Source organism: Pinus tabuliformis, chromosome 4_2 (genome assembly GCF_031772625.1).
Source record: "Pinus tabuliformis cultivar Carrire ecotype Pingquan chromosome 4_2, CPIR1, whole genome shotgun sequence".
NCBI classification, from domain to species: Eukaryota; Viridiplantae; Streptophyta; class Pinopsida; order Pinales; family Pinaceae; genus Pinus; species Pinus tabuliformis.
Window position 1 is genome coordinate 444,410,434 of NC_142304.1, and position 144,179 is coordinate 444,554,612.

Sequence of the window (144,179 nt, forward strand, 5' to 3'; positions counted from 1 at the left end):
CACTCCATTCATATGTTTGATGGCAAGGTTGAGGTCAAAAAAGCATCATATCACTCACTTGTCATGATGGGGATAGAAGAAGAAAGACTTCTGAATCTGCAAGGTACCTCTACTCATGCACAAAATTTCTCATACGGTTCTCATTATGATGAAGGTACATTTCCATCAAGTCTTTTATGGCATGCTATATTTGGACACTTGAACTATGATAGCCTTCGCTTGTTGAAGAAAAATGGTGTTATTGGTTTGCCTATAATTCCTAGGAAACTTAAGAAATGTGATGCTTGTATTCTAGGAAAGCATAGCAAACAGTCTTTTTATGATTCACATTCTAGAGCACATAGAAAAATTGAACTCATTCATTCAAATTTACGTGGTCCAATGCCTATTCCTTCTGCAAATGGAAATAAATGTATGATGACATTTATTGATGACTACACCAACATGTGTTGGGTTTATTTATTGAAGAACAAATATGATGATTTTCAAACATTCATTAACTTTAATACATGGATTGAAAATGATGCACAATCTCATATTGGCTCTATTCGCATTGATAATGGAAAAGAATACACTTCAAATTAATTTGAAAACTATCTTCGCCAACATGGGATCAAACATCAAACAACTGTGCCTTATAATCCCCAACAGAATGGAGTAACTAAAAGAATGAATGGGACAATCTTAAATATGGTATGTTCCATGATGTTTTTCAAGAATGTAAAATTGATCTTTTGGGCTAGTGTAGTTATATGTGCTATGTATGTAAAGCATAGATGTCCATCTAATGCTATTAGAAACAAGACTCCTTATGAAATGTGGTATGGCCACATTCCTTCAGTAAAGCATCTTAGGGTCTTTGGTTCCACCTATTATGCCTTGATATCAAAGGAACAAAGAAACAAACTTGGTGTAAGGAGTCATAATTGTATCTTCTTGGGTATTCAAATACCTCCAAATCATACCGTCTATATGATGAAGTTAATAAGAATTTTTTGTAACTATAGATGTAATCTTTCTTGAATCTTCCAAAGCTGACATTGTTGTTGAGAGGCAGCTTGATCACTTGGATAGATTCATACATGCAAAATCAATTCAAGAATTTGATAATCAAATTCCACATCTTGAAGGGGAGATTCCTATACTAGATCAATTTGTGGAATCTTCTTATGAAGCACACTCTCCCCCTCGCGAAGCTCAAGCCACTAATGATACTTCGAGTGATTTGATTGACAGAATTAGGAGACTCAATCTTGATTCAATCCCAACTTAGTCAACTAAGTATCCTGGGCCATCTTAGAAAGGTCCTCCAAAATGGTTGATAAAGAAACTTGAAAGTGTTCATCCTGATGAGGTTGAAAAGACAGGAACAAGAAATTCAACCAGACAAAATGGAGGTGATGTAGACGATTATGATTCACCTATTGATATGGATGTTTCTTATGATTTTGAACTGAATTTGTCAACAGATTTTGAATCAACTTCCTTCAAAGAAGTTGCTTCTCATGATGAATGGAAAGAAGCGATGCAAAAGGAGTATGATGCCTTCATAAAGAATGGCACTTGGAAGCTGGTTGATCCTCCATTGGGAACCAAACTAATTGGCTGCAAGTGGGTCTACAAGAACATGTATAAAGATGATGGCTCACTTGACAAGCATAAAGCCAACCTTGTGGAAAATGTTTTTGCAAAGAAGGAAGGGGTTGATTATGAGGAGAATTTTTTCCCCATAGCAAAATGGGCTACCATCTGACACTCTTTTCCTTGGTAGCTCAGAACAATTGGAAAACCCATAAAATGGATGTAAAAATTGCTTTCTCGAATGGAGATCTGAAAGAGAATGTTTTTATGTCCCACCCAAAAGCATTTGTTCTGAAGGGTCATCAACATAAAGTATGTAAACTTGTGAAATCCTTGTATGGCCTCAAGCAAGCACCACAAGCCTGGTATGAAAAGTTAACTGAGAATCTTCTGAAACTCAACTTCAACCATTATAATCTTGATGATGCAACTTTGTTTGTTAATAAAGTTGGAATAATAGTTGTATATATTGTGGTATATTTATATGATATTTTGATGGCAGAGAGCAACGAGAGCTATATTGCATCCATAAAGAAGGAATTGAGGAAAGGTTTTGAAATTAATGACTTGGGCTATGTTCACTATTATCTTGGTATTGAAGTAACTCAACATCTGAAGTCTATATTCCTCTCTCAAAAGAAGTACATTGGAGATCTATTAAACAGGTTTGGCATGGTTGAGTGCAAGCCTTTAACTACTCCAATGGAACAAAACTTGAAGCTCACATCCATTGAAGGAAAATAATTTGAGGATGCAACAAAGTATAGACAACTTGTAAGAAGTCTCAAATACCTGACTACTACCAGACCAAACATTTCATGTGTTGTTGGAATACTCTCCAGGTTTATGCAAAAGCCTTGTGAGGGACATTGGTCTGTTACAAAAAGAGTTCTAAAGTACTTAAGGGGAGCTCAAGACTTTGGACTCAAGTATACACAAGCGGGCGACTTCAGCTTGATCGGATACTCTGATGGAGACAAAGAAACTGGGGTATCCACTTCAAGTTATGCTATGAGTCTTAGATCGGGAGTTGTCTCATGGAGGTCAAACAAACAATCAGTTCCAACAGATTCCACAACAAAGGAATAATATGTGACAACAGTTGAAGAAAAAAAGGAAATTATGTGGCTCGGAAAAATTATTGAAGATTTGCAGGTGAAACAAGTGCATTCAACTCCACTCATGATTGACAACACCTTTGTAATAGGGTGGCCAAGAACCCAAATTTCCATGATCGAACGAAGCACATCAATACAAAATACCATTTGATTCGACATTGTGTTGAGGCCAAGACAATCCATCTGTGCCATTGTTCCACTAATGAGCAGAATGCAGACATCTTCACCAAAGCGCTTGGAAGAGAAAATTTTGAAAGGTTCAGAATGATGCTTGGACTCACCAATTTCCCTTCAAATTAGGGGGGGGAATGTTGACACCTAATCATTGGGATTGGGTGAATATTTTAAATAAAATAAATAGTAAATAATGGAGAATAGGAGTATGAAGAGACAATGGGAGGTGAAACCCAAGAATATATCCCTCCTTGTATATATCCATGAGAAATATTAATGAAGAATCACCATTCATTTGAGGAGTTACCTCTTGGCCTGACAGGTCAGCTATTGAGTATGCATTACAATTAAAATATGTCTTCACACTTCCCTCATTCTGCACAAATTTTGCACATCCCTCATTTTGCATATGCATTTGTTCTCTGCATAACCTCCACACACGCACAACAAAGTGCACTATTAGTGTTAATCTTCCTTTTATTTTTTTTTGGCATATACTATTATCATGTTTCATTTACAAATGCTTCTGACATTGTGCGGAATGAAGACTAACATAAAATATTGCTAATATTTTTGCAAGAGGTGGATGTATATGATATTATTCGTAAAATTTTAATTGCTTATCTACCATCACCTCCTTCCCTCCTAGACTTACCCCCACCCCAATCTCCTTCGCAAAGATTCATAGCTCTATAAATTAAGAGCTCTATGCAATTGTTCTCCCGCACATACTCTGTCATCCGCACAAGGAAATATTTTAACAATAATTCCATTCCTCCTATATAAAGTTGTCTATGCACCCCCATTCTCCCATACATACCTCATCCTACACACAGTAAAAGCTCCGCACAATCAAACATAATAATATTAATTTAAATTTGTTCATAGTTAAACTAATTAAAGTTCCCTCTGCATCTCTGTAAAAAGTTTTTTTTGTGCGGATTTCCGAACTTCGCACTAAAGTATTTTATTGCTAATATTATTGGCAATATTTTAGTTGTAAATAATGTGTATATTTGTATTCCTTTTTGCTCGAAGATCTCGCTCTTTTACAGATATAAATAGTCAATTGAATAAAGATTATGCAGAGCTGAGAAATTTTTTTGTACAAAACCACATTTCATTGAGCAGAAGCTTTGTTTATGGTTATGTTCTTGGAATTAGGAAAATGTGTGGAAGTGAAGAGAGATTTCATTGTGCGCATATTTACTAAATTTTAATATTAGAAAACAATCAATATTTTTTATTCACAATAAGATTGTTTATGCTTATATTATGGATAATACTTTAATTGTAAAAAATGCAAATCTTCATATTTTCGAATATGTTTCAAATTAAGCACATGCACAGAAGTGTAGAGGAACTCCATTGTGTGGAGGGAGTTTTCGTTGTGCGAATCTCTGCACTTCACACTAAAGGATTTTTATGCTAATATTTTAGTATTAAATAATGCATATTTTTGTATTTCTAAATATGTTTGAAATCAGGCACATCTGTGAAAGTGTGGGTGAATTCCATTATGGGGAGGAATATTTCATTATATAAACCATTGCACTTCACACTAGAGGCTTTTATTGCTAATATTTTAATATTAAATAATGCATACTTGTTGTCCACAATAGCACCGAAGAAAGTGTTGGACTTATGCGATATTATTGTTAATATTTTAGTCATGAATAATGCATATCTCCATATTCGCTTTCACTATAAGAGCACTCTAGATTATTTTTCATAATATTGAGATATCACTTGCTTATCAAGTACATCAATTTTCGCATATTTGACCATAAGCTTTGTTTATGACAAAATTAGGCATATGTGTGAAAGTGCGGAGGAAGCTTTCAAGTTTTCATAGTGCAAATGTACACATTTCGTACTAAACGCTTAGTTTCAGTTTCAAAGCACCTCGATTATGCAAAGGATCCTCATTTCGCAATAAGACCGAGATGAGCAGTGCACCCATATGATATTATTGGTAATGTTTTAACTATAAATAATGATTTTATCGGTAATATTTTAGTATTGAATAATCCATATTTGTTGTTCACAAAATTTTTGTTATAAATAATGTAACTTTTTGTATTCCCGAATATCACTGGTCAATCGAGTAAAGGTTGAATTGTTCTGGAATGCAAAGAACCAGTAACCGCATCAATGTTCATATCATTAAACACAAGCTTTGTTTATAGTTATCTTGTTGAAATTAGGCACATGTGTGTAAGAGTGAATGAAGTCCATTGTGTCGAGCAAGATTTCAAGCTTCCATTGTGTGGATTTGTGCACTTTGCACTAAAAAACTTTGTATATTTTCCCTTGAAACATGTTCATGAGTGTGGAGAATAAGTGCAGAGCAATTCAAAGCTAATATACAATGTCGCACAATCACTTCATAGCCAATATACAATATCAATTTTCATTTATCAAATTTATTATTGCATATTGTACTTATTATTTGTGCTTTATAACAATATTGTTTATAACATATTTTATTACATAATTATTGCAATGATAATAGTTAACATAAAATTTCAGAAGCATTTATTTTTGCTTCACAATCAAGTTGCATTAACTGTGCATTATTTCATTGTGTTTTTTACAATTTTAGCCAAAGTTTCAAGGAAAATTCTCAATATTTATATTTTTGCATATATTAAAAAACAATTCTCGAATTTTCAGTAAATTTTATTTCTACTTTCTGATTGGATGAGAATTCTTTTTTTATGGTTATCTTTATGAAATTATGCACATGTGCGGAAGTGAAAACAAAGTTCATTGTGTGGAAGAAGCTTGGAAGCTTTTATTGTGTGGATCTCTAGACTTTGCATTAAAGACTTTTATTGCTAATATTTTAGTATTAAATAATCCATATTTGTTATTTGCAATAACACCGAGGCAAGTGGAGGACCCATATGATATTATTGCTAATAATTTAATTGTAAATAATGCTTTTACTGCTAATATTTTAGTATTAAATAATCCATATTTTCTCTTCGTAATATTTGAATTATAATTAATGTGTATCTCTGTATTCTTGAATATCAGTAGTCAATTGAGTAAAGGTTTTGCGGAGAGAAGAGAAAATTGGATCATTGAGCACAAGCTTTGTTTATGGCTATTTTGCTAAAATTGGGCAAATGTGCAAAAGTATGGAGGAGGTCCATTGCACGGAGGAAACTTTCAAGATTTGATGTTGCAGACCCATACATTATGCACTAAAGGATTTTGTATATTTTTTCTTGAAACACATGCGTGAGTGTAGAATCTAACTGCATAAAAGTTCAAATATAATGTACAATCCCATAAATCAATTTGTTTCCAATATACAGTATCAATTTTCATTTATCGAATTTAATATCACATATTATAATCATTATTTGAGTAGTATAACGTTGGTCTTTATAACATATTTTATTACGTAATTATTGCATATTTTGCATGGGTAGTTACAAGGGGTAGTGCAAGATCAATGAGACACAATGGTTGAAATCCTAGGCCCACCTGAAAGGTGTTGTGTCCAATTGAGCTATGGAGAGATCTGTTGTCATCAATGAGTAGTGTTAGTTGTAAACCTTCAATTCCACACCTATTAAAAATGCACCAGCACATAGCCCATACATTAGGTTGCAAGTGAAGTGATAGTTATGTGAATGCCAGTGATTATATTTCTTTGATGCCAGATTCAATCTATTTCAAATGCTATTTCTTGACTAAATGGTTTAATACTTATTTCTATTATTTTGTGACTATATGAAAATGCAACATGGAAATGGGTAATTCTATTCAGTCATATTTTTCTGGTGATGTTCATAACACAAAGGTTTTTGGCAATGCAATAATCATGCAAGTTTTCTAGATCCTAAAAGTTGTGTCATATTGTTGCAAAGTTTATAATCGAAGCTTTTGTTGTGCAAGAAAGCTTATAATAGTTTCGATATGCTAGTTTTAGGTTAACAGAAAATGACATAAACAATACGAAGTTATAAACCATTACCTGATTTACTTATTTTGGTGAACAAATTTCATTTAATATTTAAACAATGCGATAAGGAAACAAGGCATCCAAGTCACGAATTGACATTGATCCAGATCTTGGGGGGAGGCCCCCAAGATCTAAAAGATTGAAATGGATCTTGGGGGAGAAGCTCCCAAGATCTGAAAAATTGAATTTCCAAAAGAAAAAGAGGAGAACGCCCAATAAACAAAACCACAAAGAAACTTTTTATTAAAACAGAGAATAACTGTAAAGGCTACATTGTGGCGGACAATCTGTCCTTTTACAAAATGTAACTTGTTACTTATAGCCTTTTTCGGTTACAATACCACGAGTAAATTACGTGGGTGAATGAATACCATGGGTGGATGTCACAATACCATGGGTGAATGAATACCATTGGTGGATGCCACTTACAATACTATGGGTGGGTAAATTCCATGGGTGGATGAATACCATGGGTTGATGCCATTTTCTATTCAGATCATTCCTCCCTCCTTAAGAAGAAATGGTCCCCATTGCGTGAAGTTCCCTCTTGCAAAGCCTTTATTGAGTATGAAGAGCCACTGAACAGAAGGGTTTTATGTGGTTAACCCATAACCATGATGAACAAAGATCTGAGGTTAGATATACCTTGTAATGATTTTGTGACCAACTGTGATACTGATAGCGTGTGGCGTAGCAAATGGACTTCAATGAAGTGTGGGTTTGTGGATGACCCATAACCATGACACACAAAGTTCTGAGGATAGAGATACCCTGTAATGCTTGTGACCAACTGTGATACTAACAGTGTGCGGCCTAGCAAATGGACTTTGAAGACAAGGATTTTGCGCAGTTGACCCATAATCGTGATGTTGATTGTTGATGAAGTAGCAAGTGCCTACATAGCCTAGGGTGGGAGGGTACATCTCCAAAGAACCCAAACTGGATGTTGTTATGCTAAAACTGATGAATGTGAAGCAGGTGCCTACTAAAGCGGGGTGGGAGGGCACGTCTCCGAAGGGAACCCGCTATGAATTCTGCTCCAGATTTAAAATGGACATAACTTGGTCAATATAGCTCAGAATATTTATTATAACCTATTTTTGAAACAAAACGACCATTCTGCATCTTCCCAAGTGTTAGAAATCCTTATCTGGACACTCTATAATCTCGGATTTGTGCTGCAATTATTCTGTCGTAACAAAAGTTATCAAAAAATAACTATTTTTAAATCAATGATTTCTCCCACATCCGAACTCTGATTCGACCCATTTTTTTTCTTTTGAAATTGGGTGACTTTTCAAGAGGAACTCAAATTTGTAATCATTATTTTGAAATTCTACACAAAAACAACAAAAAATTATGGGAGATTTGTCATCCACGAGTTGTAGTAAAAAAATAAAAAATCTACAATATAGCTTATATTAAATCAACGATATCTCTCTCATCCAGAATCCGATTCGGGCAATTTTTTTTTTTGAATTTTGGTAATTTTTCGCAAGGAATCAAGATCTGTTATTTTTTTTGTATTTTTTTCACCAAATGTTTCAGATCTGATCTACAAACTCGTTGCCCAAAAAAATTCCTGCAAAAAAATGAAAAAAGAAAAAGTCTTCTTGCTTAGCCCAAGAAAGTGCTATGTGGAAGTCGTAGCACGTGCCTGAAGTTTGTTGAATATTGTTGCAAACATTTGAAACTCAAATATGCATTAAACCCTCATTCCCATGGAATTGTAACCTGCTATGATACCACTGATCTGGATCTTGGGGGCTAAAACATTGAAATGGATCTTGGGGAGAGAGGCTCCCAAGATCTGAAATTTTGAATTTCTAAAAGAAAAAGAGAAGAACACCCAATAAAAAAAACCGCAAATAAAATTTTTATTAAAATAAAGAATAATTATGAAGGCTACATTGTGGCGGACAATCTTCCCTTTTACAAAATGCGACTTGTTACTTATAGCCTTTTTCGATTATAATACCACGAGTAAATTCAGTGGGTGAATGAACACGATGGGTGGATGTCACAATACCATGGGTGGATGCCACTTATAATACCATGGGTGGGTAAATACCATGGGTGGATGCCACTTACAATACCATGGGTAAATTCCATTGGTGGATGAATACCATGGGTTGATGCCATTTTCTATTCGGATCATACATCTAGGATCTGAAATTACTTTTGCAAAGTAAGAGTTGGTCGATAGCAAGGCAAGTCTACACAGTAAATGTAATGAATACATGTTGGTTCAGTGATATAGCTAAATAAAATAGAATGTGATTCGCAATAATAATAAAACAGTATCTCGATATTGATTTCTAAAGCATGTAAGATGGATTAATCATGAAATGTAATTGTATCAATTGGATTATATCAAGTTGGAATTTAAGTAAAACGTATATGACTTAAAGTAAAATATTTCACAATAGTCCTTTTTGATTAAATATCAAGAAAATCAGTACTAGCCAAGTTGATGATGATCATTGGTTAATGGATACCATTAAAACTGACAGTAGTTAAATTTTGTTTCAGAACTAAGATGTCAATTTGTGATTTAGATGACTTATCACCTCTAACACAATATATGTACGCTTGTTTCCCGTCAAAGAAAATTTGTCAATGTTCATTTTGTTCTAGACTCGTTATTAAGTTATAGGCAACCAACCTACTTTGTTGTTCTGAAAATGTTAAGTGTTTTAAGGTTTTTCTTTATAATGTTTCTATTGTTTTTTGGATTTGTAACTAACAATGAAGAAATGAACCAAAAGAAAATGGTAGGAGCACAGAGGAAGAAGTACATGCAGAGCGCCAAGATATCTCAATGCTTAGAAAATATATTTTAATGCTAATGGATAAAATACTAGAACTTCAACAAATTCTTATGTGATGGCACAGGGCATAATGAAAGGTGAAACTGATTTAACCACATCCAAAAGAAAACTAGTTGTAGCCACTGCGAAATATTTTCTTAGCACCCTTTTCAAAAACCTATAGGCGCTACGAAATATTTTCATGGCATTTCCATAAACTCTATTTTCATCTTTGTGGAAGGTGAAGCGAGTCAGTTCTCTGCTAAAACAATCTCTCATTGTCTTAACACATCTCCCACACTCAAAGAACGATCTCCCTCATCTCCCTTACCAAGTATTATGCTCACGCTCCCAACAAAAAGGTGTCACAATGTTCAGACTAGAGGCTCTATTTCAACACTCAAACTTACTCAGATTCCCACGCATTTCTACTCCTGAATGTTGTGGCACATTCATCTATAAGATGGGTTACTATTTCGACAAGAATACACAAAATATGATCAAGCAAAAAGATTTAAAGCTTCACGCACAATTCATTAACTAAGTAGATGGAATAAGTACCAATTTCCAAAGGTAAATAACGCACAAGAATGAAGTTACTATTAATCAAAGTTCATAACATACAATCATTTGATTCAACCTATGGATTTCGATTCAAATCGAATTGTATCACTTACAATCCCATTGCTATACAACTACGTCATTCGCACAGGAACGAAGATATCTTTGTTTTCACAAAAAGGAAAATATATCAAAATGCAACAACAAGACTGCAATTGCACAGAGAATCATGAGCCCTTTCTTCTCCTTCCCCTCTCCCTTTTCTCCAAGCATTCATTCTCTTTTAAAAAGAAACCCACATGGGACAACCAAGAGTCACCAATGATGAATCGTTTCATATTTTCTACAAGCTAGGAAACTAAAATCATATTTACAAAAAATAAAAAAATAAAAAATAAAAAAAAAATTAAAAAAAAAAAAAAAAAAAAATTAAAAATAAATAAAAATAAAAAAAATAAAAAAATTCACTTATTAAAAAAAATTGAAACTCCCCTAAATTAAATATTTACAAATCTAACAAAACAACCAAATCATTTTCCATCATTAACATGTGTCCATTCCACCACATTGTTAAGCTCGCTCCATTTCTTCACCTCTCAAGCTCGGTCTAAATCTCCTGCATCATTTTGCAATTGAAGATGGACTAGATGCCATAAGAACGTTGTCAGAAGAGCTCTTGCAAAATAGGAACAAAGGAATCGGTTCCCAATTTTGGCAGCACAATTAGCAGAAGTGTTAATGTCTAGAAATAATGATTAACTAAGAAAGAAGTTGCTACCAATTTTTTTGATTTGTTGAACCAATTTTGAAATTCAATATATGCTAAAGGCTATGTATTGTAATATTCTCAACAAAGTTAAAGAAAAAACATATCAAACTATTATGGATTACATATATATGTATAAATGCAATATGTTTTATAATTTATATCGTAATATTGCTTATTCAGTTTAGAAATTCATTTAAGATTTGTTTGAAAATGACTTATTTAGATATTTGTTTAAATATTGTATGGAAAAACTTTTTAAATAGAAAAAATTACCGGATCGATCGACACTATAAACAAAGAAAGTCATGATTGTAAAGTAACGTCACCAGAAATTGCAACATAACCAACTTGTAATATTTCTTGAGTAGTTCCCCGGATGCGGGTGGCAGTTTGATATTCAACGGGGAGCCACATGACAGCCATGGGCTGCCACGTGATGGAGCTCCTCCCTTAAATGTTACCCGCCGCTAGTACCTTTCGTCTTACGCGGCCTCTGAGCTATCTTAATGGCGATGGGGGAGAGTATGGTTAGCCTGCGGGAGGCATTAACTGCTGGTCTTTTCATTGGCAATGAAGGGCGGTTTAAGAATATGGAATGCCTGGAGACGGGAGCTCATAATGGGAAAAGGAATTTGCAGAGTGATAAGAGTCTATGCGGAGAGCAGGAGGTGGAGTGTTGGGCCGCTAACCAGAATTCGCCTGCGCTCCTCGGACTGGTCTATAGCCTATTTAAGCATTGCCCCTTCCCAAATTGGGGCGTGTCTGTGGTGGGGAAGGAGCAGCTCCATTGCTGGACCTCGTCTGTTGGGGAAAAGCACAAAAGCTTGGGGGTTGCCATGGTGCGAGAGAGATTGCCTTGTCGCAGAGGAACCTGGCGTGGAGAATCCTCTCGCCCTCCAGCTGCTGATATACATCATCACTGTTGTTGTTGTTACTGCCATCGGAGGATGGGAGCCAACCCTATCCAGCCCTGTCAAGTCATGGAAGTGGGCAGCTCAAGCGGTGGGAAGAACAAGTTACCTGCTTTTGGTTCGGTTATATTTACTCTGGGTAGTTCTGAGGAAAATCCTGGCATTAACGCCCATATTTCTGTGCTGTTCACCCAAATTGAGGAGGAGAACGCAGAAGACTCCTCTCTGGTTCTGGCGGAGGACAATGTCATGCATGGCAAAGGCAAACTCCCAATGGGGGCGCCGTCAACTGATGAGGAAGGGTCAGCAATTGGTCGAGGTAAGCGCCCAGTGGGGGAGTCGGCGAGTGAGGAGGGTAATTCAACGTCGGACCGCTCTCAAACCCCATCCCAGCCTCGAGCTTCTGAGCAGTCGGAACCTGTGCACAATCCGTCAGCAATGGAAGAGGAGCCAGAGGATTAGTTCTGGCGGGTGGTTCTGGGTTTTTGCCTTTTGCACTCATGTCGGGCTTCGGGGTAAGAATACTCGCAATTTCCTGTGTCACACGGTCGTCTGTGTTTTTGTTCTGTCTGGTAACGCTTGCGGTTTCCACCATGGCAGTGGGGACTTAATCTCTGGTTGGGCGCAAATCTTTGGTGATTGCCTGGTTTTTTTGTATGTTCAAGTTTATGTCTTTAAGTTCCATAGTTAGTCTGAATGGTAAGTCAGTTGGGAATCGCCCCTGCGTGGGTCTTTTTGATAACTCTCAGTATTTTGATGTTGGATCTTAAGGCCCAGCGTGGCTTTTGTACTCGTTTGAATTTGCATCCCATGAGCCGCAGCAGGCCTTGGGTAGCCAGACTCTCTGTTTGTAACGCTATCTGTAAATCAACAAAAAAATGTAAGAAATAGGATTGCAAGAAAGGAAAAATGACATAGCATAGTACACAAAACATAGAGTTGGAACAAAAATAGTTCATGTTGGATTACATTTTTGTATAATGTCATACTAGCATTTGCATTAGTAGAATAAATCATCTTCTTTGCTATGATGACTGCATTTTTAGTCATGTTCCCATGGGTATAATATATTGATTTATATTTTGAAATCAAATCCCGAATATCGAGTAAAATGATAGAGTTGTTTGACAAAAAATGCATTTCCTAAACCAGAAATTTTGAGGCAATGTTAGGATGCTTGACAATGCAAGGAAAGTGAATTGTGTCATTACTGAATTGCTTAACAACATAAACAAAGAAACCTGTCATTGTATACATACAACTACGTTTTGATGGTCTATTGTAAATGTGTCATGCATCTCGAAGTTGGTCAAGATTTCAATAACATCTATTTTGTTTGCAGAGTATTGCTCGTAGGAAATTTTTTGTAGTGTAGGTAATAGTCTTTCTAGTTTGGTGCCCCTTAGAATACACTCTATTTCAGTCCTGTCACTTGCATGTATGATACAATTTAACTGATGAAAATAAAGGAAGCGAGAGTCCTTGCAAGTGTTGACATAAAGCATTGTTTTATTCATAGTTATAGTACTTGTAATTGGAGTACTGCATCTCGCATATACAGTCTCAAATGGATTCATATACGTACTAATCTCTCTCAGGTATCCTTGGAAATATTGTAAAATTGATATAGAAAACATAGGATTAGTAACATGAAACCAAATGCCCTTTTTATTTCTTGTTCTTTATCTATGTCTTTTTAAACAATACGATATATTTTATTGTGCATATTCCACTTGGCGAGGAATGTAGGTTTCTCAGATTGCCAAATTTCTTTCTTGTTTTCAACAGACATATGAACGTCGATTGTGAAGTTCGAAAAAATCTTCCTTGTTATTTAACTATACTTTTTTACCAAGATCAAGGGAAAGTCCTTTTGTTTCAAATCTCTTTGAATTGAAATACATGTTGAAACAAGTTTATCATGTACTTGAACCTGTTACATATGTAGCATTTGTAAAACAATACATGAAAATTGTATACCATATGAAGAAAGAGACACAACCATGATATTTTCTTCGTCCACTAGTGGCCATAATCGTCTTCATGGATAAGATCAATCAGATAGGTAAGGAAGTAGCCATGATGGAAAACCCTCCATAAATGGAATTGAATCAAGAAAAAGCAGCCATTGTCTCCATGCATATTCTCCTGACAACGTTTCGGGATGGTTTCATGTTCATAAGAAGAAAGGAAGAAAAGACCTTTGGAAAACCCCATGATAATTCCTAGCCTCAAAGACCATAATCTAATTATATGTATTTGTATTTCAATCTCATGTTAGGTTGTATTTTTATTTTGGATTTGGTTTGGTTTCCCTAGTGACCGACCATTCCAAATTTCCTAAAGTTTTCATTTAATATCATATTCATAAGCTAATACAATTTTTAATTCGCAAAAAATAAGAAGAGAAGAAGACTACCTAGAAATGTTTGTTGGGATGAGATCTTGTATTCTATCCACCTATTATCCCTATTATTTTGTTTTACTATGTATTGGTTTGGATTGGATTTGTGGGCTTTCATTCTTATGAAGTGCATATCATTGTCTTCAATGTCCAAATCATGTTTTTCTTTGTCACCCTACTTGGATTGCCACTCTTCTTAGTCTATAAAGTTGGTTATATGTTGCATTCCTTTTACCCTCTTCAATATGAGGTATTTATTTCCATAGCTCACAATTAATTTTGTTCTTCAATGTGATTAAAACTCCCTTCCCCCTATAGTTAGACAATAAGGCTCATCCCTTCAGTTTCTCATCATTCCTAATTATCATTGCACTCAGGAAACTTGCTTATCCTTTGATTACTATTACTTTTATGTCTCTCTGTTTTATGTTTCCTATAGTTAAGCTCCTAACAATTGCTACTCTTCCCATTTCATTATTTTGTCTAGTTAGGGAACTGGGTGATCTATTTTTCTCATTTATTTCCTAAGAAAGAAGTGGTCAGTTGGTATTATGATTTTGGTATATCATCGTAACACACTAGGTCAAAAACATTCCATGTCTAAAGGCATAGGAGTCCATAACAAAAGGGTTCATCACTCCAATGCAATAACTACCACCTCTAGAGCTTAATCAATAGCATAGAATTTAGCTAGATCCTACTATAGTAGCACCACCCTCAATTCAATAAGAAATTTATCATATAGAATGAGAAGTTAGGATAGAGAGAAGATTTATAACAAATGAAGACGTACTGGAGTAAGTAGGTCATTATATCCCATATGCAGGAACTAAAAGAACTCATGACACCAAATATATGTAGATAGCTTACATATATTGGCAATTAAATAAAATCATGGGAAAGGTACTTTTAGAAAGGCTTGAAGAACGACATGAAATCCTTCTCTGTCTGGATGAAACTCATAAGTAGATCAAAAAGCTAGACAAAAAATTGACAATGCTATCCAATAAGCTTGTAGATATGGAGTTCATAGATTCAAAAGAGTATACATGTCCACTTGTAACAATTCAGGTGGATGCTCCTACTAAATAATCCTCTTATGAATTTCTTAGTCATAACACTTTGTCATATTTTGAAATCATGGGTCAATAGGATAAATACCTCTTATGCTATCTCCAATATAGTAGGCTAGAAAGACAATATTGATTTTGGTTTTACATTAGTTTCAAACTCTTTTAGTTGTCTAAAGAAGTAATGTTATGTTATTGGTCTAGTTTCCTTGTGGAAAACTAGTAAACAAAGATACATATCTCATGTTCAAGTGATTTTTTGATATGATTTCATTCAAAATGACTTCCTAGATTACACAAAAATAACCAATCATGTTGTCTCACCATAATTACGACATATTGCATTCAAGCGAAACAAATTGGTGTATGGTACCTCGTTGTTTGTGGGCCAAAAGACCCACCTCTACACAATAATTTGTCTACTAAAGTCTACAAAGGCGTACACACCCTACACCCCTATGGGTGTGAACATGTGCCCTCTTAGGAGGAAACATATGCTCTTAACCATTAGGCCCACTCATGTTGTACAATGAAATATGGATTTTGAATGTCAAAAAAGGTCCTCAAAATCTATCTTGTGGTTAATATATCTATACAAATTCTATCTAATGTGTCATCCTAATATGCAATAGGACTTTGTTATGCTAGTTTGTCAATGCAAGCAATTTAATGATTGTATAACAATATCAATTATATATTTCTTTAGGTTTTTTGTTAAATATGTCTCTATAGTATAGTTTTAACCATCACATGTGGTTCCCACCCTCAATCCCTCACCATAATATTTAAAATAAAGAAAGATCCTATCATTTGCATACATAGCATTATATAAAAACTATTAAAAGGGGGGAATCACAAGACAAAGTTTTTATTGAAAAATTTAATTTGTAAACAAAATGAAAAATTTAATGTAGTTTATATTTCTTAGATTAAAATATTTATTATATTTTTTAAAAGTTTTTCGAGTATTTGATTAAAATAAAATTTGAGTGAGCTTCATCATTAAAAACATGTGCTTCCTCCTAAAAGGTCATAGGTTCAATTATAGAGGGAGGTAGAGTAAGTGCACCTCCATACGCTTTAGTACTTAAATAGATGGAGGTAGATCCTTTATTCCACTAACAAGAGGGTCTCATACACCAATTTCGTTTGGTATATAATTTAATGAATATTTAATTTAATTATATAATAAATTTAGGTTCATTTCAATTTCAATTTTTTTTTTTTTGTAAATTGTTGTATTTTGTATTCATTTCCAAAAGAAAGATTACATCGATGACATTTCTATATCCTGCAGGAAATAAAATAACCAACAGATCAATATCACCCATACTCAACAAAGCAGTATCACCCAAATCCATAGTAATTAGAGCCAAAATATGATCATCTAATCAAGAAAGATCAAAATTGTAGGGAAATTACATTCCATCTAAAATCATCAAACCATCAAACTAGACTATCCAGAAGCTGCACAAAACCATCCATAAGTATTCTTAAGTCACATAGAACCATAAGGTGCACAGTACCATGAGAAAATACAATCGTTGTTGAAAAACCCGGGAAATTGCAACAGTTTCAATGCCAAGAGGAGACGTTAAATGACAACCACCTCTAAGAAAAAAACATTGTATATGAACCAATGTCCCACGCTATGCAACTGCTCAAGGCTTTGGTAAGCCATAATTCACCCAAGAAAGTCCATCATAACTCAGGAACAAGGATGTAAAGGAAAGGCCCGATCACATCAAATAACACTAAAACCATTTCTCCATGAAGAGCCATAAACAACATTTTGCCACAATATGCAAAAATAGTTTCATCATCATACTAGTGACACCCATGACCACATATCTCTAAACCTAAGTGGCTATCAAGAAACCAAAGATAAAGGCTCAAGGCCCTCTAGAAAAACCCCAGAGCAATATTCAGAACCACTTCGTCCCTACAATATCCAAAAGTAGTGGAGCATGAGAGTGAACAAAAATTACAACCCTATATACTCTAGAATGAACATATGATGCAGACCACCTCGAAGAATCCAAACGTGAAGGACACATACAAAAATTTATGAAAAAATACCTGAAACTGCCATTTCTAGTCATGATCAAAGGAAATTATAATAGGTGTCTCAGCACTATCACCCAGAGGATCTATGAGGTCACGAAAGGTGGAGTCAATCACAAGGAAGCTTTATACACGAGCCAAACAAGATTCACATTGTCCAAGCATAATATTTGGTTACAAAGCATATATTTGATGTCCTCCAATGAGGAGAAAACATTATAATTCTCCACTTGTTTTTACTTAAAAATAAGGTGAAACGGAGTCACCATTTGTTGATGAAGAGCTAGAGAATTCATAAAATGGAGCCACCTTTTCCTGAACCTACCAAGATAAGGAACCCATTTCATATCCTCCCCCATAACTTAGAATCTGAGTGATACAACCATTCCCCTATCTCTTTCAGCTCCAATAACAAGATTTCTTTTCTCACCTCCATAGGTACAACATAAAAAAAAAGAGATAAATATAGTCACAGGTAAAAGGGTGAACCCTTTTATACCCAATGTTACTTCCACTACCCCTTCTACAAATCATTATCTTCCTAGGAGGCATGAGCAAAGCTGCAAATGCACACTGAGGATAAATACAAGAATAAATTCTACCAATAAAAATAGAAAGGTGACAAGACATAGAGCCTTGAACCCCATATCTAAAGACAACTAGATCATCACCTACATGCCACACTATAAGAACAAATTCCAACAAATTTTGAAGCTCACCACATCACAACAACATGACAAAACCTAGAGACAACAAGTGGGAATTTCTTAAAATTAAAATTGACAAAAGATGATATGACAAAGCCCTGAACTCCTAATTCGAGCATCCAACATAGGAGATAGAACACTATGATAAAAATTGAATGAAAGCAATATTTTAAGGACCAAAGCTTCAAACACATAATTCTTTTGAGACAGAGAAACCCCAATATCAATAATTACCCAGCAAGGTTGAGAAAAATTCCTCAAGGACTCAGGAAAACCAATGAAATAAGAAATTTCCCTCTAAGACCCAAACGAGAAAAATAAATAAGTATTCATACCAAATTCATGACCCAGAAACAACAAATAAAACTGTAAGCCTGAGACAGACAAAATTAAACTCATCAAAGTACTGAGGAATAACTAGGTGCATTCCAAACGAGATAAGATCTAGAAAAATTTCCATTGAAAGTTAACAATGAAATGGCACACAACCAGGAAGAGACAGGTAATGGACGACAAGGAGATATGCTTTCCTCCTTTCACACAAAACTTGTACCTCAACCAGCCCCTCTCCATAACTGAACATTTAAAACACCATTCCCATCACATATCTAGCACTCCCATATTAACTACTTGCTACCACACCGCGACGAGGAGGAGACAGGTGTGTGGAAGGCACACAGTTCTAAGCAACCCTAGAATTATGGAAAACACCCCCATTGGGAACCGATCTGTTTGCCTCCAACAAACACTAGAGCGCTCGAAATCCTCCTCCAACCTAATAAGAGGCCAAACTACATCCAATTCAAGATCTCTAAAATGATAACCCAATTCTGCCAAAAATTATGCAACCTTGTTACCTGATCTCTTGGAATGTTGAACAATAACATATTCCAATTTGCAGAGCAATGGATTTAAGCTTCCAAATATACCTTCCAACCGCCATCTCTTCTCTATCTTACTTGGTGGTTTTCCATTTTAAAAGTTTGTGTACACACTAAATAGAAATCTTTGAATCACCATTAATCTGCAACAACTGGAAACCTTCACAAATATCAATCCAAATACCTTTCTCCAACGCCAAAAACTCTACCAGATTGTTAGTAGTTGACCCACAACTCTGAGCGAAAACTCTCAATTTCGAAGAGTTGCATTCTGAGAATATACCTCCAAAACCAACAATACTAGGACCACCCTTAGACGCCCTATCAAAATTCAATTTAATAAAACCTCTTGGCGGAGGAGAGAAAGACATATTCAAGGAGATATTTATATCCATAGATGATTTTTCTTTAAGAGTACACATTTGCAGATCCAACTTTAATTTTTTCATGATCTCTTCTTTAACACAGTCTACCTTCCAATCATCACTCGACCAAGAGATAACAAGGAGAGTTTCTCTTAGATTTTGCATAACCACCTCTTTAATCATTGTTGTCATTCTCCACTTATCTCTAAAATTCTTGCATTTCTTTCCTTTCACAAATTCTAGAGAATAAAGCCCTTCCCCAGGATCCAAGCCCTCTTTGACTGTAGGATTCTTGAATAAAGAATAATTCCATTGAGCTACTAGTGCCACTAAGTTCTCTTAACTACAAGTTGTGTTTCCAAAGATGAAATTAAGAATGGACCATATCTCCTCTACAAAACCATAAGCAACAAAGAGGTGATCAATAGTCTCCTTGGCCCTATAACACAGAAAACAGAGAGAGGGGCCTTCAAAACCTTTTTTTCTTATGTGATCCCAAGTGAGTAACCTGTGGCTACATAATAGCCAAAGGAAAAGCGAAAATTTTGGCCAATCACATCTAACCATAGTTTACTCCAAATAATGTCTTTCTTTAGACAACAATGGCCCGCAAGAATAGAGTAAGCTTCATTTACAGTAAACATCTTGATTGATCACCTACCCCCATCATAATATATCTTTGTCTTGTGAGAATCAAATTTCTCTTTCTAGTAATTCTTGTTGAAAACTTTCCCAACATGTGTAAAATTTAAATAAATATTTACATCATAAACATTTATTCAAATTCTATATTTAAAAAAATAATCGCATTTCCTTTAAACATTTTATAAATGAAAAATTGAAATAAATCTAAATTAATTTTAAAAAATTAAAATTATTTATGATATTTAATTTTATTTAATTAAAAAACTTTTACATTAAAAAATAAAATAAAAATGTATGTGTAATTTTTAAAATTTAATATAAGATTTTTATTAAAATATATTTTATTAATAAACACAATAACAATAAAAGTTCTTAAAAATCCATATAGCGAAACCTTTTATATTTAAAAAAAATACTAGCAATTGCCCCAAAAGGTGCAAAGAGAGGCCGATAGAAATGTTAGATTGAAAGAATTGTATTTTGGTTTAAAATAATAAATGTTATAATAATTCAATCATTCAAACTAAACCTAATCAATAAATTGCCCAAAATAAAATAAATCCTTAATCAAAATTATACAAATTATTATTCTTAGTTTCTCTCAATTATTTATATAATAAAATCCAATCAATCATTCAAAATAAATCAAATCAATAAATTTCCCAAATTAAATCCCAACTAATCAAAATTACTTGGGAATATATATGTATAACCCAATAAAAAAATTATATTTATATGTTACAAAAAAAAATAAGTAAAAAATTCTAATTGATTTAAATAAATCCGAAACCACTGAAATTAAAAATTACTATTTATGATTAAGCGGTGGAAATTTTAACATAATAGGAACACATTTTTTTCACCCAAATTAAAATTATTTTTTAATAATAAATCAATTTATGATTAAGCGGTGGAAATTTTAACATAATAGAACACATTTTTTTCACCCAAATTAAAATTACTTTTTAATAATAAATCAAATGTTGGAAATATCAACATGACAGAATTTCAGCACAGGGAAAAGAACTTGCTAAAAAGTGGAAGATTTTATTTATAATTTATAATATTTAACTATTCAAATTGATATATCAAATTATTTTTTTTATATTAATATTTATAAATAAATAAATAAAAAAGAAAATATCAATATTAATCATTTATATATTTTTAAATTTAAATAATGTTTTTTAATAAACTATATAAAAATAAGAATTTAATTTTAGAGACATGTTAAATAAAATAAAAAAATAAGCTAAAAAGAAACGCTACTTTTCCTAAACATCTTACTTTAAAAAAAACGAGCAACACAACCAAATCAAATGAAAAGCATAGAATTAATTAGCCGGCAATGCTTTATACATAAGATGTGGCATGGGAGATGTTAGTTGACAATATTGAGAAGCTTAAAGTCTAACATCCTCATTACAGTAAGTGGCATTTGCGAGGTGTGTAATGGAAAGTTTGATGGAAAGTTTGGTTTTAGTGGATGTTAACCATCATCATCATCAATAAAACATGAACTCAAACATTTGCATTTCATTGTATGAAATTAAAATCTTTAATTTTAAATTGAAAATCATAGGTTGAACTATCCATTTAAAAATAATAATAATAATAATAATTTAAATGTTGGAATATAATAAATGTTATTATATTTTTATAATATATTTTTAGATATTATTGTTATGTTAGTATTATATATAATAATGTGTATTTCAAATTAATTTAAATATATTATATTTTTTAAGAAATTTAATTTTTTATATTGAATTATATGATATTTATTTTTTAAATTATATATTAATCTATAATTTTATTTTAAAAATGTGTTTTTTCATCGAATATAATAAATATAAAATTGTAATTTTTAATTGAAATTAATTCATTATAATTATAAGTTATAAAAATGTTTTTTTCCATCAAATAAAATAAATTAAAATTTACATATAGAATTGTAAATTTTACTTGAATTAATCCATTATAATTATAAGTTATAAAAATGTTTTTTTTTCATCAAATATAATAAATATAAAATTGTAAATTTTAATTGAAATTAATCCATTATATTATAATAATTGATTGTTTTAGGTACACGATGAACTGACAAATGTAACCAGCACAACAATGATTGAGAGATGTAACCATCACAACACAACAATGACAATGACAGACGTAACCAGCAACAAAAAGGTAACTAATTATTACTTGCAATTTCCCTTGCCCCAAAAAGTGCAAAACATATCGATAGGTTGTTTCTTAAATTGGACAAGGAATGCATTTGTACATTGGTTTTGCTTTTTAAATTGGAAAAATTGTAGAGGTTTTTTAAATTGGACAAAGAACACATTTGTACATTGGTTTTGGTTTCCAAGTGTGAGTTGGTTTTGGTTTCCAAGTGTGAGAGTTGAGAGCTTAATGGATGTTTTAAGGTTTTTTAAATTGGACAAGGAATGCATTTGTACAATGGTTTCCAAATGTGAGATCTTAATGGATATTTTGAAGCACACATCACATTGGTTTCCAAATGTGAGATCTTAATGGATATTTTGAAGCACACATTGTTCATCGTATCATTCGTTTCGTTCATTGTATCGTTCATCGTTGTTGATTGATCACCTTGAACAACATAATACCTTCCAGACAACAACATAATACCTTAGTTGTTGACTGATCACCTTGAACAACATAATACCTTCTAGCAGACAACAACATAATACCTTCCAGTAGAATAGTATTTCTGTGGGGAAAATTAGTCTTGGACTCTTGCCAAATGGTCTTAGAGACCTATAAAAGCCAAATGGTTTTAGAGACATACTACATTACTATGGTCTATTCTTTGTTAATTCCCGCAATGTACTTAGTAGATTGTCACACCCTTGCTAGAAATGACGGGCATTCAATTAAACTTGAAGGTTATAATAATTCATGGTGTTATGTTACAACAAATGTTAGTGAATTACTCAATGTTGCATACCTTTTAATCAAATTTTATAAATTAAAATTTCATTGGGTTTATTTCTCCGGTTAGAGTGCCTTCCAATTTTCAATTGGTTATTGACATAATTGCCCCATAGTAATCAATGCAGCGATCAATTATCATATCCTTCTCTTCTTTTGTGAGTTCATGTCCGCTTTATTTTCTCTCATGATTTTTTTTTTTGTGTTGTCTCAAAAATCAACATGGTTTTAATGCAATCTTTTAGAATAACCTGTGGAAGTTTACAAACATTTTAATGTTTTGAGTGGACACTCCATCCATTATCAAGCCATCCAACTAAAGATTTTTAAAAAATGGAAAAGAATGAACCGTTAAATGGAATAAATAGGAAATGAAAAAACTAGTCATTAGGAATTAGTTATAAAATATTAATACTATTAAAAAGTGGTCTTCTAATATTAATACTATTGATAATTTAAATGGAATAATAGAAACTAAATAGAAAGAGAAAGGATGAAAGAGAGGGCAAGTTAAGCACAACAATTACTGATTTGCTATTTATTTGGTTTAAGGTCTCACTCTTTTCTATCCTTCAAAACGCTTTAATTTGATCCCTGATTATGACCTTGATGTCCACTCAAAACATCGAAATGTTTCTAAACTCCAACGCATTTAATTCCAGAAAATCACATTACATTTATTACTCACTGTGAAAACCTTCATGCTCAAAATCAATGTGGTATCACAGCTACAGCAATGGTAGAGATATCATTTCCAACAAAAATCTTTTGTAGGTGATTGTCATGATGTGCAGACCTTTTGTCAGCCGATCAGTGACATTTATTTGAGCCAGCATATTGAAGATTGGCATAGCATCAGTAGTGATATGTTTGAGCTGTACATTTGAGCTAAGAAGAATTGCATGGCTTAATTTATTTCAGACACTAACATTTCTTTTCCATTAAATTATTGCAGTTGTTTGTATTTTTATTACGATTATGATGCTTGGAAATTGTATTGTCATTTTGTAAGCTGCATAGATGAATAGATTAATAGTATAATGTATGGATGATGTATGCATTTTCCACATAAACACTGCAACAGATGAAATGATGATGTAAGAATGCTGAGGTGACATTGCGTTTTTTATGTGCTGGATAAATTGTGTTTACGACAACTTTTTTGCCTCTGTTGGATGCTTGTGTGGTTTTCCAATTGGTGTGGCTACTGATTTTGTGGTTGTTCATTGCAAAATTTTGAAGAAAAAGCCTTCCAGGTGTAGAATTTGATGATGTCACACAAAGCATTTCTCCGGATTTGAGGTTTTCTTACCTCTGCTATTGAATCTGCCACTTCTGCTCGTCTATTTAATTTTTTACCTTATGTATAGTTGAAGTTACAAAAAAATACATTTACCTTATGTAGAGTCGAAGTTACAAAAAAAAATACATTCATGTGGATAACTGTAATGTGGATGTGATGCATACACATGGGAAATTGAATATTAAATCACTTGAAAATTTTATTATTTTATTATTATTAAGTACTAAGATATTATGTCCTTTCAATTTTATTATTATTAAGTAATGAGCTATTATGTCCTTTCAGCAAATACATCCCACTGCAACCAATGGTCTTTTTATGAAAATTTAGTATAATTGGCCTTTTCAAATACTTTGAAATATGATTTGATTGAATATTGATTTGTACACCTATCTATAATATGGTTATTGAAAAGAAAATAATGTGAAAAGATTTTCGAAAATCTTGGTACCACCTTCTTTTGTAAGCCTTGTGCCTTGTTGACTTACAATTATTATTGTTGCAACTCTGGTAGTTAAATTACACATGCCTTTCAAATTGAATGAGCTTTCCAAAAACTTATATAATATTCCAACCGCATCATCATTATGTGCAGGACCCTGAGTCTGTCTTCATATGATGTGCATTAAAGAAGAAGATCGTAGCTGGTATGAAACTGATGTCAAATTACTTGAGATAAATTTGGATTTCCTCTACATCATACTCGAGATAAATTTGGATTTCCTCTGCATCAACATCCACTAAAGCTATTGATGCAAACTTTGACACTGCATGTACAATTTTTGGCAGTTTCATTACAAAGCAAGATAACCTACTTAAAATAGATTCATATTTGAGCTAGATTTGTTAACAAGGCAAGCTATTTACTAATTTTGTTAAGTCAATAACTCACTCAAATGAGCTCACCAGGAATTATTAACTTGACAACTCTTTTTACAATTTTTTTGGGATTTTCATTAGTCAACAAGATAACCTACTGAAAATAGATTCATATTTGAATTCATGGCCATAATTCATTTGTTTCATATTTATGTTGACCAAGCTTTGTTAACATGGCAAGAATTTGTTTCAGATCATGAATGAGATGGAAATATTAGTACCTTACTGTAAAGTATAAATAAATGAGATAACTTAAAAACTCACATAAACCAGGCAATTGTAAGAGGTTGAGAAAATGTATATGCCAAACATGATTTTTGTTAAAAAAATACATTGATGTATGTAACGGAAATAAGTAAGTGAAAAGAAATACATTTAATGCAAGAATATCAGAGTTTGAAATAGTTCAAAATGGAATGAGTTTAGAGAACTATAGGAAAATCCAAGCACTGACATGTCACGTCGAAACACACAAACTACCCACACCAACGATGTAGATAAAACTTGCAGCCAAGAATGCTAACAAAATGGAGCTAAAGTCCCTCAAAACGAAAACAGAGCCTCACCCAAAAATATAAGAACACCCAATAGCAAAAAAATTATCAATGGTTTTTCAATAATTTACATGGCATGCAAATTAAATATGATAGCTTCCATCTGAAGAATCAATCTAATTTGTTCAATACCAAAGAAATCAACGTTTTTTAAGGCAGGACTAACTCTACGTAGATAATGAGGCACAACTTTCAAAGAGACTGTTCCACAATGTGCAAACCTGCAGAAAGGTAAGTCAATTAATATTCATGAAAGAACAAACCATATGACGGTATCCTTGATGCTCACCAGCTCGAGCTTCATCCATAGGTGTGGGCTTACGACGTCTCAATTCATTTTTCTGCCATAAGGAAGTAACCTCTCTCCTTTGCACAAAAATCTAATTAAGTAAATAAATAGCTCGAAACATATGTAGAACAAGGAAGGCTGCATCGCAGCTAGTCCCTGCCTTGATTGGAAGGGGGCTTGAGCATTGAATAAGCCATACGCATATAAGCATAGACAGTAGCATAGCCAAGGGCAGCTTCAAGACTAGGTGGTGGTGAATAACTAAAAGCATAGCTAGCTGGAGCAAAGCAAGCATCAAAGTAACGAAGTAGTGGACTCAGTGAAACCAACAGTAGCAGATCCAGATGCATAAGCAAGACCAGGAGAAGTACCAGTAGCAAAATAAGCATAGGTAGATTCGGTTGATCGAGACCCAACAGCATCAGTAGTTTAGACGGTTGATCTAGTTGTTTACCCATAAGCAAGGACAGGTGCAGATCTAGTTCCAAGGCCAATTTCAGAGAGAGCTCTATAGCTTGTTTCAGAACCTCCAGGAGCAGAGTAAGATATCTATACAAGGTAGTCAATCAATCAAAAGCATGACGCCCCTGTACACTAGGTTGAAAGGCTCGACGAGCGCCATCTATCTAATGGATTGGAGAACGCGTTGGATGGCTTTAATGGGTATTTGCGTAGAGAGAAAAACATGGGTCAGTCAATAGTTAAGGTTGTTTACATTGATCGAGTAAAAGAACCATTACCAGCATTCGTGTCAGCATCCTAGCTGGCATCCCTGAAAGTACAACTAATTTACATTAAAAAGATAAAATAGAAATCAGAATGAACCCAAAATTCAGATTAATTTGTATGACCAACTCAGTTTTGTAAGTGAATGTCGTGCATACTTATGTGCAGACTTAGGCCATGCTAGGGGACTGCTTTAGGAATCCCCCTTATATGATTGACTATCCATTTGGGAGCCTGTATTGGAATTTCAAACAATTCCTAACACAGAACTACAATGATACTTACAACCTCAAGCTTTGGGAGTTCTTTTTCGTTTGACTTTATCAACAAAACCAGGATCTACTTCGGTGGGTTGCTTGTTTGCCATTAAGCTACAATCTCGTTTTCGATCTCATAGGCTACCTTCTTCGGTACCCATATGTGTATTGCAGATTTTGAAAACAATTGATCTTTCTTCAAGTTTGAGATATTCCAGAATCTATAATCCAAAGTCGAGGACGTTTGACAATATACTTTTATCTCAATTTTATAGTTTCTTATTGACGTTGCACAATAATAGTTTTACCAGAATTTCATAGCTGCTTTATGACAGATTAATTTAATTAAATTGTAGATTGGTAGAATATTTTAAAATAAGATCTGTTAAGTGTTTCACCTCCAATTCCAAAACATTTACAGATATATACATATTGTGTCTTTTTTTATGTAAATTTCCAACATATTTACCAATTATCCATTAAATTCCACAAAATTTCCAAAATTTACCATATTATAAACAAAATTTTGAAATGTGTTAGAACCAAATGTCCTAGGTACCCATAGTTCCGGAACCATCGTTGCCATCGTAGAACATGGCATGGGCAGATTTCCAGCTACCATATCCTTAACCTTGAGCAACCATCCATAGTAATTTCTTCAATGAAGTTAGCGCAATGTTGTGTAACGAAGCCGTTAGTCTACAGCCGAACCTAAAGCAGACAGTAAAAATCCAGGTACAAGTGATCCTTGTTGCAACAGAAAAATGAAACTTAAATTAATTATTAAAATCAACTAAGAGGGTAGGCCTGTTTAAAGACAATAAACTAACACGAAAGAGGTTTTCTTAAAAACCCCAAGTTTATCGAATTATCTTCCCCGTGATTATGCACTGTGAACAAGATTAGTGGCTCTTGCATAATAGATCTGTCACGTGTGGCGTTCGTGAAAACTGAAATCAATGCCAAGATATATTAATAAAATATTATAAGAGTCTTTTAAAATTATAATTAAAAAAATACCGGTGTCCTAATGGAACAAAAGGACCGTGGCCATCATTCCGAAGACCCTCCCTGCATGTGTTACATCTGTTTTGCATAATCTTGGATAGTTCGACTGATGGAACAAAAAGACCGTGGCCACCTTTCTGAAGACCCCCCAGCCTGCATGCATTACAGCATAATCTTCGATAGTTTGAATAGCATAATAAAATAAAATAAACCGCCCCCAAAAAATTATGCCTCTTGCTCAAGAGAGAAGGATAAGCTGAGTTTCGTCCATGAAATTCTTTGTTTCACCTCCTTAGAGACACGTGCCTGAACATTGGGAAGGCTGCTGTCCATCACCTGTTACAGAGAGGTAGGCTGCCATGACTGGTAGAGAAAAATAATAACAGCATGCAGCATTCTGCTCTGACAATTAAGGAAATAGTAGAAATTGGGCAAGTTTCGCAGTCGTAGTCATCAAGGGGAACATCAATTCAATGTTGCAGTCATCCGCAGGAAGCGCAAGCCCCTTGCTTGGTGCTTTCTTGCCTACCTTACTCTATGGCTTCTTTCATCCCGGATCAGAACCACTCGTAATTTCGTGCTTGCTTTCTTGCCTACTTCACTACTCGCTATCAGTTCTTTCTTTCGGTACGGACTACTGACAACTATAAGTGCTTAGCTTTCAGTCTGATAGTAGTATGCCTTATTCCTCCTTCTGCATTTTCTCATAAGAGTCCTTGCTAGCTGCAAGAAGTTACCCTCATACGATATAAGAATAAGGTTATTAGATGAATAATGGAAGACCGACCTGGCAACTGGGATGAGACAAAGAATATGGATAAGTGACTCGCTTGAGTAAGACAAGCATACCTCGTATGGGCTCGAGTACGAGCTGACGTCTTTGGAGAGTAGGGTGCAACTACGGAATAGGAATCTCGTTTCAATAAAGAAGGAGCGGTGACTCAGACTTCTTGGTCATGAAAGAGAAGGGAAAACCCTTTCACTGACCTACTTGGCCGGAGTTCCCACAGCAGCCATTCTTTCGTCAAGCCCTTGTTAAGCTTCTTCAAGCGGAGCACGGCGCGCAAGAGAAGGGGCACTAGTTGAAGAAAACCGCCATGGAACGGATTCTTTCTAACCTGCTGAACTTTCTCAATCGACCTAGATGAAGCCTTGAATTCAGTCAGTTCAGGTGAAAAGAACTTCCCCCTTTGCCAACGATATCCCAGAAGTTCGAGCATCATCAGATTGGACAGCGCAGATTGCACACTGTAAGTTTGTGTAATTTCACCCATCCATATATATTTTTTTTGGAAATAGATTTTCCCCTTACTGCTTACCAATCTATACCTATCATCGCGGAAAATATACACGTTAAAGGGACTGAACCATGGAAGAAATAAGTTCGCTGCAAATTAAGGCTGTAGAAAAATAATGGGAAAATGTAAATATACAGGTTTAAAAAACTGAACCATGAAGACATAAATTCGCCGAATTATATTGATTGTCCACCGCTAATGTATGCCTACCTGCCGCCGCTTCTGTTTACATGTAACAGGTGCCAGTGCTATGTCATACACTTGAGCCCTCTATCGCCACCTGCAAGATTTCACCTCCTTTAGAAAACTGTCAAAGCAACACTATTATTTTTTTTCAAAGAGAAATGTTTTTCAGAATCCATTAATTCTTGATATTGATCTCTGTGACAGGGTTCTTCTTTCTACAATAGTAGAAGAATTGCAGGGCTCTTTGCACAACAGTAGAAGAATTGCGGCAACAATTTGGTTTGGTAATTTGTTCTCTGTGCTTAATAATTTCTGTTATCTAGCTCTTTTTACAGAGTATACTATTTCCTTAAAATTAAATCAAAATAGCTCAAATAGCTTGCAGGGATTTACGGTCTCACATGCAGATATACTAGTAACCATTTCAGTTTTATCTCACCTTGTTCATTGTAGGTTCATTGTATCTCACCGCAGAAACATAGCTGTTGCAGAGAGCATTAGAGGTTCTGGGAACCAGGCTGATCGCATCTGTTTGACCTTTCAAGTTAGGGTCTGCCTCGAAGCAACCCAAAACCAGTCGCGAAGAGGCTTTCCTGACCAAATCGAACAGTATGATAACATGGACTCTTAAGGAAACACCAGCAAGCAACTAAGATAGCACCAGTGGAAGCATCTGTAAGTTGCCTTAATGCAACAGCTGCAGTGCATGCAGCCTGCATGCTGAACACGTGCCGCCTGCGAATATGCCAAACTTGAACAGTTGCCTGCGAATATGCCAAACCCGAAACTGTAGTTGCAAATAATCCATCCAAACTCCATCCAAACTAATGTTAAGTAATTTTAACATTAATATATGAAATGGCTCTGCCGGTCACTAGTAATAAACCCGACAAACAAAGATAACCTATGCTCTGGCCTCTCCCGCCTCGGGAAGAGGCCAAATAAGATGGCAAAGCATGGTGCAGCAGAAGAGCTTGGTTATCCTCGCACTGGGCATTTGACGACTTTACTCTAACCACCGTAATCACTGAAATAGCAATTCAAACTAATGCTAAATCGCCCAATTTCGATTACTATAGTCCCTGGCCATTGCCAGATGGCAGGGACTAATAAGAGAAGCTACATGTCCTATATGAAATATCTACATAAACAAAAACAAAAAATAGGGGGTGAGCAGGAACAAAATTTTACCAAATATTCGATCAACAATTCCCACTCTTCATGGCCCAGGTCTGCTCGATTATTATATTCCAACAGATGTTGTAAATCAGAAAAGACAGTCTAAATGGAGAATGAGGTAACTTCATAAAAATGTTCACAAACACCACATATTTTGTAGGAAAGATTGTTTCCATTTTACAGATCATAACTATTGCAGACATCTAATTGTGGTAAGAAATGAACAACTTAGTTCAACCGCCAATTTCCCTTTGGGGCATTTCCTGCAGAAAAGATAATGAGGCATATAAAAATACCATTATTGCAGACATCTAGCTGTGGTAAAAAATGAGCAACTTAGTTCAACCACTAATTTCCCTTTGGGGCATTTCCCACAAAAAAGAGAACCAGACATATAAAAATACCAATGTAGAGGTGAATTAAAAACAATTGGATTGAGATACATATACTCTCTAGGGCATTTCCTTCAGAAAAGATGTTTCACAAAAATGAAAATACCAATGAAGAAGAGATTAAAAGCAACTGAATTGAGAAAAATAATCCATGAAAACGTGTGAAGTAAATAATAAAGAAGAATGCAGTACTCAGGAACATGAGAAAAGTACTATCCTCAGTGACAAACATTTCGAGTATGAAAATCAGAGAAGCAATTTTGATACTTATCAGTATCAAACGACATTGTACAAAAACTTTTAAAAACAGAATGCAGGAGAACATCTCTTAGTCCTCATAAATGTGCTTGTAAATATCATCATGGAAAATTTCATTGACCTCAAAATGGATTTTAAAGGAAAAGTTGGATGTTAAAATCCAAGTCACAAGAACTTACCGCATTTTGCAGGTGCTTGTATTGCAATGTCTGTCTATTTATTTGTGTTGGATGTGCAGTCAAAACAATTTCGATCTCCTGTGACATACAAGATACCAGAATTAGCAAACAATTTAGAAGGAAATGCAACAAATTTAGTTAATTTTAAGTTGATACTAAAACCTACCCACACACTACATTGTACAGGAAAAAATATTTATTAACAGTTTTTCAAAGATTCCTCTTGATTTGAACCAGTAAAATTTGCTCTGCTTTCACCTCCTAATTTCCTAATAATAGCTCACCTTTATGAAATCATTCTTCCAAACATAACACTTCATTATTACTGACTTGCATTAACAATTTATGCATCACTATTTAAAAATTTCCCTAATATATATTATTTACTTGCCTGAAATTGATCTCTGGTAAATTGGAAAATAATTTCAAGAACAAATATGCCTTTATGTTACCGTTAATAACAATTAATGCTTGTATGTGACAGAAATTGTAGAAGAAGAAAAAGCTAGAAAATAAAGCAGAAGGAGACTTGAAGATATATAGAACCAGTATTCACGAATCACAAAATTAAATGGGTAGTAAGGAAGTGAAAGCAAACCTGACAAAGACATTGTTGCCAATAAGGGTGGCCATAAAATATTGAAGAGTCATATCTCTTTATAACACCCATTAATGCCTCTACTGCACCAATGTTCTGTTTCACTCTCCACCATCCCTACCGAGTTGTTAGCAATGTTTATGTTTCCATTGTCAACTCCGATTTTACGGCAATTGTCTCCATTTCTCCTTTCTTTACATGCTCTCCTTTCTTCTGTGGATCTTATGATAAAATCACTTTTATATCTACCTTTATATGCAAGTTGCAACGTTCTTCATGATGGGATTTGGATATATTGGAACATTTGTACCAACATCCTAGGAGGCTAGGACTACATAAAACATAGGTGTCAGCCTATTCTGTTTCTCTCTATAGATTGTATAGATTGTATATTCTCATTCTTTTTAGGAGGATAAGTACATGGTATAGTCCCCAAAGGGACAGTGCTTCTCATGCATATCTGTTAGCCTATGTGAGAAGTCAATTTTAGTGCTATGTATGTTACCAATAAAATCGGATTCAGGTGGTTTCTCTGATGAGGGTGTATTGGGTGTTTCAAATGGTCATTCAAGGACAATTAATCTCAGATGCAGCTGTATTTGAGGCAAAAGTCAAAGATGGTATAGTCTTAAGTAGATATAAGTTAAGATTTGTTTAACTTTGAAGACAGGATGAGATGCATTTTATGGAACTGCATTACCAGAAAAAAGCAGAGGCATTCATATATTGAAATTAGTTTGTTGTATTCTCCACAAGAGAGCGAAGGATATCATGCAGAGGACGCAACTCAAAGGAGACACTTGTCATCAAGCTGGCCTTTACATTCTTAGTTTCAGAGGTAAAATAACAGACAGTGAAAGACTACATAGGGGAACAAAGCCAGGGGCAACAGGGCATGCAGCAGGAAACATGAAACAATGGGTGTGTAAAGTGGAACAAATTCAAATGGGCAGCAAGTAAACACAACAAAAATATTGTAATTTGTAATTTGGGGAATGTGCAAATAGAATCCACTACTGTTAGTTGCAAATGCACATAACAAGATGTATTGGTTTCAAGTGTAGCATGACAGTCTCACAATAGGTTTACACAACATGACAATCAAAGTGATAAAATACAATAACATTAACACTTGAAAATGCAAAGCTTTTGTAAAATGAGGAGCGGTTTGAATCAGACTGACCTACCTCGCAAAACTGCCAAATATGGAGGATTTCCAACTCTTCAAAGCAGGAGCATGAAGAAACAGATTCAAGCCAAGCCGACTGAAATTTTGCGCTCCGCCATATTTGCTATATTTATACTGAACACAGCTCCAGCTCCGTTCGTGAGATTGTCAAACAAGGCTCCTCTGTCAGTTTGAACACTGTTATACTTTGTGAGATTGTCAAACAGGGTTGTCTGTCAGATCGAACATTGTTATACATAATTTTTAGACAGCATATTACATAACTGTTGATGAAGTTTGAACCAAGACAACAACTAGTAAGGTCATGGAAGCATGAATTAAGCACAGATTAGTTGGTCGTGCACCGCAGAACAGGGTTTTCAAAGCACCGAATTTGTTGATCGTGCACAACATAACAGGGTTTTGGAGAGAGCTAAGGAATAATGCCACCAAACCAGATGCGGAGAAACAGGGATTAATGATGCATGTGGGAAACAGATGTCAAGCAGAGAGAGAAAAATTTGTGGCAGATGTCAAACAGCAGAAGATCCAGATGTCAATCAGAGAGAAAAAATTGTGCCAGATGTCAAACATCAGAAGATCCAGATGTCAATTCTCTATGAAAGTGTAGACTACTAAACTGATTCAAAAGAAAGCCTATCAGCCTAAAAATACAATACCGCAAACTTCATTTTAATCATTATTTTATGGGTTTTGGATGGAAAAGTGGAAAAGACTTATCAATGTCGGCTTTATAACAAAATTGTCACATATTAATCATTGTATTTAATTATTTTTTATTCGATGGGAGTTAAATGTTTTTGGAATCATTTTTAGTGTGATTTTTTAGAATTTTTTGGTGTTGGTTGAAAAATTTGAAGTGAAATTTTGATTTGTGTTATTTAAACTGGTTTTTTTTTTACTATATATGGATGCATCACTTTGAAAAACCCCGAGGATACTTCGATTCTGCATGGGTTACCCATCAAGCTTGTGATTTCAATCAATTATTGCCAAATTTTAAAAAAATTAGACCAAAAAAACCATAAAAACACTTCTAAAAAATCTTACTAAGATAATTCAAATGTGTTTAATTCAAATGTGTTTAGAGTACATAGAAGTTAAATTTTATATTATATATTTACGAGAGGAAAAATATAAATATTTAAAAAAATAGAAGGAAAAAAAATTTAATAATATAATTACAAAATTATATCATTATTAAAATTAAAAAACGCATTTGAATGGTTAAAGCAAATTATAACATGAGTGGAGAAATTATTAAATTTATGGCGTTGATACCATGCTTGGTTGAGAAGGCAGAGATATTTGTGAGATTCACGTTTGGACTAATCTTTTCTTCTTGGTGTTAAGAAAGACAAAGGTCTTTGTCACTCCTCCATTTCTTTTTTCAACCAATAACACACGTCATGAAAATGCAAGTGGAAGTTATTAGCAACTCACATGAGAGATAAGTTAAAGATATTTATAAAGGTAATAACGATTTTGTATTTATGAAAAGGATAATAGTATTTTTTTTATAAAAAATATTTAAAATAAAATTTTAAGTTATGCTTTTATATTTAATATGAGGAATATGTATATTTTCTTTTATGAAGCACTTGGTTGAATACACGACTGAATACATGCACTTGGCTGAATACAAGCACTTGGCTGAATGCAAGCACTTGGTCGAATACATGCACTTAGGCGAATGCACGCTATAAAGTGACCTAGTTTCAAAGTAACCAGTTGAGGGGAATAACAAATTGAGGGTAATAAATCTAGCTCATGATATGAGGAAAATTATAAAATCAAAAGAAAAAGGAAAATATGTTTTTTTATGAATTTTTTTATTATTATATTGGATAAGGAGAATAAATATGTTTTGTTTTTGGAAAGATGTTTAGATTAAAGTTATTATAAGAAAAATTATGACGAGTTTGTAACATGTAAAATTTGAATTTAGTTGAAGAAGATAAAAATATTTTTTTCATGAGAGATAATTTTAATTAAGAAAAAAAATTAAGAGTTATTTTACATATTTAAAAATAAAATTAAATAGATAAATAGTGAATAAGGTTAAATTTAATAGCAATTATTTTTTAAATTTATTGAGTATTATTCAAAAATTGTTATTGTGTTATAGGTGTGTTTATTTTGGAATAGATCTTCTAGAACGTTCATTTAGTTATCAATAATTATCACCTGGATGTAATATTCTAGGATATTCATAATAGTATATACAAATCAAAGGTTGAGATTATCTCCAAAATAGTTATACCTTTTTTGCTCATTTAATTAAATTGATTACTTGAAAAAAGGACATATAAACAACTATTATATAAAGTGAATTATGATTTTTTAGTATTTTGTATCGATAAGCGTGAAACTATCTCTCTATTCTAACTAGCTCAAAAAAGAAAATTAATATAGCAAAGATTAGAACGAATTCTCATGAGCTCCATAGTGAGACTGGCCGCTGGGTAGTTCCTAAAACGCCATGGATGGAAAGGATCTGCCATATTTGTGAGAATAAGAGCATCGAGGATGAAAACCACTTCCTCTTAGAGTGCCCTGCATACAACCACATTAGATCTCAATTTCACAACCTTTGTTATAATACTGACCTTTCTAGCCTTTTACAATGCCAAAATTATAGTGAACTCGGGAGGCTTCTCTCCAAGCTTTTTGAGCATCGGAATAAAATCATAAATCAAAATAAATAATTCGTCTTTCTAGGTCCGATAGATCATTATTTGGTCTCAGTGGACGTTAACAACCATCACCATCATCATCATCATCATCATGAAGTTTCACGTGTGTGTGTATATATATATATATATACTTTTATTATTTAATAATAATTTAAAATAAAGTTATAATTTACTTAGTTTTTATGATTTTTAGTAATATGAAATATATTAAATAAAAAATGTTTTGATATTTATTATAAATTAATATATATCTGCATTTACTAATTATTTAATTTATATAATTGTGTTAATTCATAATTTTATTTTTATAAATTTTAACATTTCTTAAAATGTTTAAGTTATTAAAATTTCAAAATATTAAATAAAATAAAATATAATATTATTTTATTAAAAAATCATTAAAAAATTAGATGAAATTAATCACTTATTAATTTACTCTTTTAATATAAAATTAAAAATACTTGGTTCCTTTTTTAACCACCTCCCTAAAATTACACTTCACTTATTACTTTATTATATAGATTTTTCACTTTATATCCCATTTGATAGAGTTTGCATAATAAAGATTCTACCCTTCTTTTTAACCCACCTCCCCCAAATTACCCTTCACTTATTACTTTTCAGTAATGTATTGTATAAAATTTTCACTTTATACCAGTCATGCACATATCCCCTCAATTTAATCTCATTGAATAGAGTTTGCATAATAAATATACTACCCAAATCCACTTTAAAGTGATAAGGAATTCCAGCATGTTATCATTTAAATATTCACACATTAAAGTTATCTAGGGAATATATCATTTAAATATTCATACATTAAAGTTATCTATGCAGTATTCCAACATAATCTATAGATTTTTCACTTTATACCAGCCATGCACATATCCTCTCAATTTAATCTCATTTGATGGAGTTTGTATAATAAAGTTATCTATGGAAATATATCATTTAAATATTTACACATTAAACTTATCTATGGAGTATTCCAACATAATCTATAGATTTTTCACTTTATACTAGCCATATACATATCCCCTCAATTTAATCTCATTTGTTTGTATAATAAATGTGCTAAAAAAAATTCCTACAAATTATCATTTAAATATTCACACACATTAAAGTTATCAAAGTTATCAAAATAATAAGAAATTCCTACAAGTTATCATTTCAATATTCACACACATTAAAGTTATCATTTAAATATTCACACACATTAAAGTTATCTATTGAGTGTTCCAACATAATCTAAATGTATGACTTTTACTTGCCTTTTATTTAACTTTGGTGTTCCAACATAAGCTAAACGTATGACTTTCGTTGGCATTTTATTTAACTTTGGTGTTCCAACATAATCTAATTGTATGACTTTTGCCTTTTATTTAATGTCTAGTGCATGGTATTAAGATTTCTTATCCATAATTTTGTGTTATTTAATATTTTTATTCCATACAAATTCTCTTTTCATCCGACGGTTTGAAAATCTTTCCATAAATAATATAGTGCATGGTATTAGGATTTCTTATCCATAATTTTGTGTTATTTAATATTTTTATTCCATACAAATTCTCTTTTCATCCGATGGTTTGAAAATCTTTCCATAAATAATATAGTGCTAAGTGTAAAACAAATTTTTAATAATCAGTGGAAATGTATTGGCCAAAAATTTATTTCATATGAATTTTTAGCAAAAAACTGATATTAAATCGAATTCTTTTTCTCATTTATTTATTATAGTTATGAAATAATATATAAATTATAAAATTCAAATCCTCTATAAATTTTAAAAATATTAAATTCAAATTCTCTATAAATTTTAACAATATATAAAATATTTCTAAATAATATTTTACCATAAATAAAGTAAGTATAATTTGAAAATGAATTTTTGTAAGTTTATGATTTTGTAAGGTGATTAAATAAAGTATAATTTGACAATGAATTTTCGTAAGTTTATGATTTTTTTAAGCTGATTTTGTTAAAAAATATTATAATTGGATAAATTTTATTTTAATTATTTTATTTGAAGTCATGAGGAAAAATGTAACAGTTTGCCACAAGATAAACCTTTTCCAAAAGAGTTAAACGAGCTGTTGAGTGCTGATTTCCACCGTCTCCATTTCACTTTCCTTGGGTTCTTCCTGTATACGTTTGCGCGTTGTGTTGGCAGCAATAACCGCGTTATCTATTTATTCCCACTTATTTCATTCATTCATACGAAAGGTAAAGACAGGAGAGCAGAGCGCGGATGAATTAAGAAAGAAAATGGGAATCCCAGGCAAGAAACTATGGAAGTCTCCCAGGCAATGGCGAATTGGATGGAAGAAAATGGTTACGCGTTGGGTTCGAATCCGGTTGCCTCGCATCGACGACATTATGTGGAAGCTTGTATATGTTTTCGAGTCCATACTTCTCGTCCTGTTGCTCTCCTTTTTCTTCATTTGCTGTGGGTGTAAGATGTAGCCAGCCCTGCTAATTGGCTTGGACTTTCACTGGCGTTTCTGTTTGTACTTTTGTTTATTTGTTTAGAAGATTCGAACCGTGGATCTGTGGGAATGGGGAGGACAGTTCATTGCAGGGCGTACGACGGCGGGATACGCGGAAACTGGCGTATTGGTGTCTTCAATGCTTGAGCCGCTACATTCCGTACATGGAGCAGCTGCTCAGCAAGATTACATGGCCAGATGCTCAACAAGATTATAGGGCTATCAATGCCAGATTATAAATAGGCTTGCAAAAATAATTGAATTCCGATCATAAAACTTGGTTAACCTACCGGACAGCTTCATAAAACAAGTGAAGGAAGATATCTTTGGTGGTTGGGAGGGTTTAATGATAATCTCTTTACCCAAGTTTCAGTCGCATCATGACATACTATGTTGTAATATATTGAAAATGTAAATTTCTGACGATTAAGCCTGTAACTCATTCTAAAGTATTCTGTAAATTGTGAATTGTGAGGTGTCAGGTTCAAATCTTGTGAGTATATATATGCATATATTTATAGCGGACAGGAAAAACAATAAAATACAATAAGAAAAATGTGGAAACTTGAAGTTTGTTGTTAATATATTCATCTATCCACTTAAAAGGAGATGTCTCAACACTTAATTAGATTGATTTATGCCATACACATTTGTAATAAATTTTAATTTGCAATAATTGGGTTAGAATTATGAGTTAGAGTTTTATAATTTACATAATTTAGGTGTTCCAAGGGTTTTTACGATGTTGAATACATTTATGTACTCAAAAATGTATTTTAGACAATAAAAAATTTCACTCACCATTATATACTTAGATTGTAACTAACAAAATGTCAATCCCTTCTCAAACACATTAGTAATTATATTTAGCTGCTAGTGGAATGTGGGGGCCACCCACATAGGAGTTCGAATTAGCCATTCGATATGCTTGGAGGGAAAATCAAATGGGTGGATGGAGGGGCCCACATAAGGCTAACGGGGCCCAAGGAGTTATAAAGAGAGATTAACTCTCATTTTGTATTCATTCTGATTATTGGACAAACAAGCTCATTTTGTACGCTCTAGTGTTCAACGAGTCTACCGGATGTTTAGCCATGAATCTTTTGCAGGGAAGATTCAATCTCTTCTTCAGGGGACCATTTGTGCTTGCCCTAGGGAGGTTGTTACATAGGAGTTTCCAAGGAGGCCGGTACAGTCACATGCTTCAGTCACCAGTGCAGAGAGGAACTGTGTAATCCTGGGCAACCAAAGAACACGCAGGAGTGGTTAGAAATCAGCAAGGGGGATTCAGAGCATGCAGGGAGAGCCTACTAAGGGGATTCACAGCGTGGTGGAAGAGCCAAGAGTTGAGGAGACAGCGTAAAAAGGCAACTCTTTCGGGGTAGTAGTCAGCTAAACCAACACAGCAGTGAGTCGAGATTCTGCGCAGTGGTGTTGTGCAGAGGCCACTGTAACAACAAATTCGTGGTGTTGGGAGAGCAATGATCCGGGCCAAGGGTTATTAGAGAAGTAAGGAGTTGGTCAGTACAGGTGAACCCAGCGTACTTGAGGTATTTTCAGAGGGCTTTGTAGGCTATTTCCTGCAAGTTGAATTTGGTTGTGGCAACTGGGGAGAGGCTCCAAAGGAGCCAAAAATCCAAAGTCGAAATCAAAGAAATTTCCTTCTAGGTTTTTCTGAATTTTGGCCAAGGAGTCCGGGGTTAAAAAGATATAATTTTATGGGCAATTTTTGGGCACCTTCCAACAGGTCGAACGCTGGGACAGCACAGTACAAGTGGTGCAACAACTGAACGACCATCATCTTAGTTATTCCATCATTTGGGTTTAATCCAGTTTGTCCTTGAGACAAGCCCAGGCAAACCACTACATTTATATTGTACCCATTGCTCTCAGATTTTATAATACATGGCTCAGCAGTACCAGATTTTCAGTGTTTTGTGGGTGTTCAATGCATGTTTTTGATTTTATGTTGCTGCAATGTTTATTTGTTTAAATATCACTAATATTCCTACTTAAGAATATTACAGTGCTATCAAAGACATAGTGTTGGCCAATTGTGGGCCTAAAGACAAGTGACTAAGAGACAAAAGTCGAAGGTACCATGGAAGGTCTAATAGCTGCCACTAGAAAGCAACAAAAGACAACAAGCAAATTGATGGAGCAGTGTTCTAGAGCTACCCTAGAAGTGGCTGAACTATTGGAAGCTTGGCTATTAGCAAGGAAAGAAAGGAGGAATTGCAAGCTTAAAGCACAAGACCCAGGCCGATAAAAGGATCATTAGAGATGCAAGTTTCGCTAAATCCCTAGTCCCTTCAGTTGGAGAGTCCAATAAAGAAGAGACAACTCCTATAGTTGAAGGTAAAGTCCAAGATCAGGGTGCCAAGGGCCAAATTAGAGAAGCCGAAATTGAAAGGTCTGCCACGGAGAGGGCTCAAGCAGAGAAGAAGCACATCTACTGTTTAGGGTCCCTGAATAACCCAGATCCCACAGTCCGTGTGGTTGAATCATCAAGATCTTTGGAAACTTCAAGGGAAACAGGGACTGATATGTATCCAAAATTTGCAGTGAAAAGTCCAGTGGTATTGGAACCAATTCCTCGAAAAACACCAGAAAAATGAAGTGTGAAGACTTTTGACTGTCCCTCAGTGCCTCCTTACTGTGTACCAGTCTTTGAAAAGACATCTAGCCAAGCCACACACACACTGAAGAAAATTGTTGAAGGGAGCAATATGAGTAAATGTCCGCGTAAGAATACAGTTCAGTTCGTGGGAGCCTATACAAGGCCACCAGAATTTTGCAATGATGACGAGATGCAGCCATTTTGCTCCTATATCGTACCTGTTTATTTTTCCTCATATCCAATTCTGGAAAGAGTCAAGTTAATACTAGGCTGGAGGCCTTTGGCAACCTCTGCTGCCAAATCTGTCGCAAGATCATCATGGGCATATGTTCTGGTTATTACTGCTCATGGGTGTGTTGGATCTTATGGGGGGCGTCCCATTTACAAGGTTGTATCAATGCGCTTTCTGCCCTAAAATTCTGCTTTGAAGAAGTCTACTCCTTGGGAGAATAAAGTTGAAGGTGATTTTGCAAATCTCTCTCAAGCTGCAGAGAAAATTTCTGGCTTGTACTTCTCATATGATGTTGAGTTAACTCTAAATGCACAAAGATCTTACCACCTGGAAGCGAAATCTAAGATGGTGCCTCTATGGAAACAGGCAGACACTAAATATTTGTGGAACAAATGCATGATAGAGGAGCTTACTCAATGCAAGCTTGATCCATATATACTCCCTGTAATTCAAGGAAACTTTCAGACATTTCAGACAGTTATTGGAAAAGCGACCTTAAATGTGACCTTGATAGAGCGGAGATGCATGCACGGAGCAGGGACTCATATGTGGCGCAAAGAAGCTGAGTCGGATGTTGCTAACTTTGTGGAAACTGATCAAAGCTCGGAGGCAAATGGATATCCAGCATGTTATGTGCAAGATAAACAGAATTACACAGTTGCATGGGATTCATTTCTTTCTCAGCTGGGTGCCACTTTATGGGAATCTATGAAACACATTGTTGCACCTTCTAGTGCTGAAGGAGCATTTCATTATTATGAATCGATATCACATCAGCTATTTTTCATCACTCAGGAGAAAGTAAAACATATTGATCTGTTGCCCGCAAAACTGAATGCTGCCAGGCAGGGCCTAGCCTCCCTTATTGTACCTGGTCAGAAGGTTCAGTTTCGTCCTCACATGCTGGCACTTTCAGAAGATCCTTCTTTAGCAATGGCATTCTCGGTTGCACGACGTGCAATTCATGCCCCAGTTTTACTCGTGAATGGAACATATAAAACATATGTTCGAAGCTATCTCGATTCCCTTATTCTACAGCATCAGCTGCAAAGGCTAAGTGGAGGTGAATTGCTTAGAGGGGCACATTTTAAAGTTCGGTCTACTCTAGAAGTTCCGTTGTTCTGGTTTATACAAGAAGGAGATCCCCTTCTTATAGATAAACATTACCAAGCAAAGGCATTTCTGGATATGGTTATTGTTGTGCAGTCAAGTCAATCTGACTTGGAGAGCCATTTGCAATGTAATGGTCAATCGATATTATGGGATTTGAGGAATCCTTTAAAAGGAGGGCTAGCAGCAGCTGCTGAACATCTAGCTGGCCTGGTGCCACTTCATTTGACTTATAGCCATGCTCATGAAAATGCAATCCAGGATTGGCTTTGGTCTTTTGGGTGCAATCCTTTTGCAAGCACGTCGTCAGGGTGGCATACATCATTGTTTCAATCTGATACAATAGCACGGAATTAAATTGTAACAAGTCTTGAAGAGTCAGTTCAACTTGTGAATTCTGCCATTGATCTTTTGATCATGGAGCAGACTAATGAAATTTCATTTAAGGTTTTCAAAGCTCAAGAGCAGCCATTGGTTGTCTGTTACAACTCAGGTGTTAGCCTTTGGAGACAAATTGCAGGAGCAGTGGGAGATCTATGTTATGGAGACTCAATGAGGTCACTTTAAATGCTTGAAGAGGCATCTATCGTTCAATTTCTGGAAGAACTGATTGTGAAACTCACAAAAATTTCAAACTTGAGCACCGTGGTAGACAGTGATGTGTTGCTGAAACGGGAAATGGTTACGTTGGTAGAAGCATTAAGGACTACAAATAATGTTGTCTTGCTAGCTAACATGGCCTTCTCTACTCTTATATCTGATAGCCACATGACAGTCCTTGACATTATTCCAAGTGATACCAAAGTGGTGAGTGCCTCAGATGTCTTGAAAATAATGCAGCATTCAGGCAAAGTTGCTATTGGTTTTGGAGTTGGGTTCAGTGTGAAAGCATCAGTTGAACGAGCAGTGTTTGACTGCCCTTTCCTTGGTGGTAGTTTGATTCAGGAAGTAAGCAATGTAATTAGTTCTGCTGCCATTGCACAGACCATGGACAATAGAGATATACAGGTTGTTGTACGTGTTTTTCGTCAAATAGCAAAGTCTAGTGCACAAATTATATGTTCAACTATGCTTGAAACTGCATTGGAACCTAATGTCTGTTGGGTATTTTTGCTGGGGAAATACCAAAACCAATTTTCAAACACACACACAGAGACAATGCTCTGTTCTTTGACTCCAGGATCTTTTATGCACAGGGAGACTTAAAAAATTTCACAGAGAAACAGAGTATTTCACCACCATTAAAACATTCTGTGAAAAACAACAACTTACTGCTGTAATAAAAGTTTACATAAGTTTACTGCTGTAAATAAAAATAACACAGGTTTACAAAAATCGCTCCACCATTTCCTTTATGCACTGCTGTGCAAAACCACACATGGTTTTTCCCTACACCAAAAATTACATCATCTGGTTCTGTCTTTTTACGCACTGCTGTGTGTTTTTCTTTTTACTGCACCATCAATCTTTTTTACGCTGCTGTGAACTCCCTCTGTCTCCTCCCATGTGCGATACATGTAAATAAAAGTCAACACACTCAAACATAAAACTTATTACATACGACTTTAAACTTTAATACATGCCGTATATGAAAAATAAAACATATATAAAAAAAAATTAAAACTATGCGCCCATGCCCATATTAATGGGACTCCACCAAAAATTACGTATGTGCCCATAATCATTTAAGACGGGCCTCCACCAACCTTCGTAAATGCATTAAAGGCCTCAGCGTTTCCTCCACGGCGGTCAACGAAAAGACAAACATTATACAATTTGGTTTTGGGAAGCCATCGGGTCCGCACTTCATCGCATCGCAACTTTACTCATGTTAAAGACCCCGACCCTATGACATTGCCGATAGCGATGTGCTGATGCGATATCGGCGATCGCTCATCGGCGATGTTTCATATTGCTGCCACTGACTGCCTCCGATGCTCCAACCCGCCGATATGCCGACTTGCCGATATGCCGACACGATTTGGACCGTTGATCGGCCATATTTAACGGTTGAGATTTAAAGTGGATCCTTTATTCTGCAATTTTAAATTTTGAGTGTTTCTGCCTCCCGATCCTTGGTGAAGTGCGCGGCTATAGTCTTCATGCTGCTGCATGGCTCAACTGTTGCATAGTTGAAATTATATTTTCAACACTCCCCTTTAATTTCAACTGTCGGGCATTCAATCATACCCAAACACTTCCTCAAAAATTCAAAGCTTTTCTGATCCAATGGCTTTGTCAAGATGTCTGCAACCTGTTCCTGAGTGCTGCAATGTTGCAAACTGATTTCTCCATTGCTTACCAATTCTCTGATATAATGAAACCTTGTATCAATGTGTTTCGTTCGTTTGTGAAACACTGAATTCTTTGACAATGCAATAGCAGAGCTATTGTCACAATAAATTACTGTTGCTTTTGCCTGCTCTTGGCCTAGACTTCTCAACATCCTTCTCATCCACACTGCTTGACATGCTGCTGCTGTAGCTGCCACATATTCAGCCTCTGCTGTAGACAATGCTACAATGGACTGCTTCTTAGAAGCCCATGAAATGGCTCCTGAACCCATATGAAATACATAACCGGAAGCGCTCTTCCGATCATCTACACTTCCAGCCCAATCGCTATCTGTGTATCCAACCAAATCTGAATGTTCTGAGGCATGATATAGAATTCCAAACATTTTAGTGCCTTTGACATACCTCAAAATTCTCTTTGCTGCCTGCCAATGTGCCTCCTTTGGCCTCTCCATGAATCTGGAAATTAAACTAACAGCATACATTAAATCAGGCCTAGTTACTGTTAAATACATAAGGCTGCCCACAATGCTTTTATACAAGCTAGGATCAAAATCCTTGCTGCTGTCCTCTCTGCTGAGTTTTAATCCCATCACTGTGGGAGTGATTGCAGCCTTGCATTCTTGCATGTTAAATCTGCCCAAAACTTGATTTACATATCTTGCTTGAGATATAAAAATTCCTTTTTCATTTTGATCTACTTCTATGCCTAAGAAGTATCTCAACAAACCCATGTCAGTCATTTCAAATTCATCCTTCATGACTGATTTAAAATTCTCAATAAGATAAATATCATTTCCAGTGAAAATAACATCATCTACATACAAGACAACAATTAAAATTTTACCATCCTTTTCCTTGATGTAGACTGTGGGCTCTCCTTCACATTTGTCGAATTCATTATCCAATAGATATGAATCTATCCTGCTGTACCATGCTCTTGGCGTTTGCTTCAGCCCATAAAGAGCTTTCTTTAACTTGCACACTTTGTGCTCTTCACCTTTCTTCTCATATCCGAGAGGCTGTTCCACATAAACCTCTTCCATTAACACTCCATTTAGGAATGCTGACTTCACATCCATTTGATAGACTTTCCATTTGTTTTGTGCTGCTATGGACAGCACTGCTCTCACGGTTTCCATCCTTGCAACCGGTGCGAAAGTCTCCTCATAATCTCTCCCATACTGCTGCTTGTACCCTTTGACAACCATCCTTGCCTTGTGCCTTTCAATCTTGCCTTCAGCATTGCTCTTGGTCTTGTAGACCCATTTCACACCAATGACTTCTTTGCCTTTTGGTAACTCTACCAAATCCCATGTTTTGTTTCTCTCTATGGCATTCATCTCCTCATCCATAGCTTCTATCCATTTTCTATCTTTAATTGCTTCTTCAAAATGAATAGGATCATCAACATGACAATACAATGCAAATAAGGAATTCATTCCTTCTTCATAAATTTCACTTAGATTTCTAAACTTCTTACCTCGTTCACTTGGTGTGCAAGTGCTTGAAGATGCACTTGAATTTCCTCCTTGTGGTGTGCTTGGAGAACCACTCTCATTGATCCTCAATGGTGTCCCTTGCTGTTCTTGTGTTGGCGCTGTTGTTTGGGGATGCATTTCAGCCACCTCCTCTTCATCTTCATCATGAGACAAACAGTTCTTGACATTCACTGTTTTCTCTATGCTTCCATCCCAAGCTTCCTCTTCAATGAATTGAACATCCCTGCTGACAAAGAACTTCTTGGTAGATGGAATGTACAGCCTGTAGGCTTTGGATTCATCACTGTATCCAATGAAAAGACATTTCTCCCCTTTGCTGTCCAACTTCCTCCTTAGCTGATCTGGAATGTGTGCATAGGCCACACACCCAAAAACTCTCATGTGGGTGACTCCTTGCTTTCTCCCACTCCATGCCTCTTCCGGCACTTTGTTCAAGACTGCTTTTGTAGGACACCTGTTCAAAATATAAACTGCACAATGTACAGCTTCAGCCCAATACTCATTTGGCAAATGCTTTGCCTTCAACATGCTCCTTGCCATATCCATGATGGTCCTGTTCTTCCTTTCAGCAACTCCATTTTGCTGTGGGGTGTACCGAGTTGTAAACTGTTTATGAATTCCATTTTCTCTACAGAATCTTAGGAATTCCTTGGAGATATACTCACCTCCTCTATCAGTTCTCAAAACTTTAATGTGCAGCCCGCTTTGGTTTTCAACAAATGCCTTGAAGTTTTGGAATTTCTCAAACACTTCACTTTTGTTTTTAAGGAAATATATCCAAGTCTTTCTTGTACAGTCATCAATGAATGTTAGGAAATATAGGCTGCCTGCTAATGATGGAGCTTGCATTGGTCCACACAAATCTGAATGGATAATCTCTAAGGGTGCCTTTGCCCTTATGCTTTTCCCTGATGGAAAACTTTCTCTATGTTGTTTTCCCAATATGCAGCCTTCACAAAGGCTGTCCGGCTTCTCTATCAATGGCAATCCTTTCACCATTCCTTTCCTACTCAACAAATTCAGACCTCCAAAATTGAGATGTCCAAATCTCAAGTGCCACAACCAATTCTCATCCTTTGGCACGCTTTGGAAAGTCTCTTGGGTAACTGCTGCAATTTCTCCTTTGTTTTTCAAATCTGCCCGGATCCTGAGAGGGAACATCCTGTTCCTTGTCATCTTCACTTCAGCAATGCATCTTTTGCTGGGTGGTATGTCCATGATGGTGCACACATCATTTACAAAATAAACATTGTAACCCTTTTGGATAAGCTGTCCAACACTCAATAGGTTACATCTCATTCCGGGGACATAGTAGACATCTGCTATGGTTTTCCTTTCTCCTTGCTTTGTAAATATTTTTACCTCCCCTTTTCCCATAACAGACACTTTACTATCAGTTCCTAGTGTGACCTCTGATTTCAAATTCTGATTTAAGGCAGAAAAGAAGGCTATGTTTCCTGTCATATGGTCGCTGCAACCTGAGTCTAAAAACCAAATTTCCTCACTGTTTGTTTCAGCCATGTTACAGGCTAACAACACATTACTTTGACTGTTGTTTTCTCTAGTAACATTTGCATTTTGTCTAGTGTTCATATCATGCTGTTTCTTTCTACAATCACTTGCATAATGTCCATACTTTTTGCAATAATAGCATTGAACATTAGATTTATCATACCTTTGTCCTTGAGCATGATATTGTCCTCCTTGTTGGCTGCTGTCTTGGCCTTGGTTCTGATTTGGATTGCTGCCTCTTCCTTGTGCATTTGATGAGTTGTTCCTTCCTCCTCTGTTCTGGCTTCTGCCTCTTCCTCTCTTGTTTCCTCTACCTTGACCTCTTCCTCTTCCAAAGGACATCTGGGTCTTGAAGGCTTGCTCTAGAGATGAGTTTTCATTCCTACTCAACCTCTGCTCATGTGTTATCAGTGATGCATGTAGCTCATCAACTGAAAATCTTGAGAGATCCTTTGTCTCTTCAATGGTGGTGACAATGGCATCAAACTTTGAGGGTAAGACCCTCAATATTTTCTCCACAATCCTTCTATCTTCAATGGTTTCTCCATGAGTTCTCATTTGTGTGATTACACCAATCACATGAGTGAAGAATGAGTCAATGTTATCTGACTCCTTCATGTTCAGATTCTCAAAATCCTTCCTCAACAATTGAAGTTTTGCTGTCTTCACTCTCTCCATGCCTTGATAGGCTGTCTTGAGGGTTTGCCATGCTTCATTGGCTGTCTTAGCTGCTGCTAACCTTGGAAACATACTCTGGTCTACTGCTAGATACAACAACACTCGGGCTTTTGAATCCTTCTTCCTATTGTTCTTAAGCAGATCCTTCTCTCCCTGAGTTAATGCATTGAACTCAGTTTCATCTGCTGGTTCTTCAAAGCCATCTTCAACTATTTCCCATAAGTCTTGGGAGGCAAGCAGGGCTGTCATAGTTATTGACCAATAATCATAGTTCTTCCCATTAAACTGTGGGAGCTGGGTGTTAAACAAACCCATACCAGTGCTTGTGCTGGCCATTCCTTGTATTCTGATCTATGCCACTAAATCCTTGACTGTGTGTTTAAACAGCTGACTGTTTCTTCAGCAACACAAAAAAAAACTTTGTGAAATACCTGAGTATTCTCTTGACTGAGCCTTCACTTTGCTTGAGAAGTTTTACTGCTGCAACAGGTCCTTCTTTCAGCTTCTTTGTCACCTTCAAAGAGCCTAAGCCTGCTCTGATACCACTGTTGGGTATTTTTGCTGGGGAAATACCAAAACCAATTTTCAAACACACACACAGAGACAATGCTCTGTTCTTTGACTCCAGGATCTTTTATGCACAGGGAGACTTAAAAAAATTTCACAGAGAAACAGAGTATTTCACCACCATTAAAACATTCTATTCATTAAAACCTGATGCAAAGATTTACCACTGTAAAATCCCTTTTATATTCACTGCTGTGAAAAACAACAACTTACTGCTGTAATAAAAGTTTACATAAGTTTACTGCTGTAAATAAAAATAACACAGGTTTACAAAAATCGCTCCACCATTTCCTTTATGCACTGCTGTGCAAAACCACACATGGTTTTTCCCTACACCAAAAATTACATCATCTGGTTCTGTCTTTTTACACACTGCTGTGTGTTTTTCTTTTTACTGCACCATCAATCTTTTTTACGCTGCTGTGAACTCCCTCTGTCTCCTCCCATGTGCGATACATGTAAATAAAAGTCAACACACTCAAACATAAAACTTATTACATACGACTTTAAACTTTAATACATGCCGTATATGAAAAATAAAACATATATAAAAAAAAATTAAAACTATGCGCCCATGCCCATATTAATGGGACTCCACCAAAAATTACGTATGTGCCCATAATCATTTAAGACGGGCCTCCACCAACCTTCGTAAATGCATTAAAGGCCTCAGCGTTTCCTCCACGGCGGTCAACGAAAAGACAAACATTATACAATTTGGTTTTGGGAAGCCATCGGGTCCGCACTTCATCGCATCGCAACTTTACTCATGTTAAAGACCCCGACCCTATGACATTGCCGATAGCGATGTGCTGATGCGATATCGGCAATCGCTCATCGGCGATGTTTCATATTGCTGCCACTGACTGCCTCCGATGCTCCAACCCGCCGATATGCCGACTTGCCGATATGCCGACACGATCTGGACCGCTGATCGGCCAGATTTAACAGTTGAGATTTAAAGTGGATCCTTTATTCTGCAATTTTAAATTTTGAGTGTTTCTGCCTCCCGATCCTTGGTGAAGTGCGCGGCTATAGTCTTCATGCTGCTGCATGGCTCAACTGTTGCATAGTTGAAATTATATTTTCAACAATGTCATTGTTTCAACAATCATTGTTACTGGGCTTGATAGACGTGAATCAACCCCAAAGATGAATATTTGGTCACAACTATCATTGAGTCTGCCTTTTCCCTCCTTAATTTTTAGGGATGGCTTTAGGTTAAAAAATAATGTTGGTCAACCAACCTCACTGCCTAACAAGGTTTCTAGCTTAGAAGAGGCATTGTCAACAAGGCATAATATTTTAAAGAACAATGCTCAGAACCCACTAGATAATGATTTTCTTGTCCCCATGAAATGTCAGGATGGATTCAAAGATTTTTCTAACTGTAGAAGGAATGATAATGGCAGATTTAAGTCTCAACTACAGTTTGCTGATGAAGTAAGTTCTACTTACAGTCTGACTGGAATAAACAGCATGGTTGATAATCCTAGAAGTACAATGAGAAAAGGCATAATAAATGAGGCAGACATAGTAAAGACAGATAATGTGTTGGGTTCTTGTAAGTTGGATGGAGTAGCATGTGATTTCAGAGAAAAAAACAGTCTTGACCTTGATTCAGCCCAGGAAACATGTGATAACAGTAAGTCTGATCATATAATGCAGTTTGTAAATTCAAGTTCATATCTTGGCTCTAGAAGTGAAGCAATGCAGCAAAGGTTATCGTCATCAAGTACAGGTGAGGCAAACTTGTGTGCATCTTTTAACAGGGATAGATTTCAAATGGATTATCCTGAACATGTTACAAAGGGTTGTGAAATTGCTAGGTCTCTTCAAGATGAAAGAGCCTCAACTGAATATGAATATTCTCTATCCTTCTCTATGAATTTGGAAGTTTGTTTGGAGGAGAATGCTTCTGATAAAAATCACCAGCAGATACCTATCTTGTATGATGCATCTAACATTGATAGTGATAACCCTGAGTATTCAGTGTCTCATGTTGAAGGTTCTCTACCTTATACACAATTCCTGGATGAGGAAAGGTTAATTTACAGGAATGAAGGGTTGGATCTATGGGCGGTAGAGGCATGGGCTCATGAACGAGCTTCTGAATAGAAGGAATCTGAGGTGGACAATTTGAGACTCCAAGTAGGAGTTAATAGGGAAGATGTAAACCCATTTTCTAAGAAATATGAAGCAGGGGCAGAATTGCAATCGGAAAATAGCCAAGCTGAAACTCCAGTTGACGCGCATTTATCTGTTCAGAATGGTGTCACTGATGCACGCTTGGGTGGTTGCCTTGAAGATCCAGTGAGCAATGCATATGGGATGGCCAGTTTCCATATATGGCCTTCGGATTCAGGAACTTGTGTGAAAGAAGGTCTCCACTATGGTGATTTTTTCTGTAGCATAGCAGGGAGCTACAACTGGGTAGAATTTAGTGGGGCCATGGCAATACAATACTTATGTTTGGAAAAGTTTTGCAGGCACATTTGGGAACCTGGTGATGTTTGCAGTGATAGTGGGGGTCCACAGTCAGAACAAGCGATGTTTGGTGCATTGGAAGAACTTGTTAGATGAGGATGCCACTTGAGAGGGTGAGCATATTTTGGAGCACCCAGGTTGCTTGAGGGCAAGCAACATTTGGGAGAGGAGGATTGTTATGTCCTTTCTCAAACACATGAGTAATGGGGTGATGCTAAAGATTTTGCACATTTTTTACTAAGAAAGAGGGCCCCACACTTTCGACTTAGAAAACTTAGGGGCCAAATCGACTTTATTTAGCTTCTAGTGGAATGTGAGGGCCACCCACATAGGAGTTCGAATTAGCCATTTGATATGCTTGGAGGGAAAATCGAATGGGTGGATGGAGGGGCTCACATGAGGCTAAGGGGGCCCAAGGAGTTATAAAGAGAGATCAACTCTCATTTTGTATTCATTCTGATTATTGGACAAACAAACTCATTTTGTACGCTTTGTTGTTCAGCAAGTCTACCAGCTATTTAGCGACGAATCTTTTGCAGGGAAGATTCAACCTCTTCTTCGGGGGACCATCCATGCTCTCCCTAGGGAGTTTGTTACACAGGAGTTTCCAAGGAGTCCGGTACAGTCATACGCTTCAGTCACCAATGCAAAGAGGAACTGCATATTCCTGGGTAGCCAAAAAACACGCATGAGGGGTTAGAAATTAGCAAGGGGGATTCACAACGTGCTAGGAGAACCTGCTAAGGGTATTCACAGCTTGCTGGGAGAGCCTGGAGTTGAGGAGGCAACGTAAAAAGGCAACTTTGTTGGAGTAGCAACCACCTAGATCAGCACAGCAGTTAGTCGAGATTCTGGGCAGTGGTGCTGCGCAAAGGCCACTGTAAAAACAAATTCGTGGTGCTAGGAGAGCAGCCATCCAGGCCAAGGGTTATCGAGGAAGAAAGGAGTTGGTCAGTATAGGTGAACCCAATGTACTTGGGGTATTTTCAGAGGGCTTTGCAAGTTGTTTCCTGCAAGTCGAATTTCACTGTCGCAGTTGGGGAGAGGCTCTAAGGAGGCCAAAAATCCAAAATTTAAACTAGAGAAATTCTCTTCTGGGTTTTTCTGGGTTTTGGCCAAGGAGTCCAGGGTTAAAAGGATATAATTTTCTAGGTGGCTTTTGGGCACCGTCCAGCAGGTCGAAGTTAGTAGATCAATAATTTTGCTCGGACAACGCAGTACAAGTGGTGCAACATCTAAACAGCCATCATCTCAGCTATTCCATCACCTGGGTTTAGTCCAAATTTTCATTGAGACAAGCCAAGGTGAACCAATACATTTATATTGTACTCATTTCTCTCAAATTTTATAATACATGACTCAACAGTTCTAGATTTTCAGTGTTTGTGGGTGTTCATTGCATGTTTTTTATTTTATGTTGTTGCACTGTTTCTTTGTTTAAATATCACTAATATTCCTACTTATGAACATTACACAAAACTAAAACAAAGAATAGTTAGACAACATTATTTTTATTAAGTATATTTAATATGAGTGAATAATGTGTAATTCTTAAGTATAAAAATATACATAAATAATAATCCGAATGTAAATTGAATGATAATAATAGAAAACAATATCGTAAAAATATAGAGTAAAGAGCATACAACATACATATAACAATGAAATATGCTAATATTTTCAACAAGATTAATAGCTGCAATGCAACATAGTCCCTATCTCTACTACTATCTTACTTCGACAAACAACTATTTTTGTACTCAATATTGATAAATACATTTGTATTAAAGACTTGTATTGCTAATATTTTAGTATGTGATTGACTTATCCAATATTAATGGTAATATTTTAATTGCAAATAATGTTATTAATGGTAATATTTTAATTGCAAATAATGTTTATCTTTGTATTTCTGTCATTCGGTCAGCCATTGACATTGGAAGTTGTTGTTAATTGATAAATACGTTTGCATTAAAGGATTTTATTGCTAGTATTTTAGTAAGTGATTGATGTATACGATATTAATTGTAATATTTCAATTGCAAATAATGTTTATATTTGTATTTCTACATATCGGTCAATGATTGACATCGGAAGTTGTTATTAATTGATAAATACATTCAAAGTAAAAGCTTTTATTGCTAATATTTTAGTAAGAAATTGACATTTACGATATTATTGGTAATATTTTAATTGTAAATAATTCTTATTTTTGTATTTTCTAATATCTCTTTGTTTATACTCTTGTGCGGATTTTCGAATATCTCTTTATTTAGACTCTTGTGTGGAAGTGCTCTTTGTGCAGAGCTTCGCACTTTGCACTAAACGCTTTTATTGCTAATATTATGGTAATATTTTAGTGCTCAGATTGGAGGCTTTTGTGATTCATTATTTAAGAAAAAAATCTTCTGAAAAAAATCACATTGGCAACTTAGAATCGATGTGTTTTGAGCCTCTATTGAGGTTCATCTCTTGATGTTGAACCTCAGTAGGGGTTCAAAACATGTCGACCCTAAGTTGTCAATGTGATTTTTCCAGAAGAAATTTTCTTATGTATTTTAGTTATAAATAATGCATATCTTTGTATTCCCTTTTGCTCGAAGAGCTTTTCAGAGATCTCCATCTTTTATAGATATCAGTAGTCAATTGAGTAGAAGTTCTGTGGAGTGCACACAAATTTTTTTACAAAACCACATTGCATTGAGTAGATGCTTTGTTTATCTTTTAAAGGAAGCGCAGATAAAGTTCATTGTGTGGAAAAAGCTTTAAGTTCTCATTGTGTGGATCTCTGCACTCCGTATTGAAGTCTTTCATCGCTAAAATTTTAGTATTAAAACATAATCCATATTTGTTGTTCGCAATAACATTGTTTATGCTTATATTATTGATAATATTTTAATTGTAAATAATTAATATTATTGTTATTTAATTGATTATGTACAAAACCGCATTTCATTGGGTAGAAACTTTGTTTATGGGATGTGCGGAAGTGCGGAGAAGGTTCATTGTGCAGAGGAAGCTTTCGGGTTTTCATTGTATGAATCTTCGCACTCTGCACTGAAGTCTTTCATTGTTAATAGTTTAGCATCAAAACATAATCCATATTTGTTGTTCACAATAACATTGTTTATGTTTATATTATTGATAATATTTTGATTGTAAATAATGCATATTATTGCTATTTAATTGATTCACTGTGTATAGGAAGCTTTCAAGCTTTCATTGTGTGGATCGCAACACTTCGCATTGATGGTTGCCATTGTTAATATTTTAGTATTAAAACATAATTCATATTTGTTGTTCATAATGAATTAACTCACTTTGTTTTACTGCACAACATAGTTTTTAGCACTCCCTCTATGCAAAAGAGCCTTTATTCTTTCGAAATAGTGAAAGCTCTAGGCACTTCAGCAAATAAATAATTCCATACTCAATAACGCCTTTCGGTCATGTTGACACCTAATAATTGGGATTAGGTGAATATTTTTAAATAATGTAAATAGCAAATAATGGAAAATAGTAATATGAAGAGACACTGGGAGGTGAAGCCCAAGAGTTTCTCCCTCTTTGTATATATCAATGAGAAATCTTAATGAAGAATCACAATTCATTTGAGGGGTTAGCTCCTGGACTGACATGGTATCAAATCCAGCTCCATTTTTGGCATCCCTTTCTACCCTTGTGACTCCCTTCTGCCATTTTTTTTGCAGTCTCTCCTCTGCCCCTCTCCTTTGTCAGAAAATTTGTCCTACCATGAATAATCTTTGCATGCCATATCTCTACGTGAAAGTTGTCGACACAGTCATCAATTGTGTTTGATGCCTCCTCATATATCACTGTTGACCATCTCAAACCACAATGTTGCGTATTCATATATCAGAATTATGGTTCCTCAAAATTATGCACAGTCACTGTGTTAATCTATACATATATCCCATACCGTCTATGCTGCCATTCATGCAGAATGTGGTTATCATATGGTATATGCACATTTTCCTTCACCTTCCTCCGACTGAAACTATGTTGGAAGTCTCTAAGAATACAAAGAGAAATCATGGAAGTCAGAAGGAAGGCGTAGGAGGTCAGCAAATCGAGCCCCGCAAAGGTGATGGTGATAGGACTGCAACATCATGGTAAGAGAATTTTAATTAATTAAGTATTCCATGTAATGTTTAGAGAAACAGGGGAAGAACTCCTTCTTAGAAGTGAAACCATCCCCCTTTGAATACATTTCATCAAATGCGTTGAAAATGTAGTGATTTTGTTTCCATATCACCTATTCCCCAATTATTGTGTCGATTCACTATTGTATTATTTTGTCATTGAATAATATGGGTATCCTTGACTCATACATTGGTTAATATATCGCCTTTGGTTCATATCTCCCTCTTCATACCTCCGCCTCTCCCAACTCTCGGGTATAATAAATATCTCTGCAAACTGTTGAATGGGACCTCCGGTTATACAATATAACTCCATACTCCTAGTATCTCCTAGTTAATACTGCCTCCTCCCCATACCTCCCTCCTCGTGGTTGTATTAAAAGACCTCATCCATAAACATTGGCCTATCATATCACCTCCCCCACATATACACCCCGCTCCCATTATACGTTGTCCATATACCTGACTCCCATATAACCCCACCACCATATCAGCCCTTCCCCATAAACCACCTCCCCCACATAATACCTTTGTTTTGATATATCAAAGTGCATTTTTTTTACACATATTACAACCATAAGTGCATTTTTTCCTGCATAAGAGAAATATTACGCAGTACACATTTTTAAATGCATTCATTGATCTCTATAGTTGGAGTAGTTCTTTTTGGCAAAGATACCTATCCAAAATGGTCACGGAAGATAAAACACACTCTCATTTTCAATGAGATGTGGAAAGGAGTTTATGTAGAAGGAGATAATGAACCTGCAAAGCCCACCTAAGATAAGGAGTTCTTCATTTTGGAAAACAAGAACAGCGAGGCATATGCTTTGATTGCAACATCTGTAAATGAAGAGGTGAGTTTCCATATTTCACCATTTTCAAATTATTTTGAATCCTTACAAAAGTTGAAGGAACTCTATGACTCACACTTTGAACTTGAAGTTGTCAAATTGATGATTAAATTGTTTAATGTTGAATTGAAAAATGATGATCCTCTTGCTTTAGCATCAAAAGTAAGATCTATTATGCATGATATCAAATCACTGATGTTCAACTAGACATTCCTCTTATAGATTTTTTCAAGGCACTTTATCCCACGTATTCAAATTATTTTGAGTCATTGCAAGCAAATGAAAACCTCAAAGAGATTACCTTTGACTCCCTTGTGAAGGAATTGGTTGAGAGGGAGAAAACTTTTGGGAAGAATACAACTCCTCAGTCTTCTGAAGAAGTTTTGTGTCTTGCATATAAAGAGAAAAATCATGCTCCAGATTCTTCTAGAGGAAGAGGTGGTCAAAGAGGAAGAGGAAGAAGAAATTTCAGAGGTAGGGGGGAGCGGGGCAGGAGTGGCAGGATGAGGGGGAGGGGTGAGGGGGGCGCAGACACTCACAAGGAGAGAATTTTGTTCTTCATTGCATACGTTGAAATAGAGATGGACATGATGCATCTACATATAAGTTGCATTGGCACATAATTGAGCAGGAAAAAAATCAAGCCAAAGGTAAAACCAATGACAAAGAGAAAGGTAAAGCACCTGAATCCGCTCACTATGTTGGGGCACATTGTAATACTGGAGTAACTAAAGACTTATTCAATGCTTCACTTACTACTTCGTAAAATAATTGGTTGCTTGATTCAGGGGAAAATTGCCACATGAATTTTCGAAGATATTTTTTTGAAGAGTTTACTGACAATATTGATGGATTAACATACTTTGCAGACAAATCAAAACTCAAGCCATCATGGCTTGGCACAATCAGGATTAAATTTCTTGGTATTCTAGACTTTCTTCTGCCTGATGTTTTATATCTCCCACAATTGAGGAGAAACTTTTTGTCCTTGGTCCAAATCCACCAGAAAGGACATTCCATTCATATGTTTGATAGCAAGGTTGAGGTTAGAAAATCATCAAATCATTCACTTGTCATGATGGGGATAGAAGAAGAAAGACTTCTGAACCTGCAAGGCACCCCTGCTCGTGCACAAAATTTATCATACAGTTCACATTATGATGAAGGTACATTTCCATCAAGTCTTTTATGGCATACTGTATTTGAACACTTGAACTATGACAACCTTTTCTTGTTGAAGAAAAATGATGTTACTGGTTTGCCTACAATTCCTAGGAAACTTAAACAATGTGATGCTTGTATTCTAAGAAAACATAGAAAACAATCTTTTCATGATTCACATTCCAGAGCACATAGAAAACTTGAACTCATTGATTCAGATTTATGTGGTCCAATGCATATTCCTTTTGCAAATGGAAATAAATATATAATGACATGTATTGATGACTACCCCAGAATGTGTTTGGTTTATTTATTGAAGAACAAATCTTATGCTTTTCAAGCATTCAAGAACTTTCATACATGGATTGAAAATGACGCATAATCTCATATTGGCTCTATTCGCATTGATAATTGAAAAAAATACACTTCAAATGAATTGAAAACTATCTTCGCCAACATGGGATGAAACATCAAACAATTGTGCATTATAATCCCCAACAGAATGGAGTAACTGAAAGAATAAACAAGACAATATTAAATATGCTATGTTCCATGATGTTTTCCAAGAATGTAAAATTGATGTTTTGGGATGATGCAATTCTATGTGATGTGTATGTAAAGAATAGATTCCCATCTAATTTTATTAGAAACAAGACTCCTTATGAAATGTGGTATGGCCACATTCCTTTGGTAAAGCATCTCAGGGTCTTTGGTTCCACCTGTTATGCCTTGATACCAAAGGAACAAAGAAACAAACTTGGTGCAAGGAGTTGTAAGTGTATCTTCTTGGGGTATTAAAATACCTCCAAAGCATATCGTCTCTATGATGAAGTTAATAAGAAGTTTGTTGTATCTAGAGATGTAATCTTTCTTGAATCTTCCAAAGCTGACAATGTTGTTGAGCGACATCTTGATCACTTGGATAGATTCAAACATGCAAAATCATTTCAAGAATTTGATAATCAGATTCCACATCTTGAAGGGGGGATTCCTATACTATATCAATATGTGGAATCTTCTTTTAAAGCACTCTCTCCCCCCCATGAAGCTCCAGTCACTGATGATATTTTGAGTGATGTGATTGACAAAATTGCGAGACTCAATCTTGATTCAGTACCAACTTAGTCAACTGAGCATTCTAGGTCATCTCAGAAAGGTCCTCCAAAATGGCTGACAAATACACTTGAAAGTGTTCATCTTGATGAGGTTGGAAAGGTAGGAACAAGAAATTCAACCAGGAAAAATGGAGTGATGTAGACGATTCTGATTCACCTGTTGATATGAATGTTTCTTATGATAGTGAACTGAATTTTTCTACAAATTTTGAACCAAATTCCTTCAAATACATTGCTTCTCATGATCAATGGAAAGAAGTGATGCAAAAGGAGTATGATGCCTTGATAAAGAATGTCACTTGAAAGCTGGTTGATCCTCCATTAGGAACCAAACCAATTGGCTGCGAGTAGGTCTACAAGAACAAGTATAAAGTTGATGGCTCACTTGACAAGCACAAATCCAGGGTTGTGGCAAAAGGTTTTGCACAGAAGGAAGGGGTTGATTATGAGGAGAATTTTTCCCCCATAGAAAAATGGGTTACCATCTGGACACTCTTTTCCTTGGTAGCTCAGAATGCTTGGAAAGTCCAACAAATGGATGTAAAAGATTCTTTCTTTAATGGATATCTGAAAGAGAATGTTTTTATGTTCCAGCCAGAAGGGTTTGTTGTGAAGGGCCATGAACATAAAGTATGAAAACTTGTGAAATCCTTGCATGGCCTCAAGCAAGCACCACAAGCCTGGTATGAAAAGTTAACTGAGCATTTTCTAAAACTCAACTTCAACCATTATGATTTTGATGTTGCAACTTTTTTTGTCAAGAAAGTTTGCAAAATAGTTGTATATCTTGTGGTATATGTAGATTATCTTTTGATGACATGGAACAATTAGAGCTACATTGCATCCATAAACAAGGAATTGAGAAAAGGTTTTGAAATGATTGACTTGGGCTATGTTCATTACTATCTTGGTATTGAAGTAACTTAACATCTGAAGTCTATATTTCTCTCTCAAAAGAATTACATTGGAGATATTTTGAACATGTTTGGCATGGCTGAGTGCAAACCTTTGACTACTCCAATGGAAAAGAACTTGAAGCTCACATCCATTGAAGGAAAATAATTTGAGGATGCACCAAAGTATAGATATCATGTAGGAAGTCTCAACTACCAGACTACTACTAGACCAAACATTTCATTTGTTGTTGGAATCCTATCCAGGTTTATGCAAAAGCCTTGTGAGGGACATTGGTCTACTGCAAAAAGAGTTCTAAAGTATTTAACGGGAACTCAAGACTTTGGACTCAAGTAAACACAGGTGGATGACTTCAGCTTGATCAGATACTTTGATTCAGACTTCGATGGAGACAAAGAAATTGGGGTATCTACTTTAGGTTATGCTATGAGTCTTGGATTAGGATTTGTCTCCTAGAGGTCACGCAAATAATCAGTTCCAGCAGATTCCACAACAAAGGCAGAATATGTGGCAACAACTGAAGCAACAAAGGATATTGTGTGGCTTGGGAAAATTCTGGAAGATTTGCAGGTGAAACAAGTGCATTGAACTCCATTCATGATTGATTACACCTCTACAATAAAGTTGGCAAAGAACTCAAAGTTCCATGATCAAACGAAGCACATAAATACAAAATACCATCTGATTCGACATCATGTTGAGGCCAAGACAATCCATCTGCGCCATTATTCCACTAATGAGAAAATTTCAAACATCTTCACCAAAGTGTTTTGAAGATAATCGAAAGGTCCAGAATGATGTTTAGACTCATCAACATCCTTTCAGATTAAGGGGGGGAATGTTGACAACTAATAATTGGGATTGGGTGAATATTTGAAAATAATGTAAATAGTAAATAATGGAGAATATGAATATGAAGAGACACTGGGAAGTGAAGCCCAATAGTCTCTCCCTCCTTGTATATATCCATGAACAATCTTAATGAAGAATCACAATTCATTTGAGGAGTTACCTCCTGGCCTGACATTTCAACTATTGAGTATGCATTACAATTAAAAGATCTCTTTGCACTTCCCTCATTCTCCATAAATTCTACACATCCCTCATTCTGCACATGCATTTGTTCTCTTCAAAATCTACACACATGCAAAATAGAGTGCACTATCAGTGTTAATCTTCCTTTTCTTTTTTTGTGGCATATATTATTATCTTGTTTCATTTGCAAATGCTTCTCACATTGTGCAGAATTAAGATTAACATAAAATCTTGCTAATATTTTAGTAAGCAATGGATGTATATGACATTATTTGTAAAATTTCAATTGTAAATAATTCTTATCTACCAACACCTCCTCCCCTTCCACCCTCACCCCCACCTGAAGCTTCTCCACAAAGATTCATGGCTCTATAAAATAAGAGCTCTATGCAATTGTTCTCCTGCACATACCCTGTCATCCGCACAGGGAAATATTTTAACATTAATTTCATTCCTTCTAAATAAAGTTCACTATGCACCCTCGTTCTCCCATACATACCTCATGCTGCACATAGTAAAAGCTCCGCACAATGAAACATAATAATATTAATTCAAAATATGTTCATAGTTAAACTAATTAAAGTTCCCTCTGCATCCCCGTAGAAAGTTTTTTTTGTGTGGATTTCCGCACTTCGCACTAAAAGATTTTATTGCTAATATTATTGGTAATATGCTAGTTGTAAATAATGTATATATTTGTATTCCTTTTTGCTCGAAGATCTCTTCTAAGATCTCGGTCTTTTATAGATATCAATAGTCAATTGAATAAATATTGTACGAAGTTTAGACAAATTTTTGTACGAAACCACATTTCATTGAGTGGAAGCTTTGTTTATGGTTGTTCCTGAAATTAGGCAAATGTGTGGAAGTGTAAAGAAATTTCATTGTGTGGATCTTTACTAAATTTTAATATTAAAAAGCATTCAATATTTTTTATTCATAATAAGATTTTTTATGCTTATATTATTGAGAATACTTTAATTGTAAATAATGCATATCTTCATATTTTCGAATATGTTTCAAATTAGGCACATATGTGGAAGTGCAGAGGAAGTCCATTGTGTGGAGGAAGTTTTCATTGTGCGAATCTCTGCACTTCGCACTAAAGGATTTTATTGCTAATATTTTAGTATTAAATAATGCATACTTTATGCTTATATTATTGATAATATTTTAATTCTAAATAATGCTTATTTTTGTATTTTCAAATATGTTTGAAATCAGGCACACGTGTGAAAGTGCGGATGAATTCCATTACGAGGAGAAAGATTTCATTATATAGATATTTACACTTCGCACTAAATGATTTATTGCTAATATTTTAGTATTAAATAATGCATACTTGTTGTTCACAATAGCACTAAAGCAAGCATTGAACTTATATGATATTATTGCTAATATTTTTGTCATGCATAATGTATATTTCCATATTCACTTTCACTATAAGAACACTCTAGATTATTTTTCATAATATTGACGTATCACTTGCTTATCAAACACATCAATTTTCACATCTTTGACCATAAGCTTTGTTTATGGCATTTTTTCTTAAATTAGGCATATGTGCAGAAGTGCGGAGGAAGCTTTCAAGCTTTCATGGTGCAAACATACACATTTTGCACTAAACACTTAGTTTCAGTGTCAAAGCACCTTGTCTATGGAAAGGATCCTCGTTTCACAATAATATTGAGACGAGCGATGCACCCATACGATATTATTAGTAATGTTTTAACTATAAATAATGCTTTTATCGCTAATATTTTAGTATTGAATAATCCATATTTTTTGTTGACAGTGTTTTTGTTATAAATAATGCAATTTTTCGTATTCTCGAATATCACTGGTGAATCAAGTAAAGATTGAATTGTTATGGAATGCAAAGAACCTATAACCGCATCAATTTCAGATCATTAAACACAAGTTTTGTTTATAGTTATCTTGTTGAAATTAGACACATGTGCGTAAGTGTGAAGGAAGTCTATTGTGTCAAGGAAGCTTTCAAGCTTTCATTGTGTGGATCTGTGCACTTTGCACTAATTTTTTTGTATGCTTTTCCTTGAAACATGTGTGTGAATGTGGAGAATAAGTGCAAAGAAATTCAAAGCTAATATACAACGTCGAATAATCACTTCATAGCCAATATACAATATCAAATTTCATTTATCAAATTTATTATTTCATATTGTATTTATGATTTCTGCTTTATAAAAATACAGTTTATAACATATTTTATTACGTAATTTTTGTAATGATAACAGTTAACGTACAAAATGTTGGAAGCATTTAGTTTTGCTTCACGACCAAGTTGTGTTAACTGTGCATTATTTGGCTGTGTTTTTTACAATTTTAACCAAAGTTTAAGGGAAAATTCTCAATATTTCTACTTTTGCATATATTAAAAAATAATTCTAGAATTTTCAATAAAATTTATTTCTACTTTCTGATTGGATGAGGAAGCTTTGTTTATGGTTATCTTTATGAAATTATGCACATGTGTGGAAGTGAAAACAAATTTCATTGTGCGGAAGAAGCTTGGAATATTTTATTGTGTGGATATCCAAACTTTGCATTGAAGACTTTTATTACTAGTATCTTAGTATTAAATAATCCATATTTATTGTTTGCAATAACACTGAGGCAAGTGGTGGACCCATATGATATTATTGCTAATAATTTAATTGTAAATAATGCTTTTACTACTAATATTTTAGTATTAAATAATCTATATTCGCTCTTCATAATATTTTGATTATAAATAATGTGTATCGTTGTATTCATGAATATCAGTAGTCAAGTAAGTAAAGGTCGCACAGAGTGCGGAGAAAATTGGATCATTGAGCACAAGCGTTGTTTATGTTTATTTTGTTGAAATTACGCAGATGTGCAAAACTATGGAGGAAGTCCATTGTGCGGAGGAAACTTTCAATATTTCATTCTGTGGACCCCTACAATTTGCACTAAAGGATTTTGTATATTTTTCTCGAAACACATGTGAGAGTGTAGAGTTTCACTGCATACAAGTTAAAATGTAATGTAAAATCCCGACAATCACTTTGTTTCCAATATACAGTATCAATTTTCATTTATCAAATTTAATATCACATATTATAATAATTATTTGAGTAGTATAACATTGGTGTTTATAACATATTTTATTACATAATTATTGCATATTTTACATGGGTAGTTATAAGGGTTAGTGCGAGATGAATGAGACACAATGGTTGAAATCCCAAGCCCACCTGAAAGGTGTGGTGGCCAATTGAGCTATGGAGAGCTCTGTTGTCATTAGTTAGTAGCGTTAGTTGTAAAACTTCAATTCCACACCTATAAACAATGCAGCAACACATAGCCCGTACATTAGGTTGTAGACAAAGTGATAGTTATATGAATGGCCCTAATTATATTTATTTGGTGCCAGATTCAATCAATTTCGAATGTTATTTGTTGACTAAATGGTTTCAGACTTATTTCTATTATGTTGTGCCTATATGAAAATGCAATATGGAAATGGATAGTGCTATTCAGTCATAGTTTTTTGGTGATGTTCATAACGCAATGGTTTTTGGAAATGAAATGATCATGCAAGTTTTCTGGATGCTAAAAGTTTCGTTATATTGTTGCCGAGTTTATAATCGAAGCTTTTGTTGTGCAAGAAATCTTATAATAGTTTTGGTATGCTAGTTTTAGGTTAACATAAAATGACATAAACCATACGAAGTTATAAACCATTACTTAATTTACTTATTTTAGTGAAGACTTTTCATTTAATATTTGGATAATATGATAAGGAAACAAGGCATCCAAGTCACGAATTGACATCTAGGATTTGAAATTACTTCTGCAAAGTAAGAGTTGGTCGATAGCAAGGCAAGTCTACATAGTAAATGTAATGAATATGTGTTGGTTCAGTGAATAATTATGGAAAAGACTTTTATTTATTGGTAAAAGAGATTTAGTTAATGAAAATAGAATGTGATTCATAATATTAATAAAATAGTATCTCGATATCGATTTCTAAAGCGTGTAAGATGGATTAATCATGAAATGTAATCATATCAATTGGATTATGTCAAGTTGGAATTTAAGTAAAACATATATGATTTAAAGTAACATATTTCACAATAGTCCTTTTTGATTAAATATCAAGAAAATCAATACTATCCATGTTGATGATGATCACTGGTTAATGGATACCATTAAAACCAATAGTAGTTAAATTTTGTTTCAGAACTAAGATGTCAATTTGTGATTTAGATTACTTATCACCTCTGACACAATATATGTACGATTGTTTCTCGTCAAAGAAAATTTGTCAAAGTTCATTTTTTTCTAGACTCATTACTAAGTTATAGGCAACTGACCTTCTTTTTTGTTCTAAAACTGCTAAGTGTTTTAAGGTTTTGTTTTATAATGTTTCTATTATTTTTTGGATTTGTTACTAAGAGTGAAGAAATGAACCAAAAAAATAATGGCAAGAGCGCAGACGAAGAGGTACATGCAAAGAGCCAAGATATCTCAATGCTTAGAAAATATATTTTAATGTCAATGGTTAAAATACTATAACTTCAGCAAATTATTATGTGATCGCACGGGACAAAATGAAAGGCAAAATTGGTTGAACCGCATCCAAATGAAAACTAGTTGTAGGCGTTGTTGTAGCTTATATTGTGTTTAAGCTTTATTTATTAGTTTTATCACAAAACAAAGCAAAAAATCAAAAGAAATGGAAAATTAAATCATTGTTTAAAGTTTGATCACATCGCAAATATCCATGGGACTTGTATCGGTGGAAAGAAATATGACATGCAATATGGCGGACCCGATAAAGTATTGAGTGTGGCTTTGATATATTTGAAATCCGGAAGGTTATGTTTATTCACATATCGGAGGAGTTGGAGGGGCATATGTGAATGTGACCCTTGGAGGATGCGATTGTGATTAGCGATAAAGATTGCATCGAGAAATGTGCACAGACATGGAATAAGCGGAAAAAGGTATGTATTATGTATATTTCCCTTTTGAAGGGTTTATAATAGAAATAAGCACCGATAGGAGGTTTATGTGAGTTAATTCCAAAGTAATAAGGTTATGGGGCTTGGATATATATATGTGGCATAAAGCATAATCAAAGGGTTAATAAACATTAATCGAAGAATTAATGAAGAGGGGTTACAAAGTCCCGATAGAAAAGAAAGACTGGGCTATGTGTATATGATTTACGCCGATTGCGATATGCGTTGGTTGGACCCGATAGTTTATATATGATGTGCTTTATAAGTTCGGCGGGTCCGCAATATTGCAAGGTTTGAGTTCAAGCACCAATTGAAAGTGCTGATTGCGATTTGCGACGACGATTCGGACCCAATATTATATATGCCATGTTTTACAATCCCGGTGGGTCCGTAAAGCACCAAACACATATATCTTGGTTCTTTTGCTAATTACGATCCACAATAATGATTTCAGACCCGTTGAATTATTAAATTAAGATTTATGACAAATTGAGTCTGTAAGGGTATTAAGGTGTATTAAAAAGGCGAAAGGGCGAACACGATAAGTTTTTGAAGCATTATTGATTCATTTTCAGTTCCATGAGTCTCATCATTATTTAAAAGGCATTTGAGTTTAAAAGGTGCGATCAAGCAGTAAAAGCGATGCGATCAAATTGCAATCGCAAATTGCAGTGGGAGCATTTATACAGGGTAATACCCTTCCACCGATTGCGACTTGCGATATTGTATATATGGGAACATTGAATGGGCAGATCCGATGGGTTATGAAACATAGTTAACTCTTTCTGAGTTCCACTTTGCATTGATTTCACTGAATAAAGGGAAAATTAGTGTTAAAGCCGAATCTGAAGAAAAGGTGATGGGTCGGGTTTATTGGTGTTTTCGCCAATCAGAACACTCCCGACATATATGTAGCCCCCTTTCAAAGCTTTTGGCGTAGTTTTACATTTGTTATGAGTTTCAATATTTTATATGTAATAAAGTTGAATAATCTCAAATAGGAAATAGTTTTATAACTGTTATAAAGCAGTTTATTAGTTGTTCCAAGAAATCAGTTCCAAAACTGATTTGATAGAAGAGATAAAAGCCTGAAAAGGGAATTGTAAAGGTTGGTTGTTGGAATTTTGGACAACCCGAAGACTAGGCCACTGTATTCCTAATATAACTATTGATTAATGAAAGAATCAGAAGTTTCCATGAATTTTTGGGTATAATTTTGTAACCTTCTCTGTCATGTGTCATCTTATGTTTTCTTCTTTCAAGTATAGTAATGAAGCTGCAGATCTTTATTTTTTTATGTAGATAAAGTTATAATTCCTTAAAAGAGCACTCCTATACTTGAATTTTTCACCTTCCTTTCTAAGTTACAGATAATAGTTTATGTGTAAGGCAGCATATTATCTTTAAGTTCTCTAAGGGTCGCAGATAGTAGTTGTTGTGTTAAGCAGCATATTGTCTATGATTCAGTTCTCATTTTCGTAATTCTTCTAAGTGATGGATAGTAGGTTCTGTGTTAAGCATCATATTATCTTTAACTTCTCCTTCAAGCTTTCTTCATTCATCATTTATATCTAGCAACAAATGGCATTCTGATATTTTCCGGTCACATATGTGTTAAGGGTTAAAGACTAAGTTTTCTAGGTCCTTCAATTAAGAATACAAAAAACAATAAAGTGACAAATAAGTGACAACAAACAATAATCATTAATGTCTTAAGCACAATTTCTCCACAACCAGGAAATTGGTTTCTTAAGGTACAACATTAATTGGCGTTGTCGCCGGCAAGAGAAGACAAGAATAATTTTCCCTGGGTTTTCAATATTTTCCTCTGTTTGTTCAGTGAAGAGGGAATATTTGGCTATTTTGAATAAAAGTAATTAAATAAGAGCACTTTTCCTTGGGTTTATTAAGTTTGAAGCTAATTCTTGAGAATGACAATTTTCAGTAGTTGGTTGTACATTCACACCTGTGATTTTCACTTACAACATTAATTGGTGACTCCACTGCACTTTGAAGTTTTCTTTTCTAGGTTTTAATGGCTCTCCCTGCATTCTTAGTCCATAAATTTGATCCGTTTGATTTTACTGGGATCACCGACTATCCTCATGATATGCCTGCATTTTATGAGCAGAATGAGTATCTTCCAAAATTCAGTAGAAAGGAATATGAAGATCTAGCTCAGCACCTCCAAGAGTTTCATGAATGCATGGAGCAGTAGGACGTCATTCATGAAGATGTGAAGATGGAGTTGTTTTTGTTTTCTTTGGACCTAGAAGCTAGGGTTTGGTTCAGGTCTCTGCCTCATTCAAGCATTTCGTCTTTGAAATATTTCCATTCAGTATTCAATTCTTATTGTAGAACTTATTATCCTCACAAGTTTCTTATTGAAGGTTGTTGTGAATATTATGATGCTAAAGAAACTTTAAAGGCTCAAGATAATCTTGTTGATGAAAATAATGATTTTGTTGATAATTTATCAAGCATTCAGAGAGGTTATAGCCCGATTAATCAGATCCAAACAAACGCATTAGAGATAGAAGAAAATATGGTGGTTGCAAGAAAAGCACCAAAGATACAACCTATCCAAGACAAGGGAAAGGCAAAGATGGAATCCTCTCCAAGTCAAACATTGGAGGATATGTGTAATGAATTAAAACTTTGTCAGATGGGTTGAATAAGTTGGATTTAGAAAATAAGAAAGATGAACTTGTTATCAAAGGATAAGAGTATGAATATGGTGAAATAGATGCCATTCATGATGAAAATAAAATTGATGAATATTGGGAGCAGTTCTATGATTTTATGCAGACTGAACTACATAAGAAATATGACTTGAGATTGAGGAAAAGGTCAAGAAGTCAAGAAAATGAAAGTGAGCATCAAGTTTCAACTTCCTCACCAAAGGCGACTCCACAAGAATCTCAGCCTGTAAAACAAGTGAATAAAGGAAATCAAGGGAGTATTCAGATGGAGGAAAATTCAAACATGCATCAGGAATTTCTGCTCAGTAGTCAAGAAGAGGAAGAAATAATTAAGTTGCAAATAAATCCCCAGAGTTCCTATTTTGTTAAATTTGATGATCCTCCTATCTATAATGAAAATGGTTGAAATGGGGAACAGGATGAAGCTCTTCAAGTTCACCAGTTAGGTGTTGAACATACAGGAAGAAACCAGTAAGTGGGATATGTTGAACAACAATATATTGAGCCATCTATCATATCAAAATAGGCTATCTTATGTAAAAAGAAAGCTAATAAAGAGATTGTATATCATTGTATTGAAGAACATAAGGATGCCCATGGATCAGAGGTAAACAATATATTTGAAGTTGATCATATGTCGTAAAGTAATGTGAAAAAAATTACTTTCCTTCCTGAGGTTAGAATTACAAATTATTTTCAATCAAAGCTTAGAGATGAAAAGTGGAGACATGAAAGTGACATAGATCATTTTCTTAAAGATGTTGTTGATTGTTCTATTGAACATATTATCCCAACAGAAGGTTTAATTGAGCAGGAACCTTCATACATAGAGAATTTCTTTTTTGGAGCTGATCAAGAACATATTTTTTCTTATACTTTTGAAGATCCTGTGGCAGATTACATGGAAGAATTTATCAACAGTCTACACATATCATTTTGTCGATATACTCCTAATTTTTGTTGTGAGCTGCTTTTATGCATAATTTATTTTTTGTTCAGGATGAATTGCATTTTCAAGATTCACTGGCAGAATGGTTCTAGATTAAGCACCCAAATGCTAACCTGGTACCATTGGAAGATTGACTTCACTTGATGGAGATCAATCATGTACATATGTAGGAAATTGTACATAAATAAGCTCAGGTGTTGAGAATTTGGTTTCTAGATGCAATTCCTTAGTTTAATCATTAGTTGATGAATAAGGGTGACTTTCCCAATCGGAAACTAGTTTGCTGAGGTTTCAGACTTCAAGAATGTCAGGTTTTAGTTTGTCAAATTTCAGGGTTTTCACAGCTTTGGACTCCATGCCCAACTAAGGCTACTGATCTACGATTCTCAATATTTTGCTATCAAAGTGCAAGCATCTTATCACTGCAGATATGGGTGAGGGTTCACTGTACAAATTTTCACACAGTTAAGCTTGGCAAGGCAATATATGACTCCATGCCCAATCGATAAGGCACTGATCTATGGTTCTTAGTGTTTCTGTGGTAGAAGCACTATCCCCAGGTGGAGCCAGATGTTGTAGCTTATATTGTGTTTAAGCTTTATTTATCAGTTTTATCACAAAACAAAGAAAAAAATCAAAAGATATGGAAAATTAAATCATTGTTTAAAGTTTGATCACATCACAAATATCCATGGGACCTGTATTGGCGGAAAGAAACATGAGATGCAATATGGCGGACCTGATAAAGTATTGAGCGCGGCTGTGATATATTGGAACTCCGAAAGGTTATGATTATTCGCATATCGAAGGAGTTGGAGGGACGTATGTGAATGTGACCCTCGGAGGATGCGATTGCGATTAGCGATAAAGATTGCATCGAGAAATGTGCATAGACACGAAATAAGCGGAAAAAGGTATGTATTATGTATATTTCCCTTTTGAAGGGTTTATAATAGAAATAAGCGCCGATAGGAGGTTTATGTGAGTTAAGTCCAAAGTAATAAGGTTATGGGGCTTGGATATATATATGCGGCATAAAGCATAATCAAAGGGTTAATAAACATTAATTGAAGGATTAATGAAGAGGGGTTATAAAGTCCCGATAGAAAAGAAAGACTGGGCTATATGTATATGATTTACGCCGATTGCGATATGCGATGGCCAGACCCGATAGTTTATATATGATGTGCTTTATAAGTTCGGCGGGTCCGCAATATCGCAAGGTTTGAGTTCAAGCACCAATTGAAAGCGCCGATTGCGATTTGCGACGATGATCCAGACCCGATATTATATATGCCATGTTTTATAATGTCGGCGGGTCCGTAAAGCACCAAACACATATGTCTTGGTTCTTTTGCTGATTGCAATCCGCGATAATGATTTCGGACCCAATGAATTATTAAATTAAGATTTATGACAAATTGAGTCTGTAAGGGTATTAAGGCGTATTAAAAAGGCGAAAGGGCAGACGCGATAAGTTTTTGAAGCATTATTGATTCATTTTCAATTCCATGAGTCTCATCATTATTTAAAAGGCATTTGAGTTTAAAATGCACGATCAAGCAGTAAAAGCGATGCGATCAAATTGTAATCGCAAATTGCAGTGGGAGCATTTATACGGGGTAATACCCTTCCGCCGATTACGACTTGCGATATTGTATATATGGGAACATTGAATGGGTGGATCCGATGGGTTATTAAACATAGTTAACTCTTTCTGAGTTCCACTTTGCATTGATTTTGCTGAATAAAGGGAAAATTAATGTTAAAGCCGAATATGAAGAAAAGGTGATGGGTCGGGTTAATTGGTGTTTTCGCTAATCAGAACACTCTCGACATATATGCGGCCCCCTTTCAAAGCTTTTGGCGTAGTTTTACATTTGTTATGAGTTTCAATATTTTATATGTAATAAAGTTGAATAATCTCAAATAGGAAATAGTTTTATAACTGTTATGAAGCGGTTTATTAGCTGTTCCAAAATTGATTTGATAGAAGAGAAAAAATCCTGAAAAGGGAATTGTAAAGGTTGGTTGTTGGAATTTTGGAGAACCCGGAGACTAGGCCACTGTATTCCTAATATAACTGTTGATTAATGAAAGAATCAGAAGTTTCCATGAATTTTTGGGTATAATTTTGTAACCTTCTCTGTCATGTGTCATCTTATGTTTTCTTCTTTCAAGTATAGTAATGAAGCTGCAGGTCTTTATTTGCTTATGTAGATAAAGTTAAAATTCCTTAAAAGAGCGCTCCTATACTTGAAGTTTTCACCTTCCTTTCTAAGTTACAGATAATAGTTTATGTGTAAGGCAGCATATTATCTTTAAGTTCTCTAAGGGTCGCAGATAGTAGTTGTTGTGTTAAGCAGCATATTGTCTATGATTCAGTTCTCATTTTCGTAATTCTTCTAAGTGACGGATAGTAGGTTCTGTGTTAAGCATCATATTATCTTTAACTTCTCCTTCAAGCTTTCTTCATTCATCATTTATATCTAGCAACAAATGGCATTCTGAGATTTTCCGGTCACATATGTGTTAAAGGTTAAAGACCAAGTTTTCTAGGTCCTTTAATTAAGAATACAAAAAACAATAAAGTGACAAATAAGAGACAACAAACAATAGTCATTAATTTCTTAAGAACAATTTCTCCACAGCCAAGAAATTGGTTTCTTAAGGTACAACAGGCGCTGTGAAATATTTTTTAGTGCCCTCTTAAAAAATCTATAGGCGCTACAAAAATATTTTCATAGCACTTCCATAAAATCTGTTTTCAACTTTTGGGAAGGTGAAATGACTTAGTTCTTTGCCAAAACAATCTCTCACTATCTTATCACATCTCCCACACTCAAGGAATGATATCCCTCATCTTCCTTACCAAGGACTATGCTCATGCTCCCATAAAAAAGGTGTGACAATGTTTAGACTAGAGGTTTTGTTTCAACACTCAAACTTACTTAGATTCCCACACATCCCTACTCCTGAATGTCGTGGCACATTCATCTGCAAGTCGGGTGACTATTTCAACAGGCATACACAAAATATGATCAAGTAAAAGGATTTAAATCTTCACGCACAGTTCATTAACTAAGTAAATGGAATAAGTACCAATTTCCAAAGGTAAATAACACACATGAACAAAGTTACTATTAATCACAGTTCATAGCATACAATAATTTTATTTAACCTATGGATTTCGATTCAAATAAAATTGTATCACTTACAATCCCATTGCTATACAACTACACCATTTACATAGGAATGAAGATATCTTTGTTTTCACAAAGAGGAAAATATATCAGAATGCAAAAACAGGACTACAATTGCACAGAGAATCACGAGCCCTTTCTTCTCCTTCCCCTCTCGCTTTTCTCCATGGATTCATTCTCTTTTAAAAAGAAACCCACATGGCACAACCAAGAGTCACCAATGATGAATCGTTTCATATTTTCTACAAACTAGGAAAATAAAATCATATTTACAACAAAAAATATTTCCACTTACGAAAAAAATTTGAAACTCCCCTAAATTAAATATTTACAAAATCTAACAAAACAACCAAATCATTTTCCATCATTAACATCTGTCCATTCCAACACATTGTTAAGCTCGCTCCATTTCTTCACCTCTCAAGCTAGGTCTAAATCTCCTACATCATTTTGTGATTGGAAGATGGATTAGATGTCGTAAGAACGTTATTAGAAGAGCTCTTGTAAAACATGAACAGAGGAATCGGTTATCGATTCTGGCAGCATAATTAGTAGAAGTGTTAATGTCTAGAAATAATGGATAATTAAGAAAGAAGTTGCTACCAATTTTTGTTGTTTATTGAACCAGTTTTGAAATCCATTATATGCTAAAGCCTATGTATTGTAATATTCTCAACAAAGTTAAAGAAAAAAAATATCAGATTATTCTGGATTACAAATGTATGCATAAATGCAATATGTTTTATAATTTATATCGTAATCTTACTTATTCGGTTTATAAATTCGTTTCAACTTTGTATGAAAATGATCCAAAATATAGAGTATAACGATAGAGTTGTTTGACAAAACAAATGTAATTACTAAACCAGAAAGTTTGAGGCAATGTTAGGATGCTTGACAATGCAAGGAAAGAGAATTGTCATTACCGAATTGCTTAACTATGTAAACCAAGAAACTTGTCATTGTATAAATACAACTACATTTTGATGGTCTATTGTACATGTGCCACATGTCTCAAAGTTGGTGAATATTTCAATCACATCGAAGTGTAGGTAATAGTCGTTCTAGTTCAACGCCCCTTAGCATACACTCTATTTCGGTCATGTCACTTGCATGTATGATAAAATTTAACTAATGAAAATAAAGGAAGCGAGAGTTCTTCTTCCAAGTGTTGCAATAAAGTGTAGTTTTATTCATAGTTATAGTACTTGTAATTGGAGTACTACATCTCGCATATACAGTTTTGAATGGATTCGTATATGTACTAATCTTTCTCAGGTATCCTTGGAAATACTATAAAATTGATATAGAAAACATAGGATTAGTAACATGAAATCAAATGTATTTTTTATTTCTCGTTCTTTATCTATGTCTATTTAAACAATATGATATAGTTTATTGTGCATATTCCACTTGGTGAGGAAAGTAGGTTTCTCATATTGTCAGTGTTCTTTCTTGTTTTCAATGAACATATGAATGTTGATTGTGAAGTTCGAAAAACTCTTTCTTGTTTTTTAACTATATTTTTTAGCAAGATCAACAAAAAAACATTTGTTGCAAATCTCTTTGAATTGAAACACATGCTAAAACAATTTTATCATGTACTTGAACCTGTTACATATGTAGCATTTGTAAAACAATACATGAAAATCGTATAACATATGAAGAATAATTTTTTTTATGAACATTGGGATATACTAACCTACGCATATGTAACTTCTTTTTAATTTCAATGAAAATTGAGTTTTTTGGTGGGGAAAAAGAAACAGATGGACAATAACTCCGTGACAATAAATCTTCAACTAAAAAAAAAACTTACTGTAGCCCTATCCTATTCTCCATTGTCGTATTTGATTTCCAGTACATATTGCATTGTTGAAATTGCAATAGGATTAATTGTTCCCACTAGAATCAAATTTTCATTACGTGACATATTTGCAATCATTGTGTTTGGAAAAAATCGACACTCTACACAAACAGGACAATTTTTTCTACACTGCTAAAACTATTTGGAAAAATAGTTTTTTCATAGTTACCATTATCGTATTTATGCTTTGGAATTATTTTGAAATGCTTAATAGAAACTCTAGCATTTGCAATAAGCTTTGACTCATGTTGTTTGATTAGCGGTGTTGGCACAAGAAATGTTATTGTTATTTTGATTTTTTATCTATTACGTCTGCACAGAGTATTGATTTTGACTTATTTGGTTTGTCCAAAATTGTTTGATATGAAACCAAGATAACACCATGACAAATCCTCCCAGTTATATTGTTACTAATATCTTCAATCAATAATAGCGTAAACTCATCTTCTCTTTTCCTAGTCATAAGCATTGAATTGAAATGATATTTTTTCAGTTAAAGAAAAGAGAGAAAATAATAAAAAGACAAAGAAAAAGAAAGAAGAAGAAAAAGAAATAAAGAAAGAAGAAATATGATACAGAAAGTATGGTCACAGTCAGTCCACATTAAATACTGGCTGTAGGCCAAGGAATTTTGGAATGTTGAGCTCGAAGGCATTGTTCCCTATATCCTTGGTGATGGTGTATGACCCATATCGGAGTGCGAAAAGCTTGCGGTGGGACCCAACGAGGCACTCATTCTGCAAATGTAACCAAAATTTGTCGCCCACATAGAACCTATGTGGCACTTGATGTTGATCATGATGTTGCTTGTTCTTAGCATTGGCTATGTCGAATATATCATGGACTTATTGGTGAATGTGTTGAATGCACTCAATGAAGTTGTTAGCACTGTCAGCTTCAGATTGGATTGTAGAGCTATAAAAAGGGTCTCTTTCACCTCTAATTACCTCACATTAATATGTCAATCCGGGAACATTTTTTTATTTCAAAGAGTGTCTCAGTCTGAGGCTATCATTTGCCAGAGTAATGCTAGTAGTACAGTGTTCAGAAATACAAGAGTAAATGCTTGTCTACAGCTTAACTTCTTCAAAAGATTAAATCACACATTCAAAAGACTAAGCAACTTATCAGTCAAGGGTTCGGTAGCAATAACCCATCCCTTTGGAAACTGATGGAAAAGGAAATCAGAGAACAGATCGTGGATCTGGGAGCCAGACAGTAAATGTCAATGCTCACTACAGCCTTAGATCGTTCTTCACACCAAAATAACAAATGACAGGAAATGGAACAGCAGATAAGAAATGGAACAACAATTAAGAAATCGAACAGCAAGTCTGCAATGGAACAACAAATCCGAAATGGAACAGCAATTCTGAAATAGGACCGCGGCTAAGAAATAGAACAACAACTAAGTCTCACAAGCAGTAACAATCTTAATCTATCAGATCAAATGCATTAATCGTAATCAAACGGAAATCTTTCACTCTTAAGGGCGAATCGAACAGCACACACCAATGGAACAACACTGATTACTGATAAATTATGGAACAGTGCTTGAAAGCCATATACGCACACAACACACTTAAATAGTAATCCGATCCAAGTAACAATCTCAGTTAGAAGGAATACGACTGCGTTTCAAAATAGAACAACATTGTTCATAAATCCAACAATCGTAAAGAACATAACTCCCAAGATGAATTTTGTAACGTTAATGAACAGGTGCACAACACAAAAGCTCTGTAATGGAATAGTAACAGTATTTTGTCAAGACTAGCAATATTAGATCAACTCTTAAAAGAATAGTAATATGATGCAGAGTCAATACAATAGTTCTGTCTGTAAAAACCTTAATGAATTAAACATAATAGAGCATGTGATGTAAACTTATAAAACACATCAGATTACCAAATAATGTCGATAGGCAAACCACGCATAAACCAAACGTAATAATACAAGAGCAAGTGTCCTCCAGGGCCGGGCCCTTAGCCTCCAGGGGTACACCGCTTGAAGTTAATCCAGACTCAGAGATGAAGTAATAACCAAGTTTGTATTAATGCATAAAGAAGAATTACAATAAACCAGTTCTTAGCGAGACTCGATGATCAAAGTTTTGATCTTAAAATAAATTACATAAAAGAATAACCGTGTCTAACTCTCCCCCAAAGCTAACAATGTTGCCCCTTTTATAAGGGTGACGGTGGAGATGTCTAAGTGCAAAAATAGATAAAACAGCGATCCCTCAGGATCAAGGATCCTAAGGGATTCGCCGAACCGTTAGTCCTCAGTCATTTCTTTTCTCTCCTGTGCCGAGTTGATATCTCCACCTCCTTTTCTGGGCTAATTTGCTTTGATTTTCTTTGCCTTGTTTTCATTCGGTCTCCCATCAAAGGGACAACGGTTAACCTGTCCTTATCCTTTCCTTTGGAACGACAACTTCTCGTTTTCACTCCTCCCTGCATAAGGAAATGAAAATTGTCAGAATTTTAGTCTTACATATTAATCTCACATGTTTTATTATAATTCTTTATCGTTTTCGGAGTTCATGATGCAAAAGGTTTGCAAGTTCTAATGAAAAGATACTGAAACAATCATCAAAAACATACCTTCTTTAGTACTCCACACACCCCCCTGCTTACCCTATTTCATGCCCTCATGAAAACATTGTAGTTGACATGCAAGGGAGTGAGAGAATAAGCTGGAGATGGAATCTCATGTGGAGGCCTACAGCCATGATGAGTAGCTAGGTAGTCAAAGAAATGGCTTGTCTGACCCTCGGGCATCTCATACAAGGCTTGGTATCCGAGTGCAGGGTGCCAAATAATTGGACTTCGGAACCTATATCCTAACTAGGATGGCCCTGCCCTCAAAACGATTTCGCCATAGAGGTGCAAGCTATTCGCAGCTAATTTAAAATTCTCATACTTAAATGGTTCCCTGAGCTGGATATTCGGATTAGAGATTTGATACCGAAATTTAGCTGCATCAATGGCAAGGTCTTTGATAGAAAGAAAGTATTCTAATCTCTGTCGAATGAGTGCCATGCATGGGTCCTAATGTTTCAATTACACCCAGAGTCTTCATGAGGTTTCTATGTGCTTTCCACAACTGTACTGGGTTCCTAGGCTCAGCCCTTACCCACAAATCTAAGCCGTTTTCTTGCCTCTGGAAAGTATTATAGGCTTTAAGCCATTTAATTTGATTAACCCTAAATGAGATGAACGCCCACAATTGGATGTCTCCAACAAAAGGGACAGTGTTCAACTCGGTCTCCTGGTCTAATACAAGGTTATGTAAATAGAACTCACACAGTAGTCTTTGGAATTTTACCCCGTAGTGCTTACAGCAGTCTATAAAATCATTTACAGTGTTAATTTGTATGGGAGCACCTGCTTTAACAGCCTTTATTTTTAGTTGCAAATATTGTTCCAGTAGAAACAAGGCATAATTCTTGGCAGGGGCTCTACATGTTAAGACGTCATTGTATAAAGAGCACAAGGTATCCATCTGCTTGATAATGATATTTAGCCTACGAGTTACCTTTGTAACTTTCTCTTGTTCCCTTCGCCAACCTTCAAAAGCCTGGCTTTCAGATTGATTGACGTTCCTAAGTTGCTGCTGTAGCTCTTCATACTTTTCGCGAGGGACCGTTTGCTCTCTAAGCTTTTCTGCTTCTTGCTGAGCTTGCTTCAACCCCTTTCGCAGGGTTACTGTTTTTGGATCTCTTCTCCATGCAGCAGTGGAGGCCGGGAGTTTTACCTGAACTTTCCTATTGCGTTGCTTTGAGTTCATAACCCTTATCACTCCTGAAAGTGGTGCCTCCGTCTGAATTTCCTTATCACAGGTCATCATCTCATCCATTTCTATTTTAACGTGAATATCAGTCTGTTGTTGTTCCTTTTCAATTGGAACAACAGTCTGTTTCTCAGCATCATTTGGAATAGCAGCTTGGTTCTCGACAAGGTTTTGAACAACAGGATGAATTCTGGTCCTCCGCCCCTTTGCCTTGCGGGGTTTTGCTGGAGTGGTCACCTTTTTCCTTCCTGAAGTCCTTTTTACCCTTTGCCTTGCTTTCAGGATCCTAATCTACTGGTGGAGTTGGAATACTATATTCAATAATATTTGTTGTTCCTTTCGCAATTCTTTAATTTCCAAAATTTCCTTAGAAGGAACAACAGGTTGTTCACTGCGGCCTAGACTATGACTAGTTCCCAGATTTTCCTTCTGGGGTGTTTCTTCACTGTTCTACTCTGGCTGTTCTAGGGCAGGAACCCTAATTGGTTTTGTCATTTCTTGGGCGACTTCTCTTTCTGCCCCTGCTTCCTCCGAAATTTCTTCCGGTGTCTTCTGGTTAGGAATGGATTGTTCCTGTTCAGTATCTCCTATCATCTCTTCATCATGAACAGGAAGATTCTCTTCTTCTGCCTCCTTTGCATGTGATTCTTCAGGTGCATTTTCCTCCTGGGGTTTCTTTTCGGCATGGAGGTCTGATGGACTGGAAGGTTGGCCATATTCGCCCATATTGGCCAAGACTTCGGCCAATTCATCTTCTCCCACTGGGTCCTGCAATGGGCTACCTTCCTGCTGTTCCATTTCCTCCTCCTACTCAGGTTGCTTGGATTCTTCTTCAGATTGCTCGGCCTCCCCTTCTGGCCGTGAGGGTTTCTCATCTTCAATTTATACCGGTCGTTTGGTGTTTTCCTGGGGCTTCTCCAGCCTCCCTCGTAGCCGTGCTAGCTAGACCGATTTCCTGTGTTTGTCTGGCCATTCGGGTGTACCGGTGGTATGTTTACGCTTTGCCAATTCCTTGCATTTTTCTGGATGCTCGGATGTACTGGTAGCATGTTTCCGTTTTGCTAATTCCATGTGTTTTTCTGGACGCTCTGGTGTATTGGTAGCATGTTTACGTTTTGGGGATGGTGTGGTCAATCCCCCATTTATCATGGAAATTAGCTCTTCCCAGCTGCTCTGCTACTAGGTGAGGCTATGGCTGACAATTAATCGAATCAACCCATGATGACTAACAACCGACTCTACATGCTGTGCCTTTTTTATGCTCTGTGCAACGTCATGAAGTAACGAATTCAAAAATGCAGGTAAATTTACAGAGCATTTCTGCTTTAGTACAGCTAAGAGTTTAAGATGTCGTGGTCTTACCACGTCTTTTTTGCCTTCACAGGTGATGTAGCTTTGAATGGTCCTTGCCAATTCTGCCCAGGGCTCTCCTAGCGTTGCTGGCAGAACTCCCTTCCCTCTAATTGCCAGGCTCCGGCCTTCGTCCCAGAAGATTTCTATAATCTTCTACAACCTCTCCTTTTTTAACGTCCATACAGGTCCGGTGGCTGGTAGTCCCGAGACTTCTGTGATTATGTCATCGGTGACTGCTATGTGTCTCCCCCTCACTGTGGAGTAATCCTCTTGCAAATTCTGCAGGAATTCAATTGCCACCGTCTCGTTAGACTCTTGCAAGCGGTTGAGATAAGTCAGCCACCCTGCTCTTGCCAGGATTTCCCAGGAAGCAACGGAGATTGTCAACACCTGCGGTTCCCTTCGAATCGATCTTCCTCCCATGGTTTCACTGTAAACTCTTAATGGAACGGCAGTTGTTCGTGCTGTTGAAACACAGAGAGGCTAATAGACGCAAGACTTGTTCAAAAACAGAGTATACAATAGAAATGGCTTATGAACAACAATTCATGCAGAAAAAATAAAAATAGTATGTCGTTGAGCCGCGCCATACCCTAGTACACAGCTTTCCCGAATAGTGAGCTAACACGTAATCTAGGGAATAATGAGGTTAACCTCCCCCCCTGCAATGTGATAGGATGTCCCAGCCGTCAAATAAAGGAGCAACGCCCACTCTGAAACAGAGTCATAAAGTAACAACATATGGCAATATGCCATGTTTACAAAAACAGTGAATTACCGAAATCGAGGCATAGAGTTAGATCGCTTATTACGTAAGAGGCTGCTGCGATATGATGCGAGGCTAGGAGGATAAGACATTTATCATACATTCCAAATCTCATGCGGTCATTGTCAATTACTCTGCCATGATTGGTGATAATAAATTTACATGTGTTATATAATTCGGGAAATGATATATGATTAATTACTAAGGTATAAGAAATAGAAGGGTGTTAGTAACTCACCTATTGGTGTAAATAATGTGACTTCAATACCGTTAACAGTGCTCTGCTGCCGACAGGTGTCCATAACCTTGGTAGAGTTGTTTATTTCACCCATGGAGCCATGATCCTTTGTGTATACTTGGGGAATGTTGTGCGATGTCAAAATGTAGGCCATTATGCTGGCTTGATGACCAGTTAACCATAATGCCATTCATGAGGAAGGAGCGAAACGTGGGCAGGACGGCTCATGATGAGACCTCCTGTTCCAAGGGTTGTTTATTTGATATACCTTTTGGACCATATCCCTGGTGTGGTGGCCATAGTGGGAATGCCACTTCGCTTTCGTCCTCATGATCATGGTAGGCTGGCTCTTGATGAGACCCCCTATCCTGCATTTGACAACTTATAAGCCATGTTTTCTTTTTTTTTTCTTTCTTTTTCATTAAGTATTTTCCCTTATTTATACACAAGGGGTGGTTCAACACTCCTTAAGAGTAAGAATGGTGGAAGAAGTCTTAACATCTCAATAGGAAGATATAAACCCTTTGCTCTTATTCCTGAATAATAATCAAAGAGGATTAAAAAGGGGTCATCATGATAAAGATGACCAATCATAGCATAATTAATAGAACAATGACAGCAAAAGATGATAAATAAGTGTGTCCTTCTTTTTGACCTCTTACCAATGCAGAGCCTTATAAAAATAGCGATTTATGATTGGCTGATTTCAATATGTTGTGATTTTGTATCCATTGCATAAGTGCATAGCTGTATTCTTAAAGACTTGAAAGAAAAGAAGTAATAAGCATCCTTAATTTAGAACAACAAAAGGAATAAGCTGTTTCACAGGGAGAGCAAAAGGATGCAAGTGGTGTTCCTTTTGTAAAAAGGAACAACAAAAGACCACAAATAGCAGAAAATACAAATGTTGTTCCTTTGAAAAGGAACAACAAAGATGGAAAACACTATTCCTTTGAAAAAGGAACAGCAGAACACAGATGTCGTTCCTTTGGAAAAGGAACAACAGATCATTCCAATGTCGTTCCTTTGAAAAAGGAACAACAGAAATAAAAAATGTTGTTCCTGTGGGAAAGGAACAATGATCACACAGAAATTCCATTCCTTAGGAAAAGGAACAACATAAACCAAAAATGTTGTTCCTTTGGAAAGGAACAGCAAAAGACGCAAAAAATGTCGTTCCTTTGGAAAAGGAACAGCATAAATCAAAAATGTTGTTCCTTTGGAAAATGAACAGCAAAAACATGCAAAAATGTCGTTCCTTTGGAAAAGGAACAATGGAAATCGAAAATGTTGTTCCTTTTCCAAAACACATTGATATGTCGTTCCTTTGAAAAAGGAACAACAAAACAGGCAAATGTTGTTCCTGTGGAAAAGGAACAGCAGAAATAAAAAATGTTGTTCCTTTGGAAAATGAACAAAAAAAACACTCAAATGCCATTCCTTTGGAAAAGGAACAGCAAAAACACACAAATGCCATTCCTTTGGAAAAGGAACGACAGAAATAAAAAATGTTGTTCATTTGTAAAAGGAACAACAAAACACAAAAATAAATAAAAAGAACCAAATTTTAACAAGATGACGGCTGATCCAAAGGGGATTGCTCTTTTGAAAAAGGAATAGCCAGAAGAAAATTCTGTTCTTTTGAAAAAAAGAAAGGAACAACAAAAATAACAGCAAAAATATGTACAAAAATGATTCAAGAAAAGAACTTATGTACAAAGTGTAGAAAGAAACGAATTCCTTAATGAATTAAAGGTGAGGAAGACTTCTCTTCCTCCCCAAAATCTCCATATCAGAGTCTCAGCGTAGCTGTTGGCAGAAGGACTCCCGAGTGAATGGTTTTCTATAGATACGAACTCGGTGGCCATTTGCCTTGAAGGCATATCCAGAACCGTCAATAGTGACTAGAGTAAGGGTCCCATTGTCATGTACCTTCTGGATTTCGTATGGTCCCAACCAACGAGTCTGGAGTTTCCCGGGGAAGTCCTGAAACCTGGAGTCGTACAACAGAGCCCAGTCTCCCTCGTGGAAGACTTTATTTTTAATGAGAGCATCATGCCATTTAGCTCGTTGCTGTTGGATCAGGGCAGTGTTTTGAAGTGCAGAGAGCCTAATTTCGTCCAACTCATTGATCTGTTGCAATCGATTAATCTGTGCCTCGGTTAGATCTAAGCCAACTTCCTGTGTTGTTCGTAATGTTTGGATTTTGAATTCTATGGGGAAAATGAGTTGTTTTCCAAAGGCTAATTTATAAGGTGAGTAACCAATGGTGCTTATCCATGTTGTTATGTAAACCCATAATGCTTCAGGTAGTCTGGCAACCCAATCATGTCTATGTGACACAATGGTTTTCGTTAGGATTGCTTCTATTATTTTATTGTTGCTTTCTACCTGTCCATTTGCCTATGGGTGGTATGGAGTAGTGATTTTATTCTGGACATGATAGTTGTTAAGTGTTGCAGCGATTCTATTCCCAACAAACTGTGGTCCATCGTCCATAATTATTTCTCTTGGAAGGCCATAACGTACAAATAGATGGAATAGGAACTGTATGACAGAGTCCTCTGTAGCTCTAGGTAATGCCTCTGCTTCAACCCACTTGGTCACATATTCTGTTGCCACCAAAAATATGTTTTCTGGTTTGATGATGGGTTAATTGGTCCAACGAAATCAAGAGCCAATCGCTCGAATGGTTCGATGACTAGCTGTGGTTTTAGAGGCATCTCATTAGACTGACCAGGGCGTCCTGCTCGTTGGCAACTGTCACAGGCTTAGACAAATTTCTTTGCGTCTTTGAAAATCGTGGGCCAATAATACCCTGTCTGTAGCACTTTATGTCCAGTTCTGCGATAGGCGAAATGTCCACCACATGCTCCGTCATGGCAGGCTTTTAAAATGTCAAAGATTTCATCTTCTCGAATGCATCTCCTGATGTGCATGTCTTCCCATGTGTGAAACAAATAGCCCCCAATCCACGAAAATCGAGCACTCCGCTAAACAATCTGTTTCCGCTCATTAGGGGTTAAATGCTTTGGTAATTTACCTACTGCTAGGTAATTGGAAACATCAACATACCAGGGTGTTTGAATAGCCACAGCAAACAGATGCTCATCTGGAAATTGGTCTTCAACTGCTGCTGCATCGATTGGATTTGGAATTATTGAGAGAAAATCGGTTACAAGATTTTCTTTGCCCGGTCGATCCTTGATTATAATATCAAATTCCTACAATAAAATCAGCCATCTAGTTATTCTATCGTTTGTGATAGGCTTGTTTGCTAAATATTTTATGGCAGAATGATCTGTGTACAAGATAACATGATATCCAGTAATGTAATGTCTAAACTTATTGATAGCATGTATTACAGCTAGAAACTCTTTTTCAGTAACAGTGTAGTTTAATTCAGAGGGGATAAATTTTTGCTAATGTAATAAATTTCATATGGTTTTTTATCCTCTTCCTACCCAAGGACCGCTCCAATGGCTGTATCTGAGGCATCAGATGATATCTGGAATGGCAAATCCCAATTTGGTCCTCGAAGGATTGGGGCTGTGGATACGATCTTCTTCAAATCCTTGAAAGCACGTTCACATTTTTCTGTCCAAAGAAAATCAATGTTACCAGTTAGTGCATATAGAGGTGCAACAATGTGCGAATAATGCTCTATAAATCGCCTATAATAACCAGAAAATCCAAGAAAACTACGTACCTCTGTTTGAGTGGTAGGAGTGGGAATAAGCAAAAGTATTTGGATTTTGGCTGGGTCTACCTGAATGCCAGCTACTGAAATATAGTGTCCTAGGATAAGTCCTTCAGTCATCATCATATAACATTTTTCGTGGCTTAAACAAAGCCTGGTAGAAATGCAGCATTGTAGGACTTTTTCTAGGGTATCCAATGCTGGATCCAAAATCATCTCCATATGGTGTAAAGTCATCCATTTATACTTCAAGTCCGTCATTTATTAAATCTGCAAAAATGCTAAGGATGGCCCTTTGGAATGTGGCAGGAGCATTGCATAAGCCAAAAGGTAGAACTCGGTAGGCAAATGTTCCCCAAGGACAAGTAAAAGTAGTTTTGTCTTGGTCTTCAGGGGCAATCTGAATCTGATTGTATCCACTGAAGCCATCCAGGAAAGAAAAGAATTTCTTTCCTGCTAAAGTGTATAATACTTGGTCAATGAATGGGAGAGGAAAGTGTTCTTTTTGTGTTGCTTTATTTAGCTCCCTGTAGTCCACACAGATTCTCCATTTCCCATTCTTTTTTGGTACCACCACAAGCGGAGAGACCCATTTACTATCGGAGATAGGATAGATAAAATTGACATCTAAAAGTTTTTGAAGTTCAGCTTTTCCCACATCTTTTAGATGAGGATTAAGTCTCCTTTGAGGTTGACGAACAGGTCTCGCATCATTTTCTATATAAATGTGGTGTGTAAATAATTGGGGGTCAATTCCTTTCATATCATGGTAGTCCCATGCAAATGCTTCTTTATATTTCCTTAACAAATGGATGAGCTTCATTTCTTGTTCAGGTGTGAGGTTGGCATTAATATTTAAGGTTTTTCCTGGTTCAATTTCCACAATTTTACTATTTGCAACAGAAGTAACAGGTATTGTTTGATCATGTATATCCTTTAGAGGATCTTATTCTAATTCATTATCAAATGTTGCTTCTATCATGTGACACTGTGTGCAGGATCTGGTTTCAGTTTGACTAATGAAATTATTAATGGCATCATCTTCTGTTTGGTCTTTGAAATCAAGTGCCTCTTGTATAGTTAATGGAGATCTAATGTTATCAATAAGGTATGATACAGGGTGCTTATTAGTTTTGATTATTGTGACACTTGGCTGCGCTGAAGGATATAGAACTAAATTCTTGATATTTGGTCCTTTGGTTATGGTCATATTTCCTTGCCGGCAGCCAATATAAGCATCGGCAGTGGCAAGCCAATTCCTTGGTTTCTTTATGCACAATTCTTTGATAGTTTTTGCGTATATCAGGATGTCTTGAATGACTTGGAGGAATGGAATTTTTATATACATATTTTGTAATTCTCCCAGAATGTCAAAATAAGGATATTGTATAGGTTGAGGTATGACTAATCGTTCTGGGAACGGAGGAGAGGATGTGGTTGCTTGATTATGAGTTTGTTGTTTATTCACATCCTCTTGTTGTGGCAGATGTTCTCTGGGTAACTGATCTTCCATCTGAACTGTCTTATCTCCCTCGGTTTCAATAATACGCCCAGATCTTAACTGAAGATCATTACACTCCCTCAGATCAGCTCCTATCTCAGGTGTTTCTATGATTTGGACAGACTGAACCGGTCTATTATTTGGATTGGGGTTGGGTTGGGCTCGGAGTTGCGATCTCAGATTAGACTAGGGATTTTGTTGTAAGGCTGGTAGTGTAGGTTGAGGGAGCGGAATGGTTCCTACTGGCTGATGCATCGGTCTCTGCCAGTTTGTCTACCAGGCTGAACTTTGCGAGGTAGGAGGAGTCCATTGCAGTGGATATGAGTTACTTTGCCAATATGGTGGGGTATAAGGAAAAGTCGGCCAACCAGATTGGCTTGCTTGATTTAGCCATGGGTTTGAAGAAGGAAATGACTGTGGTGACCAGTTTGGAAACGGGGATTGGGATTGACTTTGCCACATATTATATTGTTGAGAATTATACTGCGAAGGCTGAAAAGAAAAAGTTAGGTCTGGAAACATACCAGATTGTCTCAGTTGCCACTGCCGGCGCTGGTTGAGAAAATACACCGATTCTGGCTCTTCTTCCGCTTCCTTATATACCGTTTTCAATCCAGGAAGTGAGGGACAACTCTCTGTAAGGTGATCTTTTGTACAGATGGCGCATGTTTGGACTGTATCCAGTGGAAACTCCTTGTGGCTATGCTTTTTCCTGCATCGAGGACAGAAGATCACCAAATTCTGTTCTGCCTCCATTTGCTTCTGTTTGGCCTACATAATATCAAGTTGTGTAGTCATTGTCCCTAGTATATCAGTTTTAAAATTTTCCAATAAATTTCCAATTTCTACACGTGTTACTCCTTCTGTCGAAATTTTATTATCTCTTACAAACCGATCATGTTCTGCCGGTTTTACTCTTGTGCTGCCTCTCGAGCTCCTGATACATAAATCAATAATGTCAGCAAAATTTTCTTGATAAATATCCTCTATTCCCATAATGTTTAATGTTTCAATCCATTGTTCCATCATGCCCCTTATTAATGTTGTTTTTAACACATTATCAGGTAAAGGTAGTGATGCATAAGGAGATCTTTGTAGATTATACTGGAAACGTTCCACATACTCTAATGTTTCATTCGGTCTAGCTGTCATCTGGAATATTTCGTCCTTCAGTTCTCTAGACCTGCAATACTCCTGCTATTTTTTTAGAAAAGATTCTTTCATTTGATCCCAGTTATTTATAACCTCGCCACCTAATCCCATAAACCATCTTACAGTAGCCCCTTTTAATGTAGAGGGAAATAGTTTCAGTTTCTGGGGGTCGGTGGTGTAATCATATCCCCTGCACAACATATCAAATTCAAATAAAAATGCATTTGGATCTTCTGATGTAAGACGTGGAATGTGGGGATATGTTGAAGAGGGATTGCTTTCATAGGCGCATTTGCTGCAGAATCCACTATGGGGTATTGTAATGTAGAGGTTTGGGTGTTTGGCTGGTTTTGAGCCATTGGGTCGAATATATGCCAATAACCTTCTGGGATATCTAGGAGGGTATTCCTAGGTTGAGAGGGAATGGCTTTGATAGGAATAGTTTTAATAGCACTTCCTCTATCTGGGATAATGAGAATAACTGATGTCTGAGGAGATTGAGTTTCTTCAACAATGATTTTTGTAGCACTTCCCTTGTCTTGGCTGTTTAATGGCAGATTTGTTGCAATAGGAGACCTTGGTTCCTCAGTTTTCCCTGTCTCTCCTTCTCCTTCACAAAGATTGCTGAAATTCCCTTTCTGCAATAGTTCTGGAGTAGAATTTTCAATTTCTTGAAAGTCCTGCTCTTCAGTTTGACTATGCACCTCAGCAAAGGCTACAGATGGTGATCCTATGGCCTGAAGGGAACTAGTAGGCTGTTTAGAAATGACTTTCTTGGGTCCTACTAAGGGTTGAGATTCTGCTCTCTTGTAGATTTCGTCTATGAAGGTCGGTCGGCCAAGGGTCACCGGCCCCTTAGCTTTTTCTGGCTTGGGTAGAGGTTTGGTATTTTTTTCTGGTTTTTTCTGCTTAGTCATGCACTCAAATTAACTACTAAATTCTATTCAAACAAAACAACAACAAATCTGTAGGAAAGAAGAAAGAGGAGCAGGGCTTTTACATGCTCCACATGTAGGTTCTTATCTTCCGTTTTTAAAATCCAATTCTTCCCTATCAGGTTCATACACTACTCTTAAAAAAAGAACAAATGGCTACACTCTTTCCCCGGCAACGACGCCAAAATGTAGAGCTATAAAAAGGGTCTCTTTCACCTCTAATTACCTCACATTAATATGTCAATCCGGGAACGCTTTTTTATTTCAAAGAGTGTCTCAGTCTGAGGCTATCATTTGCCAGAGTAATGTTAGTAGTACAGTGTTCAAAAATACAAGAGTAAATCCTTGTCTACAGCTTAACTTCTTCAAAAGATTAAATCACACATTCAAAAGACTAAGCAACTTATCAGTCAAGGGTTCGGTAGCAATAACCCATCCCTTTGGAAACTGATAGAAAAGGAAATCAGAGAACAGATCGTGGATCTGGGAGCCAGACAGTAAATGTCAATGCTCACTACAGCCTTAGATCGTTCTTCACACCAAAATAACAAATGACAGGAAATGGAACGACAGATAAGAAATGGAACAACAATTAAGAAATCGAATAGCAAGTCTGCAATGGAACAACAAATCCGAAATGGAACTGCAATTCTGAAATAGGACCGCGGCTAAGAAATAGAACAAAAACTAAGTCTCACAAGCAGTAACAATCTTAATCTATCAGATCAAATGCATTAATCGTAATCAAACGGCAATCTTTCACTCTTAAGGGCGAATCGAACAACACACACCAATGGAACAGCACTGATTACTGATAAATTATGGAACAGCGCTTGAAAGCCATATACGCACACAACACACTTAAATAGTAATCTGATCCAAGTATCAATCTCAGTTAGAAGGAATATGACTGTGTTTCAAAATAGAACAACATTGTTCATAAATCCAACAATCGTAAAGAACATAACTCCCAAGATGAATTCCGTAACGTTAATGAACAGGTGCACAACACAAAAGCTCTGTAATGGAATAGTAACAGTATTCTGTCAAGACTAGCAATATTAGATCAACTCTTAAAAGAACAGTAATATGATGCAGAGTCAATACAATAGTTCTGTCTATAAAAACCTTAATGAATTAAACATAATAGAGGGTTTGATAAAACACATCAGATTACCAAATAACGTCGATAGGAAAACCACGCATAAACCAAACGTAATAATATAGGAGCAAGTGTCCTCTAGGGTCGGGCCTTTAGCCTCCAGCGGTACACCGCTTGAAGTTAATCCAGACTCAGAGATGAAGTAATAACCAAGTTTGTATTAATGCATAAAGCAGAATTACAATAAACAAGTTCTTAGCGAGACTCGATGATCAAAATTTTGATCTTAAAAAAAAATTACATAAAATCATAACCGTGTCTAACTCTCCCCCCAAGCTAACAGTGTTGCCCCTTTTATAAGGGTGACGACGGAGATGTCTAAGTGAAAAAATAGATAAAACAGCGATCCCTCAGGATCAAGGATCCTAAGGGATTCGCCGAACCGTTAGTCCTTAGTCATTTCTTTTCTCTCCTGCGCCGAGCTGATATCTCCACCTCCTTTTCCGAGCTGATTCACTTTGATTTGCTTTGCCTTGTTTGCATTCGGTCTCCCGTCAAAGGGACAGTGGTTAACCCGTCCTTATCCTTTCCTTTGGAACGGAAACTTCTCGTTTTCACTCCTCCCTGCATAAGGAAATGACAATTGTCAGCGTTTTAGTCTTGCATATTAATCTTGCATGTTTTATTATAATTATTTATCATTTTCCAAGTTCATGATGCAAAAGGTTTGCAATTTCTAATGAAAAGATACTGAAACAATCATCAAAAACATACCTTCTTTAGTACTCCACATGGATGTCAACTGAATCTGCCTGAGTAGCTGCAAATGGTATGGCCACATCAATGGGACATAGTGGTTGGAATCCTAATCCCACTTGAAAGGGGTTGTGTTTAGTTGAGCTATGGAGAGTTATGTTGTAGTTGTGATCGACATAAGGGAGGCTTTCTTCCCATGTGCATGGATGCTTCGAGTTGTACATGTGTAGAATGTGCACGATTATCCTATTGATGACTTATGTTTGGCCATCAGTTTGGGGGTGGAAGGTCATGGACGTAGTGAGATTGGTATCCAACATCGACCAAAGGCTTGACCAAAATGTACTTAGGAACCTGTTGTCCCGATTTGAGATAATGGACCGTGGGATCCCAAAGTGTACCCAAACTCATTCAAAGAATATCTTAGCAATGGCTTCTGTTGTGATACTCTTTTTGCATGCTACCAGAATGGACATCTTAGAGAATTTGTCGATGACCATGAAAACACAGTCGTTTCCATGCTTAGTAGAAAGAAGGTCCAACAAGTAATCCATGGAGATGGATTCCCAAGGCTTACTAGGAGTAGGTAGAGGATTATATAGTCCTTTCTTCTTGATTGTTGGTTTGGAAATGGCATAGGCAGTGGAGGATCTGATGTACTTCCCAACATCTCGTCGAAGGTTCGGCCAAAAAAATACTTTTGCAGCACTGCCACTATTTTCTCTACTCTGAAATGTCTAGTGACCCGACTGTAGTGCGCCTTCAAAATCATCTTTGCACGTTCGCTTGAAGGAACACAAGGTGTCTTAGGTGGCATAAGAGTGTTCCCTGGAGGTGAAAATATGGAACTCACTTTCCTTCCAAGAGCATCTAGTATGTGTTGTTGAATTATGGATCACTCTTGTAAATATGCGACCACCCAGAAGTCTTGTGTCCACAAGAGTCGAGCATAATGGTAAGTGTCATAATTGGTGGTTGGATGAGATATTCTATAAAATTATTGGTGCTTCCCTTCAAGTACTTGATGTTAAAATGGAACTGTTGAATATATGTGGACCACTTCCAATGACGATCGTTCTACAACTTTCCTTGTGTCAGTATGAATTGCAGGGTTGGTGGTCTATGTGGATGATCATTTCCTTCCCTAGAATGTAATGCTTCCATTATTGGCAAGCCTTCACAATGGAATAAATCTCTTTGTCATAGGTGGGATACTAAATTTGGACGGTGTCTGAAAGTGTCTCATTGTAATATGCCACCAGATGCTCTTGTTAAGTAAGAACTTCCTCGATATCATAGTCAGAGGCATCTGTATCAATGTCAAATGGTTGTTGCAAGTATGATAATGTGAGCATTGTTACACAGAAGAGGCAATGCTTTAACTTGGAAAGTTCCTTCTATTGGGATTCAGACCAGAAGAAATTTTCTTTCGCTCCACCCTTGGTGACTTGACTCAAAGGCCAAGTGATATGAGAGAAACCCAAAACGAACCTACAGTAGAAATTGGCAAGAGCTAGAAATTAGCGTAGCTATGTTAGAGTGGTTGGAGTTGGCCAATATCATATAGCTTGTATCTTTGCTAGGTCCACATGCACACCTTGCTCATCAATTATGTACCCCAGATATTAAACCTGGGTCATGCCAAAATTTCATTGATCTAAATTGGAATACATATTGAACCTAGGTCATGCCAAAATTTCATTGATCCAAATTGGAATACAATTTGTGTTGTCGCAGGGTTTAGAGGACCTGTCGAATATGGTGTAGGTGCTCTTCCCAAATCAGGCTGAAGATTAGGATGTTGTCCAAATGCACTACCACGAATGATTTGTTGAAGGGCTATAATATGTATTCCATCAACCTTAAGAAGGTTGCAGGGGCATTTTTCAAGCCGAAAGGCATGACCATCCATTCAAAATGACCCTCCTTGGGTTTGAAGGCAATCTTCCACACATCGGAGGGTTCGATTAGCACCTAGTGATAACAAGAATTTAAATCGATCTTGCTGAAATATTTGGCCCCTTAAGCTAGTCCAAAAGGTCATCAATCCATGGGATTAGATACCTATTTTGGACAGTGATCTTATTTAGCGCTAAATAGTCAATGCAGAGTCTCTAATTGTCATCTTTCTTTTGTACCAACACGATCAGGCTCCCACAGGGTGATGAAATTGGTTTGATGTTCCCTTTCTGCAATATCTCCTGAATCTACCTCTTAATTTCATCGTTCTCCACAAAAGAGTGTAGGTAGATGAGCCAGTTGGGTAACGGTATGTCTGGGGTCATATCAATGGAGTGCTTGACCTGGTAGTGCAAGGGTACCAGTGTGGGTGAGGTGAATATTTCCTTGTACTCCATGACCTTGGCCATCTGCTATTGTTGTGTGGAGGAGCCTTTTCTGGTGGTTGTGGATGTGTCCACAATCTTCTTCTTTCCCTAAGGGCGAATCATAAGGAAGACAAATTTTCTGGTCTGGGAAATGATCTTACCGCATTGCTTCATAGCAATCAAATAGATGGCAGTAGGAAGTGCTACCTCTGGTATCCTGTATAACTTATTTCCCAAAGAAACAATAACAATGTGAGGCCTAGACTCATACACATCATGACGCTTCCACAAGTATGGTTGGCCTAATATTACATCACAAACTTCAAGAGGAGCAACATCACATAGTACCTCATCTATGAAAGGCTTGATGTTGTAGGGAAGGCATAACTGTTGTAGAAATTCCTTGTAGATTCAAGCTATAGATTGTAATGTGTTAACACAATTGAGTTGAATCTACTCTACTCATCAGTGGAAACAATAAATGATCGATGAAATCACGAAGCATAAAAGAGAAAGAATTCAATCACACATAAAACAATAATTTTCTGGGGAAAGCCATAGCTAAAAACCCCTGATATCTATATCTTGTGTTAATTAGAAAATATGAGAAGATAACAATGCTTTTCTCAAGCCCGAGCAACCTTTGCATTATCTTTATCTATCTCATTGCTTCTCAGACAAGCTCAAGCCAATACTTAGCCAATTTTGTTGTCTGCCAAGCTCCTATTTCCTTGCACAAATTCCTTGGGAATTAGCCCATCTTTAATTGGGAAATTACACAAATATGAATTTCGCAATCCTCATAGGCCTTCCTCTGATTACATGTACCACCTGTACAATTCAGATAATCATACAACTGATAGTAAACTGTCCCTGAACTCCAATCTCAACTAGGTTTTTCTTTGATCTGACATGCATGAGTTAATTATGAGTGAATCTTCAGTTTGTTGGTTGATCAGTGTTGGTTACACCCCACTATTGGATCTCCCACTAATTCCTCCATTAGTTGGAACTAGTTTAACTAAATTTAACTCAGTTAACATGAATTAAATAATTACAACTAAAAAAAACTCAACTAGGGCACCTGAAAAGTAGGAGACACTCTACATGACTCTAGTTAGACTCTCAACTCGAATTAGTTGAGCCAACTAAGTCAAATTAACTTAGTTAACTATTACAAGTTGTCATAAGATGTGGAATTACAATTTAATTCCTAATTTAATTCAAGGACAAATTAAATTAGGATTTTCTTGTTGCACTTTCAACACTCCCTCTCAACAAGAAAGGTATTATCTACAAATACCTTCCAATCATCACTTGACCATGAGATAAGAAGGAGAGTTTCTCTTAGATTTTGCATAACCACCTTTTTAATCATTGTTGTCATTTTCCACTTATCTCTAAAAATTCTTGCATTCCTTTCCTTCCACAAATTCTAAAGAATAAAGCCCTTCCCCAATATCCAAGCCCTCTTAACTATGGGATTCTTGAATAAGAATAATTCCATTGAGCTACTAGTGCCACTAAGTTCTCTTAACTACGAATTGTGTTTCCAAAGATGAATAAAAGAATGGACCATACCTCCTCTGCAAAACCATAAGAAACAAGGAGGTGATCCATATCTCCTTGACCCTATAACACAGAAAATAGAGAGAGGGGCCTTCAAAACCCTTTTTTCTTATGTGATCCCAAGTAATCTGTGCCTACATACTAGCTAGAGGAAAAGCGAAATTTTTGGCCAGTCACACTGCGACCATATTTTACTCTAGATAATGTCTTTCTTTAGACAAAAATGGCCCGCAAGAATAGAGTAAGCTTCTTTTAAAGTAAACATCCTGATTGATCACATACCCCATCGTAATATATCTTTGTCTAGTGAGAATCAAATTTCTCTTTCTAATAATTCTTATTGAAAACTTTCTTAAAACAATTCCTAAGATGTGCAAGGCCAATAAAATGTCGAAAGATATGAAATCTTTTAAAGTGTAAAATTTGAATAAATGTTTACATCTTAATTTTTTTAACACTCAATAAACATTTACTCATATTTTACATTTAAAAAAATAATCACACTTACTTTAAATATTTTATAAATTCAAAATTGAAATAAACCTAAATTAATTTTTAATCAATAAACATTTACTCATATTTTACATTTAAAAAAATAATCACACTTACTTTAAATATTTTATAAATTCAAAATTGAAATAAACCTAAATTAATTTTTAATCAATAAACATTTACTCATATTTTACATTTAAAAAAATAATCACACTTACTTTAAACATTTTATAAATTCAAAATTGAAATAAACCTAAATTAATTTTAAAAAATTAAAATTATTTATTATATTTAGAAACTGCTACATTCAAAAAAAATAAAAACAAAAATAAAATGCAGGTGTAATTTTTAAAATTTAACATAAAAATCACCAACACCTCAAATGTGTTTAAAGCGTATAGAAGTTAAAATTTTTATATTATATATTTATGAGAAGAAAAAATAAATATTTTAAAAAATATAAATATATATATATATAAAATTAAAAAATTATATTATTATTAAAAAAACATTTATACAATGTATGAAGTAACCAACCATGTTTCATGGTATTGACATAATGATGTTTTTTTATGGTTTTGTTGGAAAAAACTAAAAAACGTATATGAATGGTTAAAGCAAATTATAACATGAGTGGAGAAATTATTAAATTTATGGCATTGATACCATGCTTGGTTGAGAAGGCATAGATATTTGTTAGATTCACGTTTTGACTAATCTTTTCTTCTTGGTGTTGAGAAAGACGAAGGTCTTTGTCACTCCTCCATTTCTTCTTTTCAATCAATAACACACGTCATGAAAATGCAAGTGGAAGGTGTTAGCAACTCACATGAGAGATAAGTTAAAGATATTTATAAAGGTGATAATGATTTTGTATTTATGAAAAGGATAATAATATGTTTTTTTATCAAAAATTTATTTAAATAAAAAGAAGTTTTGGTGTACTTTTTTCATGTACACTTTTTGCATGTGTCTCTCTGCTCTAGTGTATTTTTGGGAAGTTCTGTAGAAATTTGATGCATGATCTTCAGATTTTTGTGGCGCAAGTAACCCAATCTTGTATGCCACGACTCACCAATGTCTCAACTTTGCACCTTCTATGCTTTCATGCTCAAAGCAGCGCAATCTTCTATATCTAATTTGTAGAGGTTCTTTACTTTAACCCTGATCTGCTTTACCTGTCCTCGAGGCTATGTGACGAAGGAAAGTATTTCCCTTGCTAAATATCATATCGTAGCCACCGTCCTCCAACATGGCAACTGAAATGAAATTCTTCTTTAAACCTGGAACATACATGAAATATTTTAATGTGAGAAGATTACAAGACTCCCTCTGAAAGGTAACAGTATCGATGTCGTTCTCACTATACATCCCATCATCTCCCATCTCGATGTGCATCTGGAGGTCCTTCTCCTCTAAGTCACTAAAGAACTCTTTGTCGTCAGTCATATGGAGTGAGGCTCCACTATCCAAGTACCACACACTACCCATCACCAATGTCACCATGCAAGCGATGAGGGTGAAATCTAGTTCGAATTGTGAAGAAATAGCTTCACTTGCCACTCCTTTTGAGGGCTTCTTACCAACCTTCTTGTGTGGACACTTTGTGGCATAGTGTCCCAGCTTGTGACAGTGGAAACATTTCTACATGCCCTTCTTCTTTCTCCCCTACCTAGAATCTGATTTGGAATAGGATGACTTCTCCTTCCCTTTCTTCACCTTTTTAGCTAAGGCATAGTTATCCTCATCATCATCCTTATGAGATCCATCTCTGGCGTTTTGTTGAATCTCTTCTTGTACCAAGTCGAACCACAATCACTACCACTCTAGTAGCTTCTCCCTCCCATTAACTGATTCCTGGTAACTGTGCCAGCTCTTGGGAAGACCTAGAAGTGCCAGGCTCACCAGATCGTCTTCAGCAACTATAAATCCGACACTTCCAAGCTCATCCCGACATTGGGTGGAATTAGTCAAGTAATTTGGTATTGTGTCGCCCTTCTCCATTTTGATTTTCTGAGCTTGTCCTTTAGTGCCAACTTCTTGTGGTCATTGTTGTTTGAAATAGGTCTTTCAAGGCCTTCCACATTGCAAATGGAGTTTCCTTACCATGGAGGTTCAAGACAATATGATCTTGAACTCCTTCTAGGATAATCCTTCTAGCCTTTTCCACACACTTCCTCCACTCTGCCAGATCCTGAGCGTCAACTAGCTTAGGAATGTCTTGGTCTATGAATTCCTTAATCCCATTGTCTTACAACACTACCTCTATCCTGTCCTTCCAAGAAATATAGTTCGAACTACCCTCAAGGGCATATTCGAGTCTCAATCCATAGAATGACATCATGCTGGCTCTGAAGTATGATACTGCAAATTCAATTTCTGTTGCAAAAGACAAACTCATATTCTCCTCTTCTATAATGATTTCAACTCTGATATAATGTATAAATTCCTTGTAGATTCAAACTGCAAATTGTAATATTCTAAAACAATTGACTTGAATCTACTCTACTCATTAGCAGAAACAATAAACAATCGATGAAATCACAAAGCATAAAAGAGAAAGAATTTAATCACACATAACACAATAATTTTCTAAGGAATTTCATAGCTAAAAACCCCTGCTATCTATATATGGCATTAATCAGAAAATATGAGAAGATTACAATGCTTTTCTCAAGCCCGAGCAACCTCTGCTCTATCTCTATCTATCTAGCTGCTTCCGAGAGAATCTTAAGTCAATACTTAGCCAATTTCGCTGCCCTTCAAGCTCTTATTTCCTTATGCGGTTTCCTTGGGAATTAACACATATTTAATTGGGAAATTCCACAAATATGAATTGTGCAATCCTCATAGGCCTTCCTCTGATTGCATGCACCACCTACATAATTTGGATAATTATACAATTGATAGTACATTGTCCTTGAACTTCAATCTCAACTAGGTCTTTCTCTGATATGACATGCATGAGTGAATTTTGAGTGAATCTTTAGTTTACTTGTTGATTAGTGTTGATTACACTGCACTACTACAGGTGACACCCCACTACTGAATCTCTCACTAATTCCTCCATAAGTTGGAACTATTTTCACTGAATTTAACTCAGTTAACCTGAATTAAATAATTACAACTCAAAATAAACTCAACCAGGGCTCCTAAAAGGTAGGAGACACTCTACATGACTCTAGTTAGACCCTGGTCTCGAATCAACTGAGCCAACTAAGTCAAATTAAATTAGTTAACTATTACAAGTTGTCATGAGAAGTGGAATTACAGTTTAATTCAATGATAAATTAAATTAGGATTTTCTTGAAGCATTGTCAACATTTTTTCTCATTGCATGTATATGCATGTTGTTCTAAATTGTGATTTACATTCTGCATATCAGTAGATTAGAATTGTGTCTCTTATTTTCAAGTTTAAATCTTGAGTAGTTGCGATTTCTATCAAATTTCTACATGATACCATAGCCCTGAAATCACATTAGAACAAATATTTCGAACTTGTCTCTTAGGAATTTCAAATTAACAACTTTACTGCATCAATTTTTCTTCAGGACATGGAGAATGTCTTTGAACTATCTGAGATTGGAGTATGCCCTGGAGGGTAGCTTGAATTCCATAGCTTGGAAGGATTGAATGGAAGCATTCCTTGATGACAATGGTGTGTTAGAAAATGTGAACACTGATATTGCAAAACCTCCATAGTCAAATGCACAACAGTTAGATTTGTTGTATTTTTGTAGACAATTCTCGGCTGGGGAATTGTGCAAAAGCATCTAGGTAAGGGTTTTAATTGAGTTGGATGACCAATGCATTAAACCTTTAACACTTGTATAATCCAAATATTTCTGAGAAGTTCAAAGGGTTGATTTTCATTCATAACAGCATAAAATCTTTGAATTGATTTTGAAAGTGGAAAGGGAGAATATATGTGATAATCAAACATTCATATTGAATACTTAATTAATCAAATACAGTTGATGCATGCAGAATAATTCTATAGCCAAACAATATATATTCAAAAGATGACAAAAGGCAACAATTTAAAGATGCAAAGGAACTAATTTAAACAGATTGTTCAATTAGTTAATCTCCATAAAGATGATAACTTTGCAGCGGGCTATCAGGGAAGTTAATACTTAACTTAGCCTTACCCTAACTCCTATGTTACCTTGAATATATGATGAAAAATAGAGATGAATAAACCAGAAAGACTCACATGAACACAAATGTTGTTAAGATTGAAGTCATAATCCTTTGATTATCTTCAAAAAAATTCAGAAGAGTACAATAATGTCACTGGATCATCACAAGGGTTCAACCCTTCTTACTTCGAATTACAAAATATTTATAGAGTGTAATTCAAAAATATCTAAACCTAACACAATCTTTATCCAAAATGATTTGGATATATCAAACAAATACAATATAAAAATAAACTTTTTTTCCCGAAACTAATTGCATATTCAACACTATGTTCAAGGGTGTTGCTGGTAATTGTTGCCTGAAAATATGTTTCTTCTCTTTATGCTCCTTCTTTCATTGTGTTGGCCCTGAAAATGTGCATTCAGATCCTGTTGTTTTGTGTTGGTACCCTGAAAAACTGCATTTAGTTTTACTCGATGAGTTCGAGTAATTTGTCCCATCTTTTGTCATATGGAATGGAAAATTTAATTACTTTTCTATATGCTTTGTCCACCTCTGTGTATTTTTCAAAAGTTGGCCTAGTGATAAATAAATGTTGAATTTCATGTTGGATAAATAGATCATATTCCAGGCCTTCAATGAATGCTTTACCACTTATGATTCCTTTCACTTTAGCAAATTTTGATCTATCTGCTGCTATTTCATGTAATCTATGCTGGTAATTTTCTAGTGGAGTCAATTGGCCACTAGAATCTCTTAGAGGTGGAAGTCCCTTCTGGTGTAAGATATTAAATTTTTTGTGGAATTTCTTTACCTGCACTTCTAAGTTTTGACATTTATTTTCTAATTGCAACATTAAATTTCTTTTAGTCAAAACTCTTCTTACTTCTAGGATTGTATCAGTCTTGTCTTCAATTCCTAATTCCTCCAATTCTTCTTTAGTCTTGGAATTCAACACTTTGATTATCCTAGTTGCTTCTCTTGGCTTGTGATCTAAGTCTTTTTTGATTTTTTTTATGGCTTCCTTTGATCTTGTCACTAATTCTTCTTGTTCAAAGATGATCTCAATAGATGTCTAGATTTTTGTTATGGTTGAATTGATATCAACCCATATTTTTTCCTTTGCTTCAGATAATGTTTGCACTGTCAGTGATTCATCTTCATATTTTTCAAGTTGTTTGGTTAGCTTGAAGTTTTTTTTGTATTATATATATATATATATATATATATATATATATATTATCTGATTTGATCTTGTTTTCCTCCATTCTCTGCAATGCTTCTTTTAGCTTCTCAATCTCCACATTCCTTAAGGATAAATCTCCCATGGTCTTTGATAATTTTTCCATTGTTTCCTTACTAACTACCTCCATATACATTGTAGATGTCCCTACACTTGTTTGTTGTTATTTTTCCTTTAGCAGGATTTCCATGTCGGCCTCCATTTTCTGAATTTGGATGTTTTGTTCCACAATCATTTTCAACATGTTCTCTTTCTCTTTTTCTAATTGTCCTACTTCTTTTTCCTATGGATGTTCTATTGTAGGCAGTTTTAACTGCTTTCTAAGTTCTTAAATATGTGCATTTCTTCTTTTGATTATTTCTTTAGTACCATAGAAATCATTAAGATCCACTCCTAGCTTTATCACCAAATCTTCTATCCCCTTTATTATGGTATCCTTGGCTAGGGAAGACATTCTTTCCAATTTAAGTTGTGAATGAATATTATTTAAGGAGGCTTGTAGCTTAGAAGCTGTCATGGCTGAGCTTGTCAATGTAGAATAAATCATTTCACCTGCCTATTTGTGGAGATCAATTTGATCTATAGGGTGTATTTGCTTAGTATCAAAAGAAAACACAGAAGCTTTATAATCATCTGCACTCTTAGGAATTGGTACTTTTGGCTTAAGGAATTCCAACTGAAATTTCCCTTTATTAGGGTCTAGTGCAGATAAAAGTTTGTGTTTAGTAGTGGAAGATTGTTTCCAAAAATCAACATAGGTGGAGGTTTTGAGTGCTTCATTCTTTCTCTTCATCTCCCTGAATCTGGAAAATATACTTTGTTGTCCTGAAGATGGAGAAACAAGAGAAGTAGGAGAATCAATAACTATTTCTTTAGTTTGTTGGAATGAAAAAGCAGGCTCACCTAATAACACTATTGTAGTTTGTTCTTCTGAATTTATGCCTTCTGATGACTCATCTTCTATATTTATTGATTTTCTTCTTTTGAAAACTTTGAAACCAGATGCTTTAGGTGCTGAACTTGTAGGTGACACACTTTCTCTTGGTCATTTAAGCTCTTTCTCTTTCGGCCTTGGGTTCTCTAGTGTTGTCTGACTGGAGGTATTCTCTTCAGTTTCTGTAGAGTGTTTTCTTCCCACTCTTCTTTGTTTGCAAATTGTTCAATCTTTGGCTTTGATGTGTGTACATAAGGTGTTGAATTTTTCTCAGCCCTTATCTTTGAAATCACTCCTAGGGGGTCATAAGGCCAACTAAAACTGAGTCTGAATTTCATTTATTTAAGTAGAATGTCTACTTTCTTTTCCATTGATCTGGTGTTAACAATAAATGGACCACTCTATGCCTTTAAGTTAAACTGGGATTTCTATTTTCTTGACACAAAATGTATATCATCCGTGTTCATCATTTTTTTGATATATTCTAATGCAAAAATCCTCATGGGGAGGAAAATTGGTAATTTATAAGTTGGCATCTCATAACCTAGATTCTAATCTCTAAAATGTTCTGGTATAGATACCAGTCTCCAACTTTGGATTGCTCACTTAGGTGTAGAATCCTTTTTATCTCTGTACAAATCCTGGGAACTACATCACTACTTAATAAACAAAGTGTCATATGCAACAATTGGTTGAGAATGTCACTGAAAGAGAAGTATTTAGAATTTTTCCTCACTAATGCGGTCCAATGAATTACTCACCGTGGCTTTCCTTCAACATCTAATTTATATAGAGTGGTCTTGAATATTTCTGATGGATGATATTAAAAAAGAATTAGCCCAAAATTTATTGTTGCTTGAATGATCCTCCAACACTGAACTTGTGAAACTGATCATGAATTATATCTTATAAGAATTCACTGGAATTGAATATAATTGAGGGTTTCTTGCCAAATGAAAACATTGATAAAAAACCTTAGATAACTTCATCTACCCACTGTCAATTGGATACCCTAACAGACAATAAATTATGGAAATTACATGCCTAGACATCTCAAGAAATATTGCAGAGGAATAGGGTGGATTTGTCCTAGGAAATTCAAAATTCTTAGGTAGGAATGACTCAAAAATATGAGCTGTCTGTGGGAAAGTAAGCTTATGATAAATATCCATAAGTGCATAAGTAGAAAAAGGGTGGAGGGAGTCCTTTGGATTTAATTGTAGGGTTTGAAAGATTGATTTAGAGGTTATGGAGAAAAGAGTTTCATTATTTTGAGAAACTATAGCTCTTTGACTTGGGAGGTATCAGGCTTCACACCAAGTGACAAATTCTGGGAAATGGTGGGTCTGGAGGAAAGGAACTAAGGGAGCAAGGATTCCCAGAAGAAGAATTCATCGGTGGCATCCTCGTACTTCTGGAATGCCCAATTGTGAAGATCATATAGATCAAATTCACAATGGGTTTCTGTGATTTTGAATTGGGTATCGATGAGAGGTAGTTCATCTAGGTTAATTGCAGGGGGTAGGAGGGGACTCTTGACAGATACCTTGGATTTTCCCTTATGACTGGCCATTTTGGAAAGAATAAAATCACAGGAAATGATTGAGAATTTTACCTAGGAGTGATGGCGACTAATAGTTGATGGTCACTGGAGTTTTCTCAGATCACATTTAGAATGCTCTGGTTGCAGGTGGAAGGTAAAAGAATTTAGTTTAGCAGGGATAATGGTTTTATTATGATGCTCATAATGGTGTTTTTGTCAGGTTAACGGTAAATGGCATGGGGAATTAAATGAATTAAACGTTGGCATGAGTGATTAATGTGATAACAATCGCCTGGTAAGTTTTTCGGGAGGGATAGATATGACCATAAATATTGGAGAGTTGGCGGAGGCTAGAAAACAACAGGAAGGTTGGCGGAAGGGAAAAGCGGTTTTGCGGGGGGGCGGGGGAGGGTAGCACCAGTATGTGGTTTGAGGTAAGAGGTGTCCCACAATTGACAGGAGTGTGACATGCATGCCAAATCGGGATAGGGGAAACCACTTTGTGGAACCCCCTGTTAACTATCAGGAATGCGGGGGTCCCACAATCAATTTGTCGTCATTGATCTAGGTGCGTGCAATACGACTGTAGAAAGCTGTATGAAGGTTATTGTCTTCGACGACAAGTCAAATCAATGCTTTATTTTCAGTATATTATTAAAAAATATTATTTAATTTCCAAATTAAAAATATAATGAGTGGCATTTAAATTTTCTCACTTATTTGTAGGTTATAACCCCGTACAAAAATTACCTGCATACGAATTCTAAAAACGGAAAATAAAAAATGGCAAGAGCATATCACATAAAACAAATATACATAGATATTTTCCCCTAAATCCCAAAACCGGGACTACCAGATTGATTTTTCATTATATTCCTTTCAATGTTATAATACATATATATATATATACATGTCGAAGCATCCATAAACCCCAATCCATTAACCCTGGGTTAGAACATAACCGTAGTTCCCTTGATTAGATCTACAAAATACCATGAAACGAAAACCATTGCGCCCAAAACCATGTGCGAAATCCATGCACAAAACCACGAGTAGGTCCGCCCACCTAATATAGGGTCCAAAAAAAATTCCCCAAGGTGTTGCCCTAGACCCCATAAAGGGGGGCTTCCGCCCCCCTCAACCCTCTAAACCCCCGGTTTAACTACTGGGACTAGTTGTGGAAAGAATATAACACAACCCAACATTATTCTCATGCATAATAATGCTTCTTTATTTTTTCTTTTATAATATTTTTTTTTTCTTTATTTTCGAGTTTTTGATTTTGATTTTTTTTTTCTATTTTTTGAAATCAATAGAAATTTGTAAAACAATTCTAAGGGTAAAAATAAGTTACAACAAGATCAATGGAAGAAGGATGTTGAAAAGGCAAGGAGAATTATTATGGAAGGTGTGAGAGACCATGTGGTCTCAAATCTCCATGGCAAAGAGAAACCATTTTCTATGTGGAAGATACTGATTGAGATATTTTATAATAGCAGTGACCATAGACAATTGGCCCTGCAAGACAAACTTTAAAACATCGGGATGAAGAAAAATGATGCTATTCAGCAGTATCTCTCTAGATTTACACAAGTTTGAGATGGGCGTGGAGGGGTTGGGGTGAATGTTGCAAAAGATGACTTGGTGAGCCTAACTCTTCTAGGCCTTCCACAATCATGGCATGGTTATCAGGACTCTGTGAATGCAAGGGAAAAATTACCGAATTGGGAAAGGTTGTGGTCTAATTTGGTTCAAGAAGAGTTCAGCACAAATAACTGAGATGGAACTTCATCCAAAGCAGAGGATGAAGAAAAAATTTCCTTGGTTTGAAAAAGGAAGAAGGGAAATGGGAAAAATACCCAAACCAAACCTAAACCCAACCAAAATAATGGTAAGAAGAAAGATTTGAGCAAGATAAAATGCTTCCACTGCCACGAATATGGGCACTATGCAACCAAATGTCTGAACAAGAAGTCTACCAATAAGCCTTCAAGAGGATTAGGAGGTGAAGCATTGGCTTCGCAATTCAAGTTAGACTTCACCCTGATAGCATGCATGTCCAACATTGTTATGGGGAGTGTGTGGTACCTTGATTTCGGTGCCTTATTCCATATGACAAGGTGCAAGAAGTTTTTCAGTAGCCTAGAGGAGAAGTATCTCTAGATGTATATCAACATTCGGGATGATGGGAGGTACAATATTACAGGAATTTGTATTGTTAACTTTGAGAGGGAGAAAGGCTCTCCTCTTCACCTTAAAGATGTTATGTTTCTACCTGGGTTGAAGAAGAACCTAATATCTGTAGCAGTATTGGAGGATCGTGGCTATGATGTTATTTTTAGTAAATGAAAAGTCTTTCTGAGACACATAATTACCGAGCGAGTGAAGCAGACCAGTGTTCGAGTGAAGAACATATAAAAACTTGAGGTGGGAGATTACACTGCATTGAGCAATAAGGCTGAAAAGGTGCAGAGTCGAGATGTTGGAGAACTCTAGCATAGGATATTGGGTCATTTTCATTGTGGTGCCTTAAAAATCATGCAACAAATTACCATTGGTTTCCCTTAAGGCTCCCTTGACATACTCATCCAACTTGACATATCTTTCTCCCCTCTCTAGAAGATTATGGTTGAGTGGGTGCCTCCACTCTGCCTCATATCTGCTCCATTGCATGTGGCTGCTCCACAACCTCCTAAAGGTCATATTGAGGCTCCTTGTTTGGAGCTAGAAGCTCACGCTCCTATGGGATACTCATCTCTCATTCCAGAAGTAGGAGCTTCTAGCTCCAAACGAGGATCCTTAGGATGAGTTTCTAGAGGTTATAGAGTAGCCACATGAAGTGGAGCAGATAGAAGGTAGAGTGGAGGCACCCACTCAACCAGAATCTTACAAAGAGGTGAGAAAGAGAACCATAGAAATTGATATATTTTTGCAGGATGATAGGGATAATGTGGGAGCCCCTACATCACAATGCAGGCCGAGGAGGTCACCTAATAGGTACACTAGTTACATGGCTTTCATGATAGATCTAATTGAGACATAGCCTTCTTCATTTGAGGAAGCATTTTCTCAACCTGTTTAGGTTGATTCCATGGTGGAAAAACATGAATCCATCATGAAAAATAGTGTATGGGAGGTGGTGCCAAGACTAGAAGGGAAATCATTGGTTATTTCTAGATGGATCTACAAAGTGAAGCATACAACTAACAGGAGCATCAAGAAGTACAAGGCCATATTTGTGACCAAAGGATTCTATCAGGTAGAGAGATTGGATTATGAGGAAACTTTTGTACCAGTTGCAAATTATTCCTCAATTAGATCCATTCTACCATTAGTTACACAAATTGGGTGGAAAATACACCAGATGGATGTGAATACTACCTTTCTCAATGGGGTTGTTGAGGAGGAAATTTACATATAGCACCTAGAAGTATTTGAGACATATGATTGGGATTCACGTGTGTGAAAACTAAAGATAGCATTGTATAGTCTCAAATAGGCACCCCGAGCATGGTACACTCAGATCGACAATTATCTTAGTGGATTGGACTTCACCTAAAGTGAAGCAGACACAGACCTCTATCACATTGTGGTAGATTGTAAGTCGCTTATTCTTGTTTTATATTTTGATGATCTAATATTGATAGGTGATGAGAAACTAATCCGCTCTTGCAAAGAGGATATTGGAAGGGAATTTGATGAAATACGTGAGCCTAATGCATTACTTCCTTGGGATGGAAGTATGGAAAGGTGATGGTGAATTTTTTGTGTCTTAGGGGAAGTATTCCTCTGAAATAATTTAGAGACTTTACATGGAGAGTTGTAATCCCATGGACACACCTCTAGCTACTAACTAGAGGAAGGAGAATGCCACTTCAAGAGAAGGGTTGATGCCACCATTTACAGGAAGCTTGTGGGGTCTTTGATGTATCTGATGAACATAATACCCGACATGTGCTATGTAATAAAGCAACTTAGTCAAGCTATGGTGAGGCCTACCAAGTTGTATTGGAAGGTAGCATAGCATGTGTTATGGTACTTTAAAGGCACTACCGCATACAGATTATGGTACAGGAGGACAAAGGGAGTGAAGCTCCAAGGCTTCACCAGTGTAGATTGGATAGGGAGTCCATCAAACATGAAAAGTAATTCAAGTGTTATCTTCACTATTAGGTCCGCATTTATTTCTTGGTACAACATGAAGCAGAGGTATGTGGCGCTCATCTCAGTAGAGGTTGAATACATGGCTGAAAGTCAAGCAACATGTGAGTCCATATGGATGAGGAAAATACTTATTGGGATTTTTAGTTAGGAGATGGATCCGACAACGATATAATGTGATAATTAGAGTTGCATTAAGATCTCCGAGAATTTGAGATTTCATGACAAGTCCAAGCACAATGATATCTGGTATCATCATTTGTGGGACTATGCTCAAAGGAGAATTATGTTGCTATAGTACATTCCAACTAAGGAGAAAGATGTTAATATCTTGACAAAGGCATTTTCAAGAGGTAAATTCGAATTTCACTGGTGCAGGATTAGGTTGCTAAAGAATCCCTTTATTTCTAAGAGGGAGTGTTGAAGAAATGTAGCAAGAAAGGCTCAATTTGAGTTTAGCCTTAGTCAAATTGAGTAAATCGAATTTCCACATCAACAAGACAACTTGGAGGTAGTTAACTTGTGTGACATGGCTCTTGTCACTCAATTAACTTAGTAAATTCAAGTTAGAGGGCTTGTAGTTCATTTATGCAGGTGTGATTGCTAAATTTTAGTAATCTAGTTTAGATATTTTCAGTCGTATTATGTTAACTAACCTCTAACTATTGTTGGAGTTAGTTGAAGGTCAGTTGTGCAGTGGGATAGTAGTCTAACTCAGAGATTTTTTAGTTAACTAATCAATCATCCCAAAATATCTAGTGCATGCAAGGAATTTTTGTTCCTTAGTTGAAGTGGAGATTACAAGGAAGTGTAGCAAGAGTTGTGTTCTAGTTGTGAGTGTACATGTGTTGCATGCAGTCAATGATCAATCCTTAGGAATTGTGCAATTAATTTGGAGGAAATTCATATCTTTTAGGGGCTAATTACCTCAGGATTTGCACAAGGAAATAGGAGGCTTGGTGAGAAAATAATTGGCTAAGTGTTTGACAGAGTTTTTCATTGAGTAGAGAGAAAATATATTCTTTTGCACGTTGAGCTCAAAGTTGGAGCTACCAATTGTAATAGTTTCTCTATTCAACTGATTAATGCAAAGAGGCTTAAGGGGTTTTTCTCAGTTAGGTTCCCCTAGAAATCACTTTGTATTTGTGGTTTTTCTTATTGCATGTCTATTCATGTTGTTCTAAATTGTGATTTACATTCCGCATGTTAGTAGAGTAGAATTGTCTCTCTTGTTTAAGGTTGAAATCTTGAGCAGTTGCAATTTCTATCAAATTTCTACTAAGGCATGCATCTAAAAAACATTGCAAAGAAGGTGCAACTCATTCATTCTTCATGATTCAAAATAGAAGCCTAAGAGCGAAGTATTGGGATTGGTAGAAGTTGTGCTCCCACTTTTAAATGTTTATAATCCTAATCCTCCTTTATGGATGTGAAGTACAAGGATTAATTATATTGGAAAACATATCAAACGACATCAAGCAAGTGCAAAAACCCTTGATACAAGTTGTATAAGAGTAAAACATACCAACCCTTATGAGATAATTCTACCTAAAAAAATATTAACCCTAATGAAATGGAAGGCATTAAGAACATTGATTTTATAAAATAAACATTAATGCAGCCATGGACAATGAAAGATTATAGTTAAAATCATGAAGATAAGCTAAAAAGGAGGAAGAAATTTGGCATTGATAGAGTAGAAAATGGTTTCAAGAGGGGGATATAGAACAAGAAAGGCTTCCAATAGATAAAAAAAAGTGGGCTAACAAGTCATGCACAATAATGTTGTGAGAAGGGAAGATTTTGAAAACATGTTAGGAGAAAACAACAAGACCACATAGATAACATCATAAAGCAACAAGGAAAGAACAAACTAAAAAAACTAACTAACTTTTGACATCCATGGCATCAAAAAAAAAAAAATGTCATAACCCAACTAAGAGCCAAATCACACATGTTGAGATAAAAAAATAAGTAGATGGAAAGAGCCTATGATTTAGGGGGGGGGGGGGGGGGGGGGGGGGGGGCCAGTTTATGCCAAGTATGTGGATGGAAAGATAGAAACTAAACAATGATTTCTACTATGTTATGTGACATGCTCACAAATTAAGGAGAGGCCAAATTTGCATATCATAGATTTAGAATCAACATTTTATGTGGATATAGTGAAAGGTACAATAGTTTGGCCAAGAAAAATATGAACAATACGTGTAGAGTTAACAAGGAATTTAGATCTTAACACAAAGCAAATGGAACTGAATCTAGTTGAGTAGACGAAGTCCACAACTTAGGTTCTATTATTACACTATTAACTCACTTATCATAAGTTTTAACTTTGATCTCTTAGAAAGTGGACCACAATATCTAGAATTTGTTATTCCATACAATTATTCAATCTCATAAGCAATTTATTACAATGTTTAAAACACCATTGCTATTGAGAGGTCATAGGTTTAATTCTCTCAACACTCTTGGGGTCAGGCTCCGTGGTTGAGTCCATAGGACGTGATATATGCCTGGTACAAATATTTCGTGGACATAGTGGTCAATGATCTCCAATAAACATGAACTATATATATATATATATATATATATATATATATATATATATATGGAAGGAATTGAGAACCCTTAAATAGGTCATCCAATATTTATATTTTTGGAACTATAAGGTTATCAACCAAATATGGGACAAGATTTCTAATTTTTAATTTAGAGGGGCTGTGAGGCCACACAACCCAACATAACAACCATGATGGTTCTATCACCTTCAATCAACCTTCCAACAACAAGCCAACAACTTTTGTGAGATTTAAACTTTAATAAGGCTTAGATAATCATTTCTTTCACCAATCGAATTAATTTGGTGATTTTAAATTTTCATACATAATATATTTATTAATCTAATAATAATTAATTTTTATAGAAAATTAATTTATAAGGAAAAATTTGAAAAAGGTGCAATATGATATCATTTTCTTATTATAGATCATGTTTCAAATTTAAAGTCTTATTATTTATGATGTTTTAGGATAAATTTAATTCAAAGTCATGGTATGCATATCTAAGGAACAATTATCCCTTAGAAATCATGTCCAAATCCAAAACATTGATGTGGCAAGTTAACTACTTGGAGAATCACAAATATTATGGGAAGGGAACCAAAACTTCAATACTTTGGGCAAGGGGTGTCTAAGGCTATTTACTTTATCTCATTTTCCTCTAGTTCCTTTTGGACATGTTACACAGTGTGTGAATGAATGAAGGAAGGAAGAAAATGGGTTTCCACATGAAACTGTGAGGGTCATAGATGGAATGGGGATTTAGATGAAGAAAAATGCATATGTGTTATTTTCAAATCCATTTTCTAGCATCAACAACGTTGTTTGGAAGCTCATTTGCATCTTTGAGTCCATGCTTTTTATTTTGTTTCCCTCATTCCTATGTTATCCACGGGGATTCATTTAATGAACCTCATATCATGTGCGTTTGTGGAATATTAAACAATACCCTTAATGTGACTATGTATTGGAAAATATCTCTAAAAATCACATTATTTAACCCCCTACCAATACAAAAACAATACACCTTGCCAATTTAGAAAACCCCTACTTTCACTAGATATTGCAGGTATCCATTTTTTTATTGACATTTTTTACACCCCTTTATATTTTTTCATTAAGTTTGAGCTCCATTTTTTATACCTAACAATATAAAAACCCTTTATCCCCTATATATACGTCAATATATTATGTCATTTTTTCCTCAATATAAATCCCCCAATATGAATGCACGTGGTATGGTATTGCTTCCCTAGTGAAGCCCCTATGATGTTATCACGACTATAATTTATAGCTACCCCATGAAATTCATTAGATTTCATAAGTTTTTTTTTGGCTATTTGGCTTGAAGTATTCAAACCATGGACTTGTAGGAATGGGGTAACAATTTATAGTAAGGCATATGAGGGTCAAATGGGTGGGAATGAGCATGATGGTTTAGCAATCTATAAGTGGATATACATTGCATTCATAAGTCTTCTTACTAAATGTGTTTTATCAGAAGCACAACATGCTTTTCCTTCTTAAAATGCTTTGAGCTCAAAGCACAAGGAAGAAGTAGATAAAATTATGACTAGCACTTGAAGACATACTCTTGTCATTGTACAAGTAAGATATAGTCATATATTAGATACCAATGATCATTGAAAATAGATCTATATAATTACTATATGACTTTGTAATACTACACAGTAGGTTCCCCGGATGCGGGTGGTTGTTAGCTATCCAAGGCTCATGGCTTGTCAGCAGGGCAAGTGTCCGCCCGGACAAGCCACGTACACCAGGAGGACGCGCCCTAAATGTTATAGCACGCAGCATTTAAGGAGAAGGGAGCTGGCTCATGGCAGAAGCGTCCCTTCGACATTTACTGCCCGCCTTGAGAAACGGAACATGGCGCTTCAAAGCCAGAGGTTCTCGGACATTCTCCCGCATTTCTCGTCTGCTCCTGTTCTAGTCTTGAGGGAGGTGGCGGAAGCTCAATGTTATGGCTCTTATTCAGGCTCTGAGAGCGACTGTGATGGTTTAGAGGCCATAGATTTGGGCAATTGGGGGGCATACTTGCAGTCTGGTGGCGAACCTGGGAGATTGGCGGTGTTGCAAACCTGCTACCCGCAGTCTTGTTTGAGGATTGGGGGTCTGGTTCAGAGTGACAATTCGTGTAAGCACACTCGCCACCCGCTCATTTTCAGTATGCAGCGAGAACGCCAAAGGGGAACCAGTCGGCGTGGCAGCTATAGTGGCAGAGTCCCGTCTCAGGGGCGTGCCCCTTCTCCCTCTTCCTCAATTGAAATATCTTCTGAGCGCAGACGACCGAGGGGAAGGCCCCCGGGCAGAGGAAGAGCGGCGGAAGTTCCAGAGAGAATGGACTGTGGGCACACTGAGCACCCTATGGTAAGATATCGCCTTCCATGTACATTGTCCAATTCCACTTTCTTCGTAACAGTTTCAGTGGAGCACTGCAGCAATCCTTGGGGTGATGATGAGGCTCCTCGTGCCAACCCTCCGCGGATTCCTGGGGTAGTACCCACAGTTGACATGGAATTTCCCGCCATTGACATGCTGCGGCCCGTTCAAGATCCTGGAGCAGGCCCGAGTGAACCTGTGCAGCGCAACGCTGGTAAGGCCATCCACCAGCCTCCCTGCTGCAAGACGGAGGACGAACCGCAAACAACTGAAGAAGAATAGCATGCCCAGCTCGCGCTCCAGGTTTTACAGCTCGGAATTTTCTCTCTGTCAGCTCCCTTCGCTATCTTATATGTGTCTGCACTTTGTCACTATGTATCTCTGTCCATCTCTGTTACAGTGTTGGTTCTCTACAGTTGTTTCATACTCCATGTGTTTCTGTTGTTTCAGTCTCCTCGTGCTTCAGTCCATGTATCGGCTTCATGAATGTCGCTCTGGTTTCAATCTTTTGTAATCCTGGAATGAATACTCCTGAGTCTACTGTCTGTCCCAGGACAAGTTTTACAGAGCCTCGGCTCTGTTGTAACAATGCTGATGTAATTTTTGCTCTTGCTGTAATATAATAGTTCAGTCTTATTTAGAAAAAAAAAAAATACTACACAGTAGGTTGATTTGAAATATGGTTTAAATTTATACTAACAAAACAAAATAGGAACCAAATAAAAAATCATTTAATTTAAAGTAAAAAAAAATAAAAATATTATGTTATTTGACTTTTAGGAAAAAAAAATCTTAAATATCCTCTTTACATGGTATAAATCAATAAATTTTTAATAATATTTTACTTCCCTCCAATAAAATCCCTATATAAAAATAATATATTCCAAATAAAATAATATTTCGATTATTCTTTAAAAATCTATTAATAACTACCTCATCTCACCCTATCTCACCATAACTATAGCATAATATATTTTTATACCTATTTATTTACAAATCCTATTTACTTTTTCAATAATAAAATATTATTCTTAAAATATCTCTTTTTTAAAATATATTTTTTTTTATCATAAAAATAAAAATATCAAAAAAATCTTAATTAATCTTTTACTTAAAATATCTCTTTTTTTATCATAAAAATAGAAATATCAAAAAAATCTTAATTAATCTTTTACTTTCACTTTCTTAAGGTGTGTTATCATCATTATCAATGTCAAAAAGTCCTCAAAATCTTAATGCATCATCCTGGTTGGCAATGCCAGCGTGGCCAACCCAACAAATGGCTTAATGCTTATGTCAGCATTTCAATTTTATATTTCTATAAACGGCTCTCTATTGAATATTTCCTTGGCCATCTCGCTATTGTTTTTAGGATAAGATTGAATATTGAATTTATGAAGGTGATACAATCCTTGGTTGAGAAGTAAGAGATATTTGTTAGATCCACGTTTGTATGAGAGAGACCGAGTAAGAGATATTTGTTAGATCCACGTTTGTATGAGAGAGACCGAGTTTGTGACGTGTCCAATTCGCTTTTCCAACGAATAAGAAATGGAAAGTCAAATAACTCAATCAAATAAATATAAATAAAGTAAAGTAAAGTAAAGGTGACAGCGATTATACATAAATAAATAAATAAAGTAATACATAAATAAATAAATAAAGTAAAGATAAATAAATAAAGTAAAGTAATGTAAAGGTGACAACGATTATACATATACACGGTTGTTTTACACTGGTAGAGAAAAATGGTCATATTTTAAAGACACAAAAGTGCCAATTCCTTTATGGATGTATCTTCAATTTATGGCATTCTTTTGACATGCCAACCAACTTTTTAATGGTTGGCATCCTATTACTATTTTCATAGTTGATGAAACTATAAGCATAGGCTTGGAAAATAGAGAGTTTGATTTGAATTTGGGAAAGGAAGGATATTATTATTGTTTTGGTATGGTCAAGATTTCTTGTCATTACCCTATCACTTTAATAATTTTCGAAAAAGTAGTTAATAAATACTTATATATTCTAAATACTTTTAGGGATGAATGTGAGAATGATTTTGAATAAAGTATTTTTTTTCTAATGAGAAAGCTTATAAAGCAGAGTTAGAAGTTTATCTTTTTTATTTTGCTAATGATGAATGCGTTAATGAATTAAATATGTAGCTTGGGTTTAGAAAGAGACTTTGATATTTAAATTTCTCCATAAATCCAATAAAGGCAATGACCTTTAGCATGTTGGTGAAGCCATAAATGTTACTTATTAATATGAGTAGAAATAGGATAGTATCATCAGATTTGCATAATTTTAAAAATTATTGCAGTTGTTAAATTGTCATGATTATAGGGATACAATATAGATAACATGAAAATTCTAATAATTAGTATTTGAAAAAGATATTTTTATAAAGTGTAGGTTTTAATCTTGTACATAAATTACTTGCAAATGAATTTTTCAAAAAGTAAAAATATATATAATGGTGAGAACATAAAATATATACATGGATTTTCTCTTAGAATCCAAACCAAGAAAACCAAATTCACTATTCATTATATTCCTTTCAATGTTATAATACATTATATACATGTCGAAGCATTCATGAACCTCGATCCATTAACCTTGGATTAGAGCATAACAATAGTTCTCATAACTAGATCTACAAAATACCATGGGCAAAAACCATCATGCCCAAAACCATGCACAAAGACCATGGGTAGGTCCGCCCACCATCCTTGGGTCTACCCAACCATTATTGGGTCCGCATAAAAAAAATTCTCGAGGTGCTGCCCCAGACCCCGTGTAGGGGGCTACAACCCCCTTACAACCATAACAAAAGTTGTGCCTAGTCGCGGAAAGAATATAACACATACCCAACACAACTATCACTAAACAATAAAAATGAAAATTATATTAAAGGATACGAAGCTAAATTTTTTTAAATGGGAGAGTCTATCATCATCCCTCACATACACAAGTTCTTCAATTTCGTAGTGAAGCAAGTCTTCCCTAAGCCTTAGATCTTGAGCTTCATTGTCCCTATTTTTAAACGTGGAGATAAAGATGTTCCCTCTAATTAGAAAACCATTATAATTAGCCACACTTTATCCAAGTTGTATGGAATTATTTTGGAAAAGAAGATTAGCTTATGGCTAGAAAGGCATGGTAGAAGAGCTAAAAGCCAAGTCAAGTTTAGGAGATATCATTCAACTTTCGACCACCTTGTACTCTCAAGATCATGGCAAAGGAATGATGTAATAATAAAAAGTGATATCTTGTATTGTTTTATTGGTTTTAGAAAAGATTTTAACATTCTTCATGGGACAAAGTTATGGAAAAAGCTAGAAGAGACAATGGTTCCTCTTGAGTTGAGGGTTGTTGTGACATGGATGTATGAGACTGTTATTGCAAATGTTAGGAAAATTTAGGGTTGGTTGAAAGAAATTACATGTCATATTAGAGTCAAGTAAGGTTGTCCCTTATCCATTACCCTTTTTGGCATATGAATTGATAAGCTATAAGAGTGTTTGGAATATGCAGGTTGTGTTAGCCCCACACTTATTAGTATAGCCATAACTCTTCTCCTTTATGTTGGGGATATTGTTTTTTGGAAAGAAACCATTATGATCTTTGAAAGAAATTAAGAACCATCCAAGATTTATGCTCCAAAATGGGCATGACTATTAATACTAACAAAACTAAAGTTATGATAATTAAATCCAACAATGTCACATTAAAATTTTCATATATGACAACTACTTAGGAAGTTGCTTCACACAAAGATCTTGGAATTTATATCCATCACAATCTCAATTGGAATTATAGCATTAAGAAAATCATAAATGGAGGATGGAAAGCATATTATGGGCTTGAAAAAATTATAAGCTAACATATCTTTGGATATGGGATAAAAAAATGCCTCCTCTTTGAGGCTCTCAATAATGTTTTTATTTTATATGGATGTGAAGATTGGGGTTGTAGTATCTCCAAAGAGTCGTGGAGAAAGATAAAATAAATCCAAAAGTAGTTTATAACCTAAAATATCAATATTAAGAGAGACACTCCCTATCTTATCCTCATGATTGAAACAATCAATTTCCCCATTGAAAACATGACTATGACTAGGTATCTTATGTATAAGTAGTTAAATAACATGGAAGCCAAGAAGTTTCCTATATTGCTTCTAACTGTAACCAAAACCCCACCATTTGGCTCAAGTGAGGATGGCATAAGGATGCTCAGTTTTGACTGGACCATTGAGGATATAGGAGGAGATCATTTTACAGAATAAGGATAATATTATAAATATTATTAATTCAAAATTTAAGGAGAAATTGTAGGGTGATAAAGAATTAGAGAGAAAAAAGGAAACTAGGATATTATAAGGAGGTGATCAACCCCAATCTCAAAAATCAAAAGTATCTCTTTGTCTTGACTAATGTTAAGAAGAAAATGAACATTGCTAAAATAAGAACAAATTCTCATGAGCTTTATAGTGAAATTGGTCATTGTTTGATTCCAAAAACACCATGGGATGAAAAAGTTTGTCACCTTTGTGACACTAAGAGGGTTGAATATGAAAAATATTTTCTCTTGGATTGTCCATCTTATACTAACTTTCAATCCAATTTTTCAAAATATTTGTCACACTACCAACCTTCCTGACCTTTTAACTCAGCAAAATTATGTGGCCTTGGAACACTTATCTTAATGCTTTTTGAACATAAAAATAAAATAATAATTAATTTCAAGCAATCTCTTACCTTCTTAAAGTCTAAAAAACCATATAAATTTTTGTAGATATTAATTATCATCATCTTTATATATTTGTATTTTTGATATATATTTTCAAATATATAAAATAGTTATAAAATATTTGTAATAATTATAATTTTATAATTCAACAAAACTAAAATAAATATTAAAACAATTTAATTAAAAATTAAAAATTTAGAATTCAAAAACAATTACATTATAATATTTTTAATTAAAAAAAAATTAATATTATGTTTTATAAATTTGTCTTTCCCAAATTGTATATATCATTTATTTAAAATATTGTTTTATTTTGTTTGGTTTAGTATGATTTAAAAAATTAAAAGTTATAAAAATATATAAATATGAAGAAGGAAAAAAAAGAAAAATTTGATTATTAAAATATATATTTCAATATTCAAATAATTATAAAAAGCATAAAGGTTTATAATTTTAAATTTAGTTTTGAAGTTATAAATTTATGTTTATGGAAAGGTATATATTGGTGACATTGGTTGAACATATATTGGTAATACTGGATTGGAGAAAAAGAATATAGCCCCTATACCATTTATGATACATTTAAGAAATTAATGTTGGCATAACATTTCAAAGAATCTAAACACCATATATGTTTAGAGAATGCCAAGGTCATCACTACTATTGAACATTATTCTAAAAGAAAAACCAAAAAAATTATTGAAATTGAAAAACACCCAAATAATATTAATAGAGACAATTAGTGGAAACCTAGCAAATCTTAAACCTCATAGTCAACTAAATAACAACTAATTAATCTAATAAAACATTATTTTTCCTCAATAATTAATCAAATAAATATAATTATTTTTTCAATTTATTAATTAAAATTTAATAAAATTATATTCTATTTAATAATAAATCTAAATGCATTATATTTTAAATAATAAATTTATATAAATTATATTCTAAATAATAAATTTAAAAATTATATTCTAAATCATTTATATTCTTAATAAATCTAAAAATTATATTCTATTATATTTAATAAATCTATTTAATCTTAGATATTGATTAATATTTATTTAAATTATATTATGTTGAGTTAAAACATAAAAATTCTTCTATGAATCTTTTCCTGATTATAAGTTATGATACTTAACGTTAAACATCGAAAAACATTAAACCCACATAGCTTATCATCTTTCTCCAAAAACAGCATATTTATAAAACCAAAAAAACTAAATATAACCATGAAAATTTATTTTAATATTTACTTTTTCTAATAATCAACTAAGCTTTCTATTTTAGTTTTTATTTTGGAATGAAAACAAATTTAAAAAGCTATCCTATTTGTACATTGTTAATAGAAATTATCAATATGGGATGTTTCTTATATATTTAATTTTGTGAAATTGGTTGAAAAGTTATTTTATATTTTTTTTGTCTGGTTAACTTTTAATATTTTTTTAATTTCAATTTTGAGATGAGAAAATTATAAAGATTATTTTTTTTGTTTTTGGTTAATATAGTCTGGTATAAATTTATTTTAATTTTATATTTTTTTAGTTTTTAAAAGAGATCAAATCTATTTTCGTTCTAAAAGAGATTTGTGTTTTAAGAAAATTTATTCTTTTGACTCTTGATAAACCTGGAGTTAGAATAAATCTAGACTGATATATAATTTATAGTATGTTTATCTTCCATTAATTATTACTAAACTAACCAACAATGACAGTAAAATTTTCACAATTCTTCATACACTAATAATTCTTTTACCCTCTCACATTAAATAAACATAAACAATTCATTGTAAAATTTTCACAATTCTTCATACACTAATAATTCTTTTACCCTCTCACATTAAATAAACATAAACAAATTCAACATAACATATCTGAAGAGATCTTACCGAAAGTACAAAAGGTGGAGGAGATCTAATGTAAGTGATTAGGAACTCAATCATTGGCCTTAGCCTTAGCTTGATTTGTTTCAATATTTCTATGTCAAATCAGCCTTTATCTATTATTGTTTGTTGTGCCGTTATATGTTATGCATAAAATCTTAAATATCAAAATTGCATTAAGGAAATTGAACGAACTTTGAGTAATTTGATCATGTGGCCATGTCCAAATACTCTTTGTATCAGCAGGAACTTATGGATATTGTCTGAATGAAAATATTGAGCAAGCACACATTTTATGAACTTTTCGGGTGCACATTATTCATGCAGTGGAATCAATGGTGTAGCTTATCTTCAATAAATGGAAATCCATTGTATGAACAACTTTTTTCATTATTTTTCTATGAGTATGAACACATATTATTGATATCCCTCGATTTAACGTCTTTATATATCTCATTATCTCATGTGTGCTAACTCTTTCATCACAATCCTCATCTAACAGACTAAACACGAGATTGGAAATTAGGCAAACAATGAAGATTATTAGGTCAACTCCACAGCATTGATGAACCCATACCATATTTATCAGGTCAACTCCACAGCATTGATGAACCCATACCATATTTATCTGGAGATAAGGCTAATGTTCTCACATCCACAGATTATATATATATATATATATATATATATATATATATATATATATATATTTCTCGTGTATCTCTACCATATATGTAATGTAGAGCCTACATTTATTAAAAATTGACATACTTTTATTACATTACATTATGTCTACACATCTTCCTTATAGAGTCAACATTTAAAATGTTTACATCTAATGTATGATATCTAATATCTAATCCCTACATAGATCCCCTATATTAGGGTGTGGAGTGTCTCTCGGTACAACTAGCATAATTCATAAAACACATCAATTCATGATAAGCACTAAAACACATCTCACATTATTTAGATTCAAAAATAAAAAAAATTGACTAAATTATAACTTTATTATTATTATTAAGAAAATTAATATTTGAGTTAAACAATATTCTTAATCATGAAGATTCACCTTAATTTATCATCGAAATTTTTAACTTGTAAATAGCTTTTGTTACAGATATTATGAACCAATACCATGGCTTATCAATACCGCCTACACAATATGATACGTGTTGATATGACACTTTCTTTAATTAATTAACTAATTTGAAGAGAAATATTAATTCTTAATTTGTGTATATTACTATGAATATTCCAACATCACCATCCATATAATAATTATTGGTTATTAAATTACAAATTATAGAAAAAATATTCTAAAATGAACATACCTATTAACATAATTATTAATATCATAAATTTCTTATATAATTCTATAAAATTTATTAAAATCAATATGTTTTCTCATCGATAACTAACCATTTTATTTTAACTAACCATTTTATTTTAATTTCAATTTTAAAACAGAAAAATTATAAGTACTATCTTCTTTGTTTAGATTAATGATTTAGGATATTTCTTACGTTTTTAGTTTTGGGTAATTGGTTGAAAATATATTTTATTCACTATTTTTTCTTATAAACAATTAACTATTCTATGTTAATTTCGATTTTAGGATGAAAAACTAAAAAAACTGTCATATTTATCTAATCTTAATATAGATTCTTAATATTAAATGTTTTTAGAATATTCAATTTTATAAAATTGACTAAAAATAATTTATGCAACTTTTAGACTTTTCATTGCAATAAATCTTACATATTAACATGATATTCCTATCATATAATCATAAGAATAGAATTTAGCAAAGCTTCATTGATCATATACAAGCACATTAAAAGGAGAACAAAATTATTGTAAATGATAACTCATAATAATTACCTACTTTTTAGTGATAGATTTCAAGTGACATATTGTTATAGATTTCAAGTGACATGTTGTTATAGTGAACTTGTAGGTGACACACTTTATCTTGGTCATTTAAGTTCTTTCTCTTTCGGCCTTGGGGTCTCCAGTGTTGTCTGACTGGAGGTCTTCTCTTCAGTTTCTTGTAGAGTGTTTTATTCCCACTCTTCTTTGTTTGCAAATTGTTCAATCTTTGGCTTTGATGTGTGTACATAAGGTGTTGAATTTTTCTCAGCCCTTATCTTTGAAATCACTCCTAGGGGGTCATAAGGCCAACTAAAACTGAGTCTGAATTTCATCTATTTAAGTAGAATGTCTACTTCCTTTTCCATTGATCTGGTGTTAACAATAAATTGACCACTCTATGCCTTTAAGTTAAACTGGGATTTCTATTTTCTTGACACAAAATGTATATCCTCCGTATTCATCATTTGTTTGATATATTCTAATGCAAAAATCCTCATGGGGAGGAAAATTGGTAATTTATAAGTTGGCATCTCACAACCTAAATTCTAATCTCTAAAATGTTCTGGTATAGATACCAGTCTCCAACTTTGGACTGCTCACTTAGGTGTAGAATCCTTTTTATCTCTGTAGAAATCCTGGGAACTACATCACTACTTAATAAACAAAGTGTCATATGCAAGAATTGGTTGAGAACATCACTGAAAGAGAAGTATTTAGAATTTTTCCTCACTAATGAGGTCCAATAAATTACTCACTGTGGCTTTTCTTCAACATCTAATTTATATAGAGGGGTCTTGAATATTTCTTATGGACGATATTAAAAAAAAGTTAGCCCAAAATTTATTGTTGCTTGAATGATCCTCCAACACTGAACTTGTGAAATTGATCATGAATTATATCTGATAATAATTCACTAAAATTGAATATAATTGAGGGTTTCTTGCCAAATGAAAACATTGATAAAAAACCTAAGATAACTTCATCTACCCACTGATCAATTGGATACCCTAACAGACAATAAATTATGGAAATTACATGCCTAGACATCTCAAGTGATATTGCAGAGGAATAGGGTTGACTTGTCCTAGGAAATTCAAAATTCTCAGGTAGGAATGACTCAAAAATATCAGCTCTCTATGGGAAAGTAAGCTTCTGATAAATATCCATAAGTGCATAAGTAGAAAAAGGGTGGAGGGAGTCCTGTGGATTTAATTGTAGGGCTTGAAAGATTGATTCAGAGGTTATGGAGAAAAGAGTTTCATTATTTTGAGAAACTATAGCTCTTTGACTTGGGAGGTATCAGGCTTCACACCAGGTGACAAATTCTGGGAAATGGTGGGTCTGGGGGAAACAAAACTAAGGGAGCAAGGATTCCCAGAAGAAGAATTCATCGCTGGCATCCTCATACTTCTGGAATGCCCAATTGTGAAGCTCATATAGATCAAATTCACAGTGGGTTTCTGTGATTTTGAATTGGGTATCGATGAGAGGTAATTCATCTAGGTTAATTACAGGGGGTAGGAGGGGACTCTTGATAAATACCTTGGATTTTCCCTTATGGCTGGCCATTTTGGAAAGAATAAAATCATAGGAAATGATTGAGAATTTTACCCAGGAGTGATGGCGACTAATAGTTGATGGTCACTGGAGTTTTCTCAGATCACATTTAGAATGCTCTGGTTACAGGTGGAAGGAAAAAGAATTTAGTTTAGCAGGGATAATGGTTTTATTGTGATGCTCATAATGGTGTTTTTGTCGGGTTAACGGTAAATCGCATGGGGAATTAAATGAATTAAATGTTCGCATGAGTGATTAATGTGATAACAATCGCCTGGTAAATTTTTCGGGAGGGATAGATATGACCATAAATATTGGAGAGTTGGCGGAGGCTTGAAAATAACAGGAAGGTTGGCGGAAGAAAAAAGCGGTTTTGCGGGGGGGCGGGGGGGGGGGGTGTGGGGGTAGCTCCAGTATGTGGTAAGAGGTAAGAGGTGTCCCACAATTGACAGGAGTGTGACATGCATGCCAAATCGGTATAGGGGAAACCACTTTGTGGAACCCCATGTTAACTATCAGGAATGCGAGGGTTCCCACAATCAATTTGTTGTCATTGATCTAGGTGTGTGCAATACGACTGTGGAAAGCTGCATGAAGGTTATTGTCTTCGACGATAAGTCAAATCAATGCTTTATTTATAGTATATTATTAAAAATTATTATTTAATTTCCAAATTAAAAATATAATGAGTGGCATTTAAATTTGCTCACTTATTTGTAGGTTCTAACCCAGTACAAAAATTACCTGCATACGAATTCTAAAAACAGAAAATAAAAAATGGTGAGAGCATATCACATAAAACAAATATACATAGATATTTTCCCCTAAATCCCAAAACCGAGACTACCAGATTGATTTTTCATTATATTCCTTTCAATGTTACAATACATATATGTATATACATGCTGAAGCATCCATAAACCCCAATCCATTAACCCTGGGTTAGAACTTGATCAGATCTACAAAATACCATGAAACGAAAACCATTGCGCCCAAAACCATGTGCGAAATCCATGCACAAAACCACGGGTAGGTCCGCCCACCTAATATAGGGTCCAAAAAAATTTCACCAAGGTGTTGCCCTAGACCCCGTAAAGGGGGGCTTCCGCCCCCCTCAACCCTCTAAACCCCTGGTTTAACTACTGGGGCTAGTTGTGGAAAGAATATAACACAACCCAACATTATTCTCATGCATAATAATACTTCTTTATTTTCTCTTTTATAATATTTTTTTATTTTTATTTTTCTTTATTTTTGATTTTTTGATTTTGATTTTTTTTTCCTATTTTTTGAAATCAATAGAAATTTGTAAAACAATTCTAAGGGTAAAAATAAGTTACAACAAGATCAATGGAAGAAGGATGTTGAAAAGGCAAGGAGAATTATTATGGAAGGTGTGAGAGACCATGTGGTCTCAAATCTCCATGGCAAAGAGAAACCATTTTCTATGTGGAAGATACTGATTGAGATATTTTAAAATAGCAGTGACCATAGACAATTGGCCCTGCAAGACAATGTTTAAAACATCAAGATGAAGAAAAATGATGCTATTCAGTAGTATCTCTCTAGGTTTACAGAAGTTTGAGATGAGCGTGGAGGGGTTGGGGTGAATGTTGCAAAAGATGACTTGGTGAGCCTAACTCTTCTAGGCCTTCCACAATCATGGCATGGTTATCAGGACTCTGTGAATGCAAGGGAAAAATTACCGAATTGGGAAAGATTGTGGTCTAATTTGGTTCAAGAAGAGTTTAGGAGAAATAACTGAGATGGAACTTCATCCAAAGCAGAGGATGAAGAAAAATTTTCCTTGGTTTGAAAAGGGAAGAAGGGAAATGGAAAAAATACCCAAACCAAACCTAAACCCAACCAAAATAATGGTAAGAAGAAAGATTTGAGCAAGATAAAATGCTTCCACTGCCACGAATATGGGCACTATGCAACAAAATGTATGAACAAGAAGTCTACCAATAAGCCTTCAAGAGGATTATGAGGTGAAGCATTGGCTTCACAATTCAAGTTAGACTTCACCCTGATAGCATGCATGTCCAACATTGTTATGGGGAGTGTGTGGTACCTTGATTTTGGTGCCTTATTCCATATGACAAGGTGCAAGAAGTTTTTCAGTAGCCTAGAGGAGAAGGATCTCTAGATGCATATCAACATTGGGGATGATGGGAGGTACAATATTACAGGAATTTGTATTGTTAACTTTGAGAGGGAGAAAGGCTCTCCTCTTCACCTTAAGGATGTTATGTTTGTACCTGGGTTGAAGAAGAACCTAATATCTATAGCAGTATTGGAAGATCGTGGCTATGATGTTATTTTTAGTAAATGAAAAGTCTTTCTGAGACACATAGTTACCGAGCGAGTGAAGCAGACCAGGGTTCGAGTGAAGAACATATAAAAACTTGAGGTGGGGAGATTACATTGCATTGAGCAATAACGCTGAAAACGTGCAGAGTCGAGATGTTAGAGAACTCTAGCATAGGATATTGGGTCATTTTCATTGTGGTGCCTTAAAAATCATGCAACAAATTACCATTGGTTTCCCTTAAGGCTCCCTTGACATACTCATCCAACTTGACATCTCTTTCTCCCCTCTCTAGAAGATTATGGTTGAGTGGGTGCCTCCACTCTACCTCATGTCTGCTCCATTGCATGTGGCTGCTCCACAACCTCCTAAAGATCATATTGAGGCTCCTTGTTTGGAGTTAGAAGCTCCTGCTCTTATGGGATACTCATCTCTCATTCCAGAAGTAGGAGCTTCTAGCTCCAAACGAGGATCCTCAGGATGCGTTTTTGGAGGTTATAGAGTAGCCACATGAAGTGGAGTAGACAGAAGGTAGAGTGGAGGCACCCACTCAACCAGAATCTTACAAAGAGGTGAGAAAGAGAACCATAGAAATTGATAGATTTTTGCAGGATGATAGGGATAATGTGGGAGCCCCTACATCACAACGCAGGCCGAGGAGGTCACTTAATAGGTACACTAGTTACATGGATTTCATGAAAGATCTAATTGAGACATAGCCTTCTTCATTTGCGGAAGCATTTTCTCAACCTATTTAGGTTGATTCCATGGTGGAAAAATATGAATCTATCATGAAAAATAGTGTATGGGAGGTGGTGCCAAGACTAGAAGGGAAATCATTGGTTATTTCTAGATGGATCTACAAAGTCAAGCATACAACTAACAGGAGCATCAAGAAGTACAAGGCCATATTTGTGACCAAAGGATTCTATCAGGTAGAGAGATTGGATTATGAGGAAACATTTGTACCAGTTGCAAATTATTCCTCAATTAGATCCATTCTACCATTAGTTACACAAATGGGGTGGAAAATACACTAGATGGATGTGAATACTACCTTTATCAATGGGGTTGTTGAGGAAGAAATTTACATATAGCACCCAGAAGTATTTGAGACATATGATTTCGTGTGTGAAAACTAAAGATAGCATTGTATAGTCTCAAATAGGCACCCCGAGCATGGTACAGTCAGATCGAAAATTATCTTAGTGGATTGGACTTCACATAAAGTGAAGTAGACACGGACCTCTATCACATTGTGGTAGATTGTAATTCGCTTATTCTTGTTTTATATTTTGATGATCTAATATTGATAGGTGATGAGAAACTAATCCGCTCTTGCAAAGAGGATACTGGAAGGGAATTTGATGAAATACATGGGCCTAATGCATTACTTCCTTGGGATGGAAGTATGGAAAAGGTGATGGTGAATTTTTTGTGTCTTAGGGGAAGTATTCCTCTGAAATAATTTAGAGAATTTACATGGAGAGTTGTAATCCCATGGACACACCTCTAGCTACTAACTGGAGGAAGGAGAATGCCACTTCAAGTGAAGGGTTGATGCCACCATTTACAGGAAGCTTGTGGGGTCTTTGATGTATCTGATGAACATAATACCCGACATGTTCTATGTAATAAAGCAACTTAGTCAAGCTATGGTGAGGCCTACCAAGCTGTATTGGAAGGTAGCATAGCATGTGTTATGGTACCTTAAAGGCACTACCGCATACAGATTATGGTACAGGAGGACAAAGGGAGTGAAGCTCCAAGGCTTCACTAATGTAGATTGGATAGGGAGTCCATCGAACATGAAAAGTAATTCAAGTGTTATCTTCACTATTAGGTCCACATTTATTTCTTGGTACAACATGAAGCAGAGGTATGTGGCGCTCATCTCAGTAGAGGTTGAATACATGGCTGCAAGTCAAGCAACATGTGAGTCCATATGGATGAGGAAAATACTTATTGGGATTTTTAGTTAGGAGATGGATTCGACAGCGATATAATGTGATAATTAGAGTTGCATTAAGATCTCCGAGAATTTGAGATTTCATGACAAGTCCAAGCACAATGATATCTGGTATCGTCATTTGTGGGACTGTGTGCAAAGGAGAATTATGTTGCTATAGTACATTCCAACTAAGGAGAAAGATGTTGATATCTTGACAAAGGCATTTTCAAGAGGTAAATTTGAATTTCACTGGTGCGGGATTAGGTTGCTAAAGAATCCCTTTCTTTCTAAGAGGGAGTGTTGAAGAAATGTAGCAAGAAAGGCTCAATTTGAGTTTAGCCTTAGTCAAATTGAGTAAATCGAATTTCCACATCAACAAGACAACTTGGAGGTAGTTAACTTGTGTGACATGGCTCTTGTCACTCAATTAACTTAGTAAATTCAAGTTAGAGGGCTTGTAGTTCATTTATGCAGGTGTGATTGCTAAATTTTAGTAATCCAGTTTAGATATTTTCAGTCGTATTATGTTAACTAACCTCTAACTATTGTTGGAGTTAGTTGAAGGTCAATTGTGCAGTAGGATAGTAGTCTAACTCAGAGATTTTTTAGTTAACTAATCAATCATCCCAAAATATTTAGTGCATGCAAGGAATTTGAGTTCCTCAGTTGAAGTGGAGATTACAAGGAAGTGTAGCAAGAGTTGTGTTCTAGTTGTGAGTGTACATGTGTTGCATGCAGTCATTGATCAATCCTTAGGAATTGTGCAATTAATTTGGAGGAAATTATATCTTTTAGGGGCTAATTACCTCAGGATTTGCACAAGGAAATAGGAGGCTTGGTGAGAAAATAATTGGCTAAGTGTTTGACAGAGTTTTTCATTGAGTAGAGAGAACATATATTCTTTTGCACGTTGAGCTCAAAGTTGGAGCTACCAATTGTAATAGTTTCTCTATTCAACTGATTAATGCAAAGAGGCTTAAGGGGTTTTTCTCAGTTAGGTTCCCCTAGAAATCACTTTGTATTTGTGGATTTTCTTATTGCATGTCTATTCATGTTGTTCTAAATTGTGATTTACATTCTGCATGTTAGTAGAGTAGAATTGTGTCTCTTGTTTAAGGTTGAAATCTTGAGCAGTTGCAATTTCTATCAAATTTCTACTAAGGCATGCATCTAAAAAACATTGCAAAGAAGGTGCAACTCATTCATTCTTCATGATTCAAAATAGAAGCCTAAGAGCGAAGTATTGGGAGTGGTAGAAGTTGTGCTCCCACTTTTAAATGTTTATAATCCTAATCCTCCTTTATGGATGAGAAGTACAAGGATTAATTATATTGGAAAACATATCAAACGACACCAAGCAAGTGCAAAAACCCTTGATACAAGTTGTATAAGAGTAAAACATACCAACCCTTATGAGATAATTCTACCTTAAAAAATATTAACCCTAATGAAATGGAAGGCATTAAGAACATTGATTTTATAAAATAAACATTAATGCAGCCATGGACAATGAAAGATTATAGTTAAAATCATGAAGATAAGCTAAAAAGGAGGAAGAAATTTGGCATTGATAGAGTAGAAAATGGTTTCAAGAGGGGGATATAGAACAAGAAAGGCTTCCAATAGATAAAAAAAATGGGCTAACAAGTTATGCACAATAATGTTGTGAGAAGGGAAGATTTTGAAAACATGTTAGGAGAAAACAACAAGACCACATAGATAACATCATAAAGCAACAAGGAAAGAACAAACTAAAAAAACTAACTAACTTTTAACATCCCATGGCATAAAAATAAAAAATGTCATAACCCAACTAAGAGCCAAATCGCACATGTTGAGATAAAAAAATAAGTAAATGGAAAGAGCCTATGATTTATGGGGGGTGGGGGGGGGGGGTGGGGGTGTGGGGGGGGGGGGGAAGTTTATGCCAAGTATGTGGATAGAAAGATAGAAACTAAACAATGATTTCTACTATGTTATGTGACATGCTCACAAATTAAGGAGAGGCCAAATTTGCATATCATAGATTGAGAATCAACATTTTATGTGGATATAGTGAAAGGTACAATAGTTTGGCCAAGAAAAATATGAACAATACGAGTAGAGTTAACAAGGAATTTAGATCTTAACACAAAGAAAATGGAACTGAATCTAGTTGAGTAGACAAAGTCCACAACTTAGGTTCTATTATTACACTATTGACTCACTTATCATAAGTTTTAGCTTTGATCTCTTAGAAAGTGGACCACAATATCTAGACTTTGTTATTCCATACAATTATTCAATCTCATAAGCAATTTAATACAATGTTAAAACACCATTGCTATTGAGAGGTCACAAGTTTAATTCTCTCAACACTCTTGGGGTCAGGCTCCGTGGTTGAGTCCGTAGGACGTGATATATGCCTGGTACAAATATTTCGTGGACATAGTGGTCAATGATCTCCAATAAACATGAACCATATATATATATATGGAAGGAATTGAGAACCCTTAAACAGGTCATCCAATATTTATATTTTTGGAACTATAAGGTTATCAACCGAATATGGGACAAGATTTCTAATTTTTAATTTAGATGGGCTGTGAGGCCACACAACCCAACATAACAACCATGATGGTTCTATCACCTTCAATCAACCTTCCAACAACAAGCCAACAACTTTTGTGAGATTTAAACTTTGATAAGGCTTAGATAATCATTTCTTTCACCAACCGAATTAATTTGATGATTTTAAATTTTCATACATAATGTATTTATTAATCTAATAATAATTAATTTTTATAGAAAATTAATTTATAAGGAAAATTTTGAAAAGGTGCAATATGATATCATTTTCTTGTTATATATCATGTTTCAAATTTAAAGTCTTATTATTTATGATGTTTTAGGATAAATTTAATTCAAAGTCATGGTATGCATATCTAAGGAACAATTATCCCATAGAAATCATGTCCAAATCCAAAACATTGATGTGGCAAGTTAACTACTTGGAGAATTGCAAATATTATGGGAAGGGAACCAAAACTTCAATACTTTGGGCAAGGGGTGTCTAAGGCTATTTACTTTATCTCATTTTCCTCTAGTTCCTTTTGGACATGTTACACAATGTGTGAATGAATGAAGGAAGGAAGAAAATGGGTTTCCACATGAAACTGTGAGGGTCATAGATGGAATGGGGATTTAGATGAAGAAAAATGCATATGTGTTATTTTCAAATCCATTTTCTAGCATCAACAACGTTGTTTGGAAGCTCATTTGCATCTTTGAGTCCATACTTTTTATTTTGTTGCCCTCGTTCCTATGTTATCCACGGGGATTCACTCAATGAACCTCATATCATGTGCGTTCGTGGAATATTAAACAATACCCTTAATGTGACTATGTATTGGAAAATATCTCTAAAAATCACATTATTGAACCCCCTACCAATACAAAACCAATACACCTTTCCAATTTAGAAAACCCCTACTTTCACTAGATATTGCAGGTATCCATTTTTTTATTGACATTTTTTACACCCCTTTATATTTTTTCATTAACTTTGAGCTCCATTTTTTATATCTACCAATATAAAAACCCTTTATCCCTATATACACGTCAATATATTATGTCATTTTTTCCTCAATATAAATACCCCAATATGAATGCACGTGGTATGGTATTGCTTCCCTAGTGAAGCCCCTGTGATGTTATCACGACTATAATTAATAGCTACCCCATGAAATGCATTAGATTTCATAAGTTTTTTTTTGGCTATTTGGCTTGAAGTATTCGGACCATGGACTTGTAGGAATGGGGTAACGATTTATAGTAGGGCATATGAAGGTCAAATGGGTGGGAATGAGCATAATGGTTTAGCAATCTATAAGTGGATATACATTACATTCATAAGTCTTCTTACTAAATGTGTTTTATTAGAAGCACAACATGCTTTTCCTTCTTAAAATGCTTTGAGCTCAAAGCACAAGGAAGAAGTAGATAAAATTATGACTAGCACTTGAAGACATACTCGTGTCATTGTACAAGTAAGATATAGTCATATATTAGATACCAATGATCATTGAAAATAGATCTATATAGTTACTATATGACTTTGTAATACTACGCAGTAGGTTGATTTGAAATATGACTTAAATTTATACTAACAAAACAAAATAGGAACCAAATAGAAAATAAATAAAAAAATAAATATTATGTTATTTGACTTTTAGGGAAAAAAAAAATCTTAAATATCCTCTTTACATTGTATAAATCAATAAATTTTTAATAATATTTTATTTCCCTCCAATAAAATCCCTATATAAAAATAATATATTCCAAATAAAATAATATTTTAATTATTCTTTAGAAATCTATTAATAACTACCTCATCTCACCCTATCTCACCATAACTATAGCATAATATATTTTTTATACCTATTTATTTACGAATCCTATTTACTTTTTCAATAATAAAATACTATTCTTAAAATATCTCTTCTTTTAAAATATCTTTTTTTTATCATAAAAATAAAAATAAAAATATCAAAAAAATCTTAATTAATCTTTTAATTAAAATATCTCTTTTCTTTATCATAAAAGTAAAAATATCAAAAAAATCTTAATTAATCTTTTACTCTCACTTTCTTAAGGTGTGTTATCATCATTATCAATGTCAAAAAGTCCTCAAAATCTTAATGCATCATCCTGGTTGGCAATGCCAGCGTGGCCAACCCAACAAATGGCTTAATGCTTATGTCAGCATTTCAATTTTATATTTCTATAAACGGCTCTCTATTGAATATTTCCTTGGCCATCTCGCTGTTGTTTTTAGGATAAGATTGAATATTGAATTTATGAAGGTGATACAATCCTTGGTTGAGAAGTAAGAGATATTTGTTAGATCCACGTTTGTATGAGAGAGACCGAGTAAGAGATATTTGTTAGATCCACGTTTGTATGAGAGAGACCGAGTTTGTGACGTGTCCAATTCGCTTTTCCAACGAATAAGAAATGGGAAGTCAAATAACTCAATCAAATAAATATAAATAAATTAGTAAAGTAAAGGTGACAACGATTATACATATAGACGGTTGTTTTACACTGGCAGAGAAAAATGGTCATATTTTAAAGACACAAAAGTGCCAATTCCTTTATGGATGTATCTTCAATTTATGGCATTCTTTTGACCTGCCAACCAACATTTTAATGACCTTTAGCAGGTTGGTGAAGGCATAAATGTTACTCATTAGTAATAGTAGAAATAGTATAGTATCATCAAATTTGCATAATTTTAAAAATTATTGGAGTTGTTAAATGGTCATGATTATAAGGATACAATACAAATAACATGAAAATTTTAATAATTAGTATTTGCAAAAGATACTTTTTATAAAGTGTAGGTTTTAATCTTGTACATAAATTACTTGTAAACGAATTTTTAAAAATAAAAAAAATATACAATTGTGAGAACATAAAATATATACATGGATTTTCTCTTAGAACCCAAACATGTCGAAGCATTCATGAACCTCGATCCATTAACCTTGGATTAGAGCATAACAATAGTTCCCATAACTAGATCTACAAAATACCATGGGAAAAAACCATCATGCCCAAAACCATGCACAAAGACCATGGGTAGGTCCGCACACCATCCTTGGGTTTACCCAACCATTATTGGGTCCGCATAAAAAAAATTCTCGAGGTGCTGCCCGAGACCCTGTGTAGGGGGCGATAGCCCCCCCTTACAACCATAACGACGGTTGTGCTTAGTCGTGGAAAGAATATAACACATGCCCAACACAAATATCACTAAATAAGAAAAATGAAAATTATATTAAAGGATACCAAGCTAAAAATTTTAAAATGGGAAAGTCTATCAGCATCCCTCACATACACAATTTCTTCAATTTGGTAGTGAAGAAGTCTTCCCTAAGCCTTAGATCTTGAGCCTCATTGTGCCTATTTTTAAAAGTGGAGATAAAGATGTTCCCTCTAATTAAAAAACCATTATAATTAGCCACACTTTATCTAAGCTGTATGGAATTATTTTGGAAAAGAAGATTAGCTTATGGCTAGAAATGCATGGTAGAAGAGCTAAAAGTCAAGTCGAGTTTAGGAGATATCATTCAACTTTCGACCACCGTGTACTCTCAGGATCATGGCAAAGGAATGATGTAATAATAAAAAGTGATATCTTGTATTGTTTTATTGGTTTTAGAAAATATTTAGACATTCTTCATGGGACAAAGTTATGGAAGAAGCTAGAAGAGACAATGGTTCCTCTTGAGTTGAGGGTTGTTGTGACATGGATGTATGAGACTGTTATTGCAAATGTTAGGAAAATTTAGGGTTGGTTGAAAGAAATTACATGTCATATCAGAGTCAAGTAAGGGTGTCCCTTATCCATTACCTTTTTTGGCATATACATTGATAAGCTATAAGAGTGTTTGGAATATGCAGGTTGTGTTGGCCCCACACTTATTAGTATAGTCATAACTCTTCTCCTTTATGTTGGGGATATTGTTTTTTTGGAAAGAAACCATTATGATCTTTGAAATAAATTAAGAACCATCCAAGATTTATGCTCCAAAATGGGTATGACTGTTAATACTGACAAAACTAAAGTTATGATAATTAAATCCAACAATATCACATATAACATTTTCATATATGACAACTACTTAGGAAGTTGCTTCACACAAAGATCTTGGAATTTATATCCATCACAATCTCAATTGGAATTATAGCATTAAGAAAAACATAAATGGAGGATGGAAAGCATATTATGGGCTTGAAAAAAATTATAAGCTAACAGATCTTTGGATATGGGATAAAAAATGCTTCCTCTTTGAGGCTCTCAATAATGTTTTTATTCTATATGGATGTGAGGATTGGGGTGCAGTATCTCCAAAGAGTCATGGAGAAAGATAAAATAAATCCAAAAGTAGTTTATAACCTAAAATATCAATATTAAGAGAAACACTCCCTATCTTATCCTCTTGATTGAAGCAATCAATTTCCCCAGTGAAAACATGACTATGACTAGGTATCTTATCTATAAGTAGTTAAATAACATGGAAGCCAAGAAGTTTCCTAAATTGCTTCTAACTATAACCAAAACCCCCACCATTTGGCTCAAGTGAGGATGGCATAAGGATGCTCAGTTTTGACTGGACCATTGAGGATATAGGAGGAGATCATTTTACAGAATAAGGATAATATTATAAATATTATAATTCAAAATTTAGGGAGAAATTGTAGGGTGATAAAGAATTAGAGGGAAAAAAGGAAACTAAGATATTATAAGGAGGTGATCAACCCCAATCTCAAAAATCAAAAGTATCTCTTTGTCTTGACTAATGTTAAGAAGAAAATGAACATTGCTAAAATAAGAAAAAATTCTCATGAGCTTTATAGTGAAATTGGTCATTGTTTGATTCCAAAAACACCATGGGATGAAAGAGTTTGTCACCTTTGTGACACTAAGAGGGTTGAATATGAAAAATATTTTCTCTTAGATTGTCCATCTTATACTAACTTTCAATCCAAATTTTCAAAATATTTGTCACACTACCAACCTTCCTGACCTTTTAACTCAACAAAATTATGTGGCCTTGGAATGCTTATCTTAATGCTTTTTGAACATAAAAATAAAATAATAAATAATTTTGAGCAATCTCTTACCTTCTTGAAGTCTAAAAAACCATATAAATTTTTGTAAATATTAATTATCACCATCTTTATATATTTGTATTTTTAATATATATTTTCAAATATATAAAATAATTATAAAGTATTTGTAATAATTATAATTTTATAATTCAACAAAACTAAAATAAATATTAAAACAATTTAATTAAAAATTAAAAATTTAGAATTCAAAAATAATTATATTATAATATTTTTAATTAAAAAATTATTTTAATATTATGTTTTATAAATTTGTCTTTCCCAAATTGTATATATCATTTATTTAAAATATTGTTTTATTTTGTTTGGTTTAATATGATTTAAAAAATTAAAAGTTATAAAAATATATAAATATGAGGAAGGAAAAAAACATAAAATAAATTGATTATTAAAATATATATTTCAATATTCAAATAATTATAAAAATTATATAACATTTAAAGGTTTATAATTTTAAATTTAGTTTTAAAGTTATAAATTTATGCTTATGGAAAGGTATATATTGGTGACATTGGTTGAGCATATATTTGTGATACTGGATCAGAGTAAAAGAATATAGTATTTATATCATTTATGATACATTTAAGAAATTAATGTTGGCATAAAATTCCAAAGAATCTAAACACCATATATGTTTGGAGAATGCCAAGGTCATCATTACTATTGAACATTATTGTAAAAGAAAAACCAAAAAATGATTGAAATTGAAAAACACCCAAATAATATTAATAGAGACAATGAGTGGAAACCTAGCAAATCTTAAACCTCATTGTCAACTAAATAACAACTAATTAATCTAATAAAACATTATTTTTTCTCAATAATTAATCAAATAAATAGGAGAGGGAATGAAGGTTCTCGAAGCGACGATGTGAGGCAATCATGGGTTTCGATGTCGTGACCTCTGGCGGTTAACAGCTATGGCCACTCCTGCACCAGACCCCTAACTTGTTGATACCTGCTCCAGTTTCTTCTTGACCGCCACAAACTGTTTACGGTTTCCCTCTCCCATTCTGGTCTACTGAGCCCCCCGGCGATTATTCTATGGTTGACTGTTGTTTTGCTGCCTCGTCTGGCAGCTGTCATAACTTCCCCCGACAATCATGGATGACCTGGGAGAATTCCTGGACCCTTTGGAGGATGTGCCCTCATGGTCCCCCACTAAGACCACTGTTGTCGGTCTCTTCCCTTTCATGTCCGAACTGACTGATGAAGTTGAAGCCCTTCCTCCGATTACTCGACCTCTCATCTCGCCAGTTACCATTCCTGAAGCTGCGACATCTCCCCCTGTTCTCATCTCACAGTCCAGCTTACCGTGTTCTCAGGCTCTCAATGCACCATCGCTCAAACCAGTTAACCTAACCCTAGCTCCTGACATCGTCCTGACCTCTTCGGCGGTGACCGGTCACATTTCACCCGACCCCCCTCAGGGTTCGAAGACAGTGGCTTCGGGGCATACTGCAACGCGGACCTCCTCAGCTCCCGCTCAGGGACATTTTACGAGCATTGGACCCATCTCTGGAATTTTTGCTACCATCCCGCAGGAGGCGTCAGAAAACCCTAGGGTTTCTCTGGAACCTTCGTTCCCTGGTTCATCGCAGGAGGCGACGGACACTGGGGTTCCTGGATGGCCGAGGAAGAAACGGGGCCCGAAGATTCGTGCCTGTGCTGCGCCCCTCAATATAGCTGAAGACACCAAACTACTTGACGCCATGGATATTGCTGCGAAGGTCTTGGTCGGACGGGTGCGTGGTAGACACTACAGTGTGGCCAAACTTCAGCAATGGGTTATGGATGTATGGGGAGATAATCTGAAGGAGATATCGAAGGTTCAAACCCTTGAAAAAGGGTGGTTTGCGCTACACTTTAGCAGCTTGGAGCACACCAACTGGGTACTGTCAACGGTTTGGCACTTAGACCTGGCCCCGGTTCTCCTCCGTCGTTGGACTCCCCTTTTTGACCCGGCGAGGGAGAGGGTGGACGCAGGTCCAATCTGGGTTCGTTTGCTCGGTCTTCCATTGCACTTCTGGACAGAGGATGTTTTCAGGCTCATTGGAAATGCACTCGGTATCTATCTCACCTTTGATAATTCTTATCAGACCTCAGGGAAGTTAGCTTATGCGAGGATTTTGGTTCATCTGGACCTGTCTGAGGGTTTGCTGGAGTTCATTGATATACGATGGAGGAATCACACCAGACGGAAATTGCTGGATTACGAGGGTGTCCCCTTTAGATGTTGTCGATGCCATAAGGTAGGGCATATTTTTAAAGATTGCCCTCTGCTGAAAAAGAAGAAATATCAGACCACAGAACAGGAGGCGGCCTCTCATCAGCATACTTATCAGGAAACACTTCCCAGGAGACAGGTTCCCTTGGCCTCACCGGACCTGGACGCAGCTGAGATTCCGGATAATCAGCAGAAGATTCCAACAGTTGGGGCAGTGGCACCTCCACAGCTAAAGAAGCGCAAGCGGCCTCCAAATCGTTCGCAACCTTCTCAGTCTCATCCACAGTCGCCAACTGAGGGTCTGCCCTCATCGGGTATGAATACTTCCATTCCTTTCCCCTCTTGCAGCTCTACTCATATTGACTGTTATTTATCTAGCACTTTCTCTTCACTGCATGTGTTAAACCCTACAAGTGATCATCTGGATCAACATTTGTGTGCAATCCCCCCCAAAACTACTCCTCTCACCTGCCCGATAGCATCTATTCCCATATTCTCCCCTGCACCCGCCCCTAATCCATCTCATCCCCCCCCGACCACTACTCCTATCTTACAAGCCCCCCCTTCTGGGAGATACTTGACCCGCTCACAATAAAAAAGACAAGCCCAGGATCATTTTGGACTTGAAATCCTTCATCCCCCCCCCCTCCCCCTAAAATTCTGAGGGGTCAACCCTCTTTCCTTTCAAAGGCCAAGGGCACTGCAGAAGATGAAATTTCTTACCAAGTCCCTCAGGATATTAATCTTGCAGAAATCATCAGGGTGGCACAGCTCTTTCCTAGATATGTGGACCCCGGGGAAGAGGAAGATTTAATTAAGGCAGTTACTCTGGAGGAATTGGAACAGACCTTAAAATGGTTCAAAAAGGACAAAAGTCCAGGGCCTGATGGTTGGTCGGTGGAATTCTATTTGGCTTTTTTCGACATCATTGGGGAAGACCTACTCCGAATAATTGAGGATTCGAGAAGAAAAGGTTTTCTTGAAAATTCTATTACTTCTACATTCCTTGCACTCATCCCTAAGAAGGACAACCCGGATACCTTCGAGGATTTCCACCCCATATCTCTCTGCAACTGTATATATAAGATTATTGCCAAGATTATTGCCAACAGGATGAAACCCATCCTCTCTAACCACATCTCGCCGGAATAATTTGCTTTCCTACAAGATAGATAGATCCATGAAGCTATTAGCACTACCCAGGTAGTAATTCATACATTACACTCAAGGTGTGGCAAAGGTATGATTTTGAAAGTTGATTTATCTAAAGCTTTCGACAGAGTGAATTGGCTTTATATTAGAATGTTGTTAACTCATCTGGGCTTTCCATATTTGTTCATTAAATGGATCATGAGTTGCATTACTAATATCCCCTTTAGTGTCCTGGTGAACGGTAGTGCTTCTCCCTTCTTTACCTCTGGAAGGGGGCTGAGACAGGGATGTCCCCTCTCGCCATTACTCTTTCTGCTCATTATGGAAGGACTCAATAATCTCATTAAATATGAGCATCAAAGGGCAGATTAAAAGGCATAAAGATAACAGAAGGCTGCACCCTAACACACCTTCTTTTTGTTGATGACATTCTAGTCTTTATCAATGGTAGTATTGGGGACATTAGCATCATCAAGGCAACTTTCACCCTCTTTCAAGTGGCTACAGGTATGATTGTAAATGACAACAAGTCTACATTGACAACAGCTGAGTGTACTCCGCACGAGATAATCTTTGCTCTTCAGCGCTTCCACTTCACTCAGTTGCAATTAGCAGAAGGTCTGAAATATCTGGGCTACAAATTGAAACCACTGGGCTATAAAATTGCTGACTGGACTTGGCTCATCGCCAAATTGGAGAAAAGACTAAACACATGGTACCTCAAATATCTTTTGCGGGTTGGAAGACTCACCCTCATCAAAAGCGTCCTGGAGGCCACCCCGGTATATTGGATGTCCTTGGCTTGGATCCCGGGAGGCATCCTCAACAGACTTCAAGCCATCTGTTGTAGGTTTCTTTGGCAAGGGAACAAACAGGGAAGGATCTTTGCTTGGGTCAGGTGGGAGGCTCTAAATCTTCCAAAAAAATGGGGCAGGTGGGGCCTTAAAAAACTTGAGGATTTCTCTCTTGCTCTTGCTGCAAAACTTGGCTGGAAATTAGTTGCAGCATACAACCTATGGACGAGGGTCACATATGAAAAATACATAGCCCCCCTACACATCATGGATTGGATTAGAAGGGCTCATCAAAGTACCTCAGGGGTCTCAATTATCTGGAAGGCGGTACTTAAAGCTTTGAGTCCGATCAGGGAAGGTATCACCTGGAGGATTCGATTAGGCAACACAGTCAGAATTGGACTTGATCCTTGGGTGGGATGTGGGGACATGCACCAATTACCCAGGGAACTCATTCAGTATCTCCAACAACAGAATTTCACTTATATATCTCAGATTGCTGACCAGGAAAACTCCACTTTCCTTCAACAAGCCTGGAAATCTGCTGAGCATTTAAACATTCCTCCTATTTGGTCACAGTAATGGGAGGAGTTCACACGAGCCCTTACGGACACCCACATCCGTATATTGGAAGGGGATGATGAGATTATTTGGGATCTTTCTAAAAATGGCAAATATTCCCCAAAGGATGGTTATTTGACTTTGGCAGCACCAAGGAAGCCTCTTCTTCTGGCTGAATCGTGGAGAAATCTTTGGAAACTAAAGGCCCCCCCAAATCTAGACTCTTAATGTGGACCATTCTTCGAAACAAAATACCAACAAGAGAAAATCTTCTCAAGCGATCTCAGCATGGGCCTCACTGGTGCTGTCTCTGTAAACAGGAAAATGAGTCAACTTCTCATCTTTTTTTAGAATGTACAGTAACCTGTTATCTGTGGAAACTGATTCTACAGCATATCAACCCCTCTGCTACCTGGGCTGGGAATACTTTACTTGATGCCTGGCAAGTCTGGTATCACACCTCCTCATCCCCAAAGATTCGGAATCTCCCTCTTCTTACCTATTGGACAATTTGGACTGCTAGGAATCGCAACATTTTCCAGGATTTGATTCCAAATTGGGATGTCCTGGTAACAAAAGTCATTGGTGATTACACTGTCATCCCGGATGATCCTCCTCCCAGTAACCAGCGCAACCCTTCTCATCAACAAATAAATTTCAACAAACCTTGGGCTTTTTTTGATGGAGCTACCCAAGAGCAAGGCTGTTGGGGGGGGGGGGGCGCTATTCTTCACCTATCCCATCAACATTCTTTCAGCATGCTGATTGGACTTCACAGATGCACAAATAACTCAGCCGAACTCCTTGCCACAAAACACACCATACAATTCACTTTGGAGAGAAATTGCATAGATTTGCAACTTTATGGGGACTCTAAAATAATATGTGATTGGCTGAACAGAAAAACTAGATGCTCTACATATACATTATTGCACATCTTGGATGAGACTTTGCGATTGATCACACATTTTGATTCTTTCACTTGCACACATATTTACAGGGAGCAGAACGGAGCTGCCGACAGCCTTTCCAAAGAGGTTGCGATCGGGGAGCCGGGCATCTGGATGATCAGAGAACAGGAAGGAGATTCATTCTTCCAATATTATCACAGGCCTTTTATGAATCTGAATGTTTAATTCATGTCATGGTTATGATACATGCATTTCTTATTTTGATCAGGCATAAGCCTTTTTTGTTTATATATACTATCTCGGTATATGTACATACAGTTACTTTATATGTCTCTCAGTTATGTTTTTTATTATTGCCCCCTGCGTGGAACTAAGGCAACATTTCTGATATTCATGATCTTGATCATGCACAACATATGCATTAGCATCTACAACATGTAATTTCCTCTTTTATAAATGAAATCACGATTTTCCCTGATGGAAAAAAAAATTAATCAAATAAATATAATTAATTTTTCAGTTTATTAATTAAAATTTAATAAAAATTATATTCCATTTAATAATAAATCTAAATGCGTTATATTTTAAATAATAAATCTATATAAATTATATTCTAGATAATAAATTTAAAAATTATATTCTAAATCATTTATATTCTTAATAAATCTGGAAATTATATTCTATTATATTTAATAAACCTACTTAATCGATATACCCAATTAGATATTGATTAATATTTATTTAAATTATATTATGTTGAGTTAAACTCTGAATCTTTCCCTGATTATAGGTTATGATACTTAACGTTAAACTTCCAAAAATATTAAACCCACATAGCTCACCATCTTTCTCCAAAAACAGCATATTTATAAAAACCAAGAAAAACTAAATATAACAATGAAATTTTATTTTAATATTTACTTTTTCTAATAATCAACTAAGCTTTCTATTTTAGTTTTTATTTTGGAATGAAAACAAATTATAAAAAAATCCTATTTGTAGATTGTGAATAGAAATTATTAATATGGGATGGTATATATTTAATTTTGTGAAATTGGTTGAAAAGTTATTTTATATTTTATTTGTCGTTAACTTTTAATCATTTTTTATTTTCAATTTTAAGATGGAAAATTATAAAGATTATTTTATTTGTTTTTTTTTTAATATAGCCCAGTTTAAATTTATTTTAATTTTATATTTTTTTAGTCTTTAAAGAGATCAAATTTATTTTTACTCTAAAAAAAGGTTTGTGTTTAAGAAAATTTATTCTTTTGATGCTTAGTAAATCTGGAGTTAGAATGAATCTATACTAATATATAATTTATAGTATGTATATCTTCCATTAATTATTATTAACCTCTCAAATTATTAATTATTATTAATTATTATTATTTATTATTCATATACACTAGTAATTCTTTTAACCTCTCAAATTAAATAAATATAAACAAATTCAACATAACATATCTGAAGAGATCTTACCGAAAGTACAAAAGGTGGAGGAGATCTAATCTAAGTGATTAGGAACTCAATCACTGGCAATTTATTACATCCCGTGGGGCCTTAGCTGGATTTTTTTCAATATTTCTATGTGAAATTAGCATTTATCTATTGTTTGTTGTGTCGTTATATGTTATGCATAAAATCTTAAGTATCAAAATTGCATTAGGGAAATTGAACGAACTTTGAGTAATTTGATCATGTGGCCATGTCCAAACACTCTCTATATCACCAAGAACTTATGGATATTGTCTAAATGAAAATATTGAGCAAGCACGCATTTTATGAACTTTTTTTTTTTGTCGGATTTTGTAAGCAATGCATGCAGGGGTGCACATTATTCATGCAGTGGAATCAATGGTGTAGCTCATCTTCAAAAAATGGAAATCCATTGTATGAACAACTTCTTTCATTATTTTTCTATTAGTATGAACACATTATATATTGATTTGCTTCCACATGGTATTGTTTACGAGTTAGCGAAGATAGAATACGTGAAAGATGAATTATACTCAGAAGTCGTCATAATAAAGAGCGGGTAATTATTATTATTGATATCCCCGGATTTAACGTCTTTATATATCTCATTATCTCATGTGTGCTAACTCTTTCATCACAATCCTCATCTAAGAGACTAAACATGGCGTTGGAAATTAGGCAAACAATGAAGATTATTAGATCAACACCACAGCATTGATGAACCCATATTTATCTGGAGATAAGGTTAATGTTCTTAGATCCACAGATAATAACTCTGGATATATATAGAGCATACATTTATTAAAAATTGACATACTTTCATTACATTACATTATGTCTACGCATCTTCCTTATAGAGCCAACACTTAAAAATGTTTACATCTAATGTATGATATCTAATCCCTACACATATCCCCTATATTAGGGTGTGGAATGTCTCTCGGTACAACTAGCATAATTCATAAAACACATCAATTCATGATAAGCATCAAAACACATCTCACATTCTTTAGATTCAAAAATCATAAAAATTGACTAAATTATAGCTTTATTATTATTATTATTATTAAGAAAATTAATATTTGAGTTAAACAATATTCTTAATCATGAAGATTCACCTTAATTTATCATCGAAATTTTTAACTTGTAAATAGCTTTTGTTACATATATTATGAACCAATACCATGGCTTATCAATACCGCCTACACAATATGATACGTGTTGATATGACACTTTCTTTAATTAATTAACTAATTTGAAGAAAAATATTAATTCTTAATTTGTGTATATTACTATGAATATTCCAGCATATTCTATAAAAGCTACATCTTCACCATCCATATAATAATTATTGGTAATTAAATTAAAATTATAGAAAAAATATTCTAAAATAAACATACCTATTAACATAATTATTAATATCATAAATTTATTATATAATTCTATAAAATTTATTAAAATCAATATGTTTTCTCATCCATAACTAACCATTTTATTTTAATTTCAATTTTAAAACAGAAAAATTATTAGTACTATCTTCTTTGTTTAGATTAATAATATAGGATATTTCTTGCGTTTTTAATTTTGTGTAATTGATTGAAAATATCTTTTATTCACTATTTTTTCCTATAAACAATTAACTATTCTATGTTAATTTCGATTTTAGGATGAAAAACTATAAAAACTGTCATATCTATCTAATCTTAATATAGATTCTTAATATTAAATGTTTTTTTAATATTCAATTTTATAAAATTGACTAAAAATACTTTATGCAACTTTTAGACTTTTCATTGCAATAAATCTTACATATTACATGATATTCCTATCATATAATCATAAGAATAGAATTTAGCAAAGCTTCAATGATCATATACAAGCACATTAAAAGGAGAACAAAATTATTGTAAATGATAACTCATAATAATTACCTACTTTTTAGTGATAGATTTCAAGTGACATATTGTTATAGATTTCAAGTGACATGTTGTTATGGTCAATTCAAGCAAAATATATTTAGGAGATCTTAGTTTTAAAGATAGTTTAAAACAACCTTTGGCACAATAGTCAAAGGTAACCTCAAGCTAAGTGTAGTGGTGATAACTTGCAAAGTATCTTTGTGAAAATGTTAAATGAATACTACACATGTCCAAAAACGATAGAAAATCCCTCTTAGGTCATATTTATGTTCACAAAGCAGGACTATATATTTGATAGTCAAGCGACTATCCTGATCCAAGAGCAACGAGGAGTAGAGAAGGCACTTCCTCAGCTATGTATTTTAATGTGAAAGTGGAAAACAATTAACCATGTATTTGTTTATAATAAAAGAGAGATAGAGCTTAAATGTTAGGGTGACAAAAATATTAAGATCATTTTTATGGTGTTAAAATGTATATTTTGTAGTTTGTTATAGAGGAGATATGTAATGTTTTATGTGTTTAATTTTAAATTGATACATATATTTTCGAATTGAAATGTGTTTTTAAATATTAGAAGTTAAATTTATCTTTTAAAATTTAACGTGAGTTGTTATTTAATTTTACTACATTTATGAATGAAACTTTTTTTTTTTAACAAAAAATCCATTTCCACTTAGTGATTTAATTGTTAAATATATAATGTATCACCTTATTCACCTTATCAAATTTATGAAGGTGATACATCTTTGGTTGAGAAGGCATTGTTAGAATCACGTTTGAACTATTAACATGTTGAGAGATGCAAATACAAGGTGGTAACTATTAACACTCAAAAGATATATATAAAGGAAAAGTACTAATAACAATGATATCAATGAGGACACTTTTTATGTAGTGAGAACACAAGGGAATAAGGTGGGTGCATTTTGGATAGATACCCATCTCAGTACATGCTTTGCTCAACCGAAATTTGATTGTGTTTTAAGCTAGTAGTAGATTTTGTGGATTTGCTAACAACATTTTTGAGAGATTTGGAGAAGGCCAAGAAGGAAAGGAACATGGATGCTTCTCAACCATCAAATTATATCTTCAAAATAAGGAGTGAGATGATGACAGTGAGAGTTATTGTTAAGCTTATTAGAAAGTATGGTTTGCAAAGTCATTTTGTTGGAGACAAACTAGAAAAATTGGAACAAGAGAGAGAAGATGGAATAAAAAAGAGCATTATTTCTATGCACAAGGATAGAAGAGAAATAAAGAAAGATTATAAGTAGAGCAGGAAGAAGGCAAAAATAAAGTTGTTGAGAAAAAGGCAGAAGAGAAAGAAGAGAATAATGTTGGAAAGAAAATATTTGGATCTTGTTTGTGAGTCTTATGTATATTTGATAACAAATCAACATGTTGCATGCCAATTTTTAAGTATAGGTGACAAAGTCTCATCTACAAAATCAATATGGGACAAGTATAGCAATTGAATTAGGTAGTTGTGTAAGTGTTTCCACCCTTGTTGTTGGCCTTGATGCTTGTCGAGCCTCACAGAGCTCTTCTCAACAAGAACAAGCTATCGGGTTTGATTCCAAAGTCTGTGGGTAAGCTTTCTAACCTTTTGGCATTCGCAAAGTCCATTTGTTGGTCCATACACTATAAGTATAATAGTTGGTTATGAGTAAACCACAAAAATCCCTTTTCTAATATTTCCATTACCAACTTGGTTATAGGTCATCCACAAACTCATGGTTATGGGTTAACCACACAAAACCTTTCTCTTCATTAGCACTTAGTACATTTTAATTATAAATGTTATGGATCACTCATAAACCCATGATTATGGGTTAATTACCACCAATAAATTATTCTAAATGGACAATTGACTCGTAAATGGTAGGCTTATGCCATGTACAATTTATCAACATGGATTTCTGAGCATTACTATTGTATTCTTATTACTTCATCAGGTTCTTCTTGGTAAGGAAATTGTCTATAATGTATTT

At 35.1% G+C, this 144,179-nt stretch overlaps 1 long non-coding RNA gene across 1 annotated transcript; it reads right to left on the reverse strand.

Annotated features, from left to right (window-relative positions):
- Positions 1–30,904: 30,904 nt before the first annotated feature.
- On the reverse strand, positions 30,905–31,597 carry LOC149169867 (uncharacterized). The gene is made up of 2 exons (XR_016258994.1): positions 31,506–31,597; positions 30,905–30,939 (listed from the first exon to the last, which is right to left on the reverse strand). It is a non-coding gene; the product is annotated as an uncharacterized LOC149169867 (long non-coding RNA).
- Positions 31,598–144,179: the final 112,582 nt, after the last annotated feature.